This window comes from Saccoglossus kowalevskii, chromosome 15, assembly GCF_978046115.1.
Source record: "Saccoglossus kowalevskii chromosome 15, keSacKowa6.1, whole genome shotgun sequence".
In the NCBI taxonomy this organism is placed as follows: domain Eukaryota; kingdom Metazoa; phylum Hemichordata; class Enteropneusta; family Harrimaniidae; genus Saccoglossus; species Saccoglossus kowalevskii.
Genome location: NC_140655.1, coordinates 12,895,195 through 13,007,242, shown reverse-complemented (window position 1 = coordinate 13,007,242; position 112,048 = coordinate 12,895,195). Strand labels below are relative to the sequence as shown.

Below are 112,048 nucleotides of genomic sequence, written 5' to 3'. Positions count from 1 at the left end.
CAACCAAAGCAGTACATACAAATGAAAACTCAATTTTTCATTAAAAGCATTGACGTTACTCGTTTTTGACATTTCCATGGCGATGATCTAGATATTCTTAGACCATGTCACTCTATAGACGTTATTACTCGATAAACATGACAGTATTCTTCAAACGAGAAAGTATTAATATTTCGATTTCATTTTCCTTGTTACCATGGTGATTCTACTTTAATAACAAAGTAGCTTATTGAAGTGGCTCTTAGATCATAATTATTTATTCGTCCAGTTTGCTTTTCACAAAACACAAAACACAGTTGTAGCGAATAGTCAAGTCATATGGTTGCATGCTGAGGTTATACGTCTGAAACAGTTGCCCTAGTAACAGCATAGTAAATGCTAGGAGTTTGTCCTGTTTGTAAATTCACGTGACAGTAAATGATGCCAATCGATAGTTCAAAATATATATTGTCTATTATATTTACGGTTACACAGAAAATTCCTATTTATTTTTAAATAACCTATGAAGACGTGTATTTCTCTTAAAGCACTAGCCCAGGACCAATCACGGAATGAATTTCAGTAGGTTGTATCATCAATCAATTGCACATTCCATCTGAAATAAAACAGTGGTTATTAATTTATCCATTCTGTCTGGGCAACATTTGAGATAATGTTTTTATATGACGTTAGTCATCCCACTGGGTGTTCGTGACAGAAAGCTTATAGTAACCATTTCAAATAGATTCTTAATATATGACTAATATAAAATTGTATTCATAATAAACAATACTACAACAGCAATGGATATACCAACATATGTCCGGAATGTTGTGTTGTGTGTGCAAATAGTTTGACTCGCAATAATACAATGAACCCATTTACGAACTTTTACATAACCCTTTTTGAGTGTATCTACAAACACCACAGTGTGAAATATATTATTGTTTAGTAGGGCAGGTCGTGGTTCCACATGTAAAACCTTGCGTGCATATATTCTGTAAAAAACTTGTCAACAAAAGCATTTATTTACTGTAAAATTATAACGCATATTCTATATTACCTAAAAATAGCGAGCATAAATGGCATAACCTGGACCTGTAACATATTACACGATTCACCCGCTCCAAACAATGGTATATTTCATACTGTTTCTACTAAATGCCCGACCTAACGATGCATTAGATGTCCACACCCAAGACCAACGCCGAGCAGGTTCCGTCGATTGACGTCATGCTGGGCTGTGCGTCATAGGTGTACGTGTGTCATAAACACATGTTGATGATGTCACAGTAACTACAGAAACGCGTGAGTACGCTCACTCGTGAAGTGATTAGCGTATTATTCCATATCAACGCTGTCCAGTATAGAGGGCGGTTTAACAGTTATTATGCTCGATTGTTATGATTTCAATTAGTTGTTACACACCCTATTTTTTTTACAAAAAAATGCTCGCCCTTCCACTAAGTTAGTTTTATGTTTATCATCACGGTTTGAACATACTATGTATCACTAAAAACAAAACAAAACAAGTTATAGGACATGGCATATGAGAACCGTACTACAATAATTAATCTCATGAAATAAAGACTGTAATCACCTCACATCGCTCCAATCTTCAGAATACTAAAAAGAATCATTCTTTCTTTGACTTGACAAAAATGGCTGCCAGGTTCTCGTTGAGAGTGAGAGGGCGACGAGACCTTTGTTTGCCCCCAAAATAGTATTTAAATTACTCTCGTATAACCATGGTATTTGGAACAGTTTACGGTGGGGGGAGGGGGGGTAATTTACGTCTACGTATGGCACATTTTCAGTCCATCTGTCGAATAGTTCTCGTTGGACACATATTTCCAACGCATGGTAATAACGACACATTTTAAGCACTGACAATAACATTCCGAACGAGATACGTTAGTGACAACGTGATTAAAATCCGATTTTGGTCGATATATATCAACCAATACCAGAGAGCGGTGTGTAGCAAAAGTACTGATTGGTTTCTAATCCCGCGAGACTCGAACGCGTTTAATACCGTTGACTATATATAGGTATCGCGTGACTGTAATTATCATCAAAACTATAGAGGGTGCCATTCATTATCCGCTCCAAGCATTCGAGCATATATATATATATATTACAGTGATCTAAATTGTTTGGGGGTCACGAGGTCACTGGTTTTTGCGTGATGAATAAGCGTAATAATAGCTTTATAATAACCCTAAAACCAGTACAATGATTTAATGTGTTGGCCGTGAAATGACAGGACATTCCTTAACACGGCATTGATGGTAATTTCTACATTTCTATAGTAACACTACACTGTCTTTATCGTGAACTATACACGACTTAATCATAATGTTATAGCGTCGAAATTGACATATGGTGCATAGTTGATTGTGAATATCATTACCGTTACCAAGTAATTCCTATGTCACTCTGATCTCACTTGTGTCTGATATCGTCGGTATCATGGTACGTCTGGTGTCTCTGGTCTTGCTGCTGTCACTGATTGTTGGTACTACACTAGCTGATATCAATCAGGTAATGATATTCAGTTAAGATCTATTTTTTACATTGTTTTAAAGCCATATTTTCATATAAAACGAATTAATGGTTATATATTAGGTTTAAATAGTTTTAGCATATAGTTAAATTAATTTTATTAATAGTATAACGTGATGCAAAACATTCTACACAGCAGATTATGTTATCAATAATTGTTTGGCAAAATAATTGCAGAGTTTTAAACATAAAGTGTTTAATTTAAATAAAAATGTGCTGGCTGAAATGTGACTTTATTTGTTTGGGGTCTGTTGTATAAATTATTCAGAAACCAAAATGTATACATGATGTTTATTTTTATCAAAACTCAGACAACTTATTAGTTGTCTGAGATCAAAATAATAAATATACCACGACAAAATAAACAGGAAAACAGATTTGAAATCATAACTCGGCGAAAGCGCCTCGCTACGTACTGTGAGCAAACGCGCTTTCACGCCATGTTGCACTGTTCTATATCTGTGTTGTTACGTATCTTTGTATTTGACTTTTTAAATATGAGAAAAAGGTTAATCAGTTAATTAATTGTAAGGAAAATATTTTTTTTTAGAAAAAGTATTATCATAACTACATAACTGGTGTCAGCTTGGTGCACATATGTACGAGATTTGATAACTATTTGATGTTAATCCGTAGAAAATGATTGTCTAATTATCATAATAAAAAAATAACATGCCATGCCTTAGTTTTATCGGTATCGCGTGTATACAATTCATTCAATACACGTATTAATATGCTGATGTGCATACTAATTAGCCAATATGCATACTGGTGATACGGTTTTTAATTCAATTATTTACTAGAGAACAACTTGCCTGAAGAATTAATTTTAATATGGAAATTAATATGTTTCACAAGTGACCACAGAACATGTCAATGGTTTATTGTAGACCATACCTGACTCAGACTAATATATGTCGGCAGTCACGTGAGGGGACATCACTTCTTGGCTGCATGCATTGTGGTCTATATCGCCCTCTAACAGAGCCATATATATATATATATACACTGATATATGGTAACACCGGAAGTTCTATTTCGTGTTGGCTAATGATTGCTAATGTTTATTGTGTGCAATGTAATTTCTACTTCATTTCAGCTCGAAAGTCTCGTGATTAATATTTGGAAAAAACATTACTAACGAGCTTTAAACCCAAACTTGAATGCACGCTACTACCCGCAAAAACAATTCATCGCAAATTAATTTAAATCCTCCCACGCATTTAATCAGTTCTTTGAAACGATTAATGAGTGTTTGGGAAATGAATTCAAGGTACTCGGCACGTGTCGTCCAATTCGCTACAGGGAAAATATTCACATAAAATGGCATGATAACATTTTATTTCTTACTAACTAAACTAACATACAGCATTATTTGATTAATTAATAACAATATTAAATTGTTTCAGCTCGGGAAAAATATTTATGGCACATTTTTACCAAATAAATACAAATTTATTGCACGAGAAATCATGTCATTATTCGATGTCAACTTTCAGTGTCCCAATACGTTTTGGGGATTTTGCTCTGAAAAATGTGTTTACAAAATATGTTTTAATTCTCATTATATAATCATTTGTTTTCAGCTAGACATAATAAGACATGCCCCAAACAGAGGTAAGATTTCCATAAGCGTTTTACATCATATATAATGGGTAGTTGGCACCATTGAAGCACAAACCACAATCGCTCTTCATTTAAGGTATCGATGTACGTTCGTGGGTACTGTAGACTGTTAACATTTCTCAGCTTTGTGAATAGTGGAACATACTCAAAAAAACGATTTTAAAATATAGATAAATTGATTTGCTTGATTTTTCCGCGGACCTTTTAATCACATACACGTGCCTTGGTTCTCTAGATTTCAAACTCATTATTTTGAGTATTTTACACCATTGATAACGCTCCAAATGTTTAACAATATCTAGCCAAACTGTCAAACAATCACCCGAGTGCCAACGAACCTGCATCTATGCCTTAAATAAATATGTGTGTTTCTGCAAGTATTTTATGGTTACTTTCACGTATTGTTTCTATGGATGGAAGGTATTGATACATTGTGGTAAAGCATATGACATAAAATTATAATCAGTATTAGGTAAAGTATGAAACAATCCCGTCTTAGACTCTTGTGTTACAACATATGCCAGTGTAACAATTAATAATTACTATATGGTTATAGGAAATGGCAGACCACAACACGGGCAATCAGCAAATACTAGAACCGGTAACGGACAACAAGGAAGTGGAAGACCTGGACACGAACATCAAGGAGGTCGAAGACCTGGGCATGGACAACAGGGAAATGAGGAACCGGGACAAGAACATCCGGGGACTGAAAGACCAGGGCATGCGCAGTTAGGGAATATCAGAGTGAATGGGCCTTATTTTGATGAGATTGCCTCGTATATCATTTCCGTCGATAAGCTGCCCTGGGAGCAAGCCTGGTCGTTTTGTGAGAGGGCAGGTGGAATGTTAGCCGAACCTAAAGAAGAGAATACGAACACATTACTCGAAGGTGTACTCGACAATAGCGATATCTATGGGCCGTTCTGGATAGGGCTGAATGATCTTGAAGAGGAAGGCAATATCGTCTGGTCTAGCGGCTTGGGAGTGACATTTGCTGACTGGAGACAACAAGGCTCCAAAAATCACCCTAGAAGAGACTGTGTTGTAATCAGGTGAGTGTAACAGAACCAAGATAAGGGATCCGTTTTATAATAAAGAAGCACGTAACGATAACTGCGCAAGAGGCACGTCGCCATAACTGCGCAAGCACGCGTTTCATCCTCTAAAAAGGGTCTATGACCAGACAAAATACTCACAAACGGTACATGCGCAGTTACAACCTTTTAAACTTAGTGAAGAGTAAATGTGTAACAAACAATCATACACCCGGAGAACAGACGACACAGTGGTAGCGTTGTAAATATTTTAAGCGTTCATTTTATTATTTTTCAGAGGAAAGCATGGCCATTACACATGGTCGTTTAAAGACTGTTCGACCAGAAATAAGTTTATATGCGAGCTTCCTATTGGTGAGTATTTTCGATCAATTCGTTTTCTTTAGTCGCATCAGCTTCCATAACTTGTTCACGGCACTCAAGTCAGTACGGTCTGGCCAAATTGTGAACCTTGAATTCTTTAATATCCTTACATTGAATAAATGTACCGACAACAGGTTGTATATTGTCATTTGTTATGAATCGACACAACATAGAAAAAAAACGAACGCAGAGATATATGGTCGTATTTATGCCAATTGTCGAAAAACTGGGGCTTATTTTTGGAAAATTTTGAATTTCAAGCCACAGACTCCGTGTAAATATGCAGGATTTCGTTGAGAGCAAGAAAGTAACGAGATTTGTTTTCCTCTTAAAGCGCAGTGGTCGTCGCGCAGCGCGTGTTCGAATTCCATGGAAATAAACAATTGAATTTTGTATCCGTCGCTATGAGTCCCATATCGAACAGGATGCGGCGGCACGACGACTGCCGCCCTTTAAATATGTTCATTCTCTTGCATCATTACGTCACTGTTTCTAATACTAGTACCATCCTTACTTAGATCAGTGGACGAGAGTATACGAAGGAAAACTATAATCTCGTGGCTCTCTCGCTTCCGGCGAGATCTCGGTATCTAATTGCATTATGCGTTACCTTTCAAAGTATACGAATGTCACTTGCGGGTTCAGGCATTTTAGGTAAATTAGTCTAAATTTACTGTGATTCACGATCCATCAATCTATAGCAGTATCGTCCAAAATCTCGCGCAAGCACGAGCAAACCGGTTTATTTTAAGTAACTTTGCGACGCGTGGTATATTATTTACCCAATCACTTTACTTTGAGCATTTGTCTCCATTTCTTATCTAACAAAATCCGCTCCCGAAGAAAGCTATGAAAGGCATAACCAGAAATGATGGCAGTCACACCCGAGAATCCGGCGCGTGTAATTCTCGTTTACTAGGCTAAAAGTCACTTATGTAAAGCATTTTGTACACTTATAATATGTTGATACATGGTGGCATTTTGTTATTTATGAAACTTTGGGCACATAAGGTCAAAAGTAGAACAACATTTGTTGTAATATCGTGCGACATCAAGATACCGATGAGGCGCCTGCTCAATGAAATGTGAATGATAAAAAAGATTAAAATAATACCCTAGCCTATTATTTTTATATATTTTTATATTGATAGCAGAAATTAATACATAACGAAATTCCCAATCTGAAATTCTATTTTTAGTCAATGCATTAACGCATTAAAATACACACACGGTGTGTCATTTTCCGGTTAATTCGTTCTATTGCCCTTGACCGGACTTACAAATTACAAATACATATTACTGTCCGTGTATAAGAACCTCTGTCCAAGCGCAGGATATATAGTACACCGGTAAGACAAAATGCTCCCATGATAGCGTATGGCACATGTGTCTGCGACAGTATGGGATTTGTATGTCTATTAGACGTAATATTGCTCTCTAAATATTTCTTGTTTACAAAATGCGGCAGTAATATACACCTGTTTGCTGTAAGAACTTTTGTGAGCGTGACGGTTTGTAATCATCACCAGTTCCTTAGCCTTGTCGGCCGTGGGTGCACCCACTCAAGCACTTTTCTTCGCCATAAATCACTCTCACCAGTCATCTTTGTCAGCTCCCCATACTTCTCCCACTCCATTCCTTCAAATCATCACTCTATTGTCACCACTCTGCACCCTTCCCCTTCCTCTTGCCCCTTCAACCAGACCATTTATTACCGTCGCATTTCTGTCCTCTAGTAAACAATAAAACAGGTTTGAAAGTTTTCTTTATCAAATGTTGAATTTCAAGTGAGACCGTTGTCGAGACAAAAGTATCAAATGGAAGCGATCCAGTTAGCTGCGATGCGGATCTCTGTACGACAGCTGATTTTCCTAACTACCTCACTGCTACTTGCCTGCCGGATTACATTGGCGGCAACACGGGCAAAATAGCACTCTCATAAGTCGGTCTAAAAATTATTTAAAACATTACATGATTACGCCCTCATACGGTGTCAATTTTTTTTTTTATCTGAGCTCGGTTTACCAAAAAATGTTTAGTTTTTTTTAATTAACCGCCGTTAGAAGTCATTAATAGTATTGTACCGATCACGGTCTAGTAGGTGAATTATTTAATTAATTTTACGTTAAATCTTGTTTAAATATTATGTAAGAGTGTCATAATGCCGGTGCTTTAAATAGTTCCCATACTGCATCGTTTAAAATATCCGACCAGGGGGGCGCTAAACAGCAATTACGTTTATCCTACACACTGTAAAATACTTTATTTTTGATTGCTACTAATTTTCGCTATTTTCGCGGAAGGAATGATTCCGGGTAAATAAAATCCATTTACATTCAACTCGTCAAAAATCACGCAAAACCTCCAAAAATTCTTTTCAGCGAAAATTAATTCCAGCTCATATAAAGTATTTTAAAGTACTCGAAATACGGGGGACAGTCGGCGGGCGGCCAGGACGTCCTTTGCAGAATTTATGCGCGTTTTACCGTTTATTCATATTGGCCGAAGCCCATACGATTCTACGTAAACCCCGTACATGCTTTGCTAATTGTGGAGCAAATTATAATTTCTTGAAATTTTGTTTATTAATTAGTAGGTGGCAATGACGAGAACTGAAGATGAAGTAACTCTGTAGCGACACCCATCATGCATCTGTGAATCTGTAGCGATACCCACCATGCATCTGCATTTATAGAATGTAAAATATTCGTGTAGTTGGACAATAAAATTTAACAATATGATATTTAATCGTATTCATTGACATTTACGTTTACGTAAAAGTCAGACAAGACATACCTTGTGAGCTAAGGTAAAATCCCGGGGGTATACCATCCGGGTTCAATATGTTAACCTCGTCATACGTGGTGTATTGATTTGGCGTGATTCGACTGGGCGTATTTCGCATCTGAACACTTATATTTTAGAAAACGAAATAAGTGAACGTGATCGCACCATACGTTGAATAGTTTTAGGAGTTGTATAGAACGCGATACTAGTACGGCGTAGTTAAACATTCATTAATTTACCAACAGGACGATGTTAATTCTACGAAAAGACCACTCGCTAAGATGATTCAACAACATGTCAATCATCAGGGCCGACCGTTCGTAAGACTTCCGATGCAGCCATTAATTAGGCTTAGTCCCCATACCCCTTATCGGTATATCCTGGTCCAAGTGAGTCGTTGGGGGCAGCATATACAAAATGGAGAAATCCGACATGACATGTGACTGAGTATATCAATGGCTATGGAAACCAGAAAGACAACTATCAATCAGTGTGAACCTCAGAACATTTTTATAGTTCGAATTTTAAATGCAAGCGAGCGTGCAACATTTTTCGTGTTTGTCAAGTGAACCACACCGATTACGAAACCAGATAACAAATTACCTGGACCATGGAGGTATAAACATACCTCCATGCCTGGACGAAATGTCAAATAAGTCGCCATCTTGAGAGGCCAAGCCTCTCTCTGACCATGGACGTTTATACATCCATGATCTGACGGTCTCTCATTGATGATTTTATGTGGCACGACTGTCTGCATCATGCATTATAATGTTCGACGGTCCCATCACGTGACCGATTTCAACAAAATGGCGACTAGCCGACATTGAGTTTTCACATTTATTTTATTTTATGATGTGCCTATACATGTGAGCCTGAAACAACATTTCTGGAAGATTTGGTCACCTTTATATGATTAGATTTCAACACTCAAAAAATCGAAATTTAAAGTCCAACAACAGAATTTAAAAAACAGTAACGTGCTACTTAAAAATATGAGAGGTTTACAGTTGATCTTAGCGGCACATGACTGTATGGAAAACCACAGTCGAGGGAATGTGGGAAAACGTATGAGCCCCCCCCCCCCTATTTACTTTAACCACAGTCCCTCTATCCCCGGTCTGGAAACGACTAGCGTTCTTTTGTCTCGAACCGCGTTGCTGAGGGATCCAGGAAGTCAGCCAGATTACGATACCGTCAGAATATTCATAGAGATAGAGGGATAAGTGGACTGTGCTTTAACTTTCTATTCAACAACAACACATTTCATCTCTATTGCTGCTTTAATTTTAGGCAGCTTTTCACCGATCGATCACACCAAGTTTGTACGTTCATGAACACACGTGACGTGATTTGCACCTAATTATGTGAAAATGTGTCCGGGTAAACCATTCATTATACCCCACTCACGCGTAGTTCAAATTCCCCTTCAATACCGGGACTTGGACACACGGGGAAACGTGGCCTTGGAAGACTGAATAAAACATATCCCAACGTCCCTTGCGCACAATATCTAACACCAAATCAGTATACACGAAAAGAGAGCCAAGATAGTGGAAGTGTACAGACCTGTAAGAGCGTGGTAGGTATCATTCCTTCTCTAATTTTTAAAGACATTACATGTACCAGAATATTTCAGAAGATACTTCGTAGATCTATCAGTACACAGTCCCATTACAGAGAGACTATGATTGGTAATGTCACAATCTCTCAGTGCTTGGAGTTAGTGGCATTACTACTTAATCTGAAATTACATGTACTAGTAAGTTTTGTGGATGACGTCACATGAATAAAAGTACGTCGGAGTTATGGTTTATTAGACCGAATACAAGTTGCATTGATGACAGGGGATGATTGCAACAACAAAAGTGCCAGCCGATATATTCTAGTAAAATAGTATGGCCGCAGCCTTCAGTTTACTAGTATTCTCTGCAATCTGGTTAGCAATAATGAAACTAACGCCCTCGGCGAACACATAATAGCATACTTGCAAAAATACAGCTTGTCGATGGATTATGTTAATCAGGTCCGTAGTTGCATTACATTTACAAATGAAACGGGCCCGAGGTTGCGATTTTATTTATTTACCATGCCATGGAACTCTGCGATTGTACGTATGTGCCCATATTATGTAACGACGGCGAGGTTAGATCACGACATTGTCCTGAAGGTCCCTGGACAAGGCGTCGCCTTGGTGACCACGCTGTGCTGCACTGCTTTTGTTTTTTTCAAACAATGACTTTGGCTTTGTTCGTTCTGTTGGGGGCGACCACCGAACTCGGTCAGATTTCTACTCGGCCAGTGACCGATCACGGCCAGTGACCGTACTCGGCCAGCATATATGTTAATGGTTTGTCAAAGGGTGTCGATCTCAGTGATACAACAGCGAGCGCTGTATTACAGACTGCCAGAGTCATATCACAATAAAATGTAAAGGGTGTTGATTTCAGTGATGCCTATCGTGCTTTGTTAATAAAAAAAAGGGTTGTCGATTTCAGTGACGCAACAGCGAGCGCTGTATTACAGACTGCCAGAGTCATATCACAATAAAATATAAAAAAATGTACGGGCGTCAAAGGGTGTCGATTTCAGTGATGCTTAAAAAATAAAATATGGCCACAAGAGTTATCGGTTTCAGTGACGCAGTGCTTTATGGTTACAAAAACGTTGGGGTTTGTGTAACCACGGTTAGTAACCGTGGTGTAACCCTCATGGTTAATTAACACATCGTTCAAGGTGTGATTCTTTTGTTAGACTCTTGTTATTGTTTCCGTGCCACAAGCGGCAGCAACGGTGTTCTTTATGTAAAAAATAAATACTGCACGGACGGCAAGGGTTGAATCAAGAATGGTGAGAGGCATGTAGTAATTTTCAGTGGAAATGAAAAACAAGAGTTTTGAAACTATGCCATTGTCGCATACGACTTGTTTACCACTTCCGTGTGACTGAGAATGTTCTAGAACCGTACTGTGTCTGCATGTATGTAAATGTGTTGAGATGGGCGTAGTGCGAGTGGTTAGTGCTAGTAGCACTAATCCAAAAAAGTACTAGATCTAGTGGTAAAAATGGCACTAGATCTAGCGCAAAAATGGCACTAGATCTAGTGCTAAAATGTGCACAGTGCGAGTGGCATCGTTATCGCATTGTCAACGACGTCGAATAATGGGAGGGGCATCAACAACCACTTCATATGCAAACTACAAACAGTATAAAACATCGGCAATATCTGTGAGATATCCATAATAATACTTTCTTTATATAATACCGGATTCTGCTGTAAATTCGCTCATCAGAAAAATCGTCCTGGGGATTTCACGGCTGGTGGGCGCTTATTTGGGGTTCAAAATTTCAAAAAACAATCATCAAATATTTTGGGGGGACTTATTTTCATTGAAGTATCCAACTACGCAGACTTTCAACGCCGTTAGTTGGGCCACCCAAGACGAAAGAAACTATTTCAGAATTAACAATAATTAATAATTCTTGCTGAATTAAAAAGTAGACTGCCTGAAATGTCATTACAGTGTCGCCCAGTGTTATTTTTCAAATACATTTGTTTTTATTTTATTGGTAACGAAAGAATATTTTAAACGAAGTTTCATATAAAAACAAACACAACTGCATTGCGTAGTAGCAAACGATCAGTTGCGTAATCCGATCATGCTGCGTTTGACAATTGTTGATTATTACTCAGTAGTGATTATAATAACGCACAAAAAATAAATTCGTTGAATTGTTATGAAATTCAAATAAAATTCAACTTAGTTTCATCGTAAGCAAATGATTCCGATCGCATATAAACGCTCGATGCTGTATGGTATCCGCCATGTTTCTCTTGCATGAGTTGAGGTCAAATCGCTAATTAACCAATCAAAATGCTGAATGATGCCAACGTGTTCAAATCACCATAGCTCATTTAAATATGTTAATGTTATTGAACGCAACGCGGAGAGATTTACCGATGTTGTAGTACGATCTTTTGGCTTGGATTTTGATAGGGAAATGGCATGATTTTTTTTTTCAAATCTAAAAATAGTTGTTTTCAAAAGATGAACTGAGCATTAGAAGAATAATTTAACATTGTTTACAGTGATAACAGCTCTTTGTCCAAACGAGGCTTACCCATTTACACTAGTCACAATAAACACGCTCTTGAATAAAGCTGTGAAGGGTTAAAATACGCATTTCACAACCGGAAATTCAACAGACGAACTTGTTACTTCACAGATTTTACATGTTTTAATTATTAGCAACTGTAACAAGAACAAGATTTCGAGAGTCTACAGCAAAAAATCCTAAGGACTCCTAACAAATATCATTGCAGAGAAAGTGTCTAGACATATATTATATGGTCACGTTAAAAAATCGGCGAGGTATATCATATTCCGCTAACTGGTTACTTGTGTAAGCAATCGCAAACTATCATCGACATCAAAGATGAGCTAGACAATGTCCATATCAGGATTAACTTGTGTTGAAACAAAAGGAAATAAGCCAGGCTTTATAAATGGTCACTTGAGATGCGTCGTGGACCCTTTAGTACCTCCATGCTCCGAATATTACCGAATGCTTGAGATTAGCGTAATCCATTGTAAAAAGGGGCTAAGAGCTAACGAGACCAATGTTTGTGAACGAATATTGACAAACGATCACAGGGTAAAGCTAAAACAATAGCGTCGTGGCTTTTTCCCGTTAGTACCGCCATGGTACAATGTAACAACAGAATTGCGTGAATCCACTTTTACCATTGGTTGATTATGTCCGCAAAGGTCAATGTCATGACAACCAGGCAACGGTTCATTATTTTCTGTCTAGTTCCCAGCGGTACTGAGCAACATGTCCATTCACAGGTCGCCGTACACACAAAATCCGCCGAGCTTTACAGGGACCCGGGACTTAGACTAGCAGTATACACATTTTTTATTTAGTTCATACATGCCATCATAATTTCATTTACGAAGATCTATTTTCATTGAGTGTGGCGCCGACCAGAAATAAAACGGCACGTCAGCGATTTAAAAAAAAAAAATCAACGCTGAATTCCACCATTTACATACAAGTTACAAGTTTACATACGCCGAAGTTGAAAACACAAACTTCCACACAATACCATTTCATACAGTGTATCCATGGTGTATCTATTCACAATTTGTAAAAATTGCGAAGTTCGACCTGCAGTTTCACTGACCATGGAGCTAGTTTCCCGGCCGATCGCGTTGTTTCAAAGGTCTATTAGTTACGATACACGTGGACAATGACATTCATGTACATACTCAGTTTTCCCACTGTAGCACATTTCCAATAAATGAAAGATACAACAACTTTACGTAAATATTAATTTATTTTCAGACAATTACGGGATGTCTCGACGTCGTTGACAACGCGATATCAATGCCACTCGCACTATGTACATTTTAGTACTAGATCTAGTGCCGTTTTAGCACTAGATCTAGTGCCATTTTAGTACTAGATCTAGTGCCATTTTAGCACTAGATCTAGTACTTTTTCGGATTAGTGCTACTAGCACTAACCACTCGCACTATGTCCATTTCGACACTTTTACATACCTCGTGTCTGGGTGGAATTTTTAGAAACTGGTTGAATAGGTAATAGAACACTGTAGGAGGCAATAGAAGGTAATGGAACATTCTAGAAATTTGTAGTAAGTTCCAGACTCATTATGTATGCTGATGTAATGGTCTATTTATAGACAGTGTGGGTATATATAGGGGAGTTGTTCAGCACTGAGATCAGATCGGAGATCTCGTTGAATTGTGTTGGAGTATCTAGTATCTAGTTATTGGAGTAGTGGAGTTTTATCGCGTTATTGTACTTGATGTTTGCAGAGTATAATAATACCAGTACCAGTTGAAACCTAATCTGTTGGCTCCGTGTTCGTATTTTATCATCGCCGCCAGGGAAGTCTTTCTGTTACTGTTGCCATTTTGGTATTTGAACCATCACACCTGTACTATATCAATTACGGTAATATTACGTTGCGTGTGACAGCCATGTTATTGTATATACAAACCGGTAGGCGGTAGGCTGTTGGCAATCCACTCAAACAAGCAACATGTTGCCATGACGATCCGGTCCTGGTTTGGACGATCCAAAACAGATTTGGTATGAATTATATTCGATATGCATTCATATCTAATGTTAATATATTAAATGCACAACGAATGTATGACTATCTTACTCACAGCTTATTTTTCGACTTTTGCAGGGCATTTTCACGATTTAACACCCTATTTTACACAATGCAGCAGATGTTTTTTTTATTTACTCGCCACCGCCTTTGTACTAGACACCATATGGTCCCAAGTGATTGACACTGTGCAGTGGACATGTGTGGCTCGCAGGCAGATAACTAGAATACACATCTAATACAAATCTGTTTCAGTCAGAGCTCAAATGCTCATTTGTGGTTTGTCGCGTGATGAATTGAGAACGTTGAACGAAAGAGGAAAAGAGTGAAGCAGTTTATGTAGGCAGACAAAATACTAGTAGTCTGTATTGGTCTATCAGTGAATAAACAAATAAACTGTTTCTTTGCTCGTTGTGCTTCTGGTTGTTGAGCAATACATTTCAGGGTCCGCATTTTTGTGGTTTGTTAGGATGTGTTTTCATGGGGAATTATGTGAATAAATTAAGAACTGAAGTCGGAATGGCCCGACTTCTTGTACTTTATACGCTAAATTGCAAACAATGACCTTTCGGTTGGCGGCAGATCATTGTTTAAAGAAAAAAATTCACGGCAGTTTATTTGGCTTGCTTTTTAATTGAGTAATTAGACAATGAAGATGGTATTATATATCCAACATGTTATATATTTTCTGAAAGCTTATTATACAAACTTTGTAAAACTTGTCTTTATTTTAAATATCCAGAATGAGTTTTTGATTTTGGGTCAAAAATATGCTTTTTTGGACAAAAGTGGTTTAAAAAAAATTAGCTTAAAAACTTCAAGTCCGTTTGTGGGTAAACTTACATCACTGGATACCTTGGTATACTACTAATTCAAATGCGTCCACTCATCTCTCTAACGGCTTTCAAAGTCGCACAGCATGACCTCAAAGTTCACTCTTTTCTATTTTTGCATAATTTATATATCCATGTTAATTGCGGACTTGTTATTTTTGTTCCACTCGCCGTAATAAACTGTCCGGACGCATTTTGAAGGGGGAACACCTTGTCAATAATGTGTGAAATTTTCGAGGCAATTGGCCAAAGCGTCTATCAGCTATTTTAAATTAAAACCCGAGAATTCACCAAAAATAGAAGACGAGAAAAAGGCTAATTTGCATATTTGCGCGTTAAACCGGGAATTACTGCTTTGTCATACTTTGTCATACTTTCTAGACTATTGAAATTGAAAGTTAATGTATAGACATAGACATTTTATGTAAAATCGTTGGACCAGAACAACTGCTCTTGAATATATAAATCAGAAACACGTCATTCATACCAGTGTTTTGGTGGGGTCGGTAAAAACACGTGTCAATGCCCAGTAAACATTACGTCATCTCATGAATTATTAAACAGGGGGCGGTCCTAGGAAGGTGACCTTTTATCACGATCAAAACATCATGGCTTCTCTTCGATGTATTTTCAATAAAAAATCTACGAGTATTTCAGAGCATGTGGTTTACCATGAAGAGTACAAAGTGGGATATTAAATTATTTATCCTCGATGATTTTTATGTAGTATTGAGAACCAACTCCAGGAAGCGAACGCACAATAATGAATAATCGCGTAATCCTAGAATCGAAACGCGAGGCACAGAAGTTTTGTTCAGCGTTTCCAATCCCATTTTTCCCACTGCAACATATTTGTTAAAAGAAATATTTGAATTCTGTTCGTTTTTTAAGGAGGCAATTTTTTTTTATTTTTTCCGATTTTGGTAACGCCTTATTCAGGGATTTTCTAAGACAGTCGCAGGCAATCAGCGCACGGATGTACGTACAAAACATGCTTTTGTACTACCGGCGACGGTCGCCTGCAAGAAGAGAGCTCCAGCTCCTAACGTAAAAGTTTAAAAATTTCGACCAGCTTTAAATAATTTGTGTTGGAAATTTGACATGTTTTAAGAGTGCAAAATTAAGGTGCATTTTCGAGCGGTCGAATTTTTCTGAATAGAAATCAGCAAATGAAAAAAATAGGAGTGCTAAACAGTGTGTTTGTTAGTTTAAAAAAAAATGGAATGTCCGTCAAATTGACGTAAACTTCCCCATTTTTCACGGAAAAAGCAAAGGTCGTGGCCGAGTTGCAGGCTAAAAAACTCAAAAATCAAAACAAAATCATCAATCAGTAAGTATTATGACAAGGAAAACAAAACATCAGACGCGGAGAAGCGGTCAGCGCGTCAAAAGAGTTGTTAATGTATCAAGTTACCTCTCTCTGTGATTTATTTTTCATTGAAATTATTTGCTTGTTTTCAATTAATTTTAGCGTACCTCTGCAATTTAATTTAGCATTGTCAGTTGTTTGCTTCATTGAATTAAACGGAGTTCGTCCGGTTGCAAACAAAGCTGTCTCGCACCACCTAGCAAAACTTGCGAATGATCGGAAAGTTTGTATCTCCCCGACCCAGTGCAATATATCCGGTTAGAATCAAAGCTCACGTGTCCCTTATTTTAGGGACCAGATTCTGCCGTAAATTCGGGATGGGATTTAGAAAAAAATAAAATAGGACTTTTAAGGTGTATTTTGGCGTCATTTTTGGACATTTCAATCATTCCTGATGCCTAAAATAGAGTCTAAGTTTTACCGTAGTCATTGACGCCTATTCAAGAGTATGATGTTTATTGTGACTAGCGTGAATGGGTAAGCTTCGTTTCAACAATGAGCTGTTATCACTGTAAACAATGTTAAATTATTCTTCACATGCTCAGTTTATTTTTTGAGAACAATTATTTAAAAATAAAATCTCTCAGTCAATCAGAAACTCGGATTCACGCCTTCAGGGAAAGTCACGTTTGGACGCTCACATCGATTTTGTTTTTCGTTCGGCGGGCTGATGCCTTCAGTGTAGCTTTTGCCTCTTCCGACATAGAAATCATCTGAATCTTCTTTCTACCTCTCTTTCTTTTCACACCACGCATAATGTAATGATAAAAATTAGGAAAAAAACGCTGAGGAAATATAATGTTTGGTTTGCTAGCGAGCGATAACTGATTTGAGAATAATTGCACATGCGCGTGAATTGAATGAACTATGACCCATACAATCTCGATTTGCATATTGTCAATCAAAGGTCCTGTTATTTGATTACTCATGCAAATTAGGCAATTGGACATAAACATTGCCACGTGTGAGTGTTTTTTATTTTTAATCAGAAAATAACCAGCAATTTTAACGGTGTTCAAATTTTCACAGAATGTTCTTTAGATAAAAATCTATATAAAAAACGAAAAAAAATATTTTTGATTGAAATTCACAAATAAACTGCATCTCCACCTTAAAGAAGGTGTTAACAACATGAATAGAAGTGAGTACGTAATTGATGATACCGCCTGTACTAAACTTAGACATGTCGCTTTCGAGGCATAGTTTGCAATAGAAAAGGTTACAACAAATAAATAAAATAAAACAAACTAAAATTGTCACTGGGGTTGGTGTCTTTTTTCAAAATATTTCTTTCCGGGTACCTCGCCACAGGGAGTGTTAGACCACTGTTGTTTAGCAAGGCTATGAATTGTGTCTTTGGTGACAAAGTTTTGGATTTTGGTTTTTGCCATTCCAAAAAGGACATTTCTTTCTTTTTTAAATGTGGCGCAATCGTTATTCGAAATAACAGTTTTCACTGTTTTCATATTTCCATGTATATTATCAATTTGTGTCATGTTTTTTTTTCAACTTTATGGTCACAAAAACATTGGAGTTCGCGTGATCGGTGCGTAAAATACTTCATAGCTACAAGCGTGGGCATACTAACTTGTAATCGACAGACATGAAGAAACACCTCGTGCGAGGCGCGATTAATGTTAGCAGCTTTCCTTTGTTTTAATGTGACTGGTGGCATACGACAGGGGAGCTCTTCTTTAACAAGTCGGTCAAAGGTGTGACCACGTGTAGTTATCAACAGTATTTCCATTGTGATTTTTATGCCAAATATGTCCATTCTTTTATTGAAACACACAACTTATTACTGCTGGTTTATATTTTATGGTTTGCGTCGATCTCTCAAGATACGCACAAACACAAGCACTCATGATATTGCCAGGTTGTCCCGTGACTTTCAACAACTAAAATAGAGTTTCCCCTATGTACAACAACTTGTACCTTATAAGCGCGGCGTAATTGCACTTATTTACCAATAACTCAAATCTTACAAGAACGATGTATTTGCACTTATTTACGAACAACTCGAATCTTACAAGAACGATGTATTTGCTCTTATTCACCAATAACTCGTACCTTACAAGAACGGTGTATTTGCATTTATTTACTAATAACTCGTATCTTACAAGAACGATGTATTTGCATTTATTTACCAATAACTCGTATCTTACAAGAACGGTGTATTTGCATCTATTTACCAATAACTCAAATCTTACAAGAAAGATGTATTTACATTTATTTAACAATAACTCGTATCTTACAAGAACGGTTTATTTGCATCTATTTACCAATAACTCAAATCTTTCAAGAAAGATGTATTTACATTTATTTACCAATAACTCGTATCTTATAAGGACGGCGTATTTACATTTATTTACCAATAACTCGTAACTTACAAGAACGATGTATTTGCATTTATTTACCAATAACTCGTATCTTACAAGAACGGTGTATTTGCATTTATTTACCAATAACTCGTATCTTACAAGAACGGTGTATTTGCATCTATTTACCAATAACTCAAATCTTACAAGAACGGTGTATTTGCATTTATTTACCAATAACTCATATCTTACAAGAACGGCGTATTTGCATTTATTTACCAATTGCAGTGTTCAAATTGGTCTGTACTTTTCCCAAATAAAACTATTTTTTTGAAAGTAACAAGTCGTGTAAAGGTGTTTTCATTCCTAGCAGAATTTGGCAAAGAATTATGCTTATGGCTATCAGCCGCTAGAGGGCGCAGCCATGGCTGTGAACGTTCCAATAAAACCGGGACGCTTTGCCAAAATGTTTTTGTTATTCCTTGGAGGTATCTTATTAAATCCACGGTTTTTTCCAGCGATTAACCGTTATAATGTTCTTATTATTTTTATTTTCATTCATATATACTGCTCCCCCAGCTACAGACAATATATATGTGTGAGTGTAATCACACTGGGTGAGAAAAATGGTATAGATGATGTAATAATCTGGTAGTAACCGCGTTGTGTTTTTAAATATATAAGCAATGTATACATAGCTTGGTTCCGCGCATGAAGCATTGTAGCCTTTTGCTGTTTGCCAAGCACAGTGACAAGTTAAAAATAAAGAACTTTTGGTGAGTAAATCTTGCATAAATCCTGTTTAATAAACAACTACCCACTACAAAGCCATCCGTGAATCGATCTAAAACACTACTGCCTTAGTTCATTTAAACACACCATGGGTTAGGGCCGATTGTGAATCACACTTGTAGCCTTGTCAAATGGTTTATTATCACGGTGACATCAGTCAAGACGCATGTGAATCGTACTCAAGCATAGTCCATTATTATATATACTAGTAGTTTATTTTACCGTAACATAGAGTTTATCTATAACAGAAGTGATTTATTAAATGCAACTCGTAAATCTTCACAATATTTTGTAATGGATCTGAAAAATAAAATGCATTACGGATCACACAATAAAATGTTGCGCCATACAAAGCTGCTACAAATTGAAACATTAGTTTTAGTGTTTTTACATAGCAGAGCTTTTTCTTTAAAAACTTGCGTCACTGAAATCGACAACAGTCGGGGAAACAGGAGCAATTCTTTTTTGTGCGTTGTGTTGTTACACAGCGTAGCCAGACGTTCGCCGATGTGATGTCTGTGATTCCGATGTAATGTCTGTGTTTTTTCTTTGAAAAGAAAATTTACGTCACTGAAATCGACAATGTTCAGCCAATGTTGAAATCAACAACTTGAACACGTCGGGGAACCAGTAGCGTTTGTGTGTGTATGTAAACTTGCGTTGTTGAAATCGACAACAAAACAGTCACGGGAGTTAGTCAAAAACAGTCAGTGAAACGGATGCGTCACTGGGTGTGTTGTGTAGCGTATAACATCTGGAAATAAAATGCCGCCACGACTACAGACGTGAAAGAAGGTGACAATTGTTGACCAATGACCAGTTTACACCTCGACATTCACAACTGGCCGAGTTGTGCATTTTTTTCTTGGCCGAGTTGAAATCTGGCCGACATACTCATCTCGTTATTGCAATTGACAGTGCCGCTTGTAGTGTGATTTCTCTTCTCGTCGTTGGGACCCGTCCTTCGTTTGGGTCTCCATAATTAGATGTGTAACGAATTGAAAAACAATGTAGCATATAACTGCCGCTCTCGAAAAAATAATGTTGTAATATACTACATAACATACACAGACACACTCCATATAACCTCAGACTAGTAATACTAGTTTGAGCTATAGCATTTAAAAGTTACTACGTCTCCAGACCCCGCCTACATACTGTAAAATGGTTAATTATTCACTGGGTTTTAATTTTGCTTATTTCGCTGACTGGAAAATGCGCTAAATAAAAACCCAGTGAATATGTAAAATTTAGCATAGAACACATTATCGAAATAATAAAACCATGAATTTAAAACCCACTGATTATGCGTGAAATGGTAAATCAGTGAAGTTTTAAACCCAGTGAAAATTAGTCATTTTACAGTAGTCGTAACGTTGATATATATTCAGTGATCACTAAATTGCACCTGTTGAAAAATCACGCCTCTTTGACTCACTAAATAAAAACATCAGACAATAGTGTCATTTCGTGTTTATTTTCATGACGAAAGTCGTGACCATAAAGCTAAAAATCATGCAGCTTTTTTCATGTTTGCTCTATAGTTTACCTTTATACTAAAAGCTGCCTTTTTGTACCTCACCGTAGAGAATCGTACAGTGGTTATTTTACAAGAAAGAAACAAATGTATACGCAACAGTGGAAGACAATTAGATAATTTATTATCATTGTAGCGTGACACCTATCAATGAAGCAGCATGAGTGCGCCCTCAACTAATTTGTCGTTTAATTTTGATTACTATGAGTTGCCTTGGTAATACAATTTCCCTATGGGCCGCTCTCTCTAGGGCTCATACCACTAATTGAATTTCCATAGACGACAATGTTAACATATGACGAGATTGCTATATGAAAATGACGAAGAAAGTTGAAAATATGGCTCATAAATGGGAAATCAACATGCCAGTAATCAACCATATGAAAAAAACTAACATGTTGGCCAGCTCAAACTCTTGCAAATCTCAGGTAAACAAGACACACCTACTGTATTTGGATTGCACCAAGAGAAATCACTGGAAAAACACCAAGATTAGAACATCCATTAACACACAGAATAAACCCACAGGTACACAGCCGCTAAGTAGTAAACAAAAGACCACATGTTGGTCTCACCTCTGACCCAGGTGATTACGCCCTCAATCAGGGAGCACCTGAGAAAAATAATATTTAAAAAATTTCATTGGTTCTTGCTGGGCATTTAAATTGAGCAGCCATTGGTTAATTAGTGGCATGAGACCTCTCATGAATGGGGTGAATGGGGTCATAGAAGCACTCTGTCACTAGAGGGCGCGAATCGGTGTAAAAGAGTACTAATAATTCATTTTCTTTATAGATATTCCTCGCAATGGCATTATCAATCTCAACTTTATTGGTCTTGGCTTTCGTCGACTCCTACTTCGTTATTGTCCTGGCGTCTATCGACACAGTCACCATAACTGAAACAACCACCACAGTGAACTGGACGACACCTACTGAAGTCACGTCAGAAAACATTACAGGTTATACATTGACATACGACTCAACGACAATTAACATCAACAGTTCATTGGTTACGTCATACCACGTGACCGGTTTGTCATCAGGAACGTTGTACTCAGTATGTTACGTCATTAACATGAGTGATGGTTCTACTGGCGACGAAAGCTGCGTCAGTTTTTACACGACATACGACCCTTTGAATATCTACGCCGTCATCGCTCTCGGCATCTCCGGTGGAATTCTCGTTATGCTGCTCATCGCCAAGGGGCTAGAATTTGTCATTGATCCCGATAAAGTGCTTGAAGGGGAGTACAAGAATGCAAAACAACGACAACTTGAACTGAAACACAGAGGTAACAAAGTTGATTTAATGGACGACAACAGTAACGAGCCAAAGATGTTCGAAGAAGAGACCACTATTAACGAAGAATTGAAACGCGCCGACTTGGTTTAGTTAATATAGCTGAAATGTTTTGACTTTTTCAGGGAATTTCCACATAAATTTACAAATTGCGCCAAATTGAATCCGCGAACCAAAGTTTTGACAATCTTTTTCATTGTAGAAGATACATTTTCAACTTAAGTTTGGCGATATACCGACGTGTGACAACGTTCAGATTTATTACATACTCTGTTATTATTTGTCATGGCACAATGCTATCCGTTCTTTTATCAATACTGTGATGGCTAATTTGCATAATGTTTAGAACATTATTTTATACAATTAAAAATAACATCTTGAAGTTCTAGCTTGGAATTTCTGTTGTCAGGCATGTTACATTATGCTTATGTGACGTTATAGCGAACGAGTGACTGACTTCCATATATGTTCGTACCCACCCCGCTCGCCCTATGCTACACGAGAAAACACGAGTCCAAGATGACGTCAGACGAGTGACGAATACCGGAAGGGGTAAACAATGCGCAATGTTCATTCCAAGCCGCGACAAAATGTAATCGCCAAACACTTTATTTGCGATTTGTTTCAATGATGGTCGTTGTAAGTCTGAAAAAAGTTGTCGAGTTTATACTTGGCAATCGCGAATGAGTAAACAGCAAGAAAGTAATTGTCTGTTTCATTGTCACTCCGATCATGGAGCTCCATGCTCCGATCACGGTTGTCTTGTTTCAGTAACTGTGTTCCGATAAAAAATAGAAAGTAGAAACGAAAGATGCATATTTATAGAAAATAAACCTATAAAGTCTATAAACTCGAACAAAAATGTAACCATGTTTCCAACATTCGCCTGTTTTCACCATGGGTTTACGCTAACACTTAATCGCAGAACTGCCAAGTTGAGACTCGTGACGTCTTCGTGGGTTTAATATACACTCATCTTCGGTACGAAGTGGTATCACGTGATATGCTCATGATGTGTCCCGGCTAATAAAACAAAATATTTTATTTATTTCACCAATTCGTCAACGAATAGCAAAGTACTAGTAGTGGGGAAAAATGATCGGCCCACACTTTGTTGGTGGTAAATACTGACCAGAAAAAAAAACTTGATATGTTTTACTGGTTGTCGGGAACCAGTCGTTACCGCAGGAGATCGCGAGCAAGTGCTGATCGATATTGTTTTTAATATGTTCACATGCTGGTTGACAAAATGTAAATACCAGTATACGTTAATGTAACAGTGTAACTGCTATAATTTATTCATTTTCATCATTAATCCATGCCCCCCCCCCCATGATTGGCGGCTTCTGTACATTATCACTGTTATCATAACTATTGTTTTAATGCACATTTTATACTTTGCACCTGAAAAAATTACAATTTTGACACTAATAACCTATTTTATATACACGTTTTGGACGCGAACAGTGATTTAGTGTGAGCAACTTTGACAGTAATCCTAGTTGAATCATTAACAGCCGATAGTTATCCTAGGTTTCCGCCACCACCGCAACCTAAAAACAAAAAGAGTAAAACATGAGTTTGCAAAATGAAATCATTTATCAATTAAAGCGCCAAGTTTGAAAGTTAAGTGTTTTAATATGTACCCAATGTCAGGTCAATAATATGTACCCACTGTCAGGTCAATAATATGCACATATTGTCAGGTCAATAATATGTACCCAATGTCAGGTCAATAATATGCACCCACTGTCAGGTCAATAATATGCCCCCACTGTCAGGTCAATAATATGCACCCACTGTCAGATCAATAATATACACCTACTGTCATGTCAATTATATGTACCCGTTGTGAGGTCAATAAAGTGCATCTACTGGCAAGTCAGTATTATGTACCCACTGTCTGGTCATTAATATGTAGCCACTGTGAGGTCAATGATAGATACCCACTGTCAGGTCAATAATATGTACCCACTGTCAGGTCAATAATATGCACCCACTGTCAGGTCAATATTATGTACCCACTGTCATGTCAAAAATATACACCCACTGTCAGGTCAATAATATGTACTGACTATCAGGTCAATAATATGCACCCACTGTCAGGTCAATAATATGTACCCACTGTCAGGTCAATAATATGTACCCACTGTCAGATCAATAATATGTACCCACTGTCAGATCAATAATATGTACCCACTATCAGGTCAATAATATGTACCCACTGTCAGGTCAATAATATGCACCCACTGTCAGGTCAATATTATGTACCCACTGTCATGTCAAAAATATACACCTACTGTCATGTCAATTATATGTACCCGTTGTGAGGTCAATAAAATGCATCTACTGGCAGGTCAGTATTATGTACCCACTGTCAGGTCAATAATATGCACATACTGTCAGGTCAATAATATGTACCTACTGTCAGTTCAATATTATGTCCCCACTGTCAGATCAATAATATGCACATACTGTCAGGTCAATACTATGTCCCCACTGTCAGATCAATAATATGCACATACTGTCAGGTCAATATTATGTACCCACTGTCAGATCAATAAAATGCACCTACTGTCAGGTCAATAATATGTACCCGTTGTGAGGTCAATAAAATGCATCTACTGGCAGGTCAGTATTATGTACCCACTGTCTGGTCATTAATATACACCCACTGTCAGGTCAATAATATGTACTGACTATCAGGTCAATAATATGCACCCACTGTCCGAAAAAAAGACAAATCAGAACAAAACAAGGGTCAAAACAGATTAAGTAATATTACGCATAATAGTCATTTTCATTTCTGTCGTAAAAACAACATTGAGATAGAATAATCCGATACAATTGTGACATAGAAAGGCTTTCATTAAAATACAAAATAAAAGCTTTACCCTAGAAATCGACATATCTGTTTGAACTGACCCACCCAAACTGAAATAATTGTCGAACTCAACACGTCATTTGCATTGCCTGACCTGTAGTATTATTAACACGCCGTTATTTTTCTCGACATACTCCAAACATACAGCGAACTATGATTTAAATATTCATGAGTAAACGGCATGAAAACAAATGGCCAAGCAGCGCTTGTTTTAGATTAGTTGGTTCCCTGCGCGCTGATTGGTCAAGGTATTATGATGTATGGCATCATCAAATCAAAAAGTAGCTTCAAAGCGCATGCAACAGTTGTAAACACTGTTCATCTGTGGAGTCTTCGAAATAGGCTGAATTTTATTGAAACAGGTCTTGTCATGCATGCATTTCAACATAATATGCAAATTTAATGACGTCATTCAAATGTACACGTTCTTTATGGAATACGCTACACCAGTCTGTAGCATTTTCTGACCTTTACTTATTAAACAAATTCTAAATAATTAAATACAACATTGCCTTGACCCATTTGTCTAAATTTGTGTGCACGTTACAATATATTAGCTGATACACTGTGTTTCGTATATTGTATATTACTGAAAACTGAGAAAATATATTTTTCTAAATCTGTATATATATATTACATGTATATTACATGCGTTGTGTACGTCTCATATCGAGTCTCGTATCGAACAGAACGCGGCGTGATGACCACTGCCCTTCAAGTACAACAATTAAAAAATGAAGTTTGCAGGACAAACCAAAGCAAAACATAGCCTTATTTAAAATTAAGTATATTTTTTAGAAGTTATATCACTAACAAAAAATATATAATATATAGATTGTGAAATGTGAAATTCAACAAAAAACATGTTTAGATTCTTTGATCTCGCCCTTCATTAACTCGACTATTCTGACTTCCTTCTCTCCCGCTTCTCTATAAGATGTGGTTACTTTCTCTTTGTGCCACACATACCGACCTGTGTTTTTGTTCTTTTAGGATAAAATGTATCAATTTTCCCAGAGCACTTTTCCATGAGGTTAAATTGGTTAACGCATGCGCAGAACATAAAATAATTACCAAGTTAAATCAAAACATTTACAAATGTAAAAAAAAAAACTCTGATTGTAATTGTGGGTATTATTACGTACCTGAATTTTGAATTTCACAGATGTATCCTTTTTTATTAGAACAATAAGCATCGTCAAAATTCCATTTAGGCGTTTGTGGAGATGGTGGCTGTTCCCTATATTAGGATAAAACACTATTTATTCAATTAAATGCAACCGGCGAATTCGTAATACTATCAAACAAATGGAACATGCTTGTCCAATGCCGAAAATACTGTGCAACCTGAACGTGTTATTTGTTATCACTGCGAACTTAAACAAGAGTTGGCAGAGCCATCTCGATGCTGAGAAAATAAGAGTATTTGAAGGTGTGTTTTTGAGCAATGGATTGGCGAACAGGCAAGACTGAAATAAATGATGACATAAAAATCAGTGAATTAAGAAGATTTTTATCAGAAAATAATTTACTCCAGAAAAACAATTTTCTTGGTACATTCCTACATTCTTGCATATTACATGAGGGGTTCAGACACTCTCCAAGCGGAACAATTTTCTTGGACTAATAACAAAGCTGGTCAACCCTTTCCCAGCAAAAACTCGACAACAATGAGCTTCAATGTTGTTTCACAACTGTTTGTGATGATCGACAACTGTGTATATTTTTTAGACTTGGACTTGAGAACGAGTAATCGAACAGGAAACACGGCAATTTGCCGAGATTGATATAGCGAAAAATTGAACAGCGCAAACTACTAGTATCGAATCACATTTGAAACGGTATGTTATATAGACATTTACTAATTTTCAAGCACACATTCCATTAGTCTAAAAACTGTCATTAACATGGGATCAATGTGAACAGAAGCAGATCAACACGGATATTTGCTACATACTAGACTGTTGTGACTCCAACTGTCTATACACACTCCCAAAAAGAATGTGACATCATGTAAGTTTTTTTTTCGCACTGGTGGCAATGGAATATTTACTTAGACCAGACTTTTATTATGCCTTGTTTCGCGAACCCGCCGAATGAACAGGAGCCAAAAATGAAATGAGAATAACATTTTAAGCGTAATTTCTCGCGCCCGCCGCATAGCAAACCCAAGTTGCATTTTCGTGGGAGTATGATGATCAAAGTACCAACGTCTCGCGCAGATGAGAAACAAGGTTATACATGGAATAAAGTTTATTTCATTTCTTCTCTCCGATCAACGGTCTCATTTACAATTCTTTGAGAATCACACAAATCTAATGGAAAAAAGAAATAATTTTATTTTTGTTCCTCCCTCTTAAAAAAAATTGCCTTATAAAATCCAGAGAAACAAGGAATAAAAAAGTCTGGCCTAACAACTCCAGTAGAGAGAGAACATGAACCTTATAATACACATAGGAAATATATCATATTATATACCATGTATATTCATAAGCTGCTGTGAACACTACTTACCACAGCTGAACACAATCCTGACCATTTGGATCTTTTTTCATGCTGTTATTTGGCTGCTGTCTTCCTCTCTCACTAGACCATCCGGCATCGTATGTCAATTCAATCCCTCCCGTCCCAACAAACGTGTAGGTTCCTTCATTATCGATATCATTAAGCCCAAACCAATATCCCTTGCCTGCCGAGTTCATTAAATTGCCAACACTATTAAGATGTGACCTGATTTTCTCATGAGTGCTCTCGCTGTTGATAAACGCTAACCGCCCTCCAAGGAATTCACACTCTTCTCGTGCCGAATCCCATGTCTTTTTTATCTTGAAAAACTTGTAAAGTGTGTCTCCATCGCATAAATCTGAAGACGGAACATATAAATTTGATCAAGACCTCCAGTCATTTAGAATATTTGATTTCAATTCTTGTAGAAAAATGTTTGCTACTTTACAACAGAAAACATATTCTTCGCAATTGGTGTAATAGATCATAGCAAGTCACGTGACGTTGCTGACAACGAGAACTCGGTGGCCATTTGTAAATAGTCCTTTGAATTTCTAAACATTGTTTTAAAAATACTAGTAAACTAACCATTGAAACCCGTAATATTTATGTGAACTTTTGCATAGACTACTTTACATTGACAATATTTGCAACGTTCAACTCATTGATTGATTAAATGTAAATCGAGAACATTAACCAAATTCTTTTAATTTTTACACATTGTAAATATATCAACCCGTCCACGCGTCAAATGCCGTAACTGTTATTGTATGATATTCACAAGACCATTTATAACTCAACTAATGAATTCAAGTGATGAAAATTACTGTTTGGCAATATACATGTTGAAACTTTAAGATCGTTCATATTTTGTTATACTTCCATGAAACAACAAGATAGCAGGAACACGTTAATTTATATGCAATTTGAGACTTGTACCAACATAACAATTAACATAGGAAATATTGCTGTTCTTTCGTATTAACCATTATCCTGTCAGTCCCGTGTACTTTCACATTGACTTGACCAGAAATGGCTTAAAATGCACTGTTGAATTGAAGGTTTATACACTTACCAGTCGCTGCTGCATTCTGTACAAAAAAGAAGAAAATAAATAAGTCAATGTTTACCATGTATTGACATAATGTCAAATTATATCAACAGTAAAATATGCAATTTAAGTCAATGACATATTCTGCGCATGTCTGACTGTAAAACTATTATCTACTTGAGAAAACATAAAATGGCCGCGTTTGTGGAACCAAATAAACACATTCATATGAATGTCGGTAACTAGTGATAATAAACCGAGTGTTCCCCAGATGATTCGCCAATACTATTGGAATTATTGTATAAATTATCTTGAATATACATACCACGAGACTTGATAAGTGCAACACGCACGCCATGATCACTAGACGTATGCAAATATTGTGTCTCATTTCAGCTGACGTATATACACGTGGACAGACCCCTGGAATTAAGAAATGGAGATAACCAATGTTGTCACATTAATATTCATATCTATATTAAAATCAATCAAAATAAAACCAATTTCAGATATACACTTTGGATAGAGCGATGTAAATTCACGAGTCCAAACATGGCATGGTTTAACAGTGACTTATGTTTAACATCGGAACAAATGATAAATGACGAAAGCCATGTAACATACATTGTATAACGACGTAATGTGATCATAGCGACTGAAAACAAGAATTGGTTCGAGATCTTATTGTCACTGTAGATTGGCGCGTTGAACGATTCTAGGGGAAACATTTCCACATAATTATTTACATTTGAAAAATTGTGTATGTTTGAAAAGTCAATGTTATTGTTTAAAAAACAACTTCGGATATAGCTTTCAAATGTTGGTTCAAAAACCGAGACAGAAATAGTAACAACTTAGTATTAACATATATTAGTATACCTGGGATATAATTGGTGTTGTTTCACATAGACAAATTGAGCGATAATCGACGGTTATTTAATTATTAATAAAAACAATATATTAGGTATTTTAAACATGTAATCATGAAATGTATATATAAATATTGGATACAACATCTACATTTCGCATTTATATCGAACTGTAGCGACAATCGTCATATTGCACTGAATCTGGTGATAAAATACAGAATACTACATCGATACATGACAATCACATGACTGAGATATTAAACTTGACATTGACAAAATGTTCTCATATGTTGTTTAAAGATAGACCGCACGTAACTAAAGCGTAGTTACTGTTGTACGCAAAATGCGTACTCCATGACAACAATTGGTATGCCACTATTACCCCACTCCGCATATATTTATTCAATACAACGGACCTTTAACGCTCTCACATGTCCAAGTATTGTATTAAAACAAACTCACCTCATCAGTAATAACGACCAATATACATTGCAATCAAATCGACACTGTTACAATACATATTTGGTGTACACTATATGCTTAGTAATTGTAGCATCCACGGTCTGGAAAGTGCAACAAATACGTTGCATTCGAACTTCGTCCACAATAGAACGGGAATGATTGTACATTCACTACCAAAATATATTAAATTGAATTGTTGCTATAAAGCTTGTCTCTTTGACGTTTCCATGGTAAAAAAAACTCGGTTGAAAATGTCGCCGTGCCCATTTCATGGTTGAAAACATGGTATAGAAGCAGTTATAAGATTAACAAATTGTGATATTAGTTTCTCGGTGGTTATTAATAACACACACGTAAACGCAATTTACAATTGTAGTCGATGTATTTACCCTAATTACATGTCAGTATTTAAAATATATCGATTATAGTAGTTTAAGCCAAATAAATACAGAAAATAAACATTTGACATAGCCCCTGCTATATACTTCCTGATTGAAAATCGTATAGTATTTACTCCTTGAAAGGTTTAGTTCAGTGCCGAGGATATGGGGTGAGGGTTGATAATTCGAGAGTTTGTCGAGGATCACAGCCAGCAAAAATGACCGTATAAACGCGTTTAGCTCGAGCCGACTCCAATAATCCTTGAAAACCGATAGGCCTGAACTCCGACATGTCCCGACGTTTAAATTACAACCCCGTGTGAAGGGCACTACTTCAACTGGGTTTGAAAAACTAACTTCCGACCACAAGTATATAACCGTAATATAATTGGTGAGAGGGACAATAGTTCAGCGTCGATATCATGCTATTTTTAAGCGTCATATTACTCATTTACTCACTTAACATTTAAGATAACATGAATTTGTACTTGTGTGGTGATAATCGGCACGTCAACACTAACCGCATGTCACATGTAGACATTTGGCACAGCAACGAGAAGACAAATACATTAAATTAAACCCAATTCTCCAGTAAGAGTATAAACACATGAAAAAGTCATATTTATACTTACTGGAGCTCGGTAATGAAGGCTTGAAGCGAAGATCCTTCTGTCGTTTCAACGTAGCGTCAGTAGCGTTCTTGTGTCGATCGGGCGCTTTTAACAGTACGACCACACGGCGTCATAAAATTATGAACCGTTGCCGTCGGCGGCGATCAAATCAAAATCAAACCGAGTCACTGAATAGAACCATTTAACGCATTCACGACTGGTTTAAGTGACTACATACAATTTACAACCCAACCGTATGGTGACGAAAGAGAGCTATGAGATTACATATATTTCATATCAACGCCTCATTCACTTTGACAAGCAAGATAATTTACGCGAGGTCGTTAACAAAACAACCACAATCGTATGGTTTTCATATTGTGTGCATTGATGATGCAGTCTCGTCAAGTTAGTATAATTAGCGTTTTAACGAGAATTCTTCAAGATGGGGGCAATGAATATTTCCCCTAATTACTGATGTAACGAATTATTTAACCCTTCTTTCAGACAACTATCCAATATGACATAAATTACAACAAGATTTACACACGCACGTGATTTTAGTATGTACAAATATAACAGCGTCAAATTTAGTATTTTCTACGTTTCAATCTATAAATGTAGTTTCTACTTATAGATTTAGTATACTACATGTATAATCTTGCATGTGTAACGTAGTGTTGTGGGCACAAACCGTCTTATTGTTTGGTGTTAACATTATAATGTCAGAATGAACAAGTGTTATAATTTGTTTAAACTTTTCAGAATATTAGGAACAAACACACAAACAGACATCAGACATATATAGACCTAGATAAAAGCCAAGTCAAATGTTACGATTTCACTTCTTAGTTTTTTAATGGATCCTTTAATATCTCCATATTCGCAGTACGATTTAGATCAACACGACGATTGCTATGTAGCTGTGACTGTGCTGTGAATCTCGGGCAAACGTATAAGGATATTACACGGAGCCTTATAGCCTATCTGGGCAGCAAAAAATATTAATAAATGCGTGATGTGATGCCTTGTAGAGTAAATGAGCCGTGCTCTAAAAAAATAGTAATGTTACGGATTAATGTTACTTCATGTTACATATTAAGCACACGAACAATCATTTTATGGCGTAATTCTGAAAAAAACCACACTTTTTAATACAATGTCTACATGAAGCTCTATGACCGTAGCGCAAAAGGAAATGTTCGCCTATTTCAGTTGAAAGCAGGATTTACAACTACTGTGTGTCATTCACGTTGAAGACCCACGTCTAAACATGAAAAGGCGAGTATATTTAAAACGGCTTGCATAATAAAATACACGCCCTTGGCCATTAGGAACCTTCGAAATGCTGGTATAAAATATGTCAGCTTAGATCATCGGAAGTATAATCTACCTTCTTCCTTCAATAAAGCATTACTTGTAAATATTAGTTTAAATAACAGTAAATGTGCTTTTGTCACCATAACGTATGTGATAACAGTCACTAATGTAAGCTAAATCTGATCTCCATTCTACTGTTCCGATAACGAAATACCACTCAAATATCTTCGCACGTGTAGCATGAGAATCTATACCAAATCATGTAGACAAGAAAGTTCACCTGAGAATAGAACTAAGTATACAAGGGTTAACAACTAGCATAAACCTTCTTGTTTATATAAATGAAAGGGGAAACGCAAAATGTTATTTCACACCTTCCTTTTTAAAAATACATGTATCTGCCTGTACGTGTGACCAACTTTTTCATCATAGTAGCGTTATATTGGGCTACTTTGGTTTCAACCATGTCTGGTCTAGCACAAGCTACCTTGGTTTCAACCATGTCTGGTCTAACACAAGCACACGCGGCTCTTAACCAGTATTCCCACTAAGTCGCATCCATTAGTGAATGTTCAGTCCAGGTACGAATGCAGGTCTAGCAAGATTCTGACCTAACAACCACTATGCGATTGGACATTGATTCGAACTATTCTCAAAAGTTTCTTATATACTAATGTACAATCGGTGTTCGTTAATTGTATCAAACGTGTTACAAGAGTAAAAAAAGTGAAATGTTGACCAAAACATGTGGTTGCGAGTTTAGCGTTTCGAAAAAAAATATTACTTTAATCTGAATTTTTATTCATATTGACAGATCTTCATACAGCACGCCTTACATGAAATGCAATATCGACTTCAACAAGTCATTGAAAATGACACAATCCCCGTTAAGTTCTCTTTGTGCTCGTCATATTAAAGCGGAGGGATTGTCGCGAACGTGTCCTTGAAACTTGAGTTCCAAGTGGCGTATACAACAGATTGTTTATTTACATCAAAACACGTGTTTCATGTAGTGGTAATATGGCCAAAATAAAAACAGCCGTTATTAGGCCACCTTTGATCTGATTATGAAACACACTGATATGTATGATGTATGGCCAAATACGAATGAAAATGGTACATAAATTGTGGAAACAGTAGTAAGGCCAAAAAGTCAGATGGCTGTCAATCGGCCATTTTTGACCAGATTTTGAAACAAATTGTCATGGACATGCATCCTAACATGTATAAACTTCATGTATGTGACAAATTTGAATGAAAACTGACAGAGCACGTCCAAGATACCGCATAAAAAACAAAAACAAGATGCCTGCCAGTCGACCATCTTTGATCCAATTGCGAAATGAATCGAATCGCTAAACCACTGCATGTGCATATGTCCCACATAAGGTACTAGGCACATGCAAAGAATGAACGGAATCGGTCCAGAGGATTCTGAAATATGACGTTGGATAGACTGACGCACGGACAGACTCAGGAACTCACGGACGGTCGGGGACATGTATCCTAACATGTATGATCTATGTACTAAATTTGAATGAAAACTGACAAAGCATGTCCAAAATACAACATTTTCAAAAAACAAGATGGCTGCCAGTCGGCCATTTTGAATCGAATCGCTAAACCACTGCATGTGCATATGTCCCACATAATGTACTAGGCACATGCAAAGAATGAACGGAATCGGTCCAGAGGATTCTGAAATATGATGTTGGATAGACTAACGCACGGACAGACTCAGGAACTCACGGACGGTCGGGGACATGTATCCTAACATGTATGATCTATGTACTAAATTTGAATGAAAACTGACAAAGCATGTCCAAAATACAACATTTTCAAAAAACAAGATGGCTGCCAGTCGGCCATTTTGAATCGAATCGCTAAACCACTGCATGTGCACATGTCCCACATAAAGTACTAAGCACATGGAAAGAATGAACGGAATCGGTCCAAGGAATTCTGAGATATGACTCCGGACGGACGCACGGACGCACAAACGCACGGAGACCGAATTATAAGTCTCCGTTTTCGGACTTCGTCCGAACGGGGACTAATAAAAAGTGATTTACTTCATATTTATGAGTCATTTGAGGCTATGACAGAAAGAAGACCAATTTTTTGTAGTACCTTGTTTGCATTGTATATTTACTGTACATGTGTGTTAGATGTTAACATATATGCATACAGCACATAAAACACCGCAGACACCGTGTAGTGACGACACACGTTGTCACCATTTTCAAACGCAACAGTCATTTCGCAGCGCGTGCTCGAATTTCTCATAAACAAACAACGTACTGTACACGCGCTGTGTACGCCGAGACGAGTTTCATATTGAACACAACGGGGAGCGATTTGAGGATGTACGAATGTACAAATTAGTGGTGCTATGTGACGTTTATCTATTGGAGTCAAAAACATACTGTAGGCAGTTTGCTGCCGATCACTAAAAAACAATAGACGTATTCTATGATGTTGTTGGTTCTTGTGCAAATTAAAGCAGATACGGTGGGTGCACAACTATATACAATAACATTGTTAAGCTGACATTTTCACGAAAAGTAGGGAAATGGAAATAAACCCGTGAAACCTGTCTTTACTTTTAATAATAAACATTTCTAAATGTAAATGTGTTATTTATTATACCGATTCAATCTACGTAATACATAGCACAACACACATGGACGTTCTTGTGTGATATTTGAAACATGTGTAGTTGACAAATACAGTTGTACAATCCAACAAATTAGCAATTTAAGAATATAATATTGCTTTTTAAATACACGAACAATGGAACTTGTTTTATTGGGCAATTTTGGAACAACATACTAGTATAAAGAAACGTAGATGGAATGGACGCCATGACGCTTGATTTGTTTACCCATGCCGTTGTTGTAAAGTATATTGTACTTGGTAAATAGGTAAGCCAATAGTCTACGTGTTTACCGTCTTTGCAAATACAATTACGTCAAAACGTAATTAGTCACTGCGATGCTTATGTTCGATGATGGGTTTCTTCCGCTGTACAATAATTTCCAATAATGCACAGCGTTGTTATCGACCTGCATATGGCGAATAAGATGACAGAAACGGGCCTTACCCACGTTCTTTTGTCGGTCATAAACATATTTACATTTGCAAGTCAAACTTGGTTGGGCGTCTTGATGTTAGAGTGCTGTTTCAATTTCGCCCCTAAAAACGCAATGATGTCCCGTTGCCACTTTGCTTGCAGACATTTTATTTAAAAAATGCAATATAATGTAAAAAACAATTATTGGTTAATCAACAAAACATTTAGAAATGTGCACGAAACGACTGTGGATTCACTGCCAATTCCAGAAAACGCTGAGAACACAAAGAAGACAACATATTTCGAACAATGATTTGAAAAAAGAGTTTATTGGTGTAAATTTCTCGAATTAAGGTGACGCATTGGTAACATGATATTCTGCTCATTTTACTATTTAAATGTAGCCATAAGTTGGTCTCTATTAGCAACAACCCACTGCTCCCAAGTTTTAGTGTTAGGGTCGAGCTTCCTGGTCAATTCGATGTCTCTCACCATCTTTCCAGATTGATAAAATTCGAACATGACTGCAAGATCATCGGCTCCTGGGAAATCCAAACTGGCAAACTGCTCACATGTCATCTGGAAATGAAGTAACCAAAGCATTAATAGAAGTAGCAATGTGGAATTATTGCAAAACGGTCGCATTTAGAGTTCACAATACATTTGCATTACAATTTCGAACTGTAATAGTTATTTATTTTAATTTCGAACTGTAATAGTTATTTATTTTAATTTCGCAATGCTCCAAAATTACTTATAATGAATACACAAGGTATAATACAGTGGAATGTTTATGTTGTTGTGTGTATACACATTCAGTCTGCAAATATTAAATACTGCAACGCCCAAGTGTGAATATATTATTGAACACTCTCTTGAAATATATAATGGGCGGGGGGGGGGGCACAAAACGCACAAAATATACTATAAAAATAACGTATGAATGAATTATACATGAACGTGTTTCAAAGCAATTTACAGATTGAATTATCATGGCAGGTGAGTTTTATAACCGAATACATCCAAGCCCAAAACTTATGTTACGTGTTACAGCTGTTAGCATCACTGACGCCGGTGAATAGTAATTTCTCTATGCCAGATTCTTGATTGAGGTGACTAAGTGACGTATTGCAAAACATTCTAATTTGCGTTCTAGGTAAACCAGTGTTCAATACTTCAATAATGTCACCTTCTTGCAGTCTGTCGGCTTAGACTTGTACATTGGCTCTAGTGACGGATTTGAAGGTAGAGCGTCCTCTAAAACCTTAGTTTCTCGTACAAAAATATACACCACAATGCAAACGGGTCTTTGAGGCTTACTTTCAATGTGAAGGTGCATACCCTAATCGAGTATCTGGCATCCGTCCCTGCTACTCACTATATAGAACAACCACTTGGTGATTAAGAGCAGAATTGAATTGACATGAGGTAACCAAGGAATAAAGAACAACGCACAATGGATCAACCAATCAGAATGCTAGGACCATTATCAGTCACCAACGTCCAGAGTCTTGATGTGCCATGATGCAGGAACAAAGCAAAATCACAAATAGATAAAAATTTGCATAACATTTGCACCCCAACCCCCTCTCTCCCAGCGGGCAAGCGTGTAACAAATAATTCAATACATTAGTTGACCTTACATATATGCAATATGTGATTATGAGATATTAATTCACCCATTCGAATAGCTATTTTTTTTGTGAATGCGGGAAAACTATACATTTAACTGGAAACATTGTCACAGCTGTACTATGTACTGGAAGGTCCGTTTAAAAGCGAACGACCATCACCAATTATAGATACGAGTTCGGTAGTGCTGCTCCTTGATACTGCTATAATTGGAAGTATATTTTCTAAATATTAAACCTATCACAAATCTGTAAATAACAATTACTGACTACGGCATAAACATAAGATATTGGCATCTCATCGTCGGAAACAGGACAGTAGTGCGTAGTGCTTTGATTAGCCACGCCGTGTAGACGTATGGTGGAATCGTTTGCTTGGTTAAACATTACATAACTATTCAGGTGGTAATTAGATACTAATTGATTGATGTGTAAATCAATCCAGAGTATAAATGTCATGCGTGACATTAATCCACAAATAAAAAGACACCCTTGCCGCACTTACATTTCCGGGCTTAAACTGCAGTGGTGAAAGATGTCTGGTGAGAACTTTTGCCATCTCTGCCACTGTACAGAAATCTCCACTGAGTCCAATCCTTTTACCGATATAATCAGATGGATTGTCAAACACAGACACAATGGCGACTCCTGCTTCCCCTGCACTTATAATATGTATTGGTTGATCTCTTACCGGTATGCCTGAATTTTAAAATAATAAACATTTTAAGATTTTTGTTAACATTCTATCGTGAAATCAAAAAGAAGAGCGAGTGAAACTATAATGCCACTTGTCACGCCGCGTTGTGGTTCTTAATGGGTTCTATGCAACCTATACATACACAAAATCGGAATGCACGCTGGGCGATTGAGACTGCTAATAACTCACACACAGCGATTCAGGCAATCTCATGCAATTGCATTACAATTATGATTTATCGAATTCTAAAATCTCAGGCATAACTTGCTCGAAGGAAACATTCAATGGGATTTAAAAATCGAACATTCTCTCAAAATATGCTTGAGATCACTGGTAACAAAATATCATCAAGTTTTAATAGGCGTTAATATGTTATTATTATATGTTTACAAATCAATGTGGTCTAACATGTCAGTCAAGTCTCTCCATTGGTTGACTTTTTACCCACACATTTGACATTATAAACCATTTATTATTTCTGTGGCAGTGACTGGTGTACTTGAACTAAATGGTCTGCCAACTATACATAGATTGTGCTACACCTAATAACCCACGTGTTTAAACAATGCTATATTAATATATGCAATATTTATTAGCCAGCCCAGAATTCTATATTCTGTTTTTGTAACAATGTGTTATCTTGAGATAAAAATCATGGCAACTGTACGGCAACCGAGGTGGATCACGTTTCATGACTTAAAATATTTTAATTTATATTTTAATTTTTAAATTAAATTTCATATCAATATCCACTTTCGTTTTTAAACTTGAATCAAATTTTATTTTCAAAACCATTTTCATTTTCAAATGCGTTTTCGAATCAAATCTCGTTTTTGTTTTTAAACCTATTTTCGTTTTAAAATTTCATTTAAAATTTCGTTCTCAAATTCATTTTCATATTCGTTTAAAAACCATGTTCAATTTAATTTCGTTTCCAATTTTGTTTTGAAGTTCATTTTCAAAATCATTTTAATTTTAAAACTATTTTCATTTTGTTTCCATTCCCACTTTTAAACCCGTTGACATTTGGCCTATGACCCGAGTCACGTGGTCAGCCAATCGTTGCTGACGGTTGTCATTTTTCTGCGTAGAACTCGAGCTGGGCTGGTACACTTGCTTCTGCTGTAGTGTATACATTTGATTTATTCGGTAAGTGTCTACTTAAATTTTGTTTAGGTTCTGTATGCCCGGTGGTATTGTAAATTGCGCTGTGTAAAGATACACGTGTCCAGGTTTTTGACGTGGAACATAATGATTAACGGGGATCGCGACCGGGACTACCGTGTACGGTGGCGTGTAACTCGCATCGACCGTGTAAATTGAGTATGAGTTATTAGTAATTACCAGTCCGTTTTCATACTAATATGCAGCATGAAACGAAAAACAGACAAGACTTTCAATTAACTCACTCGTTAGTGTACGCAGTCCGCACTATCCTCATTTTATTGCACGTCAAAAACTGATTATGTGCATCTTTACACACCGCAACTCACAATCCCAACCAGCATACAGAAAATCAAAGGCACTTAGCAAATAAATGTATAAATCAGCAGCAAACAAGATGTATACCCAGCCAAACGCAAGTATACGCAGACAATTACGTAACCGTTAGCAACGATTGGTTGATGGCAGATCACGTAAGTCGGCCCAAACCATAAAAGTCAACGGGATAAAAAATGAAAATGGTTTTAAAAAGAAAATGGATTTAAAATAAAATCGAAAGCAAAAAATGAGAATGGATTTCAAAACTAAAATGAATTTGAAAACGAAAATGAAATTAGATTCGAAAACAAAAACGGATTTGAAAATGAAATGGATTTGGGATTTTAAATGTAATTCGATTAAAAAACCAAAATGGAAAAGTAAATGAAAATGATTTTTGAAATAAAAATAAAAATCAATATTAAACTTATATTAAGTTGTCGTACAACTGAGATACTGCTAACAAAACAAATAATATATTTGTAGTCAACATGCGCATCACCAAAAATATCGTGTATAGTATTTTTTTTCTTACTTTGCCAATGTATAGAACTCTCTGACGAATTGATTAAAACTAACAAAATCAATCCTCAATCAAATCAAATCAAAATTTGACAAGAAACCAGTTATTCAAGACCTAAGAAGAGTCATTAGTTTGACTACCTCATAAAACGGTAAATGTCGCATTAAACAAACCCCCAAGACCACAAAAAGTGTATACATCCATTACAATTTACTTAAAAAGTTTTGCTACAAATTTGACAAGAAACTTTTTTGCAAGCCCTAAGAAAAGAGGTAACAAATAATCTACCCTCAATCAAACACTGCTACAAAATTGAAACAAGACAACAAGACATACCCCAAAGACCGCAACATTTATATAGAGCCATTAAAAGACTTGCCTAAATAGTAAACGCCATCTGGTCCTTTGATTGGTTTCAATGTACCCAATATATTCTCAACATATTTACTATATCGCACTGAAGTATACGGCAAACCAATCTCTGCCATGTACTCCTCGATTTCCCATTTCCCATCAAAGTGATCGCATGCTTTACCAAACAATAACTTCACGTTCTCAAGACCACTGAAAACCACATGTTTAACTCCAGCATTTTTTGCTGCATCTGCAAGGTTTCTACCCTAATAAAAAAGCAAATATAAATATCATAAACATATAGTAACTACTATGGGTGACGACCACTAGGTTTATTAGTGGGTGACTACGTCAAAAGTCAATAGTGGTACCACTAAAAATACACCAGTAAATCTTCCAGCTTTTATGCTGCAATGTAAAAGATTTGAAAACGCCACTCACTTACTGGCCCCGTATAAACAGAATAACAATGTCCATAAATGTATAATATGATCTAAAATGACACAATATGATCTTTATGTAGCATGCGACTTTTTAATGCAGATGAACACATAGTATAGAAATTACCTTATATGATGTATATGTATATATTGTGTTATATGATTGCACCAAGTTTCTACAGGCAGTCTGACAGTTTGTTACCAGAGTGTATTATGGAATGTATCTGTCTCTGAAAAAGGATCTAAGTGATGAATGGTTTGATTACACCGATTTCGAACAAAAGTGTGAATAATTGCTTTATGTTTGCTTACAGCTAGTCTGTGTATTGCATTGTCATGATTTGTACTACTTTACTCAGATGCCTAGGTGGTATGCATAGTTGTTTATACCTGTTGAATCTCTCTGGATTTGTCAAGGTACTCCCAATAGTTGGTTACACCAAATACACCATAACAACCTTTTAATGCTGCATCAATACTTGACTTATCATCCAGATCTGCTTTAACAACTTCAGCACCTGAAAAATAGTTTGGATTTCACTGTGAAACTCCAAAATGTAAACACGCATAAAAGTGTATTATGACACATGACCAGATATTTTTAGTTTTTAATCTCAAACTGCAAACAGTGTTACTAAGCTGGATCAGTTTTGGGTGAGTCAAATATACTGATGTATCAGTGCGTGCAACATAACAGGCAAAGCATTATGGGAATACTAAAAATAACACGTGTACGTATGTCATATGGATCGTATATTCCAAGGCAAAAATTGTTAGAACTATTCTTCCGTTACAAGGTTATCTGACAAAACAAGGTGATTGCGAAACAATGATTTCAATCCATCAAAATCACAGACTGCAAAGATAAATGCTACAAACTAGATTCATGAAAATAATATATATGGACTCTAAAACTGTCCCAAAACACTGTTGTTTCAGCGTTTTATGGGCTCTGATGACTTGTATATATTCATACGAACAAAAGCCAAACACAAATCAGAGAGGGTATTACATTTTGCATGGCTGCTATCCAAAGAGTACATTTGGTACTTTCTCTCTGCAGCATTGGGAATCGGACCCCGTGATTCAGACCACCAACTTTTGACCCTACTATTGTGGATTCGATTTGTCTCTGATTTAGTCTATTGGAATATACATCTGTCATAGGCATAGACATTTATCATATTTTTAGATATAGACATTTATCATTTTAAGGTAATTTGGTTGCCAACAATACGAACAATGTCTGGCTAAAACTACACATTTATTCTGTTTGGAAGTGAGTCAATGTTAATTTAATTTATTCACTTGCGTGGTATAGTGGAGAAACTTCAACTCATAACTCAGTTGGGTACCTGATTCTTTAAGCTTCTCGGCTTTCGAGCTGTCTAGATTTCTGGTCACTGCTCGCACTTTGTAGATTGGATTCTTCAGAAGAGCCCTGGCAACAGACCCTCCTTGTATGCCTGTGGCACCAAACACTGCCACTAGCTTTGCCATAATGTGCTCTATAATACATGAAAACAATAAAGTTTATCTCGGATCAATGTACAGTTCTATGCTTGATTCATGTATTTCCAAATATTTAATTTTTCTAGACCAGACACTCTCCCCACCCAACTATATGCAAGACACCTCACATGAAGGCTCTTGTGGATCTTATTTCAATGTATGCAATGTATTACACTAACACTTTAAAAAACCAAAAGATTGTTTTATTTTATATTTACTCATTTTTTAATTGTTTAATTCCCAGCGAGACATCTTACAAGTTATTTATCAAACAAAGTAATCATAATGTGAGGAAAAATATATTTAAAAATTGTCATTTTTGGTTTAACAAATCTCCCAATCTCGTTATGGTGTGTGATCAAGGTATTAAATCATTATCGAAATATAATTTTAATGGTTGTTATATTGGTTGTAATTGATTTAAGCTAAGAATGCATTGTTGGCACCGATTACAAAACTATACATTATATTCGGAGTAATTGTTTTGAAATTGTTTTAGAAATTTATCGAACTGATCGAAGTATGTAAATTCGGTTCATATAAACATAGAGTAGTTTTTAATACATGCAAAACAACCTTGCAAAAAGTGTCTATGAAAAGTGCATACAGCAGACGACCGTAGCGTGTCATTGTTAACAAATAAGGTTCCTGACTCAAATCCCGCGCCTACGCAGGTGACCCCTTAACTTTCTAAAATTGTGAGTACAGTTTACTTTTTGGTTGTATGTGTAAAATGGCCCATCTCTTCACATTAGCTCACATCGTAGATGGGGATATTGATTGTAGTAAGTCCGCTAAAAGGCAATGGACGTTGTTGTTGAAATGGATATTACTACTGTCAGATGAAACGTGATGTCGTGTATAAAACATCATACAACATTTGCCAATGTAAGTGGTTCGTTTCGGTAATTAAAGATAATCGGAAATTTGTAATCAGTTTCAATATTCAGAATCAATATTCACGACTTGTTGACCAGTTCATTCACATTTCAATCGTGTATAAATAACGACATAAAAAATTAGCCGAAAATAACGGGGCATCACAAACACACATACACGTGCGAGTGCCGCGCCTATACACTTACGCATACCCCCAAATTTACACACGCACGTTTGAACCCATCAAATTAATGCTATGACGTTTAAATTAAAATTTTAATCAAACCCGACCAAAACACAACTATAAGTATCTAACAACATCAAACACTTTTACTTAATTTAAAATTGTTTCTAGTTTGGGATAGGTAGGCATATGTTATATCAACACTTTATATAGTGTTTAGCCAGTCATCTGTCTACCCATCATTTCAAACAGCCACTCCATATTTAATACAGACACACCATTGGATTTAACAGGCTACATTTTCAACAAACCGTCACTTGTGATTCAAAAAATTCCGTTTTTTACAAAATACCATTAAATAATAAGCAAATATAGACTACAAGTCCGTGGCCACAAACCATCAACTACAACCTTGCATTTCAATATAAAAAGTATATTTCAAGCAGGCACTTTTCAATTTCTAGATATACTCGTAACACTGACCCGAAGCAACACAAACTTAAGTTAAATGATAATTTGAAGTATTACATTTGTATTACCTGTTAACCTTATTTGAAGCCCTTAATAATGTAGTAAAATGATCTATGAAATGGATTCAGCAATTACGACATTCAGCGAACATGACTTACCTGAAATGACTACAACCCCGACATGTAACACAGATGTTACAAGTTCCCATATAACATGTACAAATTTAAAGCGCGGTGGTCGTCGCGCAGCGCGTGTTCAAATTTCATGTAAATAAACAATGTATTTTACACGCGTTGTATACGTCGCTATGAGTCGCATATCGAACAGGTCGCGGCACGACGACTGCCGCCCTTTAAAACGAAAAGAACAGGACAACTTAAGGAGCAGGTGCTCATCAAAGTTTTGATTAATAATAAGTAGGCCATATTAGAAACAGCAGTTTAGTATAACGACCATATACTGGTTATTTAATAGTTTGGGTTATCTTTTGACCAGTTTGTCCCAGATAACATTAGTTGGATGCAGTGGCGGCACGAGGGGTGGGGTCGCCCCCTCGAAAAAAAATGTTGGAGGGGGGGGGGCTATAAAATCAAGCTAAAACCTTTTATTTCAGCAAAATTTGCCCTCAAAATGTAGGAAATAGCGTTTCAGATGATCTAGATTTCGAAATTTTTAAGGGGAGCATGCCCCTGGACCCCCTAGTAAAGTCGCGACTTCGGCCCGATGGATAATGAGCAGATCTTGCCCCTCCATGCAAAATTCATGCCGCCGTCTCTGGGATATGTGCAGTTTCAATAGTTCTTTGGATATTATAGTTATGCACATTAATAAGATCCCATGACCATACATCGAATATGTGAATGTATTCAATACAGCAATGTTTACATGTCTATATCTTCAATAGTGCTCGAAATAAGAGACATGCATATCTAATGAGGTCTATGAGTAAGGCCTCATGAGGTCTATATTTGGCCTGTTATCGGATTAAAATAATTATCTGTAATTAACGAACGAAGTGATTAAAATAGTTATTTTCGGCAAATGTTTTATGTCGTTATATACACGACTGAAAAGTGAACAATATTGACAAAGTTACGTCAGACGGTCGTAAATATTGTAGTGCTGGACCCTTGTTTCGCTAATTAACCATTTACTTATTAAAATATTTTTATTTTCGGCAAATGTTATATACACGAGTCGAAAGGTGGAAATACTGGTCATTACAAGTTTCTTCCGACAGTTGTCGATATTATATACAGATGAATTGTCGCTATGTGCATTCTTCTCAGAGGCGGTGGCATGGCCTCTACTCACCAACCTCGCACCGAAGCCGTGACCTTAACTAGTGGGGTCAGGAACGCATGTTCCCCCTTAAAAAAATTTCTTGCATTTTGAGGGGCAAATTTTACTGACACAAATGGTTTCAGCTTGATTTTGGAGGGGCGATTTTTTCCGTGCCGCCGCCACTGCTCTTGCTCCGTTTCATCGATTACAATAGACCCTGAAGCGGACATGCCTTCCAAGTACAACCATTTGTTTATGTAAATAAACAGTTATAAAACGCCGAGTCATGCCTAAAATCACTGATTCTAAATAAACAGCCTAACCAAACAAGTAACGAACGAGTGTCATTTATATGTTCAATCAGATATTGTGGAATTAGTTTATCTGACCACGGTTACTAGTACTCGTGATCTGACCCACATTTGGCATACTTTGAAACATTTTCATTCATGCCTCGGTCATTCACCGACAGAATAATGCTCCAGTCAATGTCAACTAAGTGGTTTAGTGGGGGATTTGGAAATTATTGTTGCAAAATTTGCGAAATGCCCCACCTCCTGGGGCAAGATGGATAGGCAAATCCCCACCCAAAACACCCCCCCCCCCCACATTTCTCCCACCGATCGCCACTGTCCGCCATGCTTGCTATCAGCAGAGTACTGGCGATGACGGGACACGAAACACAGCTATTACCCCACCTCCACGGGCACAGTTTGGCGGTAAACCCTGTCTAATGCCCCACATTTGTCCCGTATCGCCCGAGGTGGAAGGGGTCGGGGTTGACATTGACTGGAGCATAAGGGCACACAAATAAATGCGCCGCCGGCATATGACGATCACATGGTAGGTTAAATGGCTGGGGCATTGGCCATTGGGAAAACAAAAACAGCCATGTCGAAATAATACATACTATTGAATATATATGAAAAATTCTGATGGTTTACGTTACGATGATTTTAAATACTCACTGTTGATTGTCAGTCGCCGACAGAAAGATATTCAAAGAAATGAATAGTATGTGCGCATGCGCGGGTATTGTGGTTGTGCAATCAGCTGGCATACGATGTCTTCTGTGTTTGTTTTCCGCGCATCTATGATTCGAAGATCATTTCTGTTACCTGGACTTGTTCCCATGAGTTGTTAATAACGCAACTTTAACCATATTATAGGCAAGATATTTTTTTGTTTTTAAATGTTGAATTATGACGATATTTTTTGGAGTTTTTCACGGCATTGGGCATCGTTCCGTGTGACCGGATATGTTTATTGACTGTCATATTTATACCTCTTCGCATGCGGTATCGTCGAGGACGAGCACAATTCCAGAAGCAAAATACACGCCCTTCAATCGGGGTCGTTTGCTCGGTATATACGAATTGGTATATACAAATTACAAAAAAAATATTTAAGACATTGCCAATAAGGTGGAGCAAATCACGTGACAATATGATATTAACTGTAATAAATTCTAGCATGTTAAACAGAACAATCATATATACTACGTTCACGTTACGGGATCTCGACACTTGCCGACATTTTTAATCCTTTGTGTTTGCAGAGGGATTACAGCAGTTGCGTTCACGTTGTCCGGGACCCACTTAGCACTGACTTGGCTCGTGCCAAAATCACGCCCTCATTCGTCGATCTGTTGTTTGGCCCAAACATAGAAACGTGAACGCCACTATAGTCAGTGGTGTTACGCCAAGGTCACGAATTTCGTTGCAGTTGCCGCGCGGTTGAAACTATGTCATAACGCTAACAAAATAAAAATAAAACGGGGAAGCGGTCACATATTACGGCGTGGAAAACACGACAAATGAAAAACATCATAATACAAACACAAAGGGTTCGAATCCGATTCGATATTTAAACACTTCCCGGAACTAAAGCAATCGTTTTAGCTTTCCCATTCAACTAACCTGGACACCATTGAAGTAACTTATATAGCACAATATAACATTGCCGACAAATGATAGTTCCACGAAAAGACGTCGGATATATGTAATTGATTCTTCTCAGATTAGAACTAAATAATAACTTTCAATCGACGCAGCGTTGACTTCTACGTTTGACCTTATGGACCATGTCAACGACGTAATGGAGTGACGGGGAAACCCCTGATAAATACTTGTAGTTCATAGGCTTTTTGACGTATTTAATGGTTTGTACTGCTTTTGTTTTTCGCTTTAAGTGTTTAAGTTGAAAATAATGTAATTTGTTTATTTGTATTCTAACTAGTTTGGATTTTTATTAAAAGTTCTTTTTGATCACTTGAAGTTTTGTCTCTTCAATGACTCAACGAAATCAATGAATTAAAGATATACATTGGTGATATTAACATCTTCTCCTTATTTTATTCGTTTAAATGTAGCCATGAGTTGGTCTCTATTAGCAACAACCCACTGCTCCCAAGTTTTAGTGTTAGGATCGAGCTTCCTGGTCAATTCGATGTCTCTCACCATCTTTCCAGATTGATAAAATTCGAACATGACTGCAAGATCAGCGGCTCCTGGGAAATCCAAACTGGCAAACTGCTCGGATGTCATCTGGAAATGAAGTAACCATCGGAGAATCGTATGAAAACAAAACATTAATAGAAGCAGCATTTTGTAATTAAAGCCATAATATACACATTTAAAGTTCACAATATATTTGCATTACAATTATCGTAATAGTTATTTATTTTAATTTAGTAATACCTATAATACTAATCAACAATCATCTATAATGAATATATGAGATAATATAGTAGAATGTTAATTATGTTGTATGTTCAGTCTGCAGATGTTAAATGTCACAAACCCCAAGTATGAATATATGATTCAACAATATACACAAAATATACTGTACATTTCCACGATTCGAAGAAATTTACTGATTGAAATTCAGGGCAGATTGATTTGATATGATATGCAAAGACTCAATTTGGAACATGGCATTTATCCTAGCCAAAACTGTTCTGTTACATGTAACAGCTGTTAGCGTCAACGACTTCTCAGCAAGGATGATGCTGGTGAATAGTAATTTCTCCGGGCCAGAACTCCGATTTTGCATTTACGTGATTAAGTGACATAATTTGAAAACATTCTAATTTGCTTTCTAGAAAAAACAGTGTGCACCTCTATTATTTCTGCAGGCTTAGACATATGTATTAGTTCTATATACCGCAATGCAATGCGGCAATGACGTCATTGTAAAGGTGCATACACTAATCGAGTATCCGACATCCGTCCCTGCTGCTCACTATATAGAACAACCACTTGGTGATTAGTGCACAATTGAATTGACATGAGGTAACCAAGGAACACAATGGATCAACCAATCAGAATATGGGGACCGTTACCAGTCATCAACGTCCTGAGGCGTTTTGTCCCATGATGCAGGAACCAATCAAATCACAGATAAAAAAATAGATTTACTATATAACGGAAGTTCCGTTCAAAAACCCATGACACCAAATTGTATGTACAAGGTATACAGAGTTTGAGGGTGCTGTTTCCCAATACTGCTACAATTTGAAGTACATTTTCAACATTATTAAATTGTTGCAATGGTTGATCGCGGCATAAACGCAAGAAATTGACGACTGATCCTCTGAAACAATAGAATAGTGCATGGGTCATTGACTGGCCTTTAGACACAATTGTTTGTTTGGTTAAACAATTCATAACTATTCAGGTAGTAATTCGAGATAGTAATTGATTTCATGTTTAAATAAATCTTGAATATATATTTGATGCCTGACATTAATCCACAAATAAAATAAGACACCTTTCGAGGCACTTACATTTCCAGGCTTAAACTGCAGTGGTGAAAGGTGTCTGGTGAGGACTTCTGCTGTCTCTGTTAAAGTACTCAGATCTCCACTGAGTCCAATCTTTTTACCGATATAATCAGACGGATTGTCGAAAACAGACACAATGGCGACTCCTGCTTCCCCTGCACTTATACTATGTATCGGTTGTTCTCCCACTGGTATGTCTGCATTTTAAAATAATACACATTTTGAGGTGACCATGTCGTTAACATTCTATCTTGAAAACCAAGATCATAAGTGAGTAAAACTATAACTGGCATGTCCCGTCTTGGTTCATTTGCGCTCACGCAACCTATACAACGACGTGTGTTTGTACACCAAATCAGAACGCACGCTGGACGACTGGGACCCACACAAATTGATTCAGCTACTCTGTTACCACTAGACTACACTACAATTTGTCAAATTCTAAAATACTTCTTAGGGTGATTGATTCAGTGGAATTCACAAATCGAAAATTCTTCTGATTATATGCTTGAGGTCACAAGTCGCAAAATGTCAGCAAGTTTCAATATGCATTAATGTTTGAATAAAACATTACATGGGACGAACATACGAATACAGCATAAACCGCCGATATTATTTACAAATCATATCATCCAAATTAAGTAAAATCTCCTCATTGGCTGACTTTCAACCCACGCATGACAGTGCAGAAGAACAACCAGTTATTTCCGTGGCAGTGACCGCTCTAACCGAGCGACCATAATTAGTCAGACAATAAGATTAATATTTACATTGTGGCACACCCAATAAACCATGTTTTGAAGCGTTGCAGTTGTCACGATGCACATTTTACACGTGTTGCACACTTCGTTATTGGACCCATACTAAACACGACTCGGCGCAACGACTGTATCCCTTTAAACAATTCTATATTAATATTTACAATTTTTGTCTGGCAGCCCAGAATTCAATATTCAGTCTTTTTTTGGCAACAATGATTTATCATGAGATAAAAATAATATCAAGTAAGATAATACTAACAAAGATAAAATTACTGTTTCTAGTCCGCACTCTAATTGAAGAATTGGTTAAACCTACAAAATTGCGACCTCAAACATTTTTGCAACACCCTTGACAAGAAAGAAGAGAGGCATTAGTTTGAAATCATGAAACAAGACAAAAAAAAACAAACAAGACAAGACAGACCCCAAAGACCGCAACATTTATAAAGAGCCATTAAAAGACTTACCTAAATAGTATACGCCATCTGGTCCTTTGATTGGTTTTAAATCACCCAAAATATTCTCCATATATTCACTATATCGCACTGATGTATACGGCAAACCAATCTCTGCCATGTACTCCTCGATTTCCCATTTACCATCAAAGTGCTGGCATGACTTACCAAACAATAACTTCACGTTCTCAAGACCACTGAAAACCACATGTTTAACTCCAGCATTTTTAGCCGCATCTGCAAGGTTTCTACCCTAAAAAAAGCAAACATAAGTTTCATCCACTTATAATACTTACCACAGGTGAGGACAACTCAGTTTATTCGTGAGTGACTACACCAAAAGCCAAGATTGATGCGAATAAAAATACACCAGTAAACTTGCACTCTTCTTCTAGCTGTTATGTTGCCGTGTAAATGTTTTGCAAACGTCACTCACTCACTGACCCAGTAAAAACCAACACAATTACATGTACACAAATGAATAATCTGATGTAAACTGACACAATATGATCTTAAAGGGCGGTAGTCGTCGCACCACGCATGCGTGAGATATATGGGTATAAACAAAGATGGTGACTTTGACTGTTGCGCAGATCAACGAGTACAAACTGAGACGTTACCAAGCTTTAATTAGGTATTTTGTAGGTGGTTGGAAGGTATCGAAGGAGTCACCGACAGTAATTAGTGAAAATTGCGCCCAGGTAAAAACTCATACTCGTGATTTCCATAAGAAGAGCGCATTGGATTGTGGAAAATATATGTTCATCAACACACTTGTCGCACATGCGCAGCGCGACAACTGTCGCTCTTTAATGTTGCGTGTGAATTTTTAATCCAGATTAACACATAGTGTAGAAATTACCTTATATGGTGTCTATCTGTTTAACAGATAATGTATTTTGTTATATGTATGTACGAAGTGTCTACATGCAGTCTGACAGTTTGTTGAGTGTGCTATGGATCGTACCTATCTCTGATAAGTAATTTATGAATTGTTTGATTACACCCATTCCTGACGCAAGTGTGAATAATTGCATTATGTTTGCTGACAGTTAGTCGATGTAATCTATTGTATGACATGTACCTGTTTCTACCATGATTTGTACTACTTTACCCAGATGCCTAGGTGATGTGTATAGTTGTTTATACCTGTTGAATCTCTCTGGATTTATCAAGGTACTCCCAATAGTTGGTTACACCAAATACACCATAACAACCTTTTAATGCTGCATCAATACTTGACTTATCATCCAGATCTGCTTTAACAACTTCAGCCCCTGAAATATAGTTTGGATTTCACTGTGAAACTCTCCAAAATGTAAACGCATAAAAGTGTATTATGACACATGACCAGATATTTTTTATTTTTAATTTCAAACAGTAAAGAGTGTTATTGCTAAGCCGAATCAATGTTGGGAGAGTCAACCATACTGATGTATTAGCGAGTCCAACATAAAAGGCGAAGCTTTATGGGAATAAAAATAACACGTGTATGTGTTATTATGAGTTGTATTCCTTCTTGGATTATGCAGATCAAGCTAGTCAATTCTTTAGAAATGTTCGTCAGTCACAACGCTATATTGTTTCTGACAAAAACGGGGCGACTTGTTAATCAGAGAGGGGTATTTGCTTGGCTGCTATCCAAGGATATTTTGTACTTTCTTGGAAATCAGACTCCGAGATTCAGACCACCAAGTTTTGATCCTACTATAGTTGATTCTGCTTGTGAACCAACTTTAGATTTGGCTCAAATTTAGTCTATGTCATTATATATCTGTTATGGACTATAATGTTTTATGTTCTACTTTGTATGTGTGTATAAATAAAAACACATTTATTATATTTATTTAAATGTTTAAGATGACGTGGTGCCCTACAATACAAAATCAGCAGTATTGAAAGAAAACTGAAATTGGCATAGTAAAATATCTGTCTAAAACTACACATTCTCGCTGATCAGATGTGAGCCAAGGTCAATTTAATTCCTTTACTCACACGGTATAGCAGAGCAACGTTCATTCATAAATCAATTCGGTACCTGATTTTTTAAGCTTCCTAGCTTTTGAGCTGTCTGGATTTCTGGTCATTGCTCGCACTTTGTAGTTGGAGTTCTTCAGGAGAGCCCTGGCAACAGAACCACCTTGCATGCCTGTGGCACCAAACACTGCCACTACCTTTGCCATAATGTGTTCTATAATATGATGCATGTAATGAAAAAATGAAGTTTAGTTCCGGCTAATGATAATGTCTATCTCACAGATCAATGTACAATTCATGTACTTTTCTTAGACCCATTACCCAACCATACGCCTCAGGTGAAGGTACTTGGTAATCGTATTTCAACAGCTACGGCGTGAAAAAAAATAACTGATTGTTTTGTTGTTGTTGTTGTATTATTTCCTCTTCATTCGTTGTTTTATTTCGAGTGACACGTCTTACTAGGAATTTATGGAGCAAAGCAATTACAGTTTAAGGACATGTATATCTAAATACTTTGCTTCAACAAATCCATCTTTTTATGGCGTATGCTTTAAGTATTAACCTTTATCCTGTCAACCCCATGTACATTTACATTGACTTGACCTTGTCAGAGTTAAACCATCACCAAAGCTACGAAACAAATTTAAAACCCATTGTTTGCACCAATTACAAAAAAGTACATTATATTATGGGTAACTGTTTTGATCTTTCTGGAATTCAAGGAGGTATCTGAATTCGTTTTTTTTAAAAAGTCGAATAAAATTATATTTGCTTTGAAATACAAGCATAGCGCTAGCAACCTTGCAGAAAGTGTCTTTAAAAAGTGTTTGAGATTCAAGTTCTGTCTCATTATAAACACGTTCGGTCACAGATAATGCTATAAATTTCTCAGCACAATTAGTACATTGTGTATCATGTGTATCAAGACTTGGACCACATATGTAATTCTCTACATCAACGGAGCAGCATCTTGCAAGGGATGACATAATTTTAGTATTGGAATCATCGGATTTAATAGTGTAATTTTAGCAGAAATCTGTACAAGATTGTCATGCCAGTGCCAGTGTACGTTTTTTGAACTAATTGATAAATATCCAAAGTAATTAGAGTTGATTACAATCTTTCTGGTCTAGGAATCATTATTGATAGTATTTGAAAATAGTAATTGGTATGCAAATTAGGTTTCACCGTGATGACTGTCAGGCGATGTAAATACCCGGATGTCCGCCCGAGGATATACAAAGTATATACTAAGAACAATTAATACGTAAATTAGCTAATTAAAATATGCAAAGATCAATTCAATCATGAAACTACAGAAACAATACACGTTTAAATATATTTATAAGCACACAGTAAGTAGTTAATTAGCTAAATAATGTGTACAGAATAATGCCAAACTGGCATTCAACTAACAGTATACTTATTCTGGACAAGGCAAACTATTGCTATGATACAGAACATGCAATCTGCACACAGTTAATTAGTATGACAATTTATAAGCATAGATTTGAAAAATAAAATCACATATTAATCTACACACGCAGTTTGTATGTTCTTCAGTTTTATTCCAGTGAGAAAAGTTAACAATATGTAATTAGTACGTATGGACAAATTAATTATAAACAAGCAGCCTATCGGCTGAGATAGCTCCGCTGTTAGAAATGCACATTTCAATTAAAGAACTGAAGACATCATCAGAAAATGAACAATATGTATAGTATCAAAGCAATCAGACTTACAGTTTTTAACAAGAAGTCGAAAATATCACTTTCTACCAAAAATGACCAAAATATTCACCAAAATTAGAGAATTGAAGATATCACGAAATGAACAAATCTGAGACAGCTCTATATGTAGTATCTATATATGTAATATCAAAGCAATTGAACTTTTGGTTTTTAACAAGAAGTCGAAAATATCACTTTTTACCAAATATGACAAAAATATTCACCAAAATTATAGAATCCAAGATATCATCACGAAATGAACAAATCTGAGAAAGGTCTACATGTAGTACCTATATATGTAATATCAAAGCAATTAGACTTGCGGTTTTTAACAAGAAGTCGAAAATATCACTTTTTACCAAAAATGATAAAAATATTCACCAAAATTAGAGAATTAAAGATATCATTACAAAATGAACAATTCTGAGAGAGGTCCACATATAGTACCTATATATGTAATATCAAAGCAATTGCACTTGCGGTTTTTAACAAGAAGTCGAAAATATCACTTTTTACCAAAAATGACAAAAATATTCACCAAAATTAGAGAATTAAAGATATCATTACAAAATGAACAAATCTGAGAGAGGTCCACATGTAGTACCTATATATGTAATATCAAAGCAATTGCACTTGCGGTTTTTAACAAGAAGTCGAAAATATCACTTTTTACCAAAAATGACAAAAATATTCACCAAAATTAGAGAATTAAAGATATCATTACAAAATGAACAAATCTGAGAGAGGTCCACATGTAGTACCTATATATGTAATATCAAAGCAATTGCACTTGCGGTTTTTAACAAGAAGTCGAAAATATCACTTTTTACCAAAAATGACAAAAATATTCACCAAAATTAGAGAATTAAAGATATCATTACAAAATGAACAAATCTGAGAGAGGTCCACATGTAGTACCTATATATGTAATATCAAAGCAATTGCACTTGCGGTTTTTAACAAGAAGTCGAAAATATCACTTTTTACCAAAAATGACAAAAATATTCACCAAAATTAGAGAATTGAAGATATCAACATGAAATGAACAAACCTAAGAGAGGTCTACCCAAGGTACATATACACTGAGTATCAAAGAATTCAGGCTTGTAGTTTTCAAGAAGAAGTCGAAAAAGTAAAACATTGACACGGACGACGGACAATCACTCATATGATAAGCTCCGCTCGACAAAGTCGACAGCGGAGCTAAAAAAGTTCATTGGTATGCAAATTGGAAGCTCTTATCAGATATTGATCAACGCAAACATCATGTGCCAAGTTTCATGCAATTGTGCAAACAAATGTGACGATGCACAATAGAAATGCAAAAAAAATAGTTATTATCCCAATTACCGTGTACTGTTTTGTCTCAAAATCTACTAAGGTCTGGTATATATGTTGTAGTACTTGCGTACTAAGTTACATTCTAATTTGACACACACAAGAAAGGATGGAAATAACCATTTTTAAAGCGAGAGACTCGTCACCCGAGCATGCAGCAGACGACCATAGCGTGTTATTTACAAATAATCAGTCACCCATGAGCCTTTGCTCTTTATTCTCCTGTTTGGGGCACAAATTCCTCGCCTGCAAAGGTGACCCATTTTATTTTTCAAAAATTTAGGGTACTACGTTTACTCGTTGGTTGTATAAGTAAAATAGCCCTTTCATATTACGTCACATCGTCTATTTGGAATTTGATTGTAGCAAGAGCGCTAATAGACGTTGTTGCTGAAACGAACATGCCTCTCAGTTTCGTCCATTTATTGACGTCATAAAACGCCGAGTTATGCCAAAGTCACTGCTCTTAAATAAACCCGCTAACCAGACATGCAACTAACGAGTGTAATTAATAATACGTTCGTGGAATTGTTTATCTGACCAATATTTCATATATTTGCTTTCGGTAAAGTAATCTCTGGAACCATTTTATTCATAAGGGTCAAGCCTCGGTCATTCACGGAGAGGATAAGTGGACACAAATGAATGCGTCGCCGGCAAGCGTCGATCGCACAGTAGGTCAACCGGCCGGGGCATGGGTCTTTCGAGGAAATAACGGCTGTGCATTGAGGTGCAGTGGTCGGACATATTGCGACTGCTACGTGTGCCTAATTGACGGTTCAATCACAGATGAATCGGGGTAACCTTGCGCAGCGAATACAGTCGAGTGGGTCTATCGACACTGAATGTCTGTGATCTTGTCGGAACCCGGCATACAATTGTCAAAATGAAAAAAAAAAGTACTCATGAATAATTCAGATAAAACGATGGTCTACATTACCAGCCGCTGACCTTGAATAGTCACTGTTGATTATCAACTGAAAGGCACAATCGTCGGTAGTTCACGATCACCACCATGATTTCCTATGCCCTCAGCGTCAGAGAAAAGTCAAACGCGGAAGTAGTGTGACCTTTTCGGTTTAATTTATTACAGGTTTACGGTAAAATTGTTCACAGTGGTACTATATTCAAATACACCATTTAAACCCTTAATCAGTGCGTTTTGACGCGAAAATAACAAGTTTACAGCAGAAGCAATAGTTCTCGATATACTGAAAAATTAAGCCGGAAGTTACACCCTCAGATAGTGATATAACTCACCGAATTATGAGTATATCCCAGTCTGAAAATAGAGATTTTCGAGCCTGGCCAATTACTGTTCAGTTTACATCACACAAGCCGAAAAACATTTTATGTAGAACCGTAGACTATTACGAACTGTGACAACTAGGACACAGCCAAGATAACCCAATATTTATAAACGAAAAAACGTCAATAGTGCAAGGACGTTTAGTTACGCGTTCTTTTTCAAATTTACGTGTGATAAATACGCGTAACGTCGTCACCACGTGACTCATACGAGGGAAGAACGACTGGAAATCGCGTTCGGAACGTGTAGGTGCAGTTCTAGACGTTATTATCATTACAAGTAATTCCAAAGACAATTTCCTACAATTGTGCTCGCATTTTGATAGTTTTTGTTAATATTGATAGTTAATATATATGTTTTAATAAATATAAATAAAATAAATAAATATTTTTTTTATGATAGTATTTCGTCATGACAGCTGGAACATCTCAGTTGGTGCTAAATGTTTATGTATTTATTTTAGATTTCCTTGTATCATGTTAAACTAAATTATCAGCTAAAATTATTCAATGTTTGTAATTGTGTTTAGTGACTCAAACTTTAATTAACAGGTTTTTGTTTTTGTTTAATGTTCACATTCAGTGACCCAAACTTATTTGTTCTTTCAGCTGGCAACATTGAAAATGATAATAATGAGATAACATCTATGCCATCAACACCAAAACAAACACGTGGTTATGCTACTTTCATGGTTGATGTTTTGTCTTTTGTTCAAAAAAGACAAGATGATGAGGCTAGTTTCCGGCGAGAGGAGATTGATTTAAAAAAAAGAGGAATTCGAGTTAGAACGACAGCGACTTAAACTCGATAAGGAACACCTAGAAAATGATCGAAAAGAAAGAGAAGAATTATGCTGAGACCACTACTTGAACGACCAAATATGGGTATCAAATCGTCCAGGCGATTTGGATAAACCAGCATTCTCAATAGGATGCATAAACCTTCCAATCCAGTTGCAGCAGTCTTGTTTGGACCTACAGTTTTATATTATTGGTTTTGAATAATCGTCTATTGGTGACAAATAGTTCTGTTTAGAAACTTGTTGGGTTCACAAATATCTCAGATGTACACCAGATTGTGTCAGTAAAGAAAACGCCCTCAAGCGTTCACTAAACAACAGCGTTTGCGAACGTTTTGAACGGTGGCGCTTTGTACTTGACGGACAGCAGAGGCCGGAAGGCACACTCCAAACACTGGCGGCACCCTCACTTTCGTTCCTCTCGTTGGGGGTTTTCACCACTGCCAGACCCGTAATTTCCATATGTTCAATAATTTGCATAAAACATGTTGTGATTTCACATTTTCTCAAAATGCAATAGAAACCGAGATATCAATTAATAAATAAATTAAGTAATATTTATTAATATAAATTCGTGCACTGTAGTATGTATTTTCAAAGTGAATATGTGCGTATTTTAGAGATAAATTTAGATCTACTTTTTTCAAGAATGGATGTATCTCAATTTTTACATGAGTATCTGGTTGATGTTTGCTATAGTTCTTTAATTGTCGCGAGCAGACAGCTGTTTCCAGGGCAGTTTCATCCGACTTGTTTATTTGTGCTCTTGCGTTTAGTTTCAGTTCATGTAGCCATGTCAACATGCACTGCCTGTTTGGGTATAGGAACATACAGACATAATATTTAAGGGCATTGAATTAATCCCGATCAAGCAGCACTTGTACCGTACGTAGGGATACGTCCTACGTCCGATGGAAGAATGAACATATGAGGGAAATATTTCTTAAATTATTTGGCAATGAAACAACTAATGAAATTATTAATAAGGCGCTGAACGGATCGTGTGGTCTACTCTGGTCAATACATGGATGTCCCGGCTCAAAATAATGGAAATTATACAATTTAATAAACAGTTTGGTATTATAAAGCAAGCATATGTTATTGAATTTAATTATCACGCTCCGAAAGCCCGAAAATCACTAATACTTGTTTCCGGTCGATCAGCTTGCACTACATATATGACTGGAAAGGAAACAAAATATGCACACATTTTTTTTAGCTACCGAAAACCATACGTCAAAATACAAAATAGCTTGTCTAAACCAGTTACGAGTGCTTATAAGACACCGAGGTATCACAAAATGTCGTCCGATCACATATAAATCATTTATTTGTCCAGATTTTACGAATTTATGGCGAAATTTCTGTTTCTTTTGAGAATACCAGCCTTCAAGTTGTGTCAATCTGCGCATGCGTACGCGCCCTCAAACGCCATGACTTTAAATTCCTTCTTTGCTGTCTGAGTTTGAAATTTTTAACTATGCATAGTCATACGAGATAAATCTGAAGGATCCTATTTGATATTTCAACTAAATCTTTTTGTACTCCTAACCTTGACCCTATTAACCATCGGGCCCCATAGCTGACTACATACATTTAAAATTGTTGGCTGGCAAAATAAATTCTTCTGATCACAATTCACTGTCTGTGACCATGTATATTTTTCTTCTACTTGCTGAAAGCAATTTGTCAGTCTCAATAATTCTTTGTAATTTTCATTAGAATTGTATTTTTCAGCAAGTCTGCCTTGAATCATCTTCATACTGTAACAGTTTCTTGTCTTGTGGTACGTTAGTAGTACAAGTAAGAAGGCAATACATTTTGATTAAAATCCGATGTAGGCCCCTTTTTTTCTAACTAGTTAGAGGCAACTGGGACACAATTTTCGAACTGATTAACGTCAAATAAAACCAAAAAAATCAACATTTACAAACAAAAATATAAATAAATATTATATAAAGGGTCATTAACAAAATTAATTAATTGGAACCTCATACCTACACCGAATTTTAATCAAATTGATATATTGTTGAACTTTTGAGTTATGAAATGCTACTTAATCTTCACGTGATTGTCTTTAGCTGTGTACCAACCTTCATCAACATTCTTATCCCTTTTGCCCACATATTTATATGTCCTTTCTACCATGATTTTGACAATGTATTCACAATTACAATTCAAAATTTTCATTACCATTTCCTGGCCAATAAAATATGAATGTCATTGGAAATTTTCTACGTACTACATCATATTTGTCTATAATTCTACAATATTTGGAATTTAATGGCATATTATGTATTCTTGTTCAATCACTTTTAAGACATTGTACTTTGCTTATGCTAGGCCAAAAATAAATCTGTTTCTCATATCATTGGATTGATTTGTTTGTTTGACTCGGCTGGGAAAATGATGGATGCAATTACACGACAGAAATTTTATTACCAATGAGAGGCATTTTCATTGCGAATTATGCTCAACTTGAAGGTGATCATTTATCAGGGCTTGGAAACAGATTTTTCCTGGTTTCAGGGCTGGCCAACTAAAGTTTGTGTATGGTATTTGTGATAGGGTGCAGTATCTACATAAAGAATTAAAACAATATTCTGTAGGAAAATCAAACAATCTGCATGAAAATACTAAAAGTCTGAGCAGAACACAAAATAGTTCTGCACAAGTTTAATAATTCCAATATTTGGAAGTCTGTATATTGAGGTGGACGTGGAAATAGTTATGCAATATTTAAATATGCTAAATATATAGACATTGCATTTGCTCCATTGGCAGTGTGTGAGATTAATTACACACAGAAGTTTGGTAATAGATAATCCAGATAAGTCGGATTAAAACATTAGTGTACATTACAGTAACAGCTGACTCGATTTGTAGTACAAGGTTACTTCAAATCAAGGAAATGTCATTATTATTCATCGTTTTCAATGTTAGTTGTGAATTATGCTAATATTTGTTATATACTACAAATATTTTTGTATTTAACTTGTTACCTTTTTTACGTTAATTATTAATAGTTAATGACTATATTAACGAATTACGTTTCTCAGCATTTAATGTCTTTATACATGAATTAAGTGATAATAAAATTGTTTTACAAGAATTCGTAATTGTTTGAAGTTCATTTTATGCATGCTCTAATGATGTATTTGTGTATTATCATAATATTTTTTACCATAGACAATTATCATAAAGATAAAAATGCTTAATGCTGAACAATTTGCAGCATTGAAGTTGGCGAAATATTGGGCCAAGCTGGAACAGGAAAGACCTTCATCATTAAAACTTTAAAATGTTATGGCAAAAACATAGCAGTTTTGCCAGCAGACAGCTATCAGAGTTCAATCCAAAGACTGTACAAGCTGGATTGGTATTGATGATGGGCGATACACAAATGAAGAAGTCGTGCTTATTAATCATGATCATTTGAAAGTGAAGAGAGAAGCTGATGTTGTGATTATTGATGAAGTTTCAATGCTGAACCAATGCATCAACTAGAATTTTTATGTTGGCAAATCAGGATGAACATTGGTTTGGTGGACTACAAGTTACCAACAGTGCCAACACCAAAGTATGAAAATATTGCGTTAGAAAAAAAAAATATTAGTAAAATAGAATATTGACTTGGAAAATAAAACGATTTAAAAGAAAGTTGTGCAAAGTTACAGTACTCCTTTCGCACAACCTCCCGCCCGCTTTAGCTTTCCCATCACCTTTTTCTCTCGCTTTTGCGACCGCTTGTTGAATTCGACCGAACAATTTCCGTTTTATTTTCGACCGCGCAAACCCCGAAATTTCACCGCCCACCTGCTCGCTCGCGCGCATTTAAAATTCGGACCGTGACTAACAGAATAATTTCCGAGGTTCACATTGTCTTATAATTGTCTTTCTGGTTTTTATAGATGTTGAACAGCTGACAAAAGTTCAAATACTTTTTGTTTTAACTATAAATAATTATATGCACGCAACCTGACCCTTTGACCTCGATTTGGCTTGAACTGAATATTTTATTTTAAACAATATTCTGACGTGAAATACAAAATGTATTTTAACACAAATACGACAGGGTTGTCTGGGGTTTCTTTCCTGATTGTTGAGTCTTTGCAATGTGTTTTGTATAATTATTGTTGTTTTCCCCCCGATGCTGAAGGACCGTAAAGCTAAATGGCAGTTACATGCATGGGCTGAGTGAAAGAAAATATTTCTAAGCCTAAAATAAAATCTAATATTACACCTCTTTGTGTATTTGTTAATTTTACATATGTTTGTCATGACAGTATGTTTGTAAATATCTCGAAAAATCTCGTCTTTCGTTGATAATTTCGATTGTTTGTTTGGAATGTCGATCCCCGTTGGTTTCTCCATACTGAGTTTAGGAAGGGCGTCGATCAACACCGTGACAATCAGCCGAGAGAAGACAAACATTGCCCGTAATTCATGGAGATCATGTCCGTAATTTGTGGGCTGAAACCCCAAATAATTAATCAAGTATTATTATTTTAATATATATTTTATTTTACATCGCAAAACTAAACCATGCCCAAAACAGAGCTAGAGTTGTTCGCGGTGAAACAACCGCATTGAAGACGATGCAACTTCAGCTAGCCATTTCTTACCTTGAAATAAAAAAAATAAAAATTCGAAGAGCATCGGGGAAAATATTAATAATCATCCTTATCAATCGCTTGCTTTATTTTATTCGAATCCATGAAATTCACGATTTTTTTTACATTTGTTGGCAACTTCCGCGCTAAAAATGATTGAAAATGTGGGTGTGGTTATTTTGCAAAGTCATGTTGATAATACGGACAAATATGGTTCTGTGACCCAGTTCGTGCTCCGATAAGGTGACTCTCAGCCAATCAATGATGTTGTAACAAAGCATATTTGACGCTAATTGAAGGGTCGTCGTACAATCCAATCACCGGCGTCGATTCACATAGTTGTTTGTGCTGTGACAGGCTTCAAAATTATTCGCTGAAAAACATATATTTTGACAAACTGATGGAGTTTGACCTTAGTTCAAAAAGAAAATACTAGGCTAGGATACATTAGAGCTCACGCGAATCAGTTTTCTCTGCAAGTTGTGAAATAAAGTAAACTAGAGTAGCGTCGATGATTTTCAGCTCTGAAGGACTTTGAATTGTTCATCGACTGGCCACCAAATAGTTATGGCTATAACTAAATTTGACACGTTTTTCATTTAAGCCCAATAAATTATTCATACATGTCAAGCTCTGTTCGATTTTTTCAGGGCATGTGGCCGTTTTTAGTCGAAAATATTTTTTGTGGGAACACTTTTGCGGTACGTATACGGTATAGACCGAGCTCATTCAATGATCGTGACTTAATTTTAAAAATTGAATGTCAAATTTTACCAGACGTGGACCGATGTGGATTCGATATCGTTATTTTTGGAATTAATCACTAACATTTCCTCGTTTCTCTGCTCTGTCAAAAGGAGTTACCTAGGCTTTTTTCACGTAACTGTCTCATTAAAATAAAAATAAAAATATTACATCTAGAACAAGCACCCAAAACACGTAACAAGAAGTCCCAGTTCAGTTGCTTTCACGATACAAGTGTAATACAGCTATTAGATTTGAAGTGTCGTTCAGAATGTAATAATAGTTAATACTAGTTGTATGTTCACACTTTACTATCAAAACCACCATTTCGACCACCCATGTGCCAGTTTTCAGTGTTTGGGCGAGCGGTCAATGTTTTCAATGTGTGAGCGAGCGAAAAAAAAATCGCGATTAAAATGCGGTCGGTTTCCGGTCGGACAAGACCGCGTGGTCGGAAATTAAGCGATAAGCGGTCGATGTAAAAGCGGAAGGTTGGGCGAAATGAGTACTGTATGACCATGTTTCTCCGACGAAGTCTCGACTGACAATAATGCTGACAATGGACGTTAGATAAACACACATTGTTTGCAACTGGAAGCTTATCACCCGTTATATCAGAATCGTCAACAACAGAGTATACAGATAAGATGTTATCATTTAATTCCTTCCAAAGATAAACACTATGCAAATATCCACGAAACGGCAGTTGTAGTCTTTTCTGCTAGTGTTTTAAAACACAAATTTGAGCAACGTTATTTCGCAATTTCGATCTTTTGTAAACCTGGGGTGAAGTATCAAGGTCTAAAGTAACCGTTTTATCAATTTTTGAAAAATCAAGAAAAAAGTGAAAATTTCCCTTCTCGCTACCTTAACACCATTGTAAATTGAAATCCAGATTCAAACTTTTGCATATACAATGTATGCTTTATTACCTGTAGAAAACATATAAATAATATAGCCATCAAAATGGGGTGGGTGGACGAGGGATGGCCTGGGGGTGAGTCACTTTTTAAGTGACCTGCTCCCATTATGAAATTGCCTGTTTGGCTGGTAATTGTGGAAAATAAATTCTATTTTGCCTAAAATAATTCAGTAGTATGTTCAATTGGAAACACTGAGTGAACATGCTGTAATTTGACATTCATAACTACCCCAGGGCCAGGTTCCATAGTTTCCCCCTCCCCAAAGCTGTGAAAATAGGGTACGTGAGACTGTCTTTACTGATTATTAAGAAATTCTGGGTCAAATCCTACATCAAATCCCATGTAATCCTATGGAACGTTTTGCTGACAGGCGGGATTTAAAATTGCTCCATATTTTGAAAAAAAGTCTGTTTACCCCCTGATTTTGTTTTTGTCTTTTTATGTTTACCGGTATATTGCTATAAAGAACATAATATGTCAATATGTTACATTCTGGGTTTTCAAATGTTTGAGTAGGCTTCAACCTAAAGTCATTTTAATTACCATACACTACTGTGAAAACAAAATCTCCACATTGAAACCAATTGAAATTATGTTATTCCCTTAATAGCAATTCACTGTATATATTTCAAGTTGACGTGATGGAATTTCTATGAACCAAGTTTTTTTTCAGATAACATTCTTGCTTCTTGTCGGGAATAGAATCTGCCATTGGCCCTCGTATTTTCTAATTACCTCATTCAATTTAGACTTAATCGCATGACAATGCTTATTGGTTTATTGTGTAAAATCGTGAAGCTAGTATTTCATGGCACCATGAAATAGCATTCTTTCGTATGTTACAGTGACGTATTTTGAAATATTTTTCAAAAATTGCTGGAGCACAATATTTTTGTATTTGTATTTTTCGACACTTTTTAAAACCCAGATTTTTGAAATAATTCAGGAAAACAAAAAGTATCCCATCATTAACAATATACTATTGTTTCAGCCTATGTCACCAGCATACAATTTGAAATATGGCATAATATCTCTGCCATAGCCATATGAAAATATAATATTCATTATATATTAAAATATAATAATTATCATATTTCAGCAATTATCATAATTTTGTGTTCACATTGAATGAAAACTTACCAATGATCTACAATGTGACATTCACCAACAACTACTGCCAACACATTGCCTGTAAAAACTCAACTATCTAATAGTTTTCTTCCGACAAAGGTATCAAATAATGCTTCTGGATGTGCTAATATCACATCAAACTAAGCTGACTCAATGTCACACACAGAGACATCTATCAAACATTCCTGAAAACAAGAAAATATATATTGATATTATTGAAATGTTTTTCAATCATGCTATTGTTAACGAGTGATGAAAAACATGCCCTTATTTTTTATTTGCTGGAATTAATTAAAATCTAATATTTACATGCTAGTATATATACAGGATAGAAAGTGTTATGATTTATTTGATCGCGGTAAATTTTAGTTATAAGGCCCCCCATTAGTGATTATTGTATTTACTTGCAATTAATCTATTAATTTGTGTATTGTTTTAATTATTGTATTTAGATCTTATGTTTTGGTAAAATTATATGGTGATGCAATGTTAGTGTAGACATGTACTATAACAACTGCAGTACCAAACACCAAGATTAATAATTTATTTAGTTTAGCGAGTTTCTAATACTAAATTTGACAACATCCTCTGAACAGATCGCCCACTACAGGTTATAAAATTACGATAATAGACTTACCTTTGCAAACCCATTTTCATTGGTGATATAATTCAAGAGCGTCCTCTGACATCTAGTATACACGCTGTAATGTTATGCTCATGCAAACTTTTTAGTTGATCTTTCTGAATTATATTTGAAGGGCTAATTACAAGTGTTGTTCCCGATGCAACGTTTTTCGTGATCTTTAAATGTGGTGTCAATAAATGGAAAATAACGCTTTTTCAATAACCAGTGGGTAAGGAAACGATAACGTCCTCGTGTGATGTCCAAACTCTGTGTAATACCTCTATTGGTCGTGGTTTTAGACGAATGTTTCGATCATAAGAATCCAAAACCTGAGTGATTGCAGCTTCAAACGACGTCATTATATCTGCTCCGTCTATAGTCGATTTAGTAACTTGTCAATATTAGCAAGTGCCGGCAAAATGAAACTATGACCTTACTAAGAACACAGCAATTACAAAAGCAAGAATGGTGTTTTATTAACGGTTAGGAAATATTTAAACATAAAATGGAATCACAATCGCTTAGTTACATTTAGTTTCGAAGTACAAATCTTGAGATAAAACTTATTCGATTCAGGTACATCACAGGGAAAACGAAAGCAAGATCCATAGATCCCGGAAGTCGAAGATACAGTGTTTCGCATGCGCGCGCATACCGGATATGATACCTTGGCGACGAGACTGGGGTGTAACGTAAACAATGGGGAAAACGTACGTGCCGTGTGCTTACGGATGTAAAAACCGGCGTGTGAAAAATAAAATCCCATTTTACAGAATACTAGCTTAGCCTCAAAGTCGTCGTTCTGCATGAATAAGAGCAATTTCTTGAAAATATTTGCGACCAAATAAAAATACAAGTTAATATTTTCACAAGATCTGTTTTACTTATGATTACTAATAATATTTATTGTGTAAAGTAAGATAAGTTATTATTAATCTATATTCAATAACATCCATTTTTAGAATACCATATTATTTTTTGTTCATTATATAACCCGTAATGAATGGTCTGCTTTGCATAACCAGATTGTTACTTTTGTGTTTATAGGTTATGTTCTGCACACTTTGTCGGAGGTTTTAAATTCGACAAATCCAAATCACCATCATATGTACCATCTATATTTTTTATAAAGTACAAAACAGAAGTTGTTATTATAGTGAGAAAAATATAGACACCACCAAATGCATGTAAATCTTCACCTAGGTGAGCAAATTAATTACTATACATAAATTGCAACATGAAGTAGAATCGTTACAAGTAAAACTGAGGAATGCCGAAAATAAGCTACTGTCGCTTGATAACATTAAAGATAATGATAAACTGATTCAGTTTTACATTGGATTTCCTAACTATCAAACTTTCATGGCATTATATGAGTACGTTGAAACTGATGTGTCAACACTTGCAGTATGAAGAGGAAAATATACACAAGTAAATGAAAATAACCAGAAAAATATAAAGAACACTAACTAAACTTACCTTGCAGAACCAATTATTTGCTGTTTTAGTTAGACTTAAACTTGGTATGTTGAACGTTGCAAGAAATGTTGGCATTTCAGAAAGTTATTTTTCTAGAATTTTTACAACTTGGATACCCTTACCAAAATGGATTGCTTATTAACCCGTCAATTAGTCTTCGGTTACTTTTCGAAGACTAAAAAAAGCCTCAAATTACTCGTCTTAACCTTTCGAGTTTTTCGAACACTAAAACACTGAGCTCTGAAAGCTAGTGAATTAAAGTTTTGAAAGCTAAGATGGGACTGATAGTCTTCATGAACACTAAGATATCAGGCTCCGAGAGCTAAAATAAAAATAACTCGTCCAGCTTAGTTATCATGAAAACTAACAGGCTCAAGATTACTGAGTGGATGACTTAGCAGCATTTCAAAAGTCATTTCTTAGTTTTTGACTCCCACAAAAAGGGAGTCTTTGCAGTTAGTGTATGTGTGTGTGTGTGTGTCCGTCTGTTCCACTGATATCTCAAGAACCATACATCAGTTTTTGATAAAACTTGGTGCATAGATGCTCTGGGCCAATGCGCAGATTTGCTTAGGTTTTGGTAAAAACCCATGCATATTAATTACCTAATTTGCATGATAACTTTTAGCTGTTCTGTGACTGTTCCACTGATATCTAAAGAACCACTCATTGGATTTTGATGAAACTTGGTACACAGATGCTCCAAACTAATGCGCAGATTTGATTAGTTTTGGGTAAAATCGGTGCAATATTAATTACCTAATTTGCATAATGATTAATCAATTTTCGGCTTTTCCACTGATATCTCAAGTACTAATCATCACATTTCAATAAAACTTGGTACATAGATGTCATAGGACACTGCACAAACCTGATAGTTTTTAGGGTAATATCAGTAGATATTAATTACCTAATTTGCATAATTAATTAATTTTCAGCTTTTGATATTTCAAGTAGTAATCATCACATTTCAATGAAATTTGGTACATAGATGTCATAGGACACTGCACAGACCTGATAGTTTTTAGGCTAATATCAGTATATATTAATTAGCTAATTTGAATAATTAATTAATTTTCAGCTTTTGATATTTCAAGTAGTAATCATCACATTTCAATGACACTTGGTACATAGATGTCATAGGACACTGCACAGACCTGATAGTTTTTAAGATAATATGAGTAAATATTAATTACATAATTTGCATAATTAATTTTCAGCTTTTGATATATCAAGTAGTAATCATCATATTTCAATGAGACTTGCTACATAGATCTTCTAGGATTATGCAGAAACCTTATTAGTTTTAATTGGATATTAATTACCTAATTTGCATAATGTTCCACTGATATATAAAGAACCACAAATTGGATTTTAATGAAACTTTTAAAGAGAACTATGCAGAAACCCAATTAGTTTTTAGTAAATATTTATGCTTATTAATCACCTAATTAACATAATTAATTAACACTGATATCTCAATTACTGATCATCACATTTGAATAAAATTTGGTACATAAATGCTCTAGGACAATAGACAGGCCTGATTAATTTTGGGTTAAAATTTGTTCATATTAATTCTCTAATTAGCATAATAATTCATAATTCGTTTGTTCTGTTCATATTAGTTACCTGATGTACATAATTAGTTTACAGCTTTTCCATCAATATCTCATGTACAAGTAATTTTGAATTAATTTTTAATGTGTCTTCAATACTCTCAGCACATGGGAGTTCTTTCTTTGATTAAGAAAGCTAACAGATTCACCTCTGTAAAATATGAAATTAAATAATAACGAGTCTGATGAATTTCTGCTTAGGTTATTGTGCTGGTTGCACCTACCCCAGATAACATCAGCGATTAATATAAAGTTAATATGCATAATAAAACAACCTCTATTCTACAAACTATCTGCTTGAAGCAATAATTTAATTTCATATGACCATAGTGTACATCATTCACATTTATAATGCTCGGTGTGAAATATCAATAACTGATATTTATGAACGTTAGAAAAGTACACAGAAAAATAAGCTTGGTATATATATATATATATATATATATATTATATCAAAATAAGAGTTTATTTTGAAAAGATGCATTGTTGATAGCACTTGGCTGCCAAAATTGAAAATGCATATACACTGATGTGCTTAAACCTACCCATTGGTATCTATTACAATTCTGTGAATAATGAACTATGAGTATTCAGTCTGTATCATATCTATTTGGTATTTGGCAGATGTAACTAACATTGTCGTCAATGCTAACAAATATAACAGAAGATATTATGTCCTTGATAGGAATAAAAACTGAATAACCACTAGACTCAATGGTATACACAGCTCCACGACAATAACAACCAGTTTGTCGACATGGAATGATGACTGCAACATTTTGTGTGACATCACTTGCATCTTTAACTTGAGCAAAATATTTTACAATTCCAAATTGGAAGTTATCATGCATATTATATTTCACATAACATTGGTTTCTCCTAGTTGTTCGGGTGTAATCAGAGCCATATACATAAAAGTCACCATTCTGCACATAAATCCTATAAAAACATTTAATTTGGCTACCCATTGTGTTGAAGCTTTCATTTAATTTGACATATTCTTCTGCAGACAGCTGCTTAAGTGATGATCGCCCTATGCCATATATGCCTTCTGCAACTAGTATTCTATTACTGTGTGATGTACACATCAAGTCTTTATAGAAATTCCATTCATCAGTTCCTTTATGAAGATATCGTTCACATAATATTGGTAATGCCTGAACCACATTAATGGTATTTATAATTTGAGTATCAATACCCTGACTACCATGGATATGCTGGACAAGATAACCATTATAATCTTCAAAAATGAAGCAGTTATTAGCAAACAGGGGACCATTTGCTCTAACATTTGCTGCTAAGTGAACTAACTGATGGAAATTCATTGTCAAAATATGTGCTGTGTACAGTATTTCACATTTAGATACAAACATTAACAATGCTGCTTCTGCCAATTTAATTTCATCTGGACTAATGCTTTCTTGAGACAGCAAAAAAACTGCCTGGACCAACAAACCAAAATGAATAAAATGTGCTTCATGTAAAACGTTTCTAAGAATAGGAAATCCCCAATACAGTAAAAAGTTACGAAATTCTGCAGATTTCCAGTGCACCAAATCATCAAGTGAACGAGGAAGTCTTGTAATATTCATAGTTGGTTTTATCTTTGATAATGCAGTGTTTACTTTATCACGATGTTCAAAATATGAGTACGAGTTATCTTTGTGCTGTTTTGAAAACCAAAATGTTAACAGTGTCTTCATAACACCAACACAAAGTCCATGCATGTAATCTATCACATAGCCATCTATAACATTGAAATGTTTTATAAACATGAACCATGAAGGCCCCTTAATACCCTGACAAACGTACGATTTCTCGCCAGACTGAATTTTACGTACTGTTTCATTTACAGCATCAGTTATGGATTCCCTAGTGCGGGCAGGACCTGTAGGATTCTCTTCATGATAGGGGAAAATGTGACAATGACCACCTTTTTGAGTTTTGAAAGTCTCCCCCGGTTGTGTACAATACCAGCAACTGTTCTTTCCATTGAACTGAACAGAATTTGAAACAAGATATTTTGCTGGCAAATCACATGTACATGTTAAAAGAGTTGCATGGCACATTACTTTCTTTCCTGTATGATCAGTTACTGATATTCCATCTTCAAGCTTTGCAAACTCTTCATACATGGGTCTCAGAAAACTCCACATGAGTGGCTTCTTAACAGATATCCAGACACCATAGAAAATCATGTTTTCTCTGGCTTTCCGTTCTTGAATTGGCAACTCATTCACCATCAGATAAGCTGGCCACATTGACACTTTTGAGCTTTTAAAGATGGCAACACCATCAGTATTCATTGCAAATGATAAACTGTTTTCACTCTTTAGAAATCCATTATTAAACAAGTTTTTATAATTCTCTCCATCATAGACATCACACAGATGTTGCTTGTGATTTTTTTTATAATGAGAAAATCTATATTGTCGTATACTCTCTGTGAATGATTTCCTCTTGAACAAGTTTTGGATCTGGGATATACAAGAATGAAGAACAAAGTATGATAATGCCCCAGTCTTTGTCAAATCTCTCAAGCAGTGTTTATTAGAACAAATCAGTGCATCTTTGTCCACATGTGTGTAACACCAGGAACAGTAGTATCTGATTTCAGGTAGAAATGTATGTTTCTTCAAAAAATTTCTTATACCATATAATAATGTCATGACATTACTGTCATCCGGTAACAAAAGTCCCAAGAGTGTCAGTAGGTAAGAAAGGGCTTCATCAGAAAGTCGGAATCGTATCATAAAGCAACACAGAATGAGAACTGTTACTCCTAAGCAACGCTTTGATCCTTTAAAAATAGGAGTCTCATCATCATTTTCTTCAGTTGTGCTTTCTTCAAATACAGTGGGTTCAGTTACAAATTGAGCAGCACTATCAAATAAAGTATCAACAGGTTCATCATCAGCCAGATCATCATTTTCATTAATCAAGTTTTCATGCAGTTGGATAAACAGATCATCTAGCAAATAATCTTGTTCATCATTCAGGGGAGGACAGTAGCAGTCTTTGAGTTTTTCATCTGTGTTGTGATTCATACCACCTTCCATAGTAAACAATGAAGAATCTTCAACATCTTCATCTACTATGTGTTGTGTAATTGCACTATCGTGCTGCAATGTACCAGTAGTTCCAGATGTGTCAACAGTGGCACATGTTGTTTGTTCAAACACCTTTTGCAAAAAGAAAAACATTAATATTATAAATTTAAAATTGGGGATTGCATTGTGAAATTAACTCCACGTAAATTGAATTTAAATTCAAGCCAACAACCAATCCACCAAAAAAATCCTTACAACTATATGGGAAACTATTTTTTTTTTAATTAATCCATTAAACTATATCCATTAAACATTTAGTATTTTTTTTGAAATAATTTGATATTAGGAATGATATTAATAATGCAAAACTTTCTTATTCCAAGTTAACAAAAAAAAATAATCTCGCCATAGAAACCTTTGTAAAAAGTATTTTTTCAGATTCTTGTACATTATATGTATCTTGTAAAATTGTCCGATCATGCCAATTTTAATTTTTTGTATCCTGTTGACAAGAGCCCATAATAATGATTAACATAACATTTAATTGTTTGTTTTATCATATAACAATTCTGAGTACCAGAATGAGATATACTGTAGAATACTTTGCTTTAGCTGGAATTAATTTTCACTGAAAAGGCTTTTTGGGTGTTTTGTATGGAATTTATTTTCGCTTATTTTTGACCAGTTGAATGTAAAATATAGGAAAAAAGGTATATTCGCTGGATCATTCCTGCAGCGAAAATAGTGAAAATTAATTCAAGCGAAAATAAATAATTTGACAGGAGTTCACAAACAAAGATGATTTTGTTAGAATCAGAAAATTTTAAATGTACTCCCATAGCTGTGTGGATCTCATAAACAATCTGGGGGTGAATTATAATAAAAATATTCTGTGCAGGATAAAAAAAATTGAAGAAAACTATTCTACAGGGGTATAATTGCAAATGTTATACCGGTATTTGTATAAAAAAAAATGTACACATATTTGGTAGCAACATTTAGAATAAAATTATTTGTTCTAGTAATTCTAACCTCACTCACAACCCCTCTAGATGCATAGTGAAATGGTTACATGTATGTTATGTCAAAATCCAGTTTGTGAAATATTAAACTGATTGGTTTTGTCATAAATTTAAAATATAAAATTGAAGTTATAAGTATAAAATAAACAAAACTACAGTTTCGTTATTAACGAAAATATTTTTTCACAATTTGATAAACTGGCTTGGCAATTCCACCCACTAATTAGATACCGGTATACCAATACGGAGTATTATGTGTACCTATTTTAATACAATGTACATACAGTGATACATGTACGCTAGTTTCCGAACGAAAAAAGGTTGAGGCCAAAAAACCGGTTCTCGCCCAATCTTCTATGTTTTTTTTGGCGGTATCATTAATTCAGCCCAGCAGTTAGATGGGTTATTTATTAGAAGAGCCCGGTGAACCAAAACTTCGGACGTGAATCACTCCGGCGACAACAAATCAATAATAACAACTGGGGGAGCTATTTACCTCGCCTCGCTACGGTAATATTACACTCAATCGATAGCAACAAGATTCAGGGAGACGCTGTGGCGAGCGATGCCCAAAACGTCACAAACCTTTATCAATGTTAATGAAGGACATAAAGTTTTATTACAGGTAACATTACGGGTATCATATATTCGTGATGTAATTCAGTCTTGTGCGGGTAAAGTCAACATACTAGGATATTTACTTACATTTGAATGGCATTCCGCGCGTAGAGATATTTTACTTGGTTCATGGATGATCCATTTCTTGTATGGTCCTCGTTTCCGTGGATTAGAAGCTGTGCACATTGGGGTACCTGTGTTGGTATCCTCAGGAATCGATGACTTTCCAGTGGCCTCCATACTACTAAAGTGTCGCGTTTTTAGCAATGTACCAAGGTCAAAAACTTACAAGAAGCAAGAGCGGATGAATGAAGAGCGTTGTAAATATTTATTACTTCTTTCAAAATTGAAGTGGACGTTTTTTTATATCGCGACCGGAGGACCGGTACGCAATCCCGGAATACGGCCGAAGGATGGCAGACAGGAAGTAACATGCATGTAGTTTTTTTTACTATGTAGCAATCTCATAACGAGAAATATTGATTTGAAGCCAAATTAAAAACCCATTCAAGAATATGTATTACTTCTTTCGAAATTGTAGTGCACGTATTTTTTTATATCGCGACCGAAGCCATCACTTGCACTTGTCAAAGTCTCAATATGATTTAGGAAAACGAATGAAAAAAAATTCAGCGGGTGATGCGAATCGCTTCTGCAATTTCCATAACAACAATGTTTAGTAGCAGACGAACGAACAGAAGTTGGAATGACACTGATAACCGTACAAGTGAACGGCTCTGTTGTCCATTGTCCGCATTCCCAATATGGCGCCGCGCATGCGCACATATAAATTCTGTATTTAGAAGCTCGATAACGAGCCTTTTCACCACCAGACTCTCTCGCCCAATTGTTTTGTATTCTTCGATATTTCTCGTTATGAGATTGCTACATAGTAAAAAAAACTACATGCATGTTACTTCCTGTCTGCCATCCTTCGGCCGTATTCCGGGATTGCGTACCGGTCCTCCGGTCGCGATATAAAAAAACGTCCACTTCAATTTTGAAAGAAGTAATAAATATTTACAACGCTCTTCATTCATCCGCTCTTGCTTCTTGTAAGTTTTTGACCTTGGTACATTGCTAAAAACGCGACACTTTAGTAGTATGGAGGCCACTGGAAAGTCATCGATTCCTGAGGTCACTTAGAAATCGGGCGCCAGCGCCCGATTTCCTGCACGAGCAGTGTGACCTCACTTGATTTCAACAACAACCGTGGGTTTTTATATAAAAGAGACATCACACTATGGACCCGGATGTGTGACGTCAGTATAAGAGGAAAACCAAGGTGCGAATAATATTAGCAACGGTGGTTGTTAACAACAACCGTAACCAGTGACCATGGAATGAGGTCCTCTATAGGGGTTTTTTTTCTTGGCACTGTGCCAAGGTTTGTGACGCAACAAGAAATAAAGAACACGCAGCGCGCACGCAGCGTACGCGTGATCAATGGAATTACCCAATGACGCACACTCTATTTTTATACCCGCGCGACGTTCGACGCGCGTGAGATGGAATGTATTTGAAGGAAAATTCAGTTACCCGCCGGATTTCGCCGTATAAACAGGTCAGTGATTTCGCTCCTCTCATATCTAGTGATAGCGTTATACCATGTCTTACAACAAGTTCATCAAAGCCAAGAGCTATGTCTCCGACGCTAGTACAAGTAATGCAGTGAGTCTTCGTGAAAAAAATTGGCTTCAACCAAGAACGGAGGAAGTAAAAACCAAGTACATCATCTTTATATCCAAGTTCAGAGTGGTACCTGAGAAACAGGATATGAGTACGGTGAACCTGACTTCCGAATTGATAAGAGCAACAGACTTACTGTTTCAATATTTAGAGGTCAAGGGGGTCGACAGCTACGGTGCCTTTCACGATGGAATAACAGATCCGTGTAGTCAATACCGCGGGCCACATGTGCATGTTATGGCAACACTTGGTAACGATTCCGACACAAGACAGTTAGCTGCATTCCGACAAGCAAAGATTTCCTGGGAGGAAAATGAGCCCAATTTCCATCTGATCAGTCAAATTTGTAAGGTACCAAGCTCATTCGCCGCATACATACAAGGTCCTAGCAAAGAAAAGAAGTGGCTGTACACAAAAAATAAGACGGCGCTCGAAAAGTTACTCGTTCATAATACAACGGTAGATGACATCAATGCAATGGAGGAGAAGAGGAAAGAGAGAGCTATAAAAAGAACGACGAACGAAGAGATGTTATATTTCGTTAAAGAGTTAATCCAACAATACAACCCTACTGATTTGCCAAACTTAGGTCGTCTAGTAACCGAAGACAAAGGAGCGACTGAAGAAACAAAAGAGAAGTGGCATAAATTTATAAGCCGAAGTGTGAGCGAGTATTTGTACAAGACAGCCGTCGACACAGTGAGATCAGAACTCCTGAAAAAAGAATTTGGTGAGTTAGCTTTCTCATTACGATCAATAGCTAATAGAACAACAAATAAATTCAATAACAGAGACGAATATTTATCCATAGAAGAGTCGATCGTTTGGTATACAAAATGGTGTGAATTTCAGTCCTTGAACATGTTTGATTTCCTATATTATACTATCCAATGGTTTGACAAAAAAGAACCCAAAAAGAATTTAATGTACCTCATGGGAGCATCGAATGGAGGGAAATCTTGGATTATGAGACCCATTCACCACATTGCTAGATTTTGGGGGAATATAGTAACATCTAATGAAAGTGCGTCGAACTTTATGTTCGAGAACTGCCTATGCGCTAGGGTGGCCATGGCGAACGAATTTGTATTAAGCGAACACAATGCTGAAATGGCAAAATCAGTCTTTGAGGGAATGCAGACCATGATTAATCGGAAAGGTAAATCTCCCTGTTTATTGGAAAGAACGCCAATATACATCACAGCCAACAAACATCTTTGGTACCAAGTTTCATCGCAAGAAAAAGCTTTCCAGAACAGAATGCTTTTCGTTAAAGACGACATAGCAGAAATGCCAGACTTAGAACATATACGACAAGATATAAATCCAATAATGTTCTCTTGGTTACTGGATATGGTCAATGGAGATATAAAACCAGAAGATATAGATTGGCCAGAAAACAACGATATATCCGATAAATCAGACAGACTTTGGAGAACAAGTAAGTGGGTAACAAAAATGAAGAAACCAAGCAATCGAATGGCGCCAAGAAAAATTGATGAGCACATGAGAGAAACACACAAAATCATAGCCGACTGGGAAAAAGAAGAAGAAGACGAAATCAAAATTCTATTTGAAACACCAAACGTAAAACCAATTTCAAAGCGAAACCTTCCAACGCGCCAAGAATTATCAGTAAAGCGGTATTTTCAACTATTTGAGGAAGAATCAAAACCATCGGTCGACTTTACAGAATTCAACAGACTACAAGACGAATGGAAAAGTCTAGAAGACATATTCAATTTAAATACGCAGAACTTTACTATTGAAAACCAAAGATATAACGCTCTACTAAACATGCATAAAACGCAGAGTATTCCGAGATCTATTTGGAAACAAACACCACAATGGGACATAATCGAGTTGACCATAGCAAGAGATAGAAGAAGCGCTATTTATTATGGGAACTTGATGGAAAGACTCGCTGACATCGAACGAATGGAGAAACTTAAAATGAAGCAGGACAACATAAACGACTGGCGAACATGCACAATGTGGCCCGCGAAATACCTCACATCATTCACAAAAGACACACGTCTAAAGATCATTGAAGAGATAGATGGAGGTTACATTGACTACACGGATCGGTTATGGGGATACGGAACAGTTATATTCCGGAAGCCAGAATATACACTGATGAATACGCAACTTCCAGTCATCCCAGAAGACGCACGTAATTCAAAACTATATCATCACCAACCACTGTGTCACCATGTGGTAAACGACACCACCTCGCATACCTTGCTATATTTACGAATTCAAGGATGCAAATCACTAAACCTACGAGATACACTTATACCAATAACGTACGACAACCAATTTTTCGAAGAGAAGAAACTCTGGGGCTGCCAGAACTTTCAAGCTACTGATGGGAATCTGATATTAAGACCAAACACAGACGAATATGCCGATTTTCCACCAAGGCCAATACCATCAGACATATACAAAGACGGGCAAATTATAGATGAGGATGTTGACCACACTTGGGAAATTGTAAGAACACCAGGTAAAAACATGACATTAACACGAAAACGTAAATAACATGTGTTAATAACGATATCACTTACCTTTTCAGATACAATAACAACAATGATGGACAATCTTCATCTCTAATTGCAGACAAAGTGGTACAAGTGAGTCCAGACAATCAATGTGAAAGCTATCAAACAGACAGAAAAACAGAACAGATTGGTTACGATGAAGTGGATGTTTGAACATATATTTTATCGTTGTTTTAATAACCCAGTTACACATTTATATATTATCGGATTAATTAGTACATGTTTTAAAAATCAATTTCCTATGCTTATATATTTATTGTTCACATATCACTTTTTTACAAAACCATTAATGTTTACAATTATTGACCAGTTGAGTATTTAATTAAATGTTATAAACTTATAAACAAGTTTCATTATTTTTACACGCACACACATAGGTAGGTTATAATGTTTAAATTTTCATTTCCGGGATACGAATATTGTGGCCCTGGGACTGACCTTAACGAATATAAAAAGGCCAAAGACGAAATTGACGAAATATGTAAGGAACACGATATCCAGTATGCTAACCCAAAAATCCCAACATCAGTTGCAGATCAAATATTTATAGACAGAATACAAAAAATCCCTAATTGGAAATCTTATATCATGGGCTTTTCAATAAGAATGAAACAACTGGTAGACACCTATGTAGTAGATACAGATAAAGTAATGCGTGACCCATACTTTGATAAAAAACAAAAGGCCAAAAAATATAATATAGCAAAAAATAGATTGGCAACACCATACGATAATCCAGAATTTGACGAAACAACTAAACAATATCATTTAAGAATGGCGGGACGGGTCATGGAAATAATAAAAGAAGACGAACATAATGAACGATACTTTGGGACGGGAGTCTATCAAAAAAACGCAAGAAGTATTTGATTTCTGCACAGGGTTGAGCAATGAGTTGCACGAACAGGTGTGGCACAGTATTTTGTTCTATTGAATATATTCATGCAGCTTCAGATTTAGTAGCAATTATAATTATATATTTATAAACTTGCCATAGACAGTGTTAAAATATTACAGTTTAAAACGCATACTTATTATTTTATATTCACCCATTTTTTAAAATGGAATATTCTGATTTCAATTAGCCAATAGTGTTTCATACCGCCAAAATCAAATACTATCTGAGTAGCAGCAGCAGACGTGATAATCATCTTGAGGACCGATCATGGCATCCTACTGTTTACTGCATTTTGCGTTTGACAATACTCTCTTTGTGAGACAGTCAAGCAAAATTAATCTTGTATCTGCAAAGGAGATAGGTGTTGGAGTGGTTGCTCAATGTAATTTTGCAACGAAATTGATGACGATGGTAGAGAATTCACTGTACAACAAGACTATGATGGAACTATAGTTTTCTATTCACCAAGTAAGTACTCTGTTTATATATATATATATATATATATATATATATATATATATATCTTTATCACAGATACACATGTAGCTATAGCTTAATGAGCACATCTAGTATTCTTTCTGATGTTTACAACTTATAATTGACATATAATTGCATGGTTGACACCAGTGTTAAAATTAAAGTGTAGACAATAATTTTCCCGCCAAAATTTAGGTGCAACATTCTCACATATTTTTGTTTATTTCTTGTAATCTTTGTGTTAATTTCGACCCAGATGGATACATTTTCTTAATGGGTACAGGTCTTGATAAAAATTTTTGAAAATATATCGAATAGGTTTATTTTTTTTAACTGGCAAATATTGTATTCAACTTTTGGGTCATTTCCTTTTATAGGTTCACATTTGACTATAAGCATCTACCCCCACCAAAATGCCCCAAATTCTATTCATAAAACGTGATTTTTCATTTTACTTGATTGTTTGACTTTTCTGAATACTGATCTAATCGTATTTATATAATACAGCATGGATACTGACTGCTGTGATATGTTGTGAATGCGTAGCCCATGGTAACCGTGCGTGAACTATGCTTAGCAGTTGTTGATTATTACTCAGTAGTGATTATTATATCATACAAAAAATAAAATCGTTGAATTTTTATGAAATGCAACTAAAATTCATCTTAGTATTATCGTAAACGAATGTTTTCAGATGTATGTAAACGCTCGATGCCATATGCAATACAGCCAAAAAGTTGAACACCCAGCACAGACTAGTACTATTAAATTTCAATAAATAAATCGTATTTAATATCATTGAACTGTAATATTGTGATTTATAGGTAGGAAAGTGTGCAGTGACAAGTTATTAGAATATAAAAAGATACAGGAAAATGGTGGAGAAGTGATAAAGAAATTACTTGCAAAGGGTAGAAATGATGTCAGCAAAATTGGAAGAGCTGGGAAAAGAGGAGCATCTGGTAAGCTGCATGACATCATAAATACACTTTCAGAAGATAATGGTGCTTCCAAAAGACCCAAAATTACCAAACCACCACCACAACAACGTGGGAAAACTGCAGTTGGAAGGCAAAATGTCCTGAAAGAGAATGACAAAATAGAGGAAAAGAAAAAGGACAAACAAAAAAGTGGGAAAAACAAATCATCCACTGCACAAAAAGAAACAAACAAAATGGCTGGAGAAAAGAGAAGCAGTAAACATAAGCCAATAGTGAGTGCTGAAGATACAGCAAATATGGCAATGTTAATTGGGTTTGAAAACCAGCTTTTAAAATCAAATCCCACATCATTCTACGATTCTCCAGACTCCTGTGAAGTGCCAACTGTGACATCTCTACCAGTTTTAACAGTGACATCTCCACTAGTTCCAACAGTGACATCTCTACCAGTTCCAACAGTGACATCTCTACCAGTTCCATCAGTGACATCTCTACCAGTTCCAACAGTGACATCTCTACCAGTTCCATCAGTGACGTCTCTACCAGTTCCATCAGTGACGTCTCTACCAGTTCCAACAGTGACATCTCTACCAGTTCCAACAGTGACATCTCTACCAGTTCCATCAGTGACATCTCTACCAGTTCCAACAGTGACATCTCTACCAGTTTCATCAGTGACGTCTCTACCAGTTCCAACAGTGACATCTCTACTAGCACCAACAGTGACATCTCTACCAGTTCCAACAGTGACATCTCTACCAGTTCCAACAGTGACATCTCTACCAGTTCCATCAGTGACATCTCCACCAGTTCCATCGGTGACATCTCTACCAGTTCCAACAGTGACTTCTCTACCAGTTCCAACAGTGACATCTCTACCAGTTCCAACAGTGACATCTCTACCAGTTCCAACAGTGACATCTCTACCAGTTCCAACAGTGGCTCGTGCACAATTATTCACACATGATACACAAACCCAGTCAACTATTGATTATATGTCACCAATACCTGTTTCCAGAATGATTGGACAGTCGATGGATGTGCTGTGGAGTGGTGATATGTTTTCATTACAGTCAGCCCGAGAGCAAATTGAACAACTACAATCAGAAAACGCAAAATTGAAGGCTGAAAACTTGGAACTTAAGGCACAAGGTAATACAAATTGTTTTTCATTTATATGCTTGCATTGTAACTGTAAATTATATTAGTTTATAATGTACTTTTTCATCATATACCAGTAGTACATGGATCTTTTATTCATTTTTTGGACATCTTCATAAATGATTCAATAACAAAATAATATACATAATATTTTCAGTCACCACTTTTCATCACATACATTTTGATCACTACTTGTATATGTCCCTGTACACAATGTATCCCTGCGATAAAACAGCTCTTACACGATTTGGTTTTCTCTGCATATTGTTAGAATATGCATAAAATAAAACATGAATATGCATACACCAGTGACATTCCATGATAAGCTAAGGACTTCATGTGAATAATATGCATCGGCATTGTCATGTGATAGGAACTGATTATGCAGTATTTAGTGTATTGTCTTTGGTCGAGTCCACTAATCAAGCTTATGCACTATTAATATTTCAGGAAACTGGAGGGGAATTACTTCGGATCATCTTAGTGCTCTGTATGAAATTGCAAGGGTTATTGAAAGCAACATAAGTTCTGGCCAATCATGGTTCAGTCTGACAAGTGATGGATGCCATAACCAGGCACAACCCCCAGTCAGCAGCTTTTATTTTTCCCCTTGGGCAAATTCCTCATGTGGAAATGCAAGCGAAAGTCCCATCATATCTTGTAGTGAAAATCAAATACACTCTCCTGCAGCTACAATTACCGATACAAGTCAGAGTACCAAACGTAATGTGATACCAGATTTGCCAAGTTGGAATGAGGGAAATGAAAGCCAGGGCAACTCTTCACAACGTAAACAATCATCGTATTCAGATGTGAGTCAATTTTAACATTATAGTATATAAGTATTATTGTCATTATTATGCTTTCATATATTATATAATATATTAAATTAAAGTAATACACATGTATGGATGAAAAGACATTTTCTATTTTAGCCTAATTGCCTTATGTGTGTGTGGCTAATAATTTCTTTGCAGATAAGAACATTTTCACACATTTGTCATGCTTTGTGTGCTTTGATTACCAGTATATCAAATTCTAGCCACTTCCAAGAGGAGAATAAATTACTTTGTAAAATGTTTGATACAATTGCAAATGACCATTTATAGTTTTTATTCATCTCTACAACTGAAATTGACAATTGTGTGTTCTGAAAATCATTTTCTTTATTCTTTTACTTTATATTGTATAGGAGCTTGAATCTATTTCATGCAGGTATAGTACAATTACTAATATGGTGACGGTGATAGTACATAGTTACTTGTATTTTGCACAAAAATGTTTACCAAATTCTTTTAATGCATGGATTTTTAAGAGTTGCATATACACATCGATTTCAATCTGGACATTTAAATACAGGATATAAAAATAATACTCGAGGTACACTCCTAGTATTTGGCATGAGATATATATGGTCATGGTGGTTATAATCATGGCTATGAAAGTTTCAGTGCTTAAATCAGCTTTGTAGTTATTGCCTTCGCATGTACCCTTTATAGAATATTAAATTTTTAATTTAAATTGGTTGACCACTAAAAATTGGAGGGGTTATGGTGGATAAACTTTTATGCATTTGTTTCCTATCATTTTTAGAATTAATAGTTTCTCAAATTTGTCTACAGGTTTGTTTCCCACCCCACCCCATCAGATATGTAAATGGTCAATCTTGGAGCATATGTACATGAATGGTGCTTTTTTTTTAATAATCTGCTGATTTTAACATATTGTTTTATTCTTTCAGGGTAGTGTAAGAGTTTTAGTTGAGACAAAGAATGATCCACTTAAATATGCAGATGTGAAAGTGGATTCACTTGGTTTGTACAAAGCAGAGAAAAATGCTTTGAGAAAGGACCCAAAAGATTACCTAGGTATATGTTACTATTATGACTACCCCCCCAATCTAATTAACTTATTCAATGCAATAATCTTTCTGGAAAACTTGTGCCCTTTAGAACCCTTAGAACATTATGTATTTTGTGAGGCAAAAATTATTATGCCTGCTGCATAATCTGGTCAAAATTTTTTGTATTAATGGTAACTATATAACATCTGATTTTGACACTGAAACCAGTCACATGCCCTCTTTTTAAATCCCAGCTAATATTCATGGAAACTTTTTTTTGTGTTTTTTTACAAATCAAAATTTTAATGAGTGTATTAGAATAGAATTTGTAACCATGTTCTATTAATAGCGTACACACTGAACTAAATGACAGATGTTATGGTAAAAATAAGTTATATATTTGAATGACCCAGTATACAACTTACAACTGTTGGGTTACATAGTATTATACACCCATGCATTGAGATGTTGTAACTTTTGAATAACTTGTATTATATACTTTTTTTATAGCAACACTCCTGAATGATGTGATTGACATTGTTTTCTCCAAGCAAGAATTACACACATCTGCAGGTCTTGGCTTGAGACGCAAGAAAGGAGATACAACTGACCTAGTTTACCTTGATTCGCACCGCGTGGATGCAATCAGAGGTAAACATAATTTAAAACATCTACTCTGTATATTATTATCAAATTGTTAACTTTGTGTATATAATATAGTTGCAAATGCAGTAGTTTATGTTGACCTAAAATTGTACACTAATATATATGCCAGAGTTTTCAGGGCTGCTATGGTGATATCAAAGTGAGTTATATGAATATGCCATTACAATAGCATTCCTTTGAAGATTTGGATAATCTTTAGTTGCAGCCATCAGGAATAACAAAATGTAAATATACACTTACAGGATTTGTTTATATATTATATTTTTCAGTTTACCTGGCTGCAAAGGCAAAAGAGCAAGGCTTACCAGACATAGCCACCAAAGTATTCAATGGAAAGTTCACAGCCAAACGTGGGAATGCAAGACGAGATGAAAAGTACAAACTTGAGAAAATGCATTCCAAGAGTGGCTCCAGAAATTAACTATTAAAGGAAAAGTCAAGGCTATTTCCAGATAAAAGAGCTTGGCAAATGTAAGAACATGCAATTTACAGTTTTTGTATATCGCTTTATTCTCAAGATATTCAACTTTTCATCAATTTATGTAGTCTGCCATCTCGATTCTTCAGAAAAGGATTATGGGTAAAGTGTGACACCATAGAATCTGTTGTCAGAAATTGAGAAAATGATTTCATCTATAACTTCAAAAGTTGAACTTTAAATTGACTGAAAGCTTAGAACATGGTAGTATACATATAAAATAGTTGTCATGGGAACAGAACTGAAAATATTTATTTTTATATTGTTCTACCAAATGCCCAAATTTCCGTATATTGAATACAATTTACCCATGTGAGTAGGTTATATAGGTGATATATTACCTGTTGACCACAAAAAGGGGACAAAAAAGTGTCATTCTATATTTCACGACTAAAATAACGATTTTTAACGTTTTTGGCAATATCTTCACTTTATGTATATTTGTAACATTCTAATTTCCATTACTATAATTATATACAAGAGTAATATGTACAACGAAAATGTGAACTATGCTTTACCCATATTCCTTTGCCTGAGAATCAAGATGGTAGACTACATAATACTGATGAAAAGTTGAATATCTAGAGAATAAAAAGTGTTATAAAAAAACTGTAAATTGCATTTTCCTACATTTGTGGAGCTTTTTTTGATAGGTCATTCTGTTGTTTGGCTTACTTTTCCTTTAACTTTAATAGGACATCTTTATGTCTTTATCAGCAATGTGTTAATCTAATATTTTTAGAAAGTTTATCACTATTGTATTAATTTATATTCATTAATATGAATAAATAAAGGTAAGGTACCGTAATCCTCTTTGTGTATTATTGTATTTATACAATGAAGGTGGATAAGTGACTGGGTATTAGAACCATGTTGATTTGGTTTTCTAATGTGTGATATTGCAATTCAACCTTGTTGACTGTGTCTTAGAATGATAGAAAACAACAAGGTTGTTGTAAATTTATTTAGCATCCCACACCAGCTGTCAAGAGTGACCTATATACTAGTCTTCGATTACTAATACTAGCTTTCCATTTGTGAGCTTACTAGTCATCGTGCTAGTGTTCGAAGACTAGTACTACTATTCATACTTTTTTCCCACTAGCTGTCAAAAAGGCTACCAATTAGTCGTCGAGTGTTAAGCTCATTTAAATTTTTCGCCCTATACGAGAACTCTGTGAAAGCTAACTAAAGACTAAGGTTTTGACGACTAGTTTTTCTCAATATTAACACTCAGAAAATCCACTAGTTATCAAAACTGTTTTAGTTGTCATAGACCTTGTCCCTTAGTTTTCGAAGACTTACTTTGAGAGCTTGCCGATAACTTAATGATAGCTATCCATTTTGGTAAGGGTACATTTTTTAGTAGAAGCTTTTGATGATCTTATTAAAATTCCATCATGTGAGCACCTGGAAACTCAGCAAGTTGTATCAGTATTTTTAAAAATTCTGTCAAATTTAAACTTTGATTGTACAGAGATTTTCATTCAAAAACCCTCACAACTCACACAGGTAAGAAAACAAACTTCTTTGTCTTCGAGGTGATTCCAGGAGTGGAGCAACTGAAAAGTGAGATTGAAGATCTGAAAGAAGAACAAGAATTACCAATGGTCACTGCTGGTATTAGATTGAGTAGTGAAACTGATGAGATAATATAAGCTACCTCCTGCCAAAACCTGGACACAGAGAAAATATAGAGTACCTTAGGGTTAGTTATTGTATGAAATATGGCACTGAAAGAGAAGATGACCTAAGAATGCAACACCTTAAAGACAGAGTTCTGCCTGCATAGAGAACAGGTTGAGCTCATTATTCTTAAACAGTGGTATCTATAGATACATGATGTGGGTTGACCCAGCAAACTGGACCGAGGAGACTGAGTCAGAGCTGGAGCATCTTGAATTTCTAGCAGATCATTTTACTACCACATTGTCGGCTATTGGTTTCAATGGGAAGAATCTAAAACAGAAGTGGCGCAACCTCAAATGTACTGTCACACATTTCTACAATGGATTTAAAGCCCTTACACTATGGGAGAAGATTCTACTGTACAACGAAATAAATATCCAAATGTTTGTATGTTAGTGGAGATTATATAATATCAGCGGGGATGAGCAACTACACTGTAGAGTCTGGTTTTAGTTTCCTGACTGCCATGCTGACAGATAGAAGGTTGTCCATGAATCACCAAACCATGGAAGACTTGCTCCTAATATAGCAAACAATCATGTGTGGTTAGAAGATGAACGCAATGACATCATAGAATCAGCTCTTGCCAAGTACATGGAGACACGTCCGCAAGCTGCAAATTGATGATAGTTCAGTCTTCTCCAAAAGAATGAAGCTAAGCACCACCTCTGAAATACATCAAGATGACGATGATGACAATGATACTGATTCATCAGAGTCTGATCATGATATGATTACTGAAGGCATGGAAATCAAACTCTGACAATAACATTGATCCTGATTAAAATGTGAGATTGACTGCAACACATGGTTCCATTTCAAAGTGAGTTATGTGATTTAAAAATAAATAAATATAACAAAAATGACAACATGTCTGTAGTATTTTATTTCCATAATAATTTATTCATTATAATTATAGTCATAGGCAGTTATAGTTAACTAAAACACCCTGGGTTCACCCTTATTGCAAATCATATAATTTTCTAACATCACTCGCCTTACTGCTTTTAGGAGAGCATTTTTTCACTCGCCATCCATTTTCAAAAGGCAAGCACTGTGTAATATATTTTGTTTTGCATTCAGAACACTTAAAGTAACTGCGACTGTAAGCCACAATATGTATTTGAAAATGTTTAATATATATTTTTAGTTTTGATAAAATTATGTTCTTGAGACACATACTGATTAATTTAGTAGATATTATTGTTGTATAAAAATCCAGCTTTTTATCATTTTTGTTAATATTTTAATCTTTATTTCAATATTTACCACCACTATATGTTTCCAATGATATTAGCAGAAATAAGTGACTACTGCATGAGTTTCGTATCAAAGCAGTGACAAGATTAGATTTCAATTATTTGCTACATTGTTGCTTTTAAAACAAAGTAATATTTTATATTGTTTCTGTTGTCAAATGTATAATAAAGGTTTATATAAAAAATAAAATTAACTTTATTTTATATTTCAAAATATTTAATAGATAAAAGTGTGAAACAGGCTGTAGTCAATTATGTATTAGTTACATCAAGTGAAGACGTAACACCACCATCAACACAAGTTTCATCTGCTGCAGCAACAACACCACCTATGCCAGCAGCTACAAATTCAAGTTAAGTTGTGAGACACAAGCTACCTCAAGTCGCAAAAAATCACATTTGGACAGAGCAAGAAGAAAAACTGCTTGAGTCATTGAGAATAGGAAAAGAAGATAAATATAAAGTGCAAACATAAACAATTATGGCATATTTTTGGTCTGGCAAAACATGAAATCATGGTCTAAATGACACAAGCGAGGCTTAAATGGATTTAATAACAAAAAAATTGAAGATTAGTTTAAGGGATGCGAGAAGGAACACACCTAACACTCATCCTTGATTAACTGCCCCTAAAAAATATGAGCCTAAATTAGGCAATATTCAAGCTGCGGTTACCGATATGGAAGCCCAAAACGAAAAGTTGTTGAATTTGATGGAAGAGCATCGCAAGGATAAGATGGGAAGAGATGATCGTATGTTCGATTTACACAAACAATCTTAACAAAGAATGACTAAAATATTTGTTAATACTTTTTATGACTAATAAAAAATGTTCACTTATCCTTTGTATATTTGTATTAAATAATCTCAATGTATTTTTTTCGCAAATTTTAATCACACATATTTATAATTTCACAGAAAAGAACAAATGCATCCTAGATTTTTAGATGCTACATAATCTCTGATTTTCTAGCTGTTAAATAAACAAAATGTTAAAGACATTAATTGCAGTTTCAATTATCCCAACCCGAAAATGGTTCGGGCGTGAAAATGTTTGTCTGCTGTTAATCATACGAATTTGCATCTCAAAGTAAACAAATCATCAGCTGATCGAACGTTCGAAATCATAATATATATGGGCGACTTAGTCAATACTTTTGATATAGACGTGACAGAAAGGCCGAGTGAAGGTACGTTTACTTTTTTTCTCTCGCCAGATCTGATAAACTGAGATCATGATCACTCGGCGTATCGTATGATCACAAAATGCAATGGATAAAAATACATCACAATACTGCGAGTACTAAATAAAATTATTCCACAACATGAATTTATTTTTATATTTATAATACCAAATGTAACATTTCTTTTCGTCACAGAAAATGCTTCCTTGGGTGAAGCGACAGCACAGATCACTGACAGCAACGACAGATTTGTACCAGTCATTGATGACGATGTCAGAAGAACAATCGTAACCCAACAAAACAAAAACACAGCCAAGAAAAAAACTCGGTATGATATGAGATTACTGGGCCAATTTTTGAAGACATTAGAAACAGAAGCTAGAGAAATCCGCGAAATCCCTCCAAATAAACTGGAAACAATTCTATGCAAATTCTTTACCAGTGTCCATAAACCAAGCGGTGATGACTACGAGCCTACTTCCTTACGATCTATGATTTCTAGCTTTGAACGTTACGATGGTACGAGCATCGGACGAAAAATTGCAGGTCACGTGTTCTATATGGCAATCACCTATTGGTCAGCTTTGGATATGTCATACCCCTTCTATTTATTATGAAGAGCGGGGTGAAAGCGTCCTACATTTGAACGTTTTTCAGACCATGTCTTGTACGCGCTAGACGTACGTATTATTTAACTCAGTCTGAGCAAGACGCAAACCCACTACATGTACGAGTTCGATCAAAACGTGTCACCACGGCGATGCTCGTAGTACTGTTTTTTTCTTTCATTTCCAGAATGTTACTAATAACGTATTTTATCCAAGGATGAAAATATTTATGTATTATTTCTAGTATTGTATTAACCCAGGCATTTTTCCTACCGCCTTTGTAGAGACGAACGCTATCAGGGAACCATGGAGACTCAAGATGGCGGCTATAAACAATAACCTGTCGGTAGCTGTCGAAACCGAAGAAGAATAATTACATTTTTGAGTCTGTATCTTCGTAGCTTTGAAAATTTATCAATGGGAATGGCAACAATATTTCGGCGAAGAGACTCAATTTCTCGCCATACCGAAAACGACGCCCAATGTATAATTTCAGAAGTCATTTTCGTTTAGAGAGAAGTAGTGTTGAAAATATTAATAGTGGTTAAATAATTGAAAAATGTTGAAATAATGGAAAGATATTGAAATAGTGGCTAGTTAATGGTGAAATAATTGAAAGACATTGAAATTCTATTTTGGCGGTGATCTCACCCCATAGATCGTGGCCACATAAATCGTGCTTACTAAAAAAAATTGTGAGCATAAATGCATAATTTTGTGGTTACACTGTAATCCAGTTTATGTTTTTGTATATAAATCAATAATGAACAAATAAATCACCAATCAAATTATTTGCTTGTTCTCAGTTATTATGATATATCAAAAAATGAGCTAGCCCGGCGTCCAATGTTATTTTCATTTTTCCTTTTTAGTAATGCATGTACCATATTGAGGGAGGGTGAAATGGGGTGCAAAATTGGTTGAGCATATGTTATGGTAAGTAATAATCTTCTATTGTTTCTTCTTACATATACTATTGATACCACTAATAACTACTTAAATTCACCCCTACTTAAACACAGTAATATTTTGAATATTAATACTTTCTCATCCTCCTAGATTCTGATGGATTTTGATGATTTTTCTCATGCTGAAATTATTGGCAGAGGTGGTAAAGATGCACATGCATTAGTTCATGGATCACATTAAAAAATGCATAACAACGACTGGACATCGAAGACTATATACAATCACTGAGACTTGGCAGTACATGCCTATCATTAATTACCATACAGGAAGGTTTTTATACTTTTTAGTCCCGATATAAAATATCTAATTTTTTATTTATTATAATTAGTTTTAAGCTGCGCTTTATAGAAACGAGTGGAGAAGAATTATCCGCACCAGCGACCCCATCAACTTGGAATAAAGCAATAGAAGAAGAAGATAGTAAGTTTTAAGCTATTTTTGGAATTAGTGTGCCGTTATTACTAAGAACAATAGTAGTACTGAAATGTAAAAAAATAATACATATATTTTTTACAGACAATAATGAAACATTTCACTCTTTTGCTGATAGATTTGATGCTTCCAAATCCACAGTTCATGCCTGTTGGAGAAGATATGCATTCCACATCTACTAACGAGGTTTGTTACTAGTCTGAGAATATGGAGTGCAGGCTAACATCGTCGATTTTTCAAACATATCTCGATTTCCATCTGTAATTGGAGCTATTGATGGTGCACACATTAGAATTAAAGCACCTAATCTACACTCTGATTCATACACAAATACAAAGAAATTCCGTTCTAATGTTTTGCAGGCAGCATGTAATGTTAGGCTACTTTTTATGGATGTGTATGCTGGTTGGGCTAGTAGTACACATGGTGCTCGTGTTTGGAGGAACTGCCCACTTTACCTAACCCGTCGTGATAAGTTCCTACCAAACTCGCATCTTGTTGGTGACAGTGCATATCCACTGGCACCATTTCGTAACTGTGGTAACTTAACAGTACATCAACAAGTTTACAACATTGACCTACGTAGGGCTAAGAAAACGATTGAACGAGCATTTGGGAAATTAAAGGGTAGATTTCGTAAACTTTTTCGCAGATGACATTGAGCTGATTGTAAATGGGACAAACAGTGCATATGTTATGCACAACATATGCATTTTGAATGACGATGAATGAGCTTGGGGAAGAATTCAATTATGATATCAATGTCGACAAGGAAATATCATACAACAATGAAATTAAAGGTGTCCAGACAGGAATTAGTTCAACTTGTTAATCTTTAAGTTGTAGTAATATGAATAATCTTCAGTATTTCCTTTTGAAATTTAACTTTGACCTTTTTGTCATAAATTCTAAAATAATTGTTTATTATTAAAGTAATTTGTAGTGTATTGTGTTATATTATATGCACATATTTTAGAAATTACAAATGTTATCCATATTGTCAACACAAGCACTGATAGTCCCATTTACAAGGTTGCCATGTCAAACAATCAAAATGCAATTTAACTTATTTCAATTATTGAATGATTTATAGAAGGATTAGTTTTTCGTAAAAAATAATTATAAACAAACAAATATGTTGATGTTTAGATATCCATGCTGTCAATCTTTATAGGCTGTATCTGTACAAAATATCCTATGGACAAAACATCCTCTAAAAACACCGTCAAACAAAACACTGCCCATTGAACATATTTCTTTAGCCTAAACACACATTTCGTCATGATTTGAACATATTAACTCATAAATGTTTTTTGCTGTTTTAAAGTTATTTCTGTATGAGTGCACCTGAATTTTACTTGTTACCTGTAATTCCATATATAATATGCCATCAATTGTGTGTATATGTCATGAATAGTCTCATTGTGGTATAATCCCTTTGGTGGTGGTAATTCTTTCAGTTTAAATTATAATCATTTTTTTTAATTACTAAATATACAGACTCAACAATTGAAGACAATGTTTTAACAACAAAGCCTCCAGTGAGTGAACTATGGCTGATGCAGAGTTCAACAGTGCCAAGACACAATGTCACCCCCAAACTAGTACTTCAGATACTAGTGCTAACACAAAAGTGTTAGTCAAATTGTAGAAATTGTAGAAACTGTCTTGAGAAGCCGGAGGCATACAGTATTTGGAAAATGGTAAACTACCCTACGAATGCATTGAAGAATTAAAAAACAGGTTAGTGTATACTTTAATTCAGCTGGAATATTTGCGTCAACATGCAGCTCCTTAAGATAGGCTAAGAGATCAAAAACTATGAAACATGTGCAAATACTGAGTACTGGCTAAATCTGACACACAACAGCATTTTATTGGAGCCCTACGGCTCTGGCCAACAAAAATGGCCGTGTATACGCATTGGACTCAAGCCGGCTCAAGACAAGTTTAACTCCAATAAACCCTTATTAGGATTGAGCAACGGCATGGCCTGACCCTGTATACGAATCAAGCCCAACTGTCGGGACCCAAATCACGCCCTCAATCGTCTTCTTCAAGTAACCTTTCATTTCAACTATGGCGGAAACAACATCGTTTGCAATTTCATGCAATTTCTGCGATTGATTGATAACTCAATGGGAAACAGAAAAATGGCGTATGGAATTATGTGACAAAAACAAATCCAATGGAAAACTTCTTAAAGACATCAAAGATAAAAATCGTAGAAGCGGTCACAGTATAGTGACGTGTTCCTAGTTGGTATAGATTGACAACTGTTACAAATAAAACAGTTGAACAATTACAAAATGGTAATTTTGCATGACAATAACTTAAGTGAATAGGCTGTAACACATTTTAGCTGCCCTATTTCCTGTTTATTCGAGATACTATATATCATATGCGGATGAGAAGTACGCCAAAATGTATGTTAAAGGGCTGTAGTCGTTGTGCTGCGCATGCGCGAGATATATGGGTCTCATATAAACAAAGATGACAACTTTCACTGTTGCGCAGATCAACGAGTACGAATTGAGACGTTTCCAAGCTTTAATTAGGTACATTTCATGTTATTCGAGTTCATATTATTAGGAGTCACCGGCAGTAATCAGTGTAAGTCTCGCCCAGGTCAAACCTCATACTTGTGATTTCCATTTGAAGAGCGCATTGGATTGTGGGAAAATCAATGCTTATCAACACAAATGCCGCACATGCGCAGCGCGACGACTACCGCGCTTTAAACGAGCTCAATAGTATCTGGAATGGAAGAGATAAAATTGCACAATATGGCAATATGTACAATATGGCGGCTTGAGAGCTCCGGATATGTTAACTTTACTTAACTCTTGCCGTATATCATGGATGAAAAGGTATCTATGGAAAGATTTCTTGAGGGAAAAGGATAGAAAAAGTTGGCGCAACATTTTATTTCATGGCAATTTTGATTCTCGGTTATGCATTTTTACTGTGAAGCATTTAACGCTTGGATTGAATTTAAAAATCTTAACTCTATGAACTCCGCAATGGAGTCTATTATCTGGAATAATAACAATATTTTGATTGATGGGAAATCTGTACACATTACAACACAACACGTGAAAAGTACATTGTCATGCTTGATATTTTGTCCAACTTGACATACTTACCAAATTGATAATACAATTCATCCTTTGACTGGAAAAACAGCTGAATTGATTTTATTTAATGGTAGAATTTTGGTGCCAAAGGAAGATGTGTCCAAAGTAGTTATGTACTACAATGAAGAGATGAAGTGCACGTGCAATTCACTATAGACTCAATTCTGTGTTTGCAGGGATCAGTGAATAGGTAGTCCAATCGGAGTTGAACAAAAGAAAAACCCATAACTTTAGAAGGCATATTTTCAAGGTTTATTTTTTTGCATGTATTGTCCAACAAAGAACCAACAGTTGTTGAAGTTCTACTTTCCATTTACAATTTCCATGGTTCCCCCCAGGATACTTCTATGTGATCAGGGCAATGAGTTTAAAGGCGATCTCCATATACTGTGTAGCAGTTTCAATATACTGATGATCAGAAGTCGGAGTAGTCATCCTCAATCTCAGGGGAAGGTATGTATTGTATGGGTGTGTGTATGTATGTGATGATTGGTGGTGGTGGTGGTGTTGTCGGTGTCAATCCATGCTGTTTCTGTGTAATTTTTAGTTAAACATTGGATTGTTGGTTGTTGTCAGGCAGTGCATTTTTGAATTTCATGTAAATATACAATCTAACAAGGGTTTTTTCTCTTGGGGTTTATATGGTATTTAACATGTATGAACCAATTTATAAATTGCTTGTTGAACAGTGGTTGATACAATCCAATATAAAATTATTGATTACAAATTTCTAATCATTCTTTGATGTATACTACTTGTAGGTTGAGTGTTCCCATTAAACCATTGAACCTCGACTAAGATTTGATGAATTCAGTAATATATCTGAAACGAAATGTGTAGCATGGGTGAACAGTGTTCCAGCATGTGAACAGCTGTAGAACAACACATATCACCAAGCTATAAGTAAGTGGTTTTTGCACTTGTGTTATTATTTCCATTTCACATCGTAGTATGGGAACGTACGTTTATTAATTCTCATACATGATGTGACAAATTTGTGTAAAAAGACCTAATGGTATGCAATACATAATGATAACATGAGTAATTTTTAATTTGTTTAGATTTGAGTGAAAGCTAAAAAACAAAAAATGTCAGGTTACCCTAAAATATTTATCAATTCTTATAAACATTTCTCTTTTCAGTTTTGCTGTGAGGTCATACCCAGCGCAGTCCGACCACAGCGGGTAATTCACACCTTAGACAATATCCGTTTCCAGACCGGGAATAGAAGAACTGTGGTTAAAACAATGAGCGTTAAAATCCCGGTAATATACACCTCCCCACCAAGTCCAAGCACCGTAGTTCCACAGCCAGAAACAGGTAAACAATGTAACTTCACCTGTCATTCACAACGTAAATTCGTTTTTTTGTAAGGTTTACTCATACCGTAGATCGACTTACAGCACACACAAATATTTAGCTTAATAAGTGCAATGTCTTCCAAAAGAAATCTAAAAAAAAAACAAATCCAGGAAGTAACCGAGATCAACCTTTGAAAATCCATATCGCGCGACTCACTAAATAAACCTTAGTGCTTTGTATTAACTATATTATGCAATGTTAAAAAAAACAAAAAAAAAAACAACATTTTAACTTAAGTTATTGAGATATATTCAAAACATGTTTTGGTCAGTCTTGTCACGTGATATCCTCCCGGCCTTCTCTAACGAACAGTACATCACACCAAAAACGTTCGCGAAAATGGATGTTCCGTTAGTGAGACAAGAAGTTGCTCCTATTAAAATGGCAATTTTTCGGAAGATGGTGTGAATTCCGATGCGGTATCCTTTGCAGCAAAGTCAAGCCTGACTTTGTCAAAGGCTGCGATTTCAGTTGCGTAGACATTAACACAGAAAGACGTCCCGGTGCACATGAACAACTACTTGGAAATTGTGATTCCATGTTATACGATTAACGATTTCAAATTACATTTTCGTACACATCGATCCTCCTTAGAGGTAAGATATAATAAAAAATGTGAATATAGAAAATTATTTGTGAATGACTTCTTTGAAATTTTAATATAATTCGTTCAGCAAACTTATTAGTATTATGAGATATCGCAAATAATTTGATAAGTATCGTATAAGTATTTTATCTTCACAGTTTGTAATAAATAATTTTATGTGTCTTAGTGAGGCTAAATTGTCCCTATCCATGCTGTTGTTTAATAACTATAATAACAATATTTTTTTCGACATTTGTGACGTTCTGCGTGGTAAGAGTTGATTTCCGTATTATCATTTATATAATTTGTTTATTCTAAATGCCTACATGCAGATAAGACTTGTTTCAAAATTTAATTTGAATGAATATTATTACAATCGTAGTATGTATACTTGTGCAAAAATGAAATGTATGTGAAGGTTTTCGTCAGAAGACAGGGTTTCCAGGCGTTATTGGGGCTGTTGGTAGAACCCACATATACATACCTGGCCAATCACACCACAAAAATCCATATATAAATTGCAAGGGATTCCCCAGTATCCAACTGCAGGCCGTATGTGACACCAATTTAAGATTCACAGATGTTTACAGTGGGTGGCCAGGCTCAGTTCACGATGCCAGAATCTTTACAAATATTGCAATCTTTAACATGCTGCATAACCACCTACCACCTAACTTACATCTACTTGGTGATTCTGTGTATGCGATATCAACATATGTTCTCACGCTATATAGAGATAACGGGATTGATGTTTTAAAAGCTTTAGAAAACAGTTTAATAAATGTCATCCGTTTACAAGAGTTGACATCGAAAGTGCGTGTGGGCTATTAAAACGCACATTTTGACGTATAACATACCTTGATATGTTTGCTGACGGTAATTTCACACTGTCAATAGCTGAATGTGTATTGCTTAACATCAGATTAGTTTATGCAAACATTGATGAGGATTTAGATGGACTTGCATATGATGATATTGTTTTCCTAGTAATCGTCATCAACAATCAAGAAGCAGCAAGGGCTAAGCGTCTAACGATTGCCAATTTGGAAATTAATACCGTTGTAATATGTTCTACGGAAATGTTATTGTAAATTGTCGTGGAGGGGCTTAATAGGTGATTTTCAGCTTAAGTGCGGGATGTCGCGTATTTCGTGAAAGACGCGGACCCATTGTCTGCCGCAAAAATCGAACGATTTGATTTTAAAGCTGGGGGTCGTCATCTGCGCATGAGTCAGATGACCATAGCGTGTCATTGTTTACAAACAAGCGTCTACCCATGAATTAGTCTTTGCGTTTTTAGTGTGGGTTGTTATCCCACTCATGCGTAGGTGACGACCTTCCCGCTTTAAACTCGATTTTTTTTTATAAATTATTTGTGGATGTAGAGTGGAGTGTTACCGTTGTTGTTGTTGTCGCCAGTGTATGATTTTGCTGCAATGCTGTGTTGTTGCAGAGTTGTTGCTATGGGAATGTTGCCTCATAACCTGAATCAAGCTACAGAGCTTAACAAACATAGTTCGTGTTAATAGTTAAATACCGCACATTGTTATAGTTGTATCCTTGCATTTGTATTTCATTTAAATCAATTTAAGACTGTTGTTTTAGAGAAATTAGATGATTATTTCCATAACTGTAACGTATTTTGTGTAGTGATACACGAGCAAATACTCGAATACTCGTGTATCCAGTCGTTTTTTACCAGTCATCTTCATCTCTCAACGTTTCTCAAAGTGTACGGAGTATATTTTGCTTAGCGTGTCAACTAATAGGCCCACAAGGTATGATATTTTGTGCTATGTAGTTTGTAATAATGCATTTTAAGTGTGTACTATTGATATTAGTAGGTGTTACCCTCGCGCCACTTGTATATTGCGTCACTCTTTTTTACATTATGATGCTGATCAGTTCGTGAATTATTCTAGTTATGTACGTTTTATTTCAAAGCGTTGAGACTTGTGCCCACTCAGAAATGATGTTTAGTCACTACCGAGGTCAAATTATTTATCATATCCAGTATTAATGCATTTATTATTACCAATTCAATTCAAGCCGTAATTTCTGTAACTTAAGGTAGCGAGACTATTATTTGTGTTGAAAATTACGATTTTCACATTTATTTATTAATTGATGAAATGCACTATAAACTTTCATGTGATAAAGTCAACATAACATAGAATGTCATGTAAGTTGGTTAAAATGTAGATTTGCTGAAGGGAAGCAAGGCAGCCTCAGTAGTGTTTTCCAAAATCAACAACACAGGTTTAATCTGTGTGCCTACAAGTTTCAAAGATAAACTCAAGACAATGTTAGGATGTGTTATCAGTAGCTATCTGACACACAATGAGTGTTTCCAAACATTTGAGTGGTTTGTCTCCGCCCCTGTTTGTTTCACAGATTAGTCATTTGCATATGAATGTGTCAGACACATGGTCATACAGCCACTGAAAAAAAAATCATTGATTTTGGTGTTTTCATATGCCGAATTTATCCAATTATCGCTATCCTATTCCTTTATTTTTTTGGTTTCCAATAGCCTTACACATTTGGATGTCCCTACACATGTTAAAACAGACCTTGATGGGAAAACAAATTGATTTTGCCGATAAACAAGTTTGAAAATCTTTGCTGTTACTTCATGGACGTTTTCTAGGAGTTTATGTTTTTCAAAATACAAGGTTTTTAACAAAAAAATAACGTATACTTATTGTCGTCGGATTAACACCAAATTTTCACAGCTTTAAGGTGACAGTGAGAGGAACTTGAATGTGTCCAGACAAACTATTTCATCGATTATTTACCAACGAGTTGTGGTTTGAGTTGGGAGCAATGCGACTAAAAACAGTAATTGAAATTCAGCACACTATTTTTTAAAACGCGTTGCTTGAATAAAACTGACCAGACACATTCAATTTACCAGACTATTGAACAACTAGGAAAAGTGAAAAAAATACTTCTTATCGCCAGCATAAATGCGTAATTATTTTTTTTACAGAAAAAGTAATTTTTCACCTTTGATTGAGTAACACGTCGTAGAATGCAGATACCGGCATGCAAAATACATTTGTGAAAAGCTTGAAATCTGGCGATTCTAAAAATATATACTTTCCCGGGTCTATTTGTAGTCATTTAGTCACAATTAGAAGATGAAAACAAGTATGCAAATAATAGTCCCGCTACCTTAACATTGATACTGAGATTGTGTTTTATTTTACGCTAGATCTTACAGTGTGCATTTCTCGTAACAGCAAATACAGAATATGCCATCAGTGAAAGATTGTTTGCATCAAGTTCATTGATTGATACATCACAATTGGACCATTGTCTACATGACATCAAGGAATGGATGACACTCAATAAGCTACAACTCAATGATGGAGAAAGTTTTGCTCATTCGATCCAAATTTGACCATACTCCTAGCCTTGTCAGCAGTATCCATTAATCAATTCTAGTTATTGAGTCATTCACAGATGCAGGCAACCTTGAGTTATATTTGATAATACTCTCCAATTTAAAAAACATATCAGTACTTGCCAAAGTATATACTTTGTAAGTATTTAGGTCAAATTTGACATTACTTATCCACATAAACTTGCAGCAAGCTGATTCATTTAACTCTTTTCGCTAAACTGAATTACTGTAATGCTCTGCTATATGGCTTGCCAACTGCACAACTAAACCTGTTAAAGAGCCCAGAATAGTGCTGCTCTTCTGATTACTCGCACAAAAACGTTTTCAACAGTTGCACTGGCTTCCAGTCACTTACAGAATTCAATTCAAGATACTCCTCATTACTTACAAAGCTCTACAACCACATCACTCCACCATACAACAATGCAATCCTGGTAGAGGTCTTCGCTCTAGCAATAAAGCAATTACTCAAGTACCAGTACCAATACCAGACTTAAATCGTACCGATCATTCTCAGTCATCTTCTTCACTATAGAATCATCTACCATGATCACAAATTTCACACAAGTCCAGATTAAAATCTTATTTATTTCATCAAGCATTCCTGTGTACTGTGTGAGTCATTTGATGGATATCAGACGCTATATATATTATTATTATACATCACATTGCCAAGCACATTTACAATAAACCACAAGGTTCTGCTATAGGCAAAATCCCCAAACTCAACTTGGAATGGACATAACATATAGAGTTGGTCCTTACTATACAAGTTTTTAGTATGCCACACTCTAAAAATAACATTAAATCACCCAACTGTATTTGTTGGTACATGAGATGTTCAAAACTATCAATATCATGTATCAAATCTACAGTAAATGAGAATAGGGCTTGAGTAACCATTCCCATTTGAGGATGTTCCACAAAACCACTTAAGCATCCATCTTAGATGCTTTGATCATCTGTGGGATATGCAACAGAAACAAGGGGAGATAGTTCGGGCCATTTTGGATGGAGAATTTGAAGGAAGAAGAGTGAAAGGTTTGGTTGATGTGGATGTGGATGACAGCAATTTTGTTGAAGAATGACTCAAGTTATAAAAATAGTTCACAGCTACATTTGTGGAGTGGGCGAAGTCAACAAATGTCCCATGTCTACACTATTCATAAATGTATGATAAAGTCAGTACAGTTTCATGCTGGCCTTGTCAATTTCCCCAATTAAATATGGCAATCAGAGCAATGAAACAGTCAACAATGTAATTACCAGGTACGTATTCATGAGTCGGTAACGGAAAGAATAGTTGAAGACCAGGGTAATGCAATGATAACAGCAATATATTGCATTGGAGAGTATCGTTTGGCAGATAACTTTAAAAAAATGTAGTCACTCTATTGCAGTGGTCCCAAAAGACGCCAGATCAACAAAAATACTGCCTATAAATCCGGCAAACGATCACTTTCTGTATTTTTGGTACCAATGGACTTTGCCAACATATGATAGCAGTAGTTGAGAAGGCACATGTATTGAATAATGTGATTGAGATCTACAAAAAAATAGCATCTAGTAACAACAGACAAAATCCAGTGACTTACTATGTTGTCATCAGTTCACATGCCGATTTGGAAATTTGTTGGCCTATCTATGGAATCTGGAAAACCAATTGTGAAGCCTTTGTGTGTTGTAGATTAGAGTCAAGTTTATAAGGGAGACGTTCCAAAAGGATTTGGTAACATTGATCAATTGGCATATTAGAATTCTTTATTGAAACAGAACATGTTCTATATTCACTAAAATACAACATTGTTATGTTTCTGGACACACAACTGGCTCAAAATAGAGGAAACCGTCCGACCTGCGTCTTTGAAAATTATGATTTCTGGATAATATCATTTATTCATCATCGGTTATATAGGTTATTTATATGAGACGCCCTAGGAATCAAAATGTGTGATGTTAATAACTTCGACGACGCAAAATCGGCGATAGTAGCCAAGGGGGTGAGGGGACTGAATTTCAAAAACTTATTTCATATGCGTGTTTAATGCGAAGTGTTAACAGTATTTGTGACGCAGATCTTGTGCCTTCTCGCGATAATAGAAGGTCACATGGTGTTTTCATTGTACTTTGTCGTGGCGCCATCTTGAATTTACCTTCGTTAGCATTTAAAAATCAGATATTAAAAACTATTTCATCTTTACTCAACATCAATTCAATCGTATTGACGAGATGGGCGAATGAAGAATGGTTACATGTCAACGAGGCAGAACGCCATGCAACTACTGATTTGGTTGGCGATGTTAGTGGCAACGCAGTACTAGTCGACGATGCAAGACCAAGTTGCAGTCAAACTTCACAATTTTCAAGATCTGCACATGCATTAGCACACGCAACATCCTTAGGTTCTGGTAATTCTAAAAATTGGACCACAACAGTTTTGCGAGAGAAACTGATACAGATTGGAGTTAAATTACTACTGACTATGAATAGTAGAAGTCTGTTACAGATTTATGAACTGAATGAAGTCCAATCTACTGCCACAGATGTGGACGCCAGAACAGATAACGTTGAATTTGCTAGAAATTACTGCATATTATTACCATCACCTTCAGACTTGTCAAATAATAAAATTCATATTAAATGCAATCCTGATGCACAGTTAAATAAGCGAGTTTTTAGTGGCCTTTGGAAGGTAGAGTTAGACCTCTATGAAGCTGATATTGTTGATATGGCCAATAGTTTCAGTGGTGTAATTTTCTATGATTATCATATCCAGTTCACGACTTAGGCTGCTACATACCTCCAGTTCAAAAACGTTAAAGTGGACTGGTTGGTCAGAGACAATGACATTTTCATTAGAGTCAGCCGGAAAACTGTTTTGTGTGTTATCTGCAAGCATGTGCAACAGGGACATGATTATCAGCCTCTAACTCCAACAAAATTAGAGGTAGACCCAAACTTGTCTTGTAGGAACGAGAAATTTGTATTAACTTCAATGTAGATTGAAGTTGTTCTAGGGCTGCTTGACCGTTGTCTCATGTTTGGTCTGCATGAAAAAGAAACCAGCATCAGCAGATGTATGAAGTCACATGTTTCTACTAAGAGCCCTGCCCAACAGTGATTATCAACACTAAGTACACAATTTGTGTGAACTTAACGAGATTTAACTGAACATCCAGACAATAACTTTGTTTCAAATTTGTACACTGGCCTCAAAGAGGGTTTCTTAACCGGCATTGATAACCCACCTACTGCATCTTTTGAGTGTACTAACAATTTGTCTGCCAGAAATATTCCACTAGTTGTTAAAGATCTTATTCAAGCAGAAGAAAAGGTTACCTGTTGGGTCCTTTTCTGAAACCCCTTTATCGGGTATCCCGTATAAACCCACTAGGGATAGCTGTGGGTAAATATTCTTAAAATACGTATAATAAGCTTGTCGGCGCCGCATGATAAACCAGGCATTTCAAGTTTTATTGAACTTATTGATAAAGACTTTAATTCACTTTCTTACATAACTGTTGACGTTGTAATACACAAATTGAAGCGTGTTTGTAATGATTCAAACATATGCAAGTTTGATATCATGGATGCTTTTAAACAGATCCTTTTGCATGGTATCAAATGGCGTCTTCTATTTTACAGGGTAACCCAGTTATAGCCTCAAATTTCAACTGATTATGCCTAGTGGATACATGCAATTTTCCATGTTTTTGTCTTTGCACAATATTTCTGTTCCACGTTTTCGTTTGCTATTGTTGCTACTTTTTGTCACTCATTGTCATGCACATTTGCATTTAAGTGCAGCTATTATCTAGCTATATTTGGCTAGATTTAGATTTACATATTTGGAAGCAAAGCTGTGTCTACGTTTAACTTCATGCAGCCCCCGCTGCCTTAATTTTTATTGAAGATCAAATCCCACAAAAATTCACATTCAACCAGAAAGCCACACAATACAAAATTAATTACAAAATAATTTCCATAACTGTCTAATAATTCAAAAATACTAGAGCACGACCAATAATATTGTATATGTTTACAGTATTTGAAAAAATTCAAGTTGTTTGAAGGTGTTGGTGCCTACTGTTCATACCATGTTCATGTTATGTACAGAAATGATGCTACTAAGCAATAATTATTTTAATGGGTGTATATATTTTAGCACATACACTCACAAAAATAAAAAAAACCTTACTAATATTTTATGGTTATCTAACTTAGCTAGAAAACAATCATTGATTTCGCCTTTTAAAAATTATGTATTTTCCCATCCCATTAACTTCATGCGGGAATCCTAATAAATCTGATTTAAGGTTCACAACTGACTGATTTTGTAGTATTAGTATCAGTCCGTGGGTTGGGGTTGCTCGATTTATTTACAAATATTGTATTCACCGACGTGTATTTTGTATTTACATTACCATGTACACTGTGGGGTTCATAGCGATATGATTTCACATACAGAGATTGAGAGCCGTAACTGTGGACATTATACATCAAAATTGACACTAAATACAGCTTTCCCGAACAACTTTCGAATAATCGATTGTCATCAGTGATGTAACCGTTTTTTTAAAAATTATATTAACCCCATCCTTACGTGAATATTGTCGTTTCGTAAGTGTGCGTTTTTACGTACAGTGACGGGAACATTGCTACAATCAAAGACGCGCTGAACTTTCTGGACTAGCACCATTATCACATTTTAGAGTCGAGGACTATTTATACGGAAGACGTTCCAGTAAAGAATTGTTAAAATTGTTTGATTGGCATATCAAAATCCTTTATTGAAAAAGAACATGTTCTAATTCACCAAAAACAACGTTGCTATGTTTCTAGACACGAAACTAACTCCAATGCAATCGAACAGCCCGGGGAATTAAAATTGGAAATTTGAATCACTCCAACGACGAAAAATCGGCGATAATAGCAAAAAGGATGAGGGACTGAATTTCCAAAACATATTTTATATATACACGCTGCTACTTTAAAACATAATTATAGGGTTATTAAATAAAACTTTATTATGACGTAATTAATTACGTAACTATATCACTTTTTTATAGTAAAAAAACATTTGAACAAATCATAATTATTTAAATATTTAATTTAATTATTTAAAGATGTCCTTTACAGCAAGTCTCAGAAGTATTGGGGCAGCCAATTTACCAACTCGCTAGCGAATTGGCTAACTGCTTTGGTTTTTGCTACAAGCGTCCACAACGGGAACGTAACTGAAATAGAACCATGTAAACGCGTCTCCAATTGGGCAATCATAATTTAACTATCCATTGAAATTCATGTCATTTCATGTCCGGAATCTGGATTCCACAGATTACAAATATATCTACAGTAAACATGGCTGACATGTAACATTTCGTGATTTATTCGTCATGAAAACAGGAAGTTCGACAATGAATGTACAAGTTTTTTGATATGTTTACTTATTGCTGTCACCTTCAGGGCAGTTAGAAACATACGTTTATGTTTTTCAGACAATAATTTGACGACGCAGTGAATGCACTTGTAGATGACGAGGACAATGTGGCAGACCTAGAGTTAATTTTATTGGGCACGTTTATGTAGGACGGGGTCTTGATAATGTTGCCATCACACTGAATGATTTTACTGATATGCAGTATATTGAAATGTTAAAGTAAGTATGTATTTGTTGGTGAATTGTAATACATGTGTATATTTATTAACCTTGTCTCTATTTAACAATTAATAGATTTAGAAAACCAGACCTGGATATTCTTGCAAATTTGTTGAGACTGCCACGCATGATATATGGGTAGAGCCAAAGCTAGTGCAATGGAATGGTTGCTAATACTTCTCAGAAAGATGTTGCATCCAAACCGTTGGTGCGACCTTGTTGAAATGTTCAAAAGGGATGAGCCTGAACTTAGTATAATTTTTAACAAGGTAAATATATTTACAATTGCTTACACACGGTATCAGTGTATTACCATGCACCAAATTTATGCTCATGTTGAGAAGGAAGTGTTACCAATCTCGTTGTTTCTTAATGAGTGTGTCTCAATACCTCTGCTCGTGCTCTGGCGCCCGGTTTCTCAGGTGACCCACAACAACCACGGTTTTCTATAAAAAGAGACCGCACACACATCAGAGGCGTGCAGTCAGGAATTGACGTAAGTGCACATGAAGGAAAATATTTAAAAGTATTTTCGATCAAATAAGAATGGATTTTTAGTGGTCGGGAATGAAGGTCTTATATTTTTATTTTGGCAAATTGCCAAGGTTTGTGATGCAGTATAAAATACGATTCACGTGCGCGCCTAGCACGCCAACAACCCATGATAGGAAAAGGCGGGAAACTAAGCATTACGCGCGCAATCCTTCGATTGCACAAGGATAAAGGAGGAATTTCAAATAATTCGTCAGTTAAGCCCCAAACTCCGAAGAGACAGCACGTAAGATTCACCGCTTCTACCATGGCTTATAAAAATTTCCTACGGGCACAGAATTGGGTACCAAAGAAACCTAATCAATCAAGAGGAGAACCAGAAGAGAAGATACCACCATACGAACGATTTAAAGACCAGGAACGTTACAATATTTTCATCATCAAGTTACGTCTAATAGAAAGAACACGGCAACTGCAAATCGACGATCTAAAAAAGTTGACAACTTTACTGTTCAAGTTTCTACAAATGAAGGAAGTAGATTCCTACGTCGCCTACCATGACGGAGTTCACTATCCATGTTTGCAGTACAAGGGTCCTCACATCCACATCATGGCAACGACAGGCAGTAATAATGATGTACGACAACTAGCTGCTTACCGACAGGCCAAACAGCCAATGCTGGGCTACATATAATCAGCCAAATATGTAAAGTTCCAAAAAGCTTTCCGCTTACATACAGACACCGAGTAAAGAGAAGTTGTGGTTATTGACAGACAACAAAAGCGAGCTACAAAAACTGCTGATGATCAATACATATACATCAATGGATTACATATTGGATATGGAGGAGAAACGACAAAGGAGAAAACAACGGAAAACGACTAATGAAACTATGTTATTTGTATAATCCAACGGATCTACCAAACTTGGGGAAGTTATTGACTGAAGACGTCAAAGCAACAGAAGAGATGGACAACTGGCACAAGTTCATATCATGAAGTGTTTCACAATATCTCTACAGAACAGCAGTAAATGCCATACGTGGAGAAGTACTACGGCAACAATTTGGTGAGTTAGTTTACTCGTTAAAAAAATTAAATCCATCGAAATTCAACGATCGGAATTTGTTACCAGAGGCATCGATAATTTGGTTTCACAAATGGTGTACTCATCAAGGGCAGAATATGTGGGACTTCTTATACATCATCCAACAATGACAACAGCCTTATATACTGTAAACCGCTTAAATTTCGCGGCTAGAAATTTTTGCGAGTTTGTGAATTCGGGCACATTCGCAACGACTAATGTTCGCGATTTTGCTTTTTTTGTTTTAAATTTTCAATACAAGTTATTCTGGTCGCATGGTGTTCCATTCGTGAAACAATAAAGTTTCGTGTAAACAAAGACATAACCAGATGCCTTACACGCCTTCAACCAAAGCGTAATACTGGGTTAATTCGTGTATAATCCCCTCTGTGTCATACTATTTTTAATGGGGGGTTGTCTCCACCAAACCACTTAAAAAATTCACACTTTAAGAAACTCTAGACATGTCCATACTGGTTAATCGCAACGTGTCACGAAAAACAGTACTGGGGCCATCCGCTAAAACGTTCCTATTTCACACGTTGAAGGTGTCTCGTTTTTTCCATTGTTTCAATAATAATACTGCAGACAAAATCGACACTGTCAAATGAAAAATCTGCTTAAAAAGCCATGATTTTGGGAGGGATCATCACTTGTCGTGTTATAACCGAACGGTATACTCACTGCACTCTTCTCTTCCAAGCATTTACAATGTTGCGATTTGTTATTCGAAATCCTGATGATCAAACCAAGCCGGGGCTTCCTGATCCAAAAAGAACCGACAACGCTGAAGAAACCACACGAGCAAATGAAGAAGTAACTCCTGTTTTAGAAGCTCTTGGGCCGCGTGGTCAAAAGCGAAAACGTGGACACTATGAATTTTGCAGTCCCGAACTTCGTGCGAAGATTGGCAAATACGCAGCCGAAAAAGGCAACTCAAAAGCAACCCGCCATTTTACAGTGGTCTTGGCTAAAAAGGTTAACGAAAGTACAGTTCGGTCCATGAAAGATTCATACTTAAAAGAACTTCGAAAGTCAAAGCAACCCGTAACTAGCATGCCACATGCAAAACGGGGCCGACCACTTCTGTTGGGCAAACTCGATTTAAGAGTTCAGCGGTACGTAAAAGGACTACGAGACGCTGGTGGCATTGTGAACAGAAATATCATTGTGGCCGCTGCACGTGGTATTGTGTTACAGAACAACCGTGCACTTCTACAAGATCATGGGGGACCTTCGTCGTATGGGATTCGTTAAAAGGAAGGGCACAAAGGCGGCTAGAAAATTGCCAGTAAATTTTGGTGAACTTAAGGCGTCATTCTTAGAACGCATTACAGAAGCCGTGTCAAACGAAGCAATACCTGCCGAATTAGTGATCAATTTTGATCAAACTGGCGTCCATATCGTACCCGTGAGCTCATGGACATTGGCCCAAGAAGGAGACAAACAAGTCCCGATTATTGGGTTAGAGGATAAGCTGGAAATCACCGTGCTATTTGGTGTTTCCATGGCCGGAAACTTGTTGCCACCACAAGTGCTGTATAAGGGGAAAACCAGTCAATGTCATCCGAACTTTAATTTTCCCGCCGAGTGGGACATTTACCACACCGCTAACCACTGGAGCAATGAGGACAGTATGAAACGTTATTCTGACAGTGTTCTCCTTCCATACATCCAGAACATCCATAAGCAACTTAGCCTGCCAGCTGAACAAAAATCTTTGGTGATATTCGATGTTTTTCGAGCACACCAAAGTGAGAGTTTTTTGCAGAAACTCCGCGATGGTGGTGTGATACCAGTATTTGTTCCTCCTTGTTGTACGTCGGAGCTGCAACCTCTGGACCTCTCATTCAATGGCAAATTTAAAGAATGCTTGAAGGAGGAATTTAATGCATGATATGCTAGCAAAGTAGTGGCAGCCTTAGAACGTGGAGAAGATATCCGGCAAGTTAATGTTGATTTGAGGCTGTCTATTATGAAGCCCCTACATGCACATTGGCTACTACGCGTCTATGACAGTTTGCGAGACAATCATGAACTCATCGTGGATGGATTTGTTCAATCGTCCATCAAGGAAACCATTGACAATATTCAGGTTTGAACATTTTTGTGACAATAACATACTGGTACATTTTCAACAGCAACATTGTAAATTTATTATTATTATGAACTGACATTCGTAGTTCACTGCTATGTGCAATAACACAACAAGACACTACTAGTATTTGATCCCACCATTAACAAAAAGCAATATTATAGTTATGTAACTTTTCAGATGTTTTTAATTCAGTATTTTTTTCAATATTCTTCCAAAATTCAACCACTATATTTCCCTAAAAATCAAATAACCGGTTTTATGTATTTCCGTATTAAACCTTTAGTCAATTCATGTTCCAGGGCCACTTGGTTTAGCCGTGCATTATCAGCCAATATACCATGGATTGCATATGCAAATGTTGTGTTTGGACCAATCAAATCAATGGATTAACACCATCAATATACTGGTATAATATAATATATACTGCTATTTGTTTTAATCGGTCCGAATTTTTGATTCTAGGATATCGTTTGCGCGTTTATAGACTGGATACAACGTTTGCGGCCCAAGGTGTAACTAGTCCATAAAGGTGTAATTTAATTTTACCACGGCCTGACCTCAAACAGACGACGATACTTAGAATGACGCCTTTTTGTTTAGATTGATGAAAGCTGGGCCTGACGTGATACAGCTGTAAATTATTGCCCTGATGTGAGGGCACGCTTTCCATAGCGTTATGAAGCCAGGCAATGCCAGGTTGTGTTTACGCTTGCCCTTGGTTCCAAAAATCGAATGGTACATTTGTGTAGAACAGATTCTAAATCATTAAAATACGGCACTCACTCACGATCCCTCATCAAGCGAGGAACTGTGTTACACTATATTAGAAACAAGGAGATAACCATAGAGGGCGTGGTCGTAGTTATAGACAGTTCGCGTCAATGCAAAAGATTTTAGAATTTCATTTTTAACTTATAATATCACAATAAAATTGCCACAACTGGGTCAGTATAATTAATGAATAGCAACCCACAATATCTGTTTGTGTTTGCAAACCACTGCTCGGGCAGGAAACCGGGCGCTGGCGCTGGGTTTCTTAGGTGACCTTATGATTAACAACAACAACCGTCGTTTATTATCAGAGGCATGCTGTCAAGTATAATCTAGAATTCAAAATTGGACAGAGCTGTTCACAGTGGAAGGTCTTCTTTTCTTGGCACAGTGCCAAGGACTGTGATGCAGTTGGGAATTCGCACGCATAGAACGCACAATGGAACTGACGAGAAAGGCGGCATCACACGCTCTTTTCCATGCGCGCAAACGTTCAATCGCGCGGGTATAAAGGAGGGATTTGAACATATTTGTCAGTTACTCTCCAGACGTCGAGGAAGCAACATGTAAGTAAGATGTCTTACCACAAGTTCCTTAAAGTGCAAGATCATGTGGCACGGAAAGACCGACCATCAACCAGTGGAATTCAAGCAATGCTACCATATCAGCAATTCAAGGATAAAGAAAAATTTATCATTTTTATTGTCAAGCTAAGAGTCCATCTTTCTGCGAAACATACACAGACAGATCAACGGAAATGTTGTTTAAATATCTTCAAACCAAAGGCGTGGATTCCTACGACGCTTTTCATGATGGCGTAAACAACCCATGTATGCAATACAAAGGACCGCACATACACGTAATGTCTACAAACGGAACTGACGCCGACATACGACAACTTGCAGCATATCGAAAAGCAAAACAGCATGGGAAGATAATCAACCGAGTGTTCACATCATATCACAGCTATTCAAAGTACCAACAAGTTTTGCAGCATACATACAAGGGCAAAGCAAAGTGAAAATGTGGTTATACAACGAAAACAAGACAGAATTGGAAAAACTAATGATAGTAAACACCATGATTGAGGATATCGTACAGAAGGAAGATAAAAGAGAACAAAGAAGAACAACTAATGAAACATTGTTATCTTTTGTTACGCAACTGGTCAAGAAATATAACCCACAACAGATCTACCAAATTTGAGAAAGCTCCTGACAGAAGACCCTAAAGCCAGTGAAGAAACGAAAGACAACTGGCATTGGTTTATTTCAAGATCAGTATCACAGTACATGTACAGTACAGTAGTCGATACAATTAGAGGCGAAGTTTTACGACAAGAATTCGGTGAGTTGTGCCATTCACTTAAAACTTTAAATCCAAATAAATATAACAACAGAAATATGTATCTCTCACCTGAAAAATCTATAATTTGGTACAACAAATGGTGCACTCACCAGGGGGAAAATATATGGGATTTTCTCTGAATTATCAAAAGATGGTTTAACAAGAAAGAACAAAAGAAGAATCTCGTATACATGAAAGGCGATTTCAATGCAGGCAAAAGCTGGGACAACTTCACGATATAGCTCGGTTCTGGGGAAACATACAAACATTGAATGAATCGGCCTCAAACCTTATGTTTGAAGTTGCCTATGCGCCCGAATTGCAATGGCAAATGAATTTGTATTAGCCGAACACAATTGCGAAATGGAAAAATCATTATTTGAAGGAATGTCAACCATGATAAACTGGAAAAGAGAAGCACCATGTCTACTAGAGCGAATACCAATATACATCACGGCAAATAGATCTCTAGGTACCAATGTAGTTCCCAAGAAACTGCCTTCAAGAACAGACTGTTAGTGGCATTTAAGAACATAAGAGAAATGCCAGAATTGGAAATGGTAAAACAAGACCTAAATCCACTAATGTTCAGTTACCTACTAAATCTAAAAGGATATATTCACAGTGAAGATATCAACTGGCCAGAAAACAACATGAAGATTGAAGAACAACTTGAAAAACAATGGAGAACATCACTATACGTAACAGGAGAAAAAAAAAACCAAAGGACAGAAAAATCGAAGTTGAAGTAGTTGATGGAATGAAAGAAATATGGAAAACATACAAAGCCAACAAAAAGAAGATATCCAACACGACTCGAGTTATTTAACGAAAAATATTTCAAGTTTTTAAGAATCCAGTCAAGCCATTCACCAACTTTATAGACATAAAATACGATGACCATGACATACTACTGGCGGCAATATAAATTATCAAAATTTTACGATGGAAAACCAGATCTATAACAGCTTCATAAACCTACACCGCAAAGAAAAAACACCAACTCAAATAAGGAAGTAAATATCAGAATGGGGTACGATAAATGACGGATAGCAGAAAACAGAAAATGGTGTACATACGACGGCAACTTAATAGATAGATTAAAACAAAGGGAGAAAGAAGAGAAAAAATACAACAATGAACAGAATTTTCACTATGAGTACTGCACTATATGGCGTGCGAAATATACGACAAAAGCAACAAAAAGAACAACAATAAAAGTAGTAGAATTGGTAGACTTCACACTTATTGGAAACCATGAAGACTTACAAGGATACGGAGTAATAATTTATAGAAGACCAGAATATACAGCAATGAATACAAGATTACCAGTCATACCAGAAGAAGCAAAAGGAACACTAACACTACACAACAAGATGGAATGTCACCACGTAAACAACGACTACACATCACATACGCTGTTTTAGTTAAGAATAAAAAGCATCCCATCTCTAAACATCGCAGACACAATGCTTTCAGTTCTCTACAAAAACATGGAAAAAGAAGAAAGATTTCGATGGAACAGATGGAAACAAAATACTGAAAATTGATGAAAATACAGAATGCTCATTTCCACCGATGCCTATAGAAATTGATTTATACAAAGATGAAATACTCGATGAAACTGTAGAAAAGAAGGAAAATAACTCATGGTTCATACATCAGGTAACGAAAATACACTAAAATTAACATTCAAAAGATCAAGAAAAAATAAGCGTCTAAATACTAACCAAATGTATTTTCTTATTTTACAGACAAAGTAGTACACTGTAGCCTCGTTATAACGAACTCTTTGGGGGACATACAATTAGTTTGTTATAGTGAAATGTTCACTATAATGAAGCACATATTACATTGGGTTTGTTGTGAGCGGGAGACACACTATGTGTTCATTATATCAGGAAATTCATTATAACGGTGTTCATTATATTGAGGTTACAGTGTACAACAATTGGCAACACAAGATTGAGTTACCT

The 112,048-nt window shown here is 36.0% G+C and overlaps 5 protein-coding genes across 6 annotated transcripts; 2 read left to right on the top strand and 3 right to left on the bottom strand.

Annotated features, from left to right (window-relative positions):
- Positions 1-2,451: 2,451 nt before the first annotated feature.
- Positions 2,452-8,332, top strand: LOC144355885 (C-type lectin lectoxin-Lei1-like). Its single transcript, XM_078010909.2, has 5 exons — positions 2,452-2,523; positions 4,131-4,161; positions 4,727-5,225; positions 5,506-5,582; positions 8,185-8,332. The coding sequence occupies exons 1-5, from the start codon at positions 2,452-2,454 to the stop codon at positions 8,205-8,207; spliced, it is 702 nt and encodes a 233-aa protein (XP_077867035.2). The 3' UTR covers positions 8,208-8,332.
- Positions 8,333-9,910: 1,578 nt separating this feature from the next.
- On the top strand, positions 9,911-23,073 carry LOC144355883 (uncharacterized). The gene is made up of 2 exons (XM_085508298.1): positions 9,911-9,960; positions 22,171-23,073. Exon 2 carries the CDS (start codon positions 22,183-22,185, stop codon positions 22,768-22,770), a length of 588 nt encoding a protein of 195 aa, XP_085364424.1. The 5' UTR covers positions 9,911-9,960; positions 22,171-22,182; the 3' UTR covers positions 22,771-23,073.
- An 868-nt stretch (positions 23,074-23,941) lies between these two features.
- Positions 23,942-31,538, bottom strand: LOC102803695 (salivary C-type lectin 1-like). Its single transcript, XM_006818874.3, has 6 exons — positions 31,461-31,538; positions 29,443-29,540; positions 29,142-29,157; positions 28,076-28,424; positions 26,707-26,801; positions 23,942-24,230 (listed from the first exon to the last, which is right to left on the bottom strand). Exons 2-6 carry the CDS (start codon positions 29,506-29,508, stop codon positions 24,202-24,204), a joined length of 555 nt encoding a protein of 184 aa, XP_006818937.2. The 5' UTR covers positions 29,509-29,540; positions 31,461-31,538; the 3' UTR covers positions 23,942-24,201.
- A 4,594-nt stretch (positions 31,539-36,132) lies between these two features.
- LOC100368789 (nmrA-like family domain-containing protein 1) lies at positions 36,133-46,279 on the bottom strand. The gene is made up of 6 exons (XM_002736685.4): positions 46,258-46,279; positions 42,315-42,467; positions 41,350-41,477; positions 40,545-40,785; positions 37,969-38,162; positions 36,133-36,411 (listed from the first exon to the last, which is right to left on the bottom strand). The coding sequence occupies exons 2-6, from the start codon at positions 42,457-42,459 to the stop codon at positions 36,223-36,225; spliced, it is 897 nt and encodes a 298-aa protein (XP_002736731.2). The 5' UTR covers positions 42,460-42,467; positions 46,258-46,279; the 3' UTR covers positions 36,133-36,222.
- A 1,339-nt stretch (positions 46,280-47,618) lies between these two features.
- LOC100368634 (nmrA-like family domain-containing protein 1) lies at positions 47,619-56,376 on the bottom strand. Of its 2 annotated transcripts, none has more exons than XM_085508296.1 (6): positions 56,289-56,376; positions 52,328-52,480; positions 51,439-51,566; positions 50,302-50,542; positions 49,077-49,270; positions 47,619-47,835 (listed from the first exon to the last, which is right to left on the bottom strand). In XM_085508296.1, exons 2-6 carry the CDS (start codon positions 52,470-52,472, stop codon positions 47,638-47,640), a joined length of 906 nt encoding a protein of 301 aa, XP_085364422.1. In that variant the 5' UTR covers positions 52,473-52,480; positions 56,289-56,376; the 3' UTR covers positions 47,619-47,637. The 2 variants fall into 2 exon arrangements, with proteins under 2 accessions (XP_085364422.1, XP_002736730.2); XM_002736684.4 differs by having other exon boundaries at positions 56,278-56,362.
- Between the last annotated feature and the right edge of the window lie 55,672 nt (positions 56,377-112,048).

Excerpts from the sequence above, each read along its gene's own strand:
- LOC100368789 (XM_002736685.4), bottom strand. The coding sequence starts at position 42,459 with ATGGCAAAGCTAGTGGCAGTGTTTGGTGCCACAGGCATACAAGGAGGG. Across the intron at positions 41,478-42,314 it reads CGAGAAGCTTAAAGAATCAG|GTGCTGAAGTTGTTAAAGCA; the intron begins GTACCCAACTGA and ends ACTATTTTTCAG. Across the intron at positions 36,412-37,968 it reads TGCAGTTTAAGCCCGGAAAT|ATGACATGTGAGCAGTTTGC; the intron begins GTAAGTGCGGCA and ends CTTCATTTCCAG.
- LOC102803695 (XM_006818874.3), bottom strand. The coding sequence starts at position 29,508 with ATGAGACACAATATTTGCATACGTCTAGTGATCATGGCGTGCGTGTTG. Across the intron at positions 26,802-28,075 it reads CAGGATTGTGTTCAGCTGTG|GGAACAGCCACCATCTCCAC; the intron begins GTAAGTAGTGTT and ends ATCCTAATATAG. Across the intron at positions 24,231-26,706 it reads CTGTGAAATTCAAAATTCAG|GTTGCGGTGGTGGCGGAAAC; the intron begins GTACGTAATAAT and ends TTTTGTTTTTAG.
- LOC100368634 (XM_085508296.1), bottom strand. The coding sequence starts at position 52,472 with ATGGCAAAGGTAGTGGCAGTGTTTGGTGCCACAGGCATGCAAGGTGGT. Across the intron at positions 51,567-52,327 it reads TAGGAAGCTTAAAAAATCAG|GGGCTGAAGTTGTTAAAGCA; the intron begins GTACCGAATTGA and ends ACTATATTTCAG. Across the intron at positions 49,271-50,301 it reads AGATGGCGTATACTATTTAG|ACATACCAGTGGGAGAACAA; the intron begins GTAAGTCTTTTA and ends TTTAAAATGCAG.
- LOC144355885 (XM_078010909.2), top strand. The coding sequence starts at position 2,452 with ATGGTACGTCTGGTGTCTCTGGTCTTGCTGCTGTCACTGATTGTTGGT. Across the intron at positions 2,524-4,130 it reads CACTAGCTGATATCAATCAG|CTAGACATAATAAGACATGC; the intron begins GTAATGATATTC and ends ATTTGTTTTCAG. Across the intron at positions 4,162-4,726 it reads AAGACATGCCCCAAACAGAG|GAAATGGCAGACCACAACAC; the intron begins GTAAGATTTCCA and ends ATATGGTTATAG.
- LOC144355883 (XM_085508298.1), top strand. The coding sequence starts at position 22,183 with ATGGCATTATCAATCTCAACTTTATTGGTCTTGGCTTTCGTCGACTCC.